The 121,914-nt window shown below is 35.2% G+C and overlaps 5 protein-coding genes and 1 long non-coding RNA gene across 8 annotated transcripts; 4 read left to right on the top strand and 2 right to left on the bottom strand.

Annotated features, from left to right (window-relative positions):
• The first annotated feature begins 22,395 nt into the window (after window positions 1-22,395).
• On the top strand, window positions 22,396-39,320 carry LOC132600694 (indole-3-acetaldehyde oxidase-like). Its single transcript, XM_060314019.1, is given in 12 exon segments — window positions 22,396-22,702; window positions 32,048-33,886; window positions 34,142-34,193; window positions 34,195-34,399; window positions 34,503-34,712; window positions 35,077-35,295; window positions 35,414-36,376; window positions 37,403-37,498; window positions 37,914-38,012; window positions 38,164-38,349; window positions 38,493-38,496; window positions 38,777-39,320. Coding segments are annotated over 12 exon segments (4,245 nt in total). The 5' UTR covers window positions 22,396-22,554; the 3' UTR covers window positions 39,001-39,320.
• A 19,665-nt stretch (window positions 39,321-58,985) lies between these two features.
• LOC132599526 (protein FAR1-RELATED SEQUENCE 5-like) lies at window positions 58,986-62,792 on the top strand. 2 transcript variants are annotated; one of them, XM_060312875.1, is made up of 4 exons: window positions 58,986-59,341; window positions 59,775-61,980; window positions 62,056-62,142; window positions 62,237-62,792. In XM_060312875.1, the coding sequence occupies exons 2-4, from the start codon at window positions 59,779-59,781 to the stop codon at window positions 62,276-62,278; spliced, it is 2,331 nt and encodes a 776-aa protein (XP_060168858.1). In that variant the 5' UTR covers window positions 58,986-59,341; window positions 59,775-59,778; the 3' UTR covers window positions 62,279-62,792. The 2 variants fall into 2 exon arrangements, with proteins under 2 accessions (XP_060168858.1, XP_060168856.1); XM_060312873.1 differs by having other exon boundaries at window positions 62,056-62,792.
• A 455-nt stretch (window positions 62,793-63,247) lies between these two features.
• On the bottom strand, window positions 63,248-66,605 carry LOC132600693 (uncharacterized). The gene is made up of 2 exons (XR_009567285.1): window positions 66,090-66,605; window positions 63,248-63,576 (listed from the first exon to the last, which is right to left on the bottom strand). It is a non-coding gene; the product is annotated as an uncharacterized LOC132600693 (long non-coding RNA).
• Window positions 63,749-77,480, top strand: LOC132600691 (abscisic-aldehyde oxidase-like). Its single transcript, XM_060314018.1, has 11 exons — window positions 63,749-64,396; window positions 67,150-68,811; window positions 71,943-72,202; window positions 72,305-72,514; window positions 72,840-73,058; window positions 73,453-74,418; window positions 74,708-74,803; window positions 75,291-75,389; window positions 75,511-75,700; window positions 76,155-76,380; window positions 77,131-77,480. Exons 1-10 carry the CDS (start codon window positions 64,249-64,251, stop codon window positions 76,376-76,378), a joined length of 4,074 nt encoding a protein of 1,357 aa, XP_060170001.1. The 5' UTR covers window positions 63,749-64,248; the 3' UTR covers window positions 76,379-76,380; window positions 77,131-77,480.
• A 1,143-nt stretch (window positions 77,481-78,623) lies between these two features.
• LOC132600690 (abscisic-aldehyde oxidase-like) lies at window positions 78,624-96,468 on the top strand. Of its 2 annotated transcripts, XM_060314017.1 has the most exons (10): window positions 78,625-78,971; window positions 88,810-90,489; window positions 92,333-92,592; window positions 92,711-92,920; window positions 93,065-93,283; window positions 93,358-94,320; window positions 94,608-94,703; window positions 95,034-95,132; window positions 95,281-95,470; window positions 95,909-96,468. In XM_060314017.1, the coding sequence occupies exons 1-10, from the start codon at window positions 78,818-78,820 to the stop codon at window positions 96,130-96,132; spliced, it is 4,095 nt and encodes a 1,364-aa protein (XP_060170000.1). In that variant the 5' UTR covers window positions 78,625-78,817; the 3' UTR covers window positions 96,133-96,468. The 2 variants fall into 2 exon arrangements, 1 of the variants encoding a protein (XP_060170000.1); XR_009567284.1 differs by lacking the exon at window positions 95,909-96,468 and having other exon boundaries at window positions 78,624-78,971; window positions 94,577-94,703; window positions 95,281-95,320.
• Window positions 96,469-114,730: 18,262 nt separating this feature from the next.
• On the bottom strand, window positions 114,731-116,814 carry LOC132599525 (two-component response regulator ARR22-like). Its single transcript, XM_060312872.1, has 3 exons — window positions 116,794-116,814; window positions 115,928-116,181; window positions 114,731-115,086 (listed from the first exon to the last, which is right to left on the bottom strand). The coding sequence occupies exons 2-3, from the start codon at window positions 116,177-116,179 to the stop codon at window positions 114,907-114,909; spliced, it is 432 nt and encodes a 143-aa protein (XP_060168855.1). The 5' UTR covers window positions 116,180-116,181; window positions 116,794-116,814; the 3' UTR covers window positions 114,731-114,906.
• Between the last annotated feature and the right edge of the window lie 5,100 nt (window positions 116,815-121,914).

Genomic DNA, 121,914 nt, shown 5'->3' with positions numbered 1-121,914 from the left:
CATTAAGTGTAGATCGAAAAACAAGTTGAGTGTCGTTCTTTTTCATAATGGACTAATAGGGAAATGTTGTCATATAAATTGGAACGGAGGGATAATTAAGTATTAGGTTTGATAGAGGGAGCATATTTAGGAAAAATCTTTAGAAAAGTATCACAATTAAAATGGAAATATTGTTACATATTCAGTTTGACAGAGAGTATTTTATCCCTCAATGTAGAACTTTCCGACATGAATCAAGAATTAGTCACTCCTCAAGATGAGCACCGAACACTAGATGGGAAACAAAAGAAAAAGAAGTATTCTAGTATAGTTGCACTGTTTATACATACTGTTACACTCCATAATAATCCGGGCTACTTGTATTAAAACAAGAAAGAATGAGTTAAGAAGGTTCAAGGAAAGTTAATCGAGTTAGTAAGAATATCGTTGTATATATGGTTTCCTTAAGTATCCCAAGGTGACATGGTTACCTAAAGGATTTGAAATCGCGTTATGAGTATGTATATGAGGTAATGCGAGTGACCTTTTATAGTATTTGAGATTTTTAGTAATGATATAGGGGATGGACAAAAGATATGAATATACTTTTGCGATTGGAGTTTCGTCAAAGCTTTGTGAGTTCTCTAGTTATGTTTAAGGTTATTGTGATTCTTTGGACCCTTCGAGACGTGTATATGGATTTTTATTGATGTATATAAGTGTGTATATGTATGTATAAGAGGTTACATGAGGTTGGAAGAGGATTAGAAGTTAAACGAAATGAATCGGAACAACTTCAATAAAATCTCGGACCAGATTTTTAGCCCATATTGTTGGAGGAATATCTCCTTGTATATGAGGAGTTTTAAGGTGTTTCAAAAGCCTAAAATTAAGTTCATCGAGTCTAGTTTGCAACGCAACAAACCGCTCGTGAAAATAATATCGGGATAAGGAGATATGGACGATGCAAGTTGGATTATTAAGTGGGGATTAAGACTTAAATGTTCACAAATTTTGCACTAGTGGCCGTGTGGGGTCCACTAGCACATAACAAAATCAGATTTTCTTGCCCATGCTTAGTTGGGGGAACGTGTATGACTATTGGGCAGCAAAATGGTATCCTTGTTGACCAAAAGTTGCATGCCAACTCATTTCCAACTAGACAAAGTGAACTTAGAGAGAGAGGCTCTCATCTTCACCAAGTGAAGGAGAGAGAGAGCCACGGCCAGCCATGGCATTTCCACCACCATTGCACGGCCAGCCCTTCTATTTTTATCTTACCAATAAGTCCCTAAAGTGTTCTACACATTCACCGTTAAGTTTCAAGTGAAGGAGAAACCATAAACATGCCATACAAGCTCTTATAGCTCACGGCCAGATTTGGGTTCTTCAAGTAGATTCAAAAAATATATTTTCTTCAAGTGTTTCAACCCTTATCAAGGTGTATAGCAACGTGGAGTATCCATTGGAGCAACAAGAACAAGTATTAGTTCATTTCACAAGATTCTGGCAAAGTTAAGAAGCCAACTTGTTAAGGTAAGAGTTGATCATTTTCTATGTGTTTGATGATGAAGTTGAACCGTGTAGTGGACTGTTTTTGTGGAAAATAGTGAACTGATTTTACTTGGTATTTTGATGGTTGTTGTAATGAATTTTATGATGGGAATGAATTGAATGTGTTGAAGTATGGATAAATGAATGAAAATCATGAAGTTGTTGTAGTTGTGTTGAAGCCGTGTAGGGGTCTGTTTTAGGAGAAGTTATGGACTGTTTTGTGCCATATTTTGATTGTTGTTGTTATGGACATTGTGGTGTATTGTATGCATGTTGAATATGTGAATTGAGGTGTTAAATAAACGAATCATGTTGAAGTATACAAGCAGTCCAAAACTGTGGACTGTTTTAAGGTTAGAAGTGAATTAGTGTATGTTGAATGTTGAATGTTGTTATGAACATATAGTGAAAGTGAAGTGCAATGATTCAAGTTGAAATTTGAAATGAATTGTGGGCTGTTATAAGAATGGAAATGATGCTAAAACAGTTCCAAGAATCATGAAAGTAATGTCATTAAACATGTTGTTGTCGTTGTAAGGTTTTAGTGTCGACAATGTAGCTATTTGCGTACGAATTTGGTGATATATTTATCGTGTGACTGCTGGTCGTATTTTACTAAAATTATATGAAATGAAGACATGAAATAATGTGTAAGAATCATATGTGGTTTGCTTGGTATGTTCGTAAACGTTCGCAAGAATTCCGGGCACCTTTATGTTGTTGGTTAGGGACTGTTTTGGACGTGTCGTGGTTAGGAACTTTTTTGGACATGTTGTCTTCTTTAAATTGGAAAGACTAATGATAGTTAAGAATATATATTGTATTTACGTTGTTTGGGTTGTTGTAAAGTTGCTACACGAAAACGTTAAGGCTACGGATTATTAGGAGTAACTTGAGAATGAAATAGCCGTATGTGAATCGTTATGGAATGTTGTGAATGTGGGCTATTTGGAATATTATGTGGGCTGTCCGGATTGGTATTGAACATATGATTATTGATGTTGGATCGGTTGTATGTAGTTGGTTTGAATGCGAACGAAACGTGGTCTAAATGTTTGAAAGGGATTGTTAACGTTAAAGTACGTATTGAATTCTCTCGTAGACTAATCGTAGCTCTTGATATCTTGATATAGGATAAGTACCATTGGGCAGCAAGTACAGGTTATAATACGACTAAACGCTAAAGGTATGTAAAGCTATCCTTTTCTTTCTCTTGGCATGTCCTAGATGTACTAGGTTTGAAATTGAACCTCGGGGGATATTCTGTTTATAGCAAACTAAATCTGAAAATGTTCATTTTTCATTCAATAGAATTGAATCCTATAAGTACGTTTTGTTGAAAGAATTTGGTAAGTTTACACAAATTGCTTGGAAAGTTAGGAGATTGTTCGAAGATCTCCAGGGATGACTCTATAGACTTAATGTACGTAAATTGAGCCTATCACTTTAGTGGACCCGAGGTGGGCCCACTATGCTCGATTTCACTCTTATTGTATTTTAACCTATTTTGAGAAGTTTTAAAAGAAACGTCTTAACTACTCTTCTGACTACTAAATGACACTTGTTTAAGTTATTCTATTAAGTCTTATAAATTATTTTGGAATATGGAAATGATCCCAAGAAGACTATTATCACATAATCTATTTTTGTTATCCGAAATATACGCACCGTGACTATCGTGCGGTTTCATTAATACGGTTGTTGTTCGGAATACTCCATCGAGTCCTTGTAAAATGTATTATGTCTCATATTGCATTAGTTTCTCACTACTCCACTCGTGGATGTCTCAATGTTTCCTTCACTGAGCCCGGGCCAGGATATGTTGTCAAGCGTATTCCTCTGCATTGTTCGCCGTGCCTCGATGGTGAGGGGGCAGGTATACGTGTACATGGGTTGTGGAGTATGCTGTGCCATGTACACTATTTTGATATGATATGATATGATCCGATATGGCCATTTGACATGACATGCTATGTTATGGGGTTATCCCCTATTCTGATCCTTATGTGTTGTGGCACCAGCGTCGGGAGGGTGACCACGTTCTGTCTACCGAGTCCCTTGGCGGGGGCCGGACATGATATGGCATATGTTTCTGTACACATTCCTTATGTTTTGATATATGCATTTGGTATTCTGGATTTTTGCATTCCTTTCTGTTCGTTCTGTTTCCGGTTATGATTTTGGTTTCTCTACTTCAGGCTTTACATATTCAGTACATATTTCGTACTGACCCCTTTCTTCGGGGGCTGCGTTTTCATGCCGCGCAGGTGCATACGACAGGTTCGCTGATCCGCCCGCTTAGGATCTTATTCCGCTGTTCTGAGGCGCTCTCTTATCCGGAGCCTATATTTTTGGTACAGTCTCCTGCTATTGTATAAATGTACGTCACTCAGGGGTACGACGGGGCTCTGTCCCGTCATATGATTCTGTCGGTCTGTTTAGAGGTCTGTGGACATGTTTGTGGGTTGGGGGTCTTCCTGTATGAATGCGTGTATATGTTGTGTTTGGGCGATCCCATTCGCCGCGGCGGCCGGTCCGCATATGTTTAAATGTTGCTTTGTTGGTCCTGTGTGGCCTTTGTTGGTATTTTCTGTGCGCATGGTATATTGGATAGTCCGTAAAACAAAGGAAACTCTGCCGAAATTTTTCTGGAAATTATCTAAATTTAAAATATAGTCTTGTCGGCTTATGCTATATACTGGAATGCGGTTAATAAAATCTGAGATAGCATTTGATAGATGTGTCTGGGTGCCCAGATCGGACACTAGTCACGGCCTACGGGGTTGGGTCGTGACACATACTAGTTCTCGTGAACGTGCGTTGCACGTTTATCTCCAATCTTTATTCAACATCTCTTCAACCTTGATAAATAGTCGTAATTAATAACTGCAAGGGAACTATCAAGTGATACAAGGAGCAAAGAGAAGTAACATCTAAACAAACAAGAGATACAACAATGATGTATCCTTTTACTACCAACTTATTACTCTAACTCTAACTCTAAGAAAGCCTTTTACTACCAACTTGTTAATACATGGCAGTGATTAGCGCCTTCAGATTTTTCATTTTTCTCACATCTTGATAATGAAGATGATGATCACCACCGTGGTTGAATATCTCAACCAGATAAGCAATATCAGTTTCTGTCAAAAGTAAGACTATGTTATGACACGATTCATAGATAAAGTCTTGTGAAGACTACTATTGTATTTATAGGCCAAGAAGCATGATTCTATAGAAATCGGGGCTTATCACAAGATTTTTTTATTTTTTTTTATTGGGGGACGCTAAAGATGGGGCTTAGACTGTTGTGCTTCTTGACTGTTACAAAGCACACATACATGCACGTTAAAAGCACTTAATTCCCATTTAGTGCTAGGAAGATAGTGATTACCAAGTTTTTGTACATTGAATCAGCCAAAAAGGAAATAAAGACTATACATGCACATTACAATGACGGTTGGGTTTCTTCCTTTGGCTGTCTTGCTAATCAATAACTTACCATTTAACATTAAACCAACGTAAAACTTGCTTGGTACATTTACATCTTTGTATAATAATATATTAGTAAAGCAATATTTTAGGATTGAATTGAAGGATAAAAATGTCAATCAATTTTTTATGGGCATTTTAGTATTTTAACTTTTAACTTTATTGCTTTCCACTTTTAATATTATATGATCTTGATATACTCGCTTGAAAATAGTACTTGCATTGGTCAAGTACATAGACCAAGGAGCTAGATTATATGTAGTTCGGAAAAGGGTCAAATATACCCCTATACTATTAAAAATGGTTTAAATATACCATTCGTTATACTTCTGGTTCAAATATACCCTTTCTATACTACGTTCCGTTCAAATATACTCCTCCCATTATGCTTTGACACCGATTTAACCCTATTTTTAACGGAATGACATAATAAAACCCATCCTCTTTTTTTTAACTACTACCCGACCAATTCCAAAACAAAGATATTTACGCCTGTCTCCAACTCCAACTACCATATATAATAAGTGTGAATAAGCTCACTATTTGTTGCAAACTCATCTAATTAGTCAACGATCACCATTGAAAAAATATTCAAGTATAATGCACAGCAAATACAATGGGTCATATACTGAAATGCAAAATACATAAATAAAGAGGCAATCCAGAACTAAATAAAAAACAAAAGCAAAAGCAAATTCAATTAAAAGAAGATTGAAGCTACAAACTATGTAATGGACAGATGGAAGTGTTGCAGCCTTGCAGGTATTCAAATTCCAATTTTCCATAACTTAAATATCAATTATAGGAATCCCAAAAGTTTGAGTAATAGCTAATCTCACAAATGTTCCTAACTAAATATGATTGTGTAGCTCTTTTGGGAATCGTTTATGTTTCATATAACTGTTGAGTAATGGTAGGGGATTGCTCAATGTCCCAATTTGTATGTTTGTCACGGGTATAAGGCATAGACACCCCCTAAATTATGGCGAAATTATCAACTACATATCTAAATTATGTAGGGGTCCTATTACCTCGCTAAACTTATTTTTTGTAATATTTACCCTCATTAATTACTTAGTAAAGAAAATAAGTTAAAATGCAGCATGTGCAAATTAAACACGCGCTTATTCTAAACTAAAAAGTGGGGTCTTAATGAATTTTCTTATTTGATTCTTTCAAAACCAAATCGTTGAAAAACGACATAAATTATTGCATAGTAGTGTGTATTTCTTACTGGGTCGTTTCCGTGAACCTACCCAATTTTAGATCAATCAGAGTTCGTAATATTATATTCCAGATCTCTAAATCTATGACCAAATTCGAAAAATAACTTATTCAGGCGATTCAAGAATGTTATACCCTATTTTAACCGGAGCCAAAATAGTTTATAACATTCCGGCAATTCCGGGGTTAATTAAAGTTAAGGAGTCGCCACCTAATTATTTAGGGTGAATTAGAACACCTAAAGTTCATTAAAGTTATTTTTAAAGTTAACTCCGTTTTAATGTCTACGAAACTTAAGATTCTAGGTAAGGGTTCAATTAGTCTAAAGGGAAGGTATTAGACATACTTTAAGACCCATTAACAATGGTTAACTGACCGGACTTACAATTAATTAGGCTAAGTGTAAAAGGTGAACATTTTTATGAAAGAAAGTATGTTGAAAATCTGTCTATAAATATAGTGTAGAGTGTAAATTGGTTAACATGATGTTTTAACAAAAGGCAGATATGATTTTGAAAGCAGGATTTCGGTTTGGCAAAAGTTTTACCCCAATGAAAAGAAACATGAACTGATGTCATTTAGCTCAAGTTATATTTCCAAGTTTAAACATTTCTAGGCTTACTAAAAATATCCTTTGGCTGAAAATTTATTAAGGATCATAGTGGTATCACAGTGGTTTAGAATTTTAAACTTTGAAATCAAATCCTTTTGAAGCAATACTTCTGGAAAGATTATATTTTAACTCAAAAGTAAAATCCAAGGCTTGTTGTCATTTATCATAGCTAAACTTGACAATTCTGCCAAACTCTAATTGGTTTTAAAATCTCTTTCTCTCTATCGAGAATACAAACCGTTATCGTTAACTCTATAGGAAAAGGGCACTAAGCTATAACAATTCTCAGGTCAGCAATAAACATATGATGAAAACAAATTGCTAGTCGCATAACAGGTAAACAAACATATGCACAAAATGTGGAAAACAAATTGGATCCATGTCCAGACCCCGAAGAAGATTTTATCTTCAATAATTTGTTGTATGGGCGATAAAGAGAAGCTGGACCAGAATGCATAGGCGTCGTTCAGTGATGGGTAGTCGAGTCTAAAAAATGAGACTCTTAGGCTCCAGAGTTCATGCAACAAAGAAGGAAGAAAATGAAGGGATTAGTAAAGGAACCAAATCACTAATAGGCATGGAAATGAGACAAACAAAGCTGAAAAATCGCCTGGTAACAGTGTTATACTAAGCTGAAAATCAGGTGTATCTTCTCGCCATATTTGACTAAAAATGAATTCTAGATTAAGAGACGAATCTGAAACTTTCAGTTAGTACTAATGTGTGAGTTTGCATTTAACTCAAAATTATCACAACATTAAATCACAACTTTCCAGATAACAATGAACAACGATATCTGCTTCTGTCAAACAGCAACTGAAACCAGATTTTCACTAAGTCAAACTCCCAAAATACAACAACGACATGTGCAGGAAAGAGAGATAATGCCCCCAAACAGTTTAGGACAGAGAGGGCAAAATCAGATTTTGGCTAATAGTGTATGTTTTCTAGCATCATCAGAGATAGACAAGGACATATCGCACTTCAACAAGACATATTCTTTTTCCAAAATCTTAAGTTCTTCTTTAATATCCCAAAGATTGCAAATCCTGGCTCTTTTAATATTAGTGTTTTCTTTTCAGGTTTTAATCAGGGTGATAGGAAAAGAAAGAAATCAAATAGCACTTTGGAGGCAGTCGAGATCACATTGCTGGACACTTAGCACACAAGGAGAAAAAAAATCAGCTAGGTTCCATACACGCATAAGCATAGAGATTATTTATCAAACAGACATTCTCCTCTAGTTAACAAAACAGAGCTAAGCATATAGTGGTATGAATATCTGAGTCATGATTCTTAAACATAGAATTCTCTTAAAACAATGAGGAAGAATCCAACTGGAGTCGAATATCAAGTAGTTAGACGAGGCACATTAAGCTCTCAGAACAGATTGACAGGAAACTTGAAACCTTAATTTAATTGATCTAAGTTCTAAAACAAGTATGTAAGAAAAGAACATGGAAGGGAATTATCACAAGCTACATTGGATCACTTCTGTTGGCTATCCCTAAAGACCTTGTATTACTATGAAATCTGACATTCAAATTTTAACTTCCTATATCGACTTAAACCCTCCAGATTGAAACCAACCAATGTGAACAACCACAAACAACATCCTTATTAACTAACCATAGACTGGTTTGCAAATCAGATTTCCCTCTGGCACTAATCTAAAATAATCATCATGAGAGAATTTGGAAACTTAAATATTTTTAGTAGTCAATCAGGCCAGCAAATGAATTAACCTGGGGCATTACTAATTCTTCAAGTTTTGACTGAAACAACTCTGAGATTTGCAACTGCTACACATAACTAAATACAAACAAGTCCAAAAACAACATCAAATATAGCACACATAATGTTCTTCTCTTCCAATATCAACATGTTGCGTGATCATTTCATCATATCTAAACCCAAGTAAATTAATTACATAACAGAGTACATTATTCAGGACAAATAGAGCAAAAGAGGGACAGTGTCGACCTGTTTTGGGTACAGTGAACTGGGTGTGGGAGTCTCGGATCGATGCTCGAACACGACGAACCCGAACTCGAAAAAAGTCTTTCGAATCGAAAATTTCGATATCAACTGAAACAGTATATTCTTGTTGAAAAAAAGAAACTCTGTTTATCTCAAAAAATTTTCAAAAAAATGTTAGTCCCCCTTTGTTGAAGACTTAGAGTGATATTTATATGTGCAGTGACTAGGGTTTCAGACATTTAAATTTCAAATTCAAAAAAGAATGTCAAAAAGAGGTGTCACGGGTGGAGACTTTGAAACTAAAATTTGAAATTGAGTCAAAGCTTCTGCTAATCCGAACGTTGGACTCCATTTCACGTGATTTGCTTCAGACTTTTTGCCCGAAGTGGACCGAATTTTTTGTGGTCTTTGTGAATCGGTTGTGTTTTGAAGCGAGAATGGGAGGACCTTTCTCTGTCAACGACAGAGCAAACGCAGGCAAAGCAGATATTGTTACGTCCCGTATTTTTATACATTGGGACAACCCGGATTAACTATGATAATTTAAGGCCAGGATTATTTCGGGATTTGAAGTCGGGACTTTTGACCTTTGATTTTATTTTGAGATATAAGTTGTGTATGAAATTGTTAGCATTGGACATTTTGAAAATTTGGGACCAAATGTAATATTGTTGGAAGTCAAAATTCATGCAAAGTGAGGCCCTTGGCCGTGTGGTCCTTAAATTGGTCCCACACATTTTGTGGCCAATTTTAATTGGTCCACTCCATGTGTGGGCCAAGGACACTTGGACAACAACTATATGAGCCTAAAGTATGACCAAGTAGTCATCTTTTCCCCATTGCAAGACTTAGAAAAAAAATCAAGGAGTTGAAGACCACCTTCAACACCCCTCTCGGCTACAAACCAAGAAAAACCAAATCCAAATCAAGCCACCCCAAAATTATTTCCTTGGTATAAATCAACTATTTAGAAGTCCCTAAGTAACGTGGAAGAGTTGTTTGGGTCATCCAACCACTAGTTGTGCCCAATTGCAAACCCTAACTATTGAAGGAAGTGAAGGAGAAAGGTAAGAATCATTTATGTTTTGCATGTTACAAAGGTTGTATGCTTATTGTAGTAGGTTAAAAAGGATGAATATCATTAAATATAGTGTGTTGGAAGTGAGTTGGGTGTGTGGTGCTTGAGCCGTGTAAATGGGTGTTTGTTGTGTTGTGTTGAAATTATGAATTAATGCCTAGTTAGTTTATTATGATCATTGTAGGGTGAAGAACGATTGAGAATCATCCATATATGTACGTTTGTAGTGTTGGACGAAACGGGTCACATTATATGACAATGGACGAATTAATATCGCTTAATGTTTTAGTCGTCGTCGTTGTGAATTCTATGTTGGAAATAAACGTTTATTAACTCAAATTGATATTGTGATTGTTGCGGACTGATTTGGGTGCTATTGTACATTTAATGTGAATTATTTATTGATGAGAATAGCTTTGTTAGAATGTGAATTTTTGGGTACAACTCATGGTTTGGAAATGAGGAGCATGATATAGGGGTGTCTCGGGTTGGGGGCTGAATTCGGCTGAATTGGAGAAAAATTTGGGTTGTTGGGAATGTTGTATGAATTGCTTAGAATGTCTTTAAATATTGTTAGTATGTGAGCGTATAAGCGTCGATTTTGGCTTGAAGGTAAGTCGTTGAATTGAATTTATGAAAGTTGATGAATGATGAAAAAGAGAGCTATTAATATTGTTTTGCCTTCCGAATTTATTATTAATGTTGTTAGGTTGGTTGTTGTTGTTGTTGTTGATTGATACGGCCGAGTTAAATTCTCGGGGTAGCCTATTTACAGGGGAATTGCTGCCCAAATTTCTGTAGAATTAAGGGCGAAATTGGAATTTAATGCCCAAAGAGTCTTTAGCTAATGTTTGGCACTTTATGGCTTATTTTTAGATCGTGGGCTGCCCGAATCATAGTTTGGACTTAGCTTGAGTTGGATCATATTGGAGAGCGTTTGAGGTATGTAAAGCAACCTTCCTTCTTTTGGCATGCCTTAGTTTCACATAGGCTAGATTAGAGCTTTAAGGGAATTCCAAATTCGAGATCCGAGCATGTTATGATCCATATATATATATTCTTTGGCACTCTTATGTATGTTTTTATGAAATATGAACCATGATGTATTTGAAGTAATCGCTTTCCGAAATTCGCATAGAAAATGTTCACTTTAAGGAATTTTGTAATCTCTGAATGCCATATTTTTCGCATAGAGGCTCGGATCGCTCCAATAATTTTTATAGGAGTTTGCTTGATGTATAATGGGTATGTTTTTCATAGGCGGGCTCAGTTCGGGTCTATACTCGTCTGTGGGTCCCGCGACGCCCTTTATGTAAATTCGACAACTTTGAATCAAAAAGTGATAATTATTATTCCGATTTCGAATATGACTATTTTACTTATCCTTCGGATTTATAATAATGATTTTATGCATATGATTCCTCACTACTCCGCTCGTGCCTACTATGATATCGTTCGCCAGTTCCCGGGCCGGTTCTGTTGTCGTGCGCTTTTTGATACATTCCGGTGTTATGCTGTGTTTATGGTTCACCGTGCTCCTCGCTCGAGGGCCGAGTTCCACTTATGTTTGGCGTTATGCTGTGTTTGGCGTTATGCTGTGTTGTGATGTGTGACGGGGATTCGGAGATTTGAAACTTTCTGGTGTTATGCTGTGTTGTGGCGCCATCGACAGGCGGGCGACCACATTTTCCAGTGCCCTATGCATAATTTATACTTTGGAAATAAACATTTTGATATGTATTATTTTCTATATATCTGATTCGATTATTATTCAGATTTATTTCTGTACCTTCTGCTTTGCATACTCAGTACATATTTCGTACTGACCCCCTTCTCCGGGGGCTGCGTTTCATGCCCGCAGGTACAGACGCACAGCCTGGTGATCCACCTGTTTAGGACACCCTTTCTGCTATTCGGAGTGCTCCTCTCTTTCCGAAGCTTATACTTTTGGTATATATATTTATTAGTGCATTTGTATATATTCGTTCATGGGTACGGCGGGGCCCTGTCCCGTCATATGATTATGTCGGTCTGTTTAGAGGTCTGTGGACATGTTTGTGGGTTAGGGTATTTCTGTATGGATGTATGTACATGTCGTTTGGGCGATCCCATACGCCGAGGCGGCCGGTCCGCATATGTTGTTTGGGCGATCCTATACGCCGAGGCGGCCGGTCCGCATGTGTTTATATATTGCTTGGTTAGCCCTGTGTGGCTCTTGTTGGTATTTTCTGCGTGCAGGGTATATTGGATAGTCCGTAAAACAAAGGAAACTCTGCCGAAATTTTCTGGAAATTACCTAAATTTGAAATAAAGTCTTGTCGGCTTCCGCCATATACTAGAATGAGTTGATAGAATTTGAGATAATATTTGATAGATGGGTTCGGGTGCCCAGATCGGGCACTAGTCACGGCCTACGGGGTTGGGTCGTGACAGATATAGGGACGTTTTTTGTGTGGAAATGGTGTGACACAACTGTGCACGGCTAAAGGAAGAGTGACATTTTAGCTGGAAAGGGAGAGGAGAGAGGGAGGAGAAGACGAGGGTTGTGCGGCGTTTTGAAAGGGATTAGGTTTTCTTAGGTTTCAACCGAATGAAGGGTTTTAAGGATAAGTGGGCCGAGTCAGGTGTTGTTGGGCTGGGCGGATGACTTAAAATGTGGGTTGCTGAACTTAAAATATGGGCTGATGATATTGGGCTGGTTATTTGTTGGGTATTTCTTTTTCTAGTTCATTCTTTTTGGGCTTCTAACTTAATAATTAGTACAATGTATACTATGTGAAGATAATTAGTAATTAATATGTGGAAAATAAGGGTTTAATAAAGTATAATTAATTTAACGAGTACAAAATCCAAAAGTGAAATGATGACGAACCATAAAAATTTGTGATAACGTAATGCTAGTAATGTTGATAGTAAAATAGTGAAAATGAAAGTAACGATATTAATAGTAGAAAAAAAAAATAGTAGTGAAAATAAAGTATTTAGCTCGTTAATAAATTTGGAAGCCCAAGGAAATAAATTGGAATAAAGGAGGGACAAAATTGGGTGTCAACAAAGAAAAAATAATAATAATCTGATCTATATGCTTTTCATATATCAATTCTTATTGAATCATCATGTGTAATTATGTTCCAGATTTAACATAAATAAAACCGACATATAGAATAATTTTTCATACTTAAAACACGTTTTAATTCGAAAGAACAGCCTAAAACTCATCTAAACAACCTCAAAATGCCGAAAAACCACGTGATTCACTGCGTAGCAGTGAGTATTTCTTACAGGGCCATTTCTGATGAACGCACCAAATTTCAGGTTAATCGGAATCATGAAGTTCATGACCGCCAAACTATAACCAAATCTAAAAAATAACCGTTTTAGGCATAGCTAAGGATTAAATAATCGGATTCAGGTTTCTATTCTCCTTTTATGATTATGTCATGAGCTCAAGGCATATACAGTCAAACCTCTCTATAATTGACATTCGTTATAATAACATTTCATTATAACGGCCTGATTTTCTCCGAAACTGATTTTTCATGTTATATTTTACTTCTCTATAACAATATTCCACCTGTAACAGCAATGACATTCATTATAGCGGTACACTCTTTGTAAAATTACCTCTCTATAACAGCCATACTCAAATATTGCCTAATAATATTTTGTAAAAATGTATTATGTATAAGAATAAAATATTAAAATATTTATGGCAATCACCATTAATGTCATGCACATAGAAAATTTTAAGAGACATCGAATGTAGAAGGTGACAACGAAAGTGTTGATGAAGAGCCTCAACCTACTGCTACTTGGGGTGAGATAGAAGAGTTAACTGTTGAGCTCTTTTTGCTGAAAGTTTGGACAAAATTCTTTGTCAATTGAAGCGTTATATTAGAATTCTTATGTCAACCTTGAAATATTTAAATTCTCAATTAATTTAAATGCATATGTTCCTTAGATTTTATTTCTTTATCGATATGGTACAACTAGTTATGAATTTATTTAGTAATTTATTAATCTTTTTAATTTCTAATTAATGAGGTATAAAAATCAATTGAGATTTTAAAATTAACAAGTATATTATTTTCGTTTATAACAGTATACATGAGATCCAAACATCAAATGACAGTATACATACATAACAACACTTCACTATAACAGCCATGTAATTCCCGGACAAACGCTGCCATTATAGAGAGGTTTGACTGTATAGTGTTCTTCCTTCTTCGTAATTAAGCACACAAAACCTCTTTACAACTAATTTTCTTTTCGATTAATACACCTGAGAATCTAAGATATTACGTTTCTCCCTTTTCAGTGAGAAAATCTCAATATCTCTTCTCGTGAATTAATTAAGTGTTACTAGTATCTAAAGGTATATTTCAATGACTTAAATAAAGACACCATACACATGGATTCTATTTCTTAATCATAACTCTCAATCCATGTATTGACATAATTTCACATGTATACAACCTCAAGAAGTTTTCAATAATTTCAAATAAATAAACCACCTTAAAAGTAACTATTTATTAATTATAAATTCTTAATCCGTGTATTATTAAACACACATGAAAAAGGAAGAAATTAATTCCAAATAGTACTGCACTACAAGAAAGTATAGAACTCGCAACAAATTTTTTTATATTTGGTAACAACTTAGTTTTATTGTTGGCAAATGATTTTTTTGTTTCCAAAGAATTTAATTTTGTTGCCATAATATTGATTATTGTTGCAAAAAGTACTTCTGGCAACAAAAAAAAAAATTGTTGCACGTTGTTGCAATAACAGCCATTGGGAAAAGTTCATGCAACAATTTTTTCTTTTTTGCCAAAAGTACTTTTTGCAATAATAATCAATCTATGACAACAAAAAAAAAACAATTGTTGCCAGATATATTTTTTCTTGTAGTGCTGTTTCGTCATGGAATGGTCACCGTGGCTGCTACCATTCTTCATAATCAATAAAGATATGTCCTTTTGAAACAATTAAAACAAGGCACGTGTGCCTATATTGAAATTGAGTATTGAAAGAAATTGTACACAATCAAAATAGAGGTTGCCATAAAGGAATAAACCGTATGCAATTAAAATTGCCCTTGCACAGCCGCTTACCATGATTTTCCTTTCCCTGTCTATCTATGGCCAATCACTAAGAACCATTATCAAACGTAGAAAACCAAGGCTGTTATTTTCCTTCTCCCTGACAGACTGTTGAATCGGCAACTTTCCCACACAACTACTTTAAAAGTGCAACCTAATTGATAGACACAGCCGAATAACGCATAATTGTCCGACTGCAATTAATATGCACCAATCATGACAGCATGTTCGTGTATACATACATGATCACGCATATATACATGTATTTAGTGTACGTGTGTTGCACGTATCCGTTGCGTCGATCAATAAAAGAATATACACAAAAAGGCTAAGTTATATGAAATAGCAATAGACTTAAAATAGATACAACATTCATTTAAATGACAAAAATACATTTGATCATCTCTACTTCTCTGATCATTCAACTTTAAAGAACTTCACATATTATCATTTGAGAATAATCCACCCTGTTTCTACGTATCCAACAAAATACAAGAGCATTGTACCTTGAGAACATGTCTAATACTTGACGTATCAACATAAAAGCCACAGACTGAAGAAATAATGCTCTTATCGCCAAGATTTCTCTCGACTTAGCAGAAGAAATTGGGAACCCGATTGTAGGATTTGATCGTGTTCATCAACTTTAAGATGTCAAGTTAACTCAATAGATAGTAAAATTGAAATAAAATCATCTAAGAAAAGCGAAAACAATTATCTCTACCAAGTATCAAGAAAATAGTTCGTTCAACTTGAAACCTTTGATTTTTGAAGCTGAAGATATAATTTTTGCATTGAAAAATATTTTTCACGGACTGTTTTTTAAAAAAGGATACCAAGAAAAATATAAAGCCTCCTAAATATTAGGGAACTAATATTTCTATTCCTAAATAAATATTAGACAAAATAATTAACTTATAAAAGATTAACATTGATAACTAAAATCATACAAAGGAGCACATAGACTATAAGGCCAGGAGGGCATTACGCGTGACACTCAAGTATATTATGAGAAAAATTAGAAAAACTCACTAATCCATTATCACAACGTTAGACCCGATATCTTCAGAGCCGCCATTTCAACTTCTAGTTTTTTCGGATTTCTTACAATAATCCTTACTTTACTCGACAAATCTTCAAAACCTATACATGCCAGGAGAACATTTGCATAAGTGTACATACATAGATTTTTTTCATATCTTCCCTAGGAGGATACTTCATCGGATAACTTTTCAGAGTTAAATTCGAATCTAAAATCATTCTTTGACGACTTCACCACACTGCTACCACCTAATACAACAAAATATGTTCATGAAGTTTCTTTGCACTTACGTACATTGAATAAAATCAAAGATGTGTGCTAATAAAATTTTATGAATTCTTGATAAGCAAGTCATAAAACAAAGAATATTAATGTGAATCCAACAAAATAATAGTTCCAATACTTGTACCAAATTAAAAGTCACAAGTTCCAATGGACTATTTGTAACAAATCAATAATAACAAAAAGGAGTGTGGTAAGGTTGAAGATAACAACCTGAAATCTACGATGGAAGAAAACTGAAATTCATTGTTCTTAACCTAGGGTTTTCAAGAAAACCCAATTAAAGGGAATTCAAGACTAAGCTTTGGGATTCTTATTCAAAGTTCAGATTTTTACTACAAGTTTAGAGTGTACTAGGTATGTAGAGTTTCTATCTACGTGTGAAAACATCTTTGTTCTTCACCATGCCACGTTCTTCCATGTAAGTATGATATTAGACGGAGACTGGGGTTTTAGATATGTTCATGATAACCCTAAGTCTATATACCATGATGTGCCATGTTTCTATACGTAGTTCATTATTGTGTTCTTGATATTCCATTTTGGTTATTGAGAATTTGTCCGTAATCTATGAAAACCCATCCCTTGCATTCTATGGGTTCTTACATGCAAGTTATTAATTATTATGTTTATTTTCATGAAACACTCTATATGTTTACACGTTTTCATGCAAGTATATTATGTAACTACATCTATGTATAATGTAAGTCACGTTTTATGAAAACCATGGGCTCAGATTCCACCTGTATTATGTTCATGCTTTTGGGAGTTGCACAGATTGCCGAGAAAGCTTTAATAGCCTGAAACTACGTTAGCCACCGTAGAATAAGGATCGCTCCGCCCATGTTTAGGATGATTCCTTCATGCTTTATTGATTGGATCCTTTCATGCCGTGTTTATATCTTGTACCCTTGGCAAGGTATGAGAGCTCCGTTGGTCGGGTCAGGTACCAGACTCCACGTACCCACGTGGTGATTCATGTTGTCAGTTATATTTATGCGCTTCCAACTTAAAATGTTTTTACTCATGTTATACATACATATATATATATATATATGTATTCATGTTCACGACCGGTTTCAGTTTCAGTTTCAACTCTTATCATGTTATTTCATGTGCTATGTTTATTTCATTCAGTTGCTTTACATAATAGTACATTCAATGTGCTGACGTCCCTTTTCTATTACCCCGGGGGCCTGAATTTCACGATGCAGGTATTGATTTGCAGGACGACGCATCTGCTCAGCAGGATCATCCACGTATCAGCTCTTGGTGAGCCCAATCTTCTTCAGGGTTTAGTCATTTATCTATGTTCTATTAGTTTTGCATTGAAGTTATGCTGGGGTCCTTGTCCCAACAGTTATGTTTAGTAGACTCATGTTCATGTTAGAGGTTTCATAGACTAGTCAGTTATGTTATGTCAGATATTCGGAGTCGTCTAGCCATTTTGGCTCGTTATATTTATGCTTATTCAAATTATTCCGCATTATGATATTATGATATTTTCAGACTTATGATTTATGGTCCCACGCTTTACTTAAATTATGCATATTTCTCGGTTATTTCGCATCAGTTCATGCCCATGTTGAGTCAGCAAGCCATGTGGTTCGCTCGGTCACATGCAGTCAGGCACGAGTGCCGTGTTACGTCCAAGCCATGATTCGGGGCTTGACAATGTCACTGAAAGTGAAGTTGAAATTATAGTGCGGTTTGTCGAAACCTTAAAGACTGAGGGTAGTAGTAAAAGGAGTCAGGGAGAACTGAATGAAGAACCTAATCCCTGTCAAGAAAAAGTGACGAATGTGGTAGAAATGGAGAAAAAAATGAAGGACCTAGTTCCTCATCCCAAGGAGAATCTGAGTCCTCTGGACCCAAAATTGCTCCTATTTTGGATGAGACACCAGGCTCCTTAAGGGCCATTGTGAATTTATCTAAGTCTAAGTCTCCTATTGCTGTACCTTTGAGAGACTTTTCTCCTGAGGAGGAATATGATCCCTCCTACTCCCCTAAGGAACTTGATTCTAATGATGATATTTTTTTTAACACAATAGTCAAACAACCCACTAAAAGCGTTAAAAATTTGGGTGAAAGCAAGAGAAAACATACCTCTGTCAGGGTCCCTATAACCATAGGAAAGAAAAAGGAATGACATCCGTCTTAAAAGTTAAGAAAGAAAAATCCTCAAAGAAAAGATGGGGGTCTATGAAAAACAGATTGGTTTATGAGAAAGATCAGTCACCTACTGATGTGGTGACTGTCAATGATGAGGAAGATGAGGTAGAGGAGTGAAGATGAGGTGGAGGAGTCTCCTCTTGAGAGGAAAAACTCCAAGAAAGGAAAAATCAAGAAAAGAAAAGATGAGGAGAAGGATGCAACATATAATGATGCCATAATACCTAAAAAGAAGAAGGTGGTGTCTCAAAAAAGGAAGGGAAGAGAGAGTGAGGAACCTGGTTCCTCTAAGAAATCATAAGTTGAGTTGTCAGAATTTGAAAGAAAAAAAAAACTTGAAATCTCAAAAGGTGTTGTTGGGGAGAGTATTTGACCCAGATATTGCTGAAAAGAATGGAATGAAGGAACTTCTAGAATTTGTTAAGTTCCAAAAATGGACTCACCTTTTTGTGCCCCCAGCCCCCAGTGTGTTTGAAGAGGAAGTGTCTCACTTTTATGTCAATCTGTTGTGTATGGACGATGATACCCTGGTCCTGCATGTGAATGAGACTGAATTTGAATTGAATGAAGAAAGTTTGAGTAAGATTCTAAATGTTCCAACTGAGGGGCTAAAGACTGTAAGTGGTAAAACATCAGCAGGATTCATGGAATTACTTGTGAAGAAAGGAGTTACTGTTACTGGAGCAAATCTCTTCAAGAAGTAGCTTCAGCCCATGTATCAGCTCTTGTTTGAGCTTGTAAACAAAGTGCCTCTTCTAAGAGCTGAGCGAAGGTCTATGGCTTCTATCCCTGACCTAGTTCTCCTTAAGGCACTAGTGAGCTTTGAACCAATCAGTCTGCTTGCTCTCATGATGGAACATATGGTAAAGGTTGTCAATGCAAGAGAGGGAAAGCATGGTCTTCCTTATGGGTTCTTTCTCGCTAGGGTCTTTTAGCATTTTAAAGTCAAAACTGAAAGGCAACTATGGGAAAAAGGAAACAGATGTTCACTATAGGAAATTTGGAGGAATGTGATTGTGTACCTAATATGGGGGTGTTAGCAACAATTCCACCATCTCGAGTCCGATTGATGCTCAGGAGGAGCTTACTGATGAGTACAAAGATTCAAGGCGGAGAATGCTATCCTAAAGGATAAACTTGTGAAGAAAGCATAGGAACCTGGTCCTAGTAGTGCTACAGATCAAGCTAATGTTGTGTTAAGGGCTGAGAATGAGCAATTGAAAGAAAAGCTTGAGGTGCTTCGCGAGCAAATGTCCCAAGATCAGAGGTCTACAAATGAACGCATGGACAGGCTCCTCAAAGCCTTCTCTCCTTAGTATCTTCCTACCCTGTCCATCATTTCCTCCTTATATTCTCCTTATTCCTTCAGAATTATGTTTTATCCCTTCTAATGACATTGTAACTTATGGCTGTTTAAATATTATGTTTTTGTGTTGTTGAAACTACTCTGTTTTTACTACGATTAATCAAATATGGGAAATTGCTTTGTTTTGTATGCCATGATGTTCATTTGTTGTTCATGTTGTTGATTATGTTGTGTTGCCCCAATGGCCATGAGTTAATGCTTCTGAACTTCTTTTTGCTTGTGCCACTTTTATTACTCTTTTCAATGATGCCAAAAGGGGGAAGTTCAAAGGAGACAGGGGTAATTCGAATTGAATTGATATTGCTATAATGATTAACATGTTGCTATGGTTGAGAGATAAGTCTAATTCGCAGGGGGAACAAGTGGGAATCTGGTTCTCGGGGGGAACATCAATTCTGGGTTTGTTATCATCAAAAAGGGAAAAATTGATAAGATATGCTATATAGTGTTTTGATGATTTTCCATACTCTCGAGGAACCAGATAGGGACAGGTACCTGATCAGGTTCCCTGATTGTCATACAAGTCAACAATATAGTTGTAAAGGTTGCTGCACTATACTGACTGGCAGCAGTGTAGCAGCACAACTGCAGATGACCAAAAGATGTATTGTCCCTATCCCCTATCACATGATTCTTACATGCTCTCCAACATATATACAACATGTTATAAGGTTTAACTTAACACTTTGAGATTTAAAAAGAATTATTGTGCTCTCCAGAGGCAGCCGCCAGCCCGCCTCTGCTCCCAAAGTGCTCATTCAAAGATCAAAATTGCAACAACTAAAGGAACCAGTTTTGTATTCAATGTCTATATCTTAGGTTCTTTCAGTTGTTAGATCTTTGTCTTTTGTTCTTTATTTGTACTCCTACACGACTTTCAAGAAGTGTGTAATAGTAGGACAAATGTGCAACCTTTGTTGGTTTATGTTCTTGGCTAGAGTTAGTCAAGATGCGATTGAGTTCTTGACTAGAGCTAGTGAAGAGTTGTCTTTGCAATAAATTCATTGTAAAGGGCTTACAATAGAGGTATTGTAAGGGTAGGGATTAAGGGTTTAATTCATAAATTTTAATAGGTTGTAATGTGAAATTATTCTGTTTAGTGAAGTTGAAAATCCAACTGAAATAGGTCGTGATTTTTAATACTTGAACAAAGAGTTTTTCACGTAAACATCTTATGCAATTTACTTTCTGTCATTTATCTGAGGGAACAGATAGAAAACCTGGTTCTCAATACTGTTTGATGGCCTCATAATTTATATCACAATGAAGTGAAATAATCGTCGCAGGGAATCTCGCTGAAAAGGTGCTTAATGCTTACTTCTTCCCTCAAGTCACAATCCTTACGTGGCAGTTTCGTAATGTATTACGTCATCGTAGAAAAAGTCAATACAAAAGTACAAAAATTAGTGGCCGTCCCCTTCAGAAAAATAATGGACTACATGAAACCTCACATGCCTATACAATTTAACCAATCATGATATGCAGGAACATGTTAATTAATCTATTACCATATATAATATATACTAGTTATGTTAGGCCCGTATTGAATCCGGGCTCAAACTTAAGATATAAAAGTAATAATATTCTAATTGTAGAATTACAATCTGTTATATATTTTTTTACCGCACCGCGTAATTAATATAATTCAGTGACACGTTAAATATGTATTATTGATAAGTCTTCATTATTATTAAAACTTTCTTAGTAACCTAGTTTGACAATTTTAAGCGAAAAATTATTTATGAGGAAGGAAGATTGACAGAAAGTTTATCAAATACAAAGGCTTTGACTTTATGTAAAGTAACATAATGTAAATTATGTAGTATAATAATTACAACTTGATGAAAATTATAAATTGAAAAATATTAATATTTTTATGGATTTGTGAGCATATAACTCCTATATTTAGAGATGAAATAACTTTTTTGGTAGTTATTAAGTTTTAATTTCATTCATAATATTTTCATGTAGCAAGATTTTATGCTAGTTAAATGTGGTGATTTGAGCTTAGTTTTAGATGAAATTAATGGGGAAAAAAACTAAATAAAAACCTCAAGAATTAATTTAGTTCTTCATATACAGTTTGTGCATAAAAATATTAATTCTAAGTTAAAACTGCAATTTATAATACTTTTTATATTTTTAATACCTAAATTTTAATTTAAAATATTAATTTAATTTAATTTAGCTTCAAGTTAAATCGACTCTCAAAAAATAAAAAATAACACATAAATTAAATCGACTTTGAGTTATAAGTCACTATTTTCTAATGTGATCCGAAGAAAGTGATAAGTGATGCTCCAATGCAAAAAGTACAAAAGCTTGAAGTTTCATATCAAAGGACAAAGCGTATAGGTGAGCTTGAAAAGTCAGTCCAAAGACAGTAATTTAGACCAATGGACAAGAACCACAAAATAAATCTAGAATTGTCCCTTATATTAAGTAGTAATGATGTTTGTTGACCATTTTGCAAATGTGATCATAAAGCTTTTGTGTTAAAAGCAAGAATTTGGACACCCCATTCATACAATTCAAGATTCTTGCTTTGTCTTTCAGTACTTCTCATAGTTTTCAGCTGAGAAAGTAAAAGAAACAAAGTAGAAAAAAGACAAGATTTTAATAAAGGGTGTGCGTCAAGAATCTTGATTTTAAGGAGCTGTTATATTAATGGAGAAAACACATAGAAATGGGAACTTGGCTTTTGCAGTTAATGGAGAGAAGTTTGAGTTACCATGTATTGATCCTTCTACAACTTTACTTCAGTTCTTGCGCTCTGAAACTTGTTTCAAGAGTCCTAAGCTTGGTTGTGGTGAAGGTAATTCTCCGAACTTTTTCCATTGTTACATGTATACCATATGTTTTTTGGTCAACTTTCACGTTTGAGTCAACTTGCGTGCACATCGACTAATTCTCTAGGTACCTAGTGATCGGGTAACTCTATCCATCAATATTGGATAAATACAAAGAAATCACTTAGTGTTTTTGCCCCTATTGAGATTTGAACATGCAATCTCATGATTCTGTCACGCCCCGAACCATGGTCTGGACGTAACACGACACTCGGTGCCTGACTGCATGTGACCGAGCGAACCACATGACTTGCTGAATCATCATGATACATAACATAAGCGGAATATAACGTGAATGCATGATGAGCCTTTATAAAACATGGTAAGTCATAATACTTAATAAAATACTTGTTTAAACATGAGTGAGCCAAAATGGCTATACGACTCCAAATGTATGACATCACATAACTGACTTGTCTAGTCTATGAAACCTCTATCATGAGTCTGACTGGAAAACATACTTACTGGGACAAGGCCCCCAGCATACCTTTAGATGCATAATTAATCATAAAACAAAAGTTGACTAAACCCCGAATGAGATGGGGCTCACCAATAAGCTGATACAAATGCTGTCCTACTGAGCAGACGTGTCGTCCTGTATATCAGTACCTGCATCGTGAAATGCAGGCCCCCGGGAAATAAAAGGGGACGTCAGCACATTGAATGTACTGGTATGTAAAGCAACCGAAAGAAATAACATGGGACATGGAATAACATGATAAGAACTGAAACTGCAAACCTGGACATGATCATGAGCATGAGTACATATGTATATATATAACATAAGTAAAAACATGATAAGTAGGGAGAGCATTTCATAAACCGACATATGATATCACCACGTGGGAACGTGGAGTCTGGTACCTTGCCGGACCAGTTAAGCCCCTATACCTTGCCAGGGTATAAGGTAGTAACGTACCTGATGGATCCATTCAGTGTAAAATTAAGGTATCGTCCTAACTAGGCGGAGCGATCCTTGTCCTATGGTGGCTACATAGTTTCAGGCTATCTGAGCCTTCTCGATAATTCGTGCAACTCCCAAAAAAACATTAACATAATATAGTTGGCTAAGAAGCCCATGATTTTCGTGAATTAACTTGTACTTGTCTTGTAATAATGATTTCACGAAATAACTTGTAAACATGGTTTCATGAAATAGCTTGTAAACATATTCTTGATTCATGAGTAATAACAATAGTTTATAATCATATATGTGTAATTGACTTGAAAACATGGTTGTAACTTGCAAAATAAATTCATAAGTTTCATATGAACATAATGAGAACACATGAGGAAGAATTTATGATTCATGGATAAGCTAGGATTCCTAATATCCGTAATGGAAGAGTAGGAATACAATAACGAACATACATACAAAATTCATGTACATACATACATAATTACGGGCTACCAATATGTTGGGTTTAATGCCCTACGATTTGAACTTTATGGATTTTACGAAACGGATCATGGGGAAGAACGTAGAGATTCCCACATGTGGATGGAAGTTCTACATACCTTAACCTCCCGCTTTTGAGCGTATCACAATGTCCTTCAATCCCTTCAACTTCAATCTATAGCAATACAAGTCATAGGGATTCTATATTAGCAACAATATCCATGCTTTGTTCATCTAAGCATTTTATCAAACACTTGGTGGGCATGAAGCTCTATAACCCTCATTAATGGTATTTTTGTCACGCCCCGAACCATGGCCTGGACGTAACACGGCACTCGGTGCCTGACTGCATGTGACCGAGCGAACCACATGGCTTGCTGAACTATCATGAGGCATACATGAGCGTAATTATAATGTGAATGCATGATGAGCCTTTATAAAATATGGTAAGTCATAATACTTAATACAATACTTGTTTAAACATGAGTGAGCCAAAATGGCTATACGACTCCGAATGTCTGACATAACATAACTGACTTGTCTAGTCTATGAAACCTCTATCATGAGTCTGACTGGAAAACATACTTACTGGGACAAGGCCCCCAACATACCTTTAGATGCATAATTAATCATAAGATAAAAGTTGACTAAACCCCGAATGAGATGGGGCTCACCAATAAGCTGATACGAATGTTGTCCTACTGAGCAGATGTGTCGTCCTGTATATCAGTACCTGCATCGTGAAATGCAGGCCCCCGGGCAATAAAAAGGGGACGTCAGCACATTGAATGTACTGGTATGTAAAGCAACCGAGAGAAACAACATGGGACATAGAACAACATGATAAGAACTGAAACTGAAAACTTGGACATGAACATGTGCATGGGCATGAGTATATATATATATTTATAACATGAGTAAAACATGATAAGTAGGGAGAGAATTTCATAAACCGACGTATCATATCATATCATATCACCACGTGGGTACGTGGAGTCTGGTACCTCGCCGGACCAGCAGAGCCCTCATACCTTGCCAGAGTATAAGGTAGTAATTTACCACGTGGGTACGTGGAGTCTGGTACCTCGCCGGACCAGTAGAGCCCTCATACCTTGCCTGAGTATAAGGTAGTAAGGTACCTGATGGATCCATTCAGTGTAAAATTAAGGTATCGTCCTATCTGGGCGGAGCGATCCTTGTCCTACGGTGGCTCCGTAGTTTCAGGCTATCTGAGCCTTCTCGGTAATTTGTGCAACTCCCAAAAACATAAACATAATATATTTGGCTAAGAAGCCCATGATTTTCGTGAATTTACTTGTACTTGTCTTGAAATCATGATTTCACGAAATAACTTGTAAACATGGTTTCATGAAATAGCTTGTAAACATGGTTTCATGAAATAATCTTGTAAACATGGTTTCATGAAATAATCTTGTAAACATGGTTTCATGAAATAACTTGTAAAATAGTTTCATAAGATGACTTGTCATAGTCTTGCAAACATGTTCTTGATTCATGAGTAATACAATAGTTCATAATCATATATTTGTAGTTGACTTGAAAACATGTTTATAACTTGCAAAATAACTCATGCAGTTTCATATGAACATAATGAGAACACATGAGGAAGAATTCATGATTCATGGATTAAGCTAGGATCCCTAATGTCCGTAATGGAAGATTAGGAATACAATAACGAACATAGATACGGAATTCATGTACATACATACATAATTACGGGCTACCAATATGTTGGGTTTAATGCCCTACGATTTGAACTTCATAGATTTTACGAAACGGAACATGGGGAAGAACGTAGAGATTCCCACATGTGGATGGAAGTTCTACATACCTTAACTTCCCGCTTTTGAGCGTATCACAATGTCCTTCAATCCCTTCAACTTCAATCTATAGCAATACAAGCCATAGAGATTCTATATTAGCAACAACATCCATGTTTTGTTCATCTAAGCATTTTATCAAACACTTAGTGGGCATGAAGCTCTATAACCCTCATTAATGGTGTTTTCTTCACCCAATCCACATTCTATTACTCCTAGATAATTCTACCATCTCAATTAGATGTAATTAACATCATTCTTCATCAACCATATGAATACAACAATCCCAAGTCAACAATCCAACAACCCTAGCATAGTTCATATAATTCTCTTCATCAAACCCAATTATTATTCTCCCAAGAATTCATCAATTCACAACCATAAATGATTAGGGAGTAGAAACATTACCTTTCAAGAGTAGTAATCACGAAATCAACACCCAGAAGTTCGATCCGTAGCTTAGAATGACGGCAACAACTTGTACTACACTTTATCCTTCACGAGCTTCGGGATTCGGGGCCTTAAACTTGGTTGATTTTCTACTTTCTCTCTCTAATTTCCCTTCTCTCTCACTTCCTCTCTCTAAAATCTGAAGTTGTGGGAAAAAATGGGGCTGCTAGGGTTACATTTCCCTTATATACTAAGGGGAAATGGGTTGACCCAACTTGAAAATGGGTTGGGACCTTTCTGTCTTAAAACGTCCATATCTCCCTATCCCGATGTCTACTTTGAACCCACAACCTATGGTTGCAAAGGTATTTCAATTATCTACAACTTTCGTTCTTTGAGTTTTCCCAAATTCCCAAGTTATGATAGGGTTATGGCCTCCCGAAGTCAGGTGACCCGAAACGTACATACGGACCAAGATACGACCACTGTTATGGTCCCGTAACACGAGGTACGGACCGTAACTTGGTACCGTACCTCCGTGAAAATTTCCAGTGAGGTTCTGGAAATTTTCGGGACGTTACGGTCCACTGTTACGGCCCGTAACACGTGTTACGGTCCGTAACGTCACCGTTACGCTGGCAGAATTTCCAGCGAACAGGCTTCAGTAAAATTGGCATAACTCTTTGCACAGATGTCCGTTTGACCCCCGTAAGATACCGTTGGAAATCTATTTCAAAGGGCTACAACTTTTATCAAGGAAGTTTTCTCAAATTCCCAACGGATTTTCATGAAATTTGACTGGAAGGCAGACGTATCGAAAACTTAGCCGATTCTATAGGATTTCAAGTGCCTTACTATTAGTCATATTGAGACGATCATATCTCCTTGCTTCGATCTCTGATTGGCTTGGTCCTTATATCGTTAGAAAGGTATTTCTACGTACTACAACTTCATTGATAGTACCTTCCAAAATTCCAAACCGATCAAGGAGTTATTGCGGCCCGAACTAGGCCTATCAACCATTTTCGCAAAACGTTCAAACCTTCAATGTTTCCACTAGAACTCTAATAATATGAGCTTAAACTCAGTTCCAAGATGCGGGGTGTTATAATATCTCCCCCTTGGGATCATTCGTCCTCGAATGATGGGTCATGGTTAAGAATATGGCTGGACATGGCTTGACTATTTGAACGTGAAGGAAACATGACATGCAACATGGAGACTGAACTAACATGACATAATTACATGGAAGCGTGAATACTGAGACATGAACATGGGCACTGGATAGCTGACATGAGCGTGGAACATGAGACATAACATGACATAGGGCATGGAAACTGACATGACATAGTTTCATGAAAGCGTCAGTGCCTAAACATGGACATGAATAGCGAATACATGAACTTGAGCGTGAAACGTGAGGCATGAATACATAAGGGACATTATAACTCTTCTCCAAAATGTCATTAAGCCATCATTATGTCGATACTCGTAATTCTTGCCCAACACACAACATATACCTCGCTTTCCTTAACAACTTTCGTCTCCTACCTCAAATGTCTTTGAAATCTCATTTAGAATCATTAAATATTACTCCTTACTCATCAACATGTCGTATACGTCATACCCTTCGTGGGTCTATTCGCGGTATGCTAACGGAGAAATTTCCTAGGTGTAACATTCTCCCCCTCTGTTGGAACATACGTCCTCTAATGATAACATTCAAGATTCTACAAAAATTTCGCCAGAGTTTCCCCTGTAATCTGGCACTACCAACCTGTCACAACAGCCCATAATATCATTGCCTCACAGGGCTACATCACAATAGCATTATAAATTGGCCACACACGACCAAAAGCATGAAAAGAAAGCTTACATACCTCAAAATCTTGATGTTTCATCATAAATCTCTTCTGCGGGCTGAAACAAGTGTGGGTAGATGGATTTCATATCCTCCTCGGCTTCCCATGTAGCTTCCTTAACTTTCTGACTCCTCCACAGGACTTTCACTGAGGCTACTTCCTTAGTCCTCAACTTGCGAATCTGACGGTCAAGAATGGCTATGGGGATCTCCTCATACATCAAACTATCCTTAACTGTTATAGTATCAGTAGGAACAACCAACGACAAGTCTCCTACACACTTCCTCAATTTGGACACATGAAACACGGGATGTACAGTAGCCAATCCTTGTGACAACTCAAGTTCATAAGATACTAGTCCGACCTTTCGTAGAATTTTGTACAGTCCAATATATCTGGGGCTGAGTTTGCCTTTCTTGCCAAATCTCATGACACCCTTCATGGGTGAGACTTTAAGGAACACCCAATCATCTACTGAAAATTTTAAGTCCCTTCGCCTCACATCTGTGTAAGACTTCTGGTGACCCTGAGCCATTTTCAAACACTCCTGTATTAACTTAACTTTCTCTATAACCTGGTAACCCAAATTTGATCTTAACAACTCTGCTTCACCAACTTCGAATCAACCAATTGGTGATCTACACATTTGCTTAAAAGGGTTTCCAACAGTGTTATCCTAATACTAGCATGGTAGTTATTTTTGTAAGTAAACTCAATAAGAGGCAGGTGGTCATCCCAATTACCATTGAAATCAAGGACACGTGGTTACTGAACTGAATGAATACATGACTACTAAACTGCTGAGATACTAAATTGAATGTCTATTGAATTGACTGAAGACTGGCTGACTGAAATTGACTGGCTGACTGAAATTGACTGAAGACTGGCTCTCCCACGCGCCCTCACTCGCCCCGAGAAACGACGGGTGTCGGTTCTGCACAGTGTTTGGTAAAATAGGCATAACTTCTTGTACATAGCTCCGTTCAAGACCCATAATATACCGTTGGAAAGCTATTTCAAAGGGCTACAACTTTCATCAAGGAAGTTTTCCCAAATTCCAAATTAATAGAGGGGTTATGGTCGTTGGAAGTAAAACCTTCTATAAACTCACTTGCAAACATGCCCCGTAGAGTGGCTTCCAACTTTGCTTTGCCCAAAGACATTTCTTATGACTTGATTGGTTTTCAAAACACTTCCTATAACCCTCATATTGGTTCCATTATATTATAATCTTATGAGTCAAACCTTCGCCAGAAGCTACGAGGTGTTACAGATTCTCAACCGACCTAGTGTATTTGTGTTATAACTTTGGTGCTCGGATTAGTCTGCGCACATCTCGACTAACTCTAGCCAAGAACATAACTTTTTTTTAGGGTGGGGGTGGGTCTAGGTAGTGTAGAAAACAAAAACAAATAACTTTTAAAAAAATCTTTTTTGATTTTTTTTCCATTTTTTGTAAAAATAAAATAAAATGAGAAAGAAAAATCGGAGGGAGTGGTGCAAGGTAAGGTGGGTGGGGGTGTGGTGGGGCGAGTATGGGGAAGGGGTTTGGGGAATGCGTTGATATGTTTTTATTAATGGAAAAGGGTCATATTTGTCCCTATACTCTCACAAATAAGTTATATTTAACCTTGATTATATATTTTTTTTGATAAATTTGCCCTTGCCATTCAACTTTAGAGCCATACTTGCCCTTCATTCGTTAAATCTCATGTCCCCACCTAAATTTCCCATGTGGCACCTACATGTCATTTTTTCAATTAAATCAAATCACCCATTTAAAATAATTTAACCCGACCCACCAAATAAGTTCATCAGTGACGATTTTTCTCAAATCGTCCTTGGATTTGTTCTTTTCAACAATTTTTGAAGTGTCAGCTAACAGATTCCTCTCGTTGCACAGGGAATTAAGCTCTAAAATTACAACTAATAGAAACAAAATAAGATTGATGGAATAAACTGCAATTCTAGAAATTCTTTAATCTTCAAGCAATTTTATTACCTTGAGAGTATCGGAAGAATCTACTTCTTCTTATTGGGATCGAAATAATTATGGTGTCAAGCGGAAACTAACAATTATAGATTTTGAAGGAAAGGGAAAACATAATAAAAAAGACATAATACTATAATATGGTTTGGTCAATTGATTTACATATTGAAAAATTTAATATAAAAATATAAAAACTATTGAGAAAATAATTTATCCCTAGATGAGACTCTTTAAAGACTACATTGTGCATGCTATTGAGTTGTTTATGAGAAGAAAAATCTAATAGAAGTCGAAAATTTCTCCTCTAAGAAAAGGATACATATGGTAGAATTTTTTCCACAAAGAAATACTTTTATACCGAGAAATCATTTTTGAAGTAAGACACAATTATGGTTGAATGCAAATAAGGTAGGAAATTCAGAGCAAACCTAACATCTCCAAACGAAGAATTCGTAACTGAGTTAGAAAATCCAAAAGAGAAATCAAACTCATCTTCTGAGTTATCATTGTTGTTAAGTAGAAAGTGAAGAAACAGGGATTTGGGGTCGAGAAAAAGCCATGGAAGTGAAGAAATGCAGAGCTCCATTAATGGGGGCAGTAGCAGAGGAGAACAAGAAAATGGAGGAGGAGTCTATGTACATCTTTTAGTGGGCCGGGTTTCATCGGGTGGGCGGGTTAATTTTTTTTTTAAATGGGTGACCAGATTTAATTGGAAAAAAAAATGACATGTAGGTGCCACGTAGGAAAATTTAGGTGGGACATGAGATTTAACGGATGAGGGGCAAATATAGTCGTAAAGTTGGATGACAGTTTAAATTTATCAAAAAAGTATAACGAAGGTCAAATGAAGCTTATTTGTGAGAGTACAAAGGCAAATATAACCCTTTTCGATTTTATTAATCGGGAAAATTTCCCTCAATTTTTTATGGAAAACATTTTCTCCTATTTTTATTTTCCATAGGAAAACATTTTGCAAGATTTAAGTGCAATCAAACAGGAGAATATAGGAAAACATTTTCCATCATATCAAACATACCCTAAGTGTTTTTTGAACACCGAAGGGTGTGGAGGGAGTGGGAGTGGTACGGTAAAGTTTCTTTCCCCTTAAACAGAGGTCTCGAGTTTGAGTCTTGAGAAGGGGGTCCTCTCCGATACATAGCATATAATGGATTAACCAGACCATTGGATGCTTGATGTTTTCTGGCAATGAAATCTTTCAATTACATATTGGTTTCTCTTAACTGTGGATTGCAAACTTTTTAATTTTCTTTTTCCATATAAAGGAAATGGAGTTTTTAGTTTCATAGTGAACGCCTTTGTTTAATTCCTTTTCCCTTTTTCCTTATGGCTTATTGGGAGTTGTTCAATCAGTCTCTAAAACAATATATCCTTTCTTTTCAATTAGTCTGAATCTTAAGAGTTAAGGTTACTTATCAAAATGACAAAAAAGGCGTTTAAGGTTTCACTGTGTGTAACTGATTTTCATACTTGGCTAACTACTGTAGTTTCCAATGTAGAATTACTTTTCTGATACAATGAAATAAAATGGCTTAACTTCCTTAGTTTTTCAAACATATATAGATTACATGTTAAATGAGATTTTTAGTTCATTGTTGCTGATTTAGACTAGATGGAAATCCTATTTCCTTCATAAACCTTTTAGAGGTGTATCATTTGTTCGCCTTCCATCTTTAATCTGGTTCCGATTCTGTTATTCCGTTAGCCTTAGTTGTTTAATCAAAACCGGAAATATGCCCCTTTCACAAGTATTTGCTAAAAATTCTCAATTTTGGGTTCAGAAAGAACATAACTTATTTGTATGGTTACAGGTGGTTGTGGGGCTTGTGTTGTTCTGCTATCGAAGTATGATCCCAAGCTTAAAAAGGTCGAAGATTTTAGCGTGAGTTCGTGCCTTACACTTCTTTGCAGCTTAAATGGTTGTTCGATTACTACAAGTGAAGGCCTTGGGAACACAAGAGATGGTTTCCACTCTATTCATGAAAGATTTGCCGGTTTCCACGCTTCTCAATGCGGCTTTTGCACTCCTGGCATGTGTATGTCGTTTTTCTCGGCTCTTGTCAATGCTGAAAAAGGAAAGAAACACGATCCTCCACCGGGATTCTCTAATCTTACTTCATCCGAAGCTGAAAAGGCCATATCCGGGAACCTTTGTCGGTGCACTGGATACCGACCCATTGCTGATACCTGCAAGACTTTTGCTGCTGATGTCGATATAGAGGATTTGGGGTTCAATTCTTTTTGGAAAAAGGGAGATTCCAAGGAAACGAAAGTAAGTAAACTACCTCCCTATGATCCAACAAAGAATTTTAGTACATATCCTGAGTTCTTGAAAAGCGAATCTGCCATGACTTTGGACTCCTCAAGGTACCCTTGGTACAGTCCTGTTTCCATTGAGGAGCTACAGAGCTTGTTGAACTCCAACTTGACGGAAAATGGTGTAAGCTTTAAACTAGTCGTTGGTAATACCAGCACAGGTTATTATAAGGAAACTCAACGATACGATCATTATGTTGACCTCAGGTACATTCCTGAACTCTCAGTAATCAAAAGAGATCAGACAGGCATTGAAGTTGGAGCAACCGTGACTATCTCTAAACTTATTTCATTCTTGAAAGAGGAAAACAAAGTCAATGTGGGTCCGCATGGGCAGTTGGTGTCCCAAAAGCTGGCTTACCACATGGAAAAGATTGCTTCGCCATTTGTTAGAAACTCAGCTAGTGTGGGAGGTAATTTGGTTATGGCGCTTGGAGCAACCGTGACTATCTCTAAACTTATTTCATTCTTGAAAGAGGAAAATAAAGTCAATGTGGGTCCGCATGGGCAGTTGGTGTCCCAAAAGCTGGCTTACCACATGGAAAAGATTGCTTCGCCATTTGTTAGAAACTCAGCTAGTGTGGGAGGTAATTTGGTTATGGCGCAGAAGAACGGTTTTCCTTCGGATATTGCTACATTATTTCTCGGGCTTTGCGCTACTGTTAACTTGATGACCGTTCATGGACTTGCAAAGCTCACATGGGAGGAATTATTATCGAGACCACCTCTAGACTCCAGGACTGTGCTTCTAAGTGTTTCGATCCCATTTAAGAAAGATCCAAATTCTAAACTTTTGTTTGAAACCTATCGATCTGCTCCACGACCTCACGGGAATGCATTGGCATATGTAAATTCTGCTTTCAGGGCTGATGTTTCTCTCTGCCAGAACGGCGTCCTGATAAACGATATCCAGTTGGCGTTTGGTGCTTATGGCACAAAACACACAACAAGGGCCAAAAAGGTAGAGGAATATCTAACTGGGAAAAAATTAAACGTACGTGTTTTGTAGGAAGCACTTAAATTAGTCAAACTAGCAGTCGTACCGGAAGATGGCACTTTACACCCTGAATACAGATCAAGCTTGGCCGTCAGTTATGTTTTCGAGTTTCTCTATCCCTTCACTGATGTTCTTTCTGCTATTTCTGGTGGTTCACTCGCTGGAATTAATGATATCTCGGTTGAGAAAGTTTCCAAAAGTAGTAATGATGGTTGCGTTAGTCAGGGGAGAAAACAAACACTACTCTCTTCTGCTAAGCAGGTTGTGGAATCAAGTACCGAGTACTATCCAGTAGGTGAACCGATGAAGAAGGTTGGAGCTGCCATGCAAGCTGCTGGTTTGTTCTCGCCTTTTAATATTTTATTTCATCTTGTGCATGTTAAATCCAATGTTTCATACCTCTTGCCATGCTTTTAGATCAGTTGTTTTGGTCATTTCTTCTCGTTTTTTGTTGCCCTCATTTTTTCGTATTCCTCTTGCCGTGCTTTTATTTTTCTAACACAAATAGGTTATCTGTATATCAGTTTAATGATAACTTCATGTCTGCAATATTCCGGACTTCAAATGTGCTGGTTTATGTAACATTTTGCAGGTGAAGCTGTTTATGTAGATGACATTCCGTCACCACCAAACTGCCTGCATGGAGTTTATCTACAGTACAAAACCATTAGCAGCTGTAAAGGGAATCCACCTTGGGTCTAATCAGTTAACGGATGGAGTCACTGATATTATTACTTTTAAAGATATCCCAAGTGGAGGGGCAAACGTAGGAGCTAGGTTAGGCTTTGGTCCCGAGCCCTTATTTGCAGACGACCTCGCCCGATGCGCTGGAGACAGAATTGCAGTTGTGGTGAGTCACTTCAAGTTTCCTCCTGCTGGGATTGGATTTATGAAACATTAGTTATTCTGAACTATTTCCTTATGTTGTTCGATGTGGTGGTCGAATGAAACAGGTTGCTGACTGTCAGAGGGATGCTGATGTGGCTGCAAGAACGGCCCTCGTTGAATACGACACTGCAAATATAGATTCTCCCATTTGAACCGTTGAGGAAACTGTTGAGAAATCTAGCTTTTTCCAAATCCCACCATTTCTATATCCAAAACAGGTTGGTGATTTCTCAAAAGGTATGGTTGAAGCTGATCACAAGATTCTCTCCTCTGAGGTACTTTTGATTTCTCTTCTCTTCATATTTGTTTCAATGGTTTCCTGTGTTGGAGATATAACTAAGTAAATAAAAGAGTGTTTTCTCTAACGGCTTAAGCTTTTAAATGAGATGGTCACACACTTAAACATGACATTAGAGCAGGCAGAGGTCCTAGGTTCGAGTCTCACTGCCACCAATTATTAAAAAAAAATTAAGCCCGCATGTCAGCTCCATCTAACAACTGAAGCTGTTAGATGAGAGGGTCACACACTTCAACCTCCCAGATTTTGATTCCTGGATGGGTGATCTAGCATGTCTAACTATAGATGTACTTAAAGGTTCATATTTATTACTGATCAGTTCTTTTAATAATCATTTTCAGATAAGGCTTGGTTCCGAGTACTATTTTTATGTGGAGACACAGACTGCCCTTGCTATTCCAGATGAAGACAACTGCATGGTTGTTTATGCTTCAAGCCAGTCCCCTGAGAACGCGCACCAAGTGATTGCCAGTTGCCTTGGTGTTCCCGAACACAATATCCGTGTAATTACAAGACGGGTTGGAGGTGGCTTTGGGGGCAAGGCAGAAAGAGCAATGCCTGTGAGTATATTGGAAAAAAATACGTAGTAATACTAATAAAGAATTTACAATCTACATAATTAAGTTTTGGTACATAATTAGTGTAGTGTTACTTTGTGACATCAACTATTTGAAACAGGTTTCCACAGCCTGTGCACTTGCAGCATACAAGTTAAGACGACCTGTCAGGATGTATGTCAATCGGAACACTGACATGATAGTGACAGGAGGGCGACACCCGATGAAAGTAACATACAGTGTAGGATTCAAGTCGAGTGGAAAGATCACAGCATTACATCTTGATATATTGATAAATGCCGGGATCACGGAAGATATAAGCCCCCTTGTACCATTAAATGTGATTAGAGCACTACAAAAATATGACTGGGGTGCCTTATCTTTTGATGTAAAAGTATGCAAGACGAATCTTTCCAGCAAATCGGCTATGCGGGCTCCTGGGGAGGTGCAAAGATCTTATATCGCCGAAGTTATAGTAGAGCATGTATCGAGTTTACTGTCAATGGAGGTGGATATTGTAAGAAATAAAAATGTTCATACATTTGAAAGCCTTAACTTTTTCTATGATAACATTGTATCAGCAGGAGAATATACATTGCCTAGTATCATGGATAAGTTGGCCATGTCCTCAAACTTTTTCCAACGAAGCAAGATGATAGAACAGTTTAACCAGAAAAACACATGGAAGAAAAGGGGTATTTCTCGAGTGCCAATCGTGTATGAAGTTATGCAACGGCCGACCCCAGGAAAAGTCAGTATTTTGCAAGACGGATCGATTGTTGTAGAGGTTGGAGGGGTCGAAATTGGCCAAGGGCTATGGACAAAGGTTAAGCAGATGACTGCCTATGCTCTCGGTTTAATCGAAAGTAGTTGGGTCGAAGACCTTGTGGAGAAAGTACGAGTAGTACAAGCAGACACCTTAAGCGTAGTGCAAGGCGGGTTTACGGCGGGAAGCACTACATCGGAATCAAGCTGTGAAGCAGTTAGACTTTGCTGTAATGTCTTGGTTGAAAGACTGACCCCTCTGAAGAAACAGTTGCAGGAACAAAATGGATCTGTTGATTGGCCAATGCTGATTCGCCAGGTTTGTTTTCCCACTATATGACCACCTCCTCCATTTCTTTCAACATTTCAACTCTGCAAGTCACCCGTTCATTGTCAATCACTTCAGTGTGTGGGAATTATGTGTAGTAATTTCTTCATTGGTAATGCAACGTCAAAGTTTCCTTGTGGGTTCTTTTTCTCTCACTTCTCCTTTGTCCTTTATGAAATGCAAAATGTCCCTCATTGGTGGTGGAAAGTCTTTCTTTCCACTTTATAATGAGAAGTCTTTTGTTAGGTTAGTAAGTGGGCTAGAACAAGAGAGTGACCTTGCACACATGAGAATTGGGCTTCCTAGGCAAAATAAGTTGATTTGCCCTTGCATTCCTATTGAGTCGAAATCGCTTTCAAGGCAGTGGCTTGCCATGACATGGTTTTGTAATTAATTTATTTACTGTTTTAACTTTCTGGTTTGAATCAATATTGTAGTATTTTTTACTAACACAGTTTTCGTTGCAGTCCCTATCAGTGGCGGAGCCAGGATTTATGGCAAGGGGGTTCAAAAATATAAAGAAGCCATAAATGAAGAAGTTAAGGGGGTTCAATATCTACTATATATACATAAAAAATAATTTTCACCTTGTATATACAGTGCAATTTTTCGCCGAAAGGGGTTCGGATGAACCCCCTTCTATAAGGCTAGGTCCGCCACTGGTCCCTATGAATATGTCTTCTTGAGATGTTATCCTGGCAAGAAACGCCTTATCATCAATGATTACCTTGTTCTTAACAAGTAGCCATGTCCAAACAAAACTCATGATACCAAAGATGCTAAAGTAAATTAGTAATGACGATAAAATACTGGAAAGTACTAGTTGAAATCGGTTCCACCTGTCACTATGAAATTGAATTCAATTTGAAGACCATACAAAGTGATTCAGTTAACGGGAATTAATTGCATGTATGTAGCTTGGAACCATTTGTTGGTTTAAATCCATTAGCCACTCTTGCTTGTGCGTTAAATATCTAACTTTGCAGTTCTCTCCCACTCACCCCCTTCTTTTTGCAGGCACAAATGCAAGCGGTAAACTTAGCAGCAAATTCTTATTATGTACCAGAATCTGGTTCCAAAAGTTATTTGAACTTTGGCGCTGCTGTCAGTGAGGTAAACTAGTTTCTGTTGCTTTTTCTGGTTTCATCACCCATGTCTTGGTAACTTTCCCTGCTTCAGTCGGCTATTTAAAAGCGGACTCCCCCTTCATTAGATAGAGATCCGCTGCCAAATTTATTCCAAATCCAAGAGGTCAGATTGTATCGGTATATCATTATAGTTCAATCCAAGCTCTCTTATCCCGATATTATGTCTTGAAGAGGACTTGAACCTCCACACGGAGTCTCTCCTGTCTAGTATTTCACCACCAAGACATCTTGAAAGTGAATAGTACTCAATGATTATCAATTTTCCTTATATATGAGTGCACAACACTTGTCCAGAAAAGCTGATTGTGGACCACTTTGCAGCTAATATATCTTCTGCAGCACCTTCATATGCCTAAGTAACAATAAAGCTCTTTTTACAGGTGGAGATTGACATTCTAACAGGAGAGACCACCATTTTTCAGTCGGATATTATTTATGACTGCGGGCAGAGCTTGAATCCAGCCGTTGACATGGGACAGGTTCTTCCCTTTGTCGTAGATTTTATATTTTGTAATTAGGATTTCCTTATATAATTGAGAAGTGCATCATGCATTCGAGCTGTTATTCAAACTTCAGAACTGTCTATTCTTGTTGTAAATACTGGCAATTGTTTCTTTCTTTTCATTGCAGATTGAGGGGTCTTTTGTTCAAGGAATTGGATTTTTCATGCACGAAGAATATCTTACAAATGAAGACGGGTTGATGGTCTCGAATAGCACTTGAACATACAAGATCCCAACAATTGACACCATACCTCAGAATTTCAATGTTCACATGGTAAACAGTGGACATCACGAAAAACGTGTTCATCCAAAGGTATCAATCTTTCTTCATTTCCTTTCCCGTCCCTTTTGTCAAACAAGTCCTCCAAGTTCATTGCTTGTTCTTTTATAACTGCGATGGTCATGAATGTTGCAAACGTGTTTCAAGTGATTCCTAGAATACAGCCAGAGAAATAGAAGAGTGAAATCTCACATTGGATTGACGCTGTGTATATATATCCATTCATATACAGTGGTGGATCTAGAATACAATCTACGGGTTTACAGGAATCCAGTAACTTTTATCCAGACCTTATATATATATTAAGAAAATTCACTAAATATCTATAAATAGTTGACTATGAATCCAGTTATTATTATATATTAACTTGAGGTGGCTGTAGGAACACATAAACTTCAAACCTTGGATCCGTCTTTGTTCATACAAGCCATTGAATCTTAATATGATTACTTTTTTGCAGCATCTGGCGAACCGCCACTGCTTCTGGCAGCTTCGGTCCATTGTGCAACAAGATCAGCCATTAAAGCAGCACGTGACCAGCTTAAACATTGGGGCAAGCTCGACGGGTCTGTTTCAGAATTCTATCTGGACGTCCCCGCCGTATTACCAGTCGTGAAAACACAGTGTGGCCTGGATTATGTGGAGAAGTACTTGGAAACTTTACTGGCTCAAAAATCTAACTAAATGTGCTCAAAATGTTGCTCGGACTCTCCAAAATGTTGCCAAACTCTGTCTGTTCCTCCAAAAATGCATTACTTTTAGATGACTCGACACGCGGGGGCATTTTAAAGAGTCCTAGCAACATAGATACTAAATACTTGTATTTCTTTTGATCTTCTTAAAGAATTTGAACTGTCCTGTTTATAGCAAGTGTGTGATTTAAAGTTTCTTTGTTATTCCGTCTATATCAAACTCCGTGTAAATTTAGATTGTATAGCAGCAAAAATGTTGTATTGAGTCGAATTGGAGATTATCAATAGAGAAATAAAGAGGATTGTGATGTAATTGAAGAAGCCGCATTTAACAAGGTGTTTTTATGTTTAATACTCGGATCCCGCTGTTCCAATTTATGTGGCAAAGTTTGAACGGACACAGGGTTTAAGAAAGAAATAAATACTTTTGAAACGTGATGTCATAAATATGTCATTATATGTGTGTGGCTATTACACACTTTGTACTTGTCTTAAAATTTCATAATATTTGTTTGGCTAAATGCTTCTCGTTAAGCGTAAATCGGAAAGTTCAAGCTGAATTGTTTCAAATTTAGAAAGTTGTCGTTTTTATAACTGACTAATTAAAATTAAATGTAGTCGCGTAAATTGCAACTGAAAAGTATTAAGTATCAGCTTTGTCAGAGGGCATATTTAGGAAATTTTTTTAGAAAAGTATTACATGTTAAAAAGGAACTGTTGTCATATCCAGTCTGATAGAGAACATTTTATCCCCCAAAGTAGAGCTTTCCGACCCGAATCAAAATTAATCGCGGCTCAAAATGAATGCGTAACATGAGCTGGAAAATAAAAGAAAAAAAGTATAATAGTTAGCTAAATTTAACCCCTTTTTTGTGCTTCATAATTCTGTAGTTAGCCTTGAAGTAGTTTCATCTTTATCTGAGTATCCCAGCAACCATTTTTCTTGATTATACCTTTTTTAAAATGACTAAAATGAAAGTGAAATTTTGGCAGTTCTCGTTTCACAGACTATTCCAAAATGACACAAACTTCTAACGCACTCATGTTTTTGTACTATTTACTGTGATCAATAATTTCTTTCATGTTATGAAATATATTATGGATGTCCAATACACAAATATAATACTTCTCCTTCACCATCTTAATGGTTCCTCCATTTTCCCCCACCATCTTAATGGTTCCTCCATTTTCTCATATATTGAATGCATATGTAACACTATAAATAGAGGCATAAGTTTTTATATGAAACACTTGTAACACATTTTGGAAGAATAGTAAAAATCTCTCCTCTTTTGTCATTCTATTTCTATGGTTTTCATCCTTTAATATTGTGACTCTTTTAGCTTCATTTTATAACACGTTATCAGCACGAAGGTCTAACCAATTGAGATAGTAAAATGTTGTCAGTAGCATCCTTAAGTGTTGATAATACCGTGGCTTTATGCGAGGGTTCCAGGTAAGTAATACTCTTCAATATATTCACTGAATACTTTTGTAAACTCTTCAAGATAAAACACACTTTAGTCATCGAATGTTGAATTTTTCACGTTGCCATGTCTAATAGCCAAAACATCTTTTATGTTGTTCCATGTTTATCACGAAAGCTTATATGCCATATTTGGAATCCAAATTTAATTCACGTATGAAACAATCTTATATATGGATGAGTATGCTGAAGTTATAAACATGGATATTTTGATCTATATATGGCTGGATTCCCATTTTAGGAGTGGCTAATCTATGTTTTGTTATACTGCTTGAACATGTCCAGCTAAAGTCATGCCCTAGCTCCCCTTATTTATATCTTTTGAATACTTCAAGTTATATACCTTTGATTCTAACTATGAGCAGAAACAAATTTGCTAGCACTTCGGCAGAACTTGAATAAAGAGAAATCATTATTGCTCCTGAAAAGCAATACGTGATGAGGCATCAAAATTATGGTTGATGCAATTTTTGGTTACTGTCTATCAATATGTAAATTTATTCTATAATAATTTTGTAAATTTAATATATCACGGTGCTACATATTAGCTCCTAAAGTAATAATTGCTTTGAAGTCAGGTATACTCTGAAAGATATGTTAGAGAAAATTTCTCTACATCATATTTATGCCTCGATTTGCTCCAGAAGTAACAATATGTTAAAAGAGGTACTAAGCTATCATTATTTGATATGATTAAGCCACTTTCAGATATATTTCATTCCTGAAGAATGAAACTTCTAATAAATATTACAAATACGGATCTATTCCCTGAAGTGAATGTGATAGTATGTAGTAAAGCTTATAAATATGGACGTGCTCTTGGTTGTGAAGAAATCACGACTCAACTCCAGAAGAGGTAGAATAATTGAGAAGAAATATTTCGAATATTCTATGCTTTACTCCCGAAGTAGTAAACTCATAAATCTTCTCCCGAAGTAGCAAAACTTTGAACTCTACTCCGAATGTTGTAACCTCCGAGCTCTACTCCCCAAGTAGTAGAATTCTGAAATTTACTCTTGAAGTAGTAAATAACTCCGAGATCTACTCCTGAAGTAGTAAGACCTTAAAATTTACTCTCGAAGTAGTAAACATTTAAAATTTAATCCCGAAGTGGTAGAACTTTAAACTTTACTCATGAAGCAGAAAGAATCGGTAAAATATTTGAGAAATATTCTGAAGCAATATCTTCTTGTGCTTGAGGAAAATAACGAGTTATTGATGAGTGTCGTATAGCAAGCACATTTGAATAATCAGGATTCATTTCCCGAAGTGAATGAAGAAATATCACAACCTATCTCCTAGAGAGATAAAATACAAGGAATATACATTTTATTGTGTGGTATGAAATTAAGGCATTGCAACACGTACCTGTCGTATGTAGAAACATCTTGAATAATTTTATTAAAGTATCATTTTAAAGAAAAAGGAAGCAGAGTAAAGTGCTTTCTACTATAACCACATTGATAAATTATGGTTAGTTGTTATTGATTTCCTTGAAGGAAATAAACATTGGTGTATCCCTTTCCTGAAGGGTGTGATTACTATGTGATTGCTGCTTTGATACAAAATATTCAGATGTTAATGGCTAGTCTTCTTGAAGGAGACATTTGAAATACTGAAGTTAGAACTTAATGTTTACTTTTCGTAATTTACAATTTATAATGTCCATTTAATTACTGTTTCTTTCATGACACCAGTAGTGTCTAACCAATTTTGTTTCCCATGATACTAGCAGTATCTACGCAATATTTGGTGATACAAAAATCAAGGACTCCAGAAGAGATAATTGTTTGTTTACGAGTATCATGACACCAACAGTGTTCAAATAATATCTGATTATGAAAAATAAATTAAAGTCTCTTGAAGAGGTTATACATGATTGCACCATTTATCCCAGATCGTAATTGTTATAAATCGTAGTAAACCTGAAGTTTACTAGCAATAAAATTGGTTATCATCACATTGGGACTACAAATGATTGAAAAATTGAATATTTTTAAGTTACTACGGGTAAGGAATATGTATATGAAACGTTACCCGAGTATGATGGATCACATGTCACAATAAACCATAAGTTTATGACATAAAATCTCATGCAATATTAAACCAGAAGTTTACTAAAATAAATAGCACTCGTCATGGTAAACTTAAGTTTTACGGATATAGATAATTTTATTAGTTGGAAATACCATTTTGGTTGTCCTGATTTAAATCTGATGTGCTAATTGAGTATTAAAAACATATTGAAGAATTAGAAGATTCTTCAAAAATTTGTTTGTGTTGCTTGTTCTCATGATAAGTTGATTACACCAGCTAATGTTGGGACTGAATCCCCAAAATTCTGAAAAATATAAAAGGTGAATGTGGGCCCTTCACCTTCAATGTGATGTCTTAAATAGATGCATCTATGAAACGGTCACATGTATGTTTATTGTCAACTGGCAGTTTGACATTTACGAAGTTGCTTGCTCAAAATGATTGAGTTGGAAGCACAATTTTCAGAATACGTAATCAAGACAACCATCTTGATAATGCTGGTTTATATCTAAGTTGGTTTGGCATTAGATGCTTCCATAATACAGCTAAACCATTGCTTATGAGAACAGAGTTTCAGATGTTGGTCTGAGATATGATATATTGCATACAACAGCATTTGTATGCTTCAGATCAATAAATTTTGATAAATTCTCCCCTCATATTTGGTTCAGGGTCAGAAACTAGATATTTCCATCTTTTAGCATTTGATGTGCGGTACATGATTAATGGATATACCATGATGCACACAGATGAATTTTTTCAAAGAAAATGGGGACATATGTCACTAAAATAAGGGGGAGAGAATAAGCAGCTAAGAAATATGTTGTGAATTATCATCAGTATGATCCTCAGATAATTCAAGTCAAATGCTGGAAGCATTTGCTGACCCAACTATTTCATATTTCATCTGCAAAATGCTCCTAATGTCCCTGAAGGACAGAGTCTACAACATGCATGGAGCATGGTAGACCAATCGGTTCTAAATATAATAATCCTTGAAAAAGGAAGGAGCAAATGATCATAATAAGGAGGCAAAATGCTCTTGAAGAGCCGACGACATAACACTTCATGAAACCTTATGCGAGGTTCAGGTACCTGAAAATGATGAAGTGATGAGATCTCAGTAAGTTATGTCGAATTGCGAACCGATACAAAATGATATCTTGTCGACGATATCTTTGATACAATATGGCGCGCAATATTGTATAAGATTGTGAGGATCTGAGTACTACGTCTCTTAAAGCATGTTGATGTAGAAATAATTACCAAGTAAAATGATGCATCTTGGTAAACGTAATGTTTATTGGACCAGCAGTCCAAACATCAGAAAATGTCACATTATTTATACTGATGGATGCTGTCACAGCCTATGTGGCTTACTTGATGAAATTTATATGAAAATTCCTGAAGGATATAAAATGCCTGAAGCATTTGGTTTAAATTCTCGGGAAATGTATTCAATCAGATTACAAAGATCATTATACGGTTTAAAACAATCAGGGCGCATGTGGTATAATCGCCTAAGTGAGTACTTGATAAATGAAGGATATATAAATGATGCCATTTGTCCATGTGTTTTTATTAAGAAAACAAAATCAGGATTCATTATACTTGCTGTTTATGTTGATGACATAAATCTCATTGGAACTCCAGAAGAGCTCCAAGAGGTGATTGAATATTTGAAGGAAGAATTTGAGATGAAAGATCTCGGAAAGACAAAACTCTGTCTTGGTCTGAAAATTGAACATTTCGCAAAAGGGATCTTTATCCATCAATCTGCCTATACTGAGAAAGTTTTAAAACGATTTTACATGGACAATGTGCATCCTTTAAGTACTCCAATGGTTGTTCGCTCACTTGAAGTGAGTAAAGATCCGTTCCAACCTCAAGGAGAAAATGAAGAGCTTCTTGGTCCTGAAGTACCATATCCTAGTGCAATTGGTGCACTTATGTATCTTGCTAACGCTACAAGACCTGACATAGCGTTCTCTGTTAATTTGCTAGCAAGATATAGCTCTTCTCCTACACGAAGACATTGGAACGGAGTTAAGCATATATTGCGATATCTGAAGGGAACTAGCGATATGGGTCTCTTTTATACTAACAAAGGCTATCTGTTTACATGCGGAGGTACTGCTATATCATGGCGATCCACAAAGCAGTCCATTGTTGCTACTTCTTCGAATCATGCTGAGATAATAGTTATTCATGAAGCAAGTAGAGAATGTGTGTGGTTGAGATCAGTGATACATTTCATCAGAGAAAGATGTGGCTTGAAGTGTGATACAAAAATACCCACAGTATTATATGAAGATAATGTTGCTTGCATAGCTCAATTAAAAGGAGGATTTATAAAAGGTGATAGAACGAAGCACATTTCACCAAAGTTATTTTTCACTCATGATCTCCAGAAGAATGGTGATCTTGATGTGCAACAAATTCGTTCAAGTGACAATCCTGCAGATTTGTTCACCAAATCTTTGCCAACTTCAACTCTTGAGAAAATGATATTCAAGATTGGAATGCGAAGACTCCGACATCTGAATATTGGTCTTCGTCAGGGGGAGTGAAATACGTGTTGTACTCTTTTTTCCTTAACCAAGTTTTGTCCCGTTGGGTTTTCTTGGTAAGGTTTTTAATGAGGCAACTCTCAAAGCGTATTACTAGATATGTGTACTCTCTTTCCTTCATTGAGGATTTTTTCCACAGGGTTTTTCCCAATAAGGTTTTTAACGATGCACATCATCTATGGACATCCAAGGGGGAGTGTTATGAAATATATTATGGATGTCCAATACACAAATATAATGCTTCTCCTCCACCATCTTAATGATTCCTCCATTTTCCTCCACCATCTTAATGGTTCCTCCATTTTCTCATATATTGAATGCATATGTAATACTATAAATAGAGGCATAAGTTTTCATATGAAATACACTTGTAACACATTTTGGAAGAATAGTAAAAATCTCTCCTCTTTTGTCATTCTATTTCTATGGTTTTCATCCTTTAATATTGTGACTCTTTTATCTTCATTTTATAACATTTCATAGTTTATAAAGGAAATACTATATTCTTACTTATCCAAAAAAAAAAAAAAAAGAATAAGTGCAATTGTTCTTTCCCTTTGTATGCATTCTTATGTTTGTACGTTTTCAATGATTAATCATTGTTTCATATTTTACTTAAAGAGCTTCGTAAATGAAATTGACATAAACATTATATGTCGCCATCACCCTCCAACTACTCCCTTCACTCATTTTGGCACTAGAAACAAAAAGGGCTTTCACTACTTTGAGAAAATCAACAAATAGGAATTTAGTCACCTTGCCTCCATCAATACAATGTTGGGATATCTTACTGTTTTTCATTGTTATATAATGCCATAAACATTTAATATTATAAAGAAAAGCCTAAGGGGTACAGAAAAGGACATAAAATTCCCTTGGACTATCGAAAAGGTAAATATACCCTTCATCCACCTATTTTGCAAAGATATTTAGAGCCCTTGTGCTCCCTCTTCAAAGATGTAATATTCCTAACAGATTCTGACTGGGTCCTCTAATGCCAAAACTATTCTTTTAATAGAAATGTACTACTCCCCATGCTTGAGGTACCACTACGCACTGCTTCAACTTCAAATTGCAACGGTTTATGCATACCTCGACTAGTTCTAGGGGTACCGTTATCTCCTACCAACACAGTATCCGGTAACTCTTTCCGTCAAGGCTTGGACAGAAATTACCTCGTGTCTTTGCCTCTGCTATGATTTGAACCTGAGACCTCATGATTTTCAATCGACCTAGTGTATACTATATGTTTGTTTTTATGTTATAACTGTGGTGTTTGTGGCCTGTTTGTGGCCTGTTTGTGCGCACCTCGACTAGTGTCACGAGTACCTGCTCCCTTCCGCTAGCGCAAATACTGTTAACTCTATCTATTAAGACTTAGATAGATGAAAAGAAATCACCTTAGCATTTTTTCTTTCGTTGAAATTTGACCTAAGTCCTCATAATTTTTAACCGACCTAGTGTATACTATGTGTTTGTTTTTGGTGCTAGTACATAGGGAACGTTAGAAGCTTTGGATACTTGTATTTCTTTTGATCTTCTTAAAGAATTTGAACTGTTCTGTTTATAGCAAGTGTGTGATTTAAAGTTTCTTTGTTATTCCGTCTATATCAAACTCCGTGTAAATTTAGATTGTATAGCAGCAAAAATGTTGTATTGAGCTGAATTGGAGATTATCAATAGAGAAATAAAGAGGATTGTGATGTAAGTGAAGAAGCCGCATTTAACAAGGTGTTTTTATTTTTAATACTCGGATCTCGCTGTTCCAATTTATGTGGCAAGGTTTGAACGGACACAGGGTTTAAGAAAGAAATGAATACTTTTGAAACGTGATTTCATAAATATGTCATTCTATATGGGTTGCTATTACACACTTTAACTTGTGGTCTTAAAAATTTCATAACATTTGTTTGGCTAAATGCTTCTCATTAAGCGTAAATCGGAAAGTTCAAGCTGAATTGTTTTCAAATTTAGAAAGTTATCGTTTTTATAACTGAATAATTAAAAGGAAATGTAGTCACCTAAATTGCAACGGAAAAGTACTAAGTATTAGCTTTGCCAGAGGGCATATTTAGGAAAAATCTTTAGAAAAGTATTACAGGTTAAAAAGGAACTGTTGTCATATCCAATCTGGTAGAGAACATTTTATCCCCCAAAGTAGAACTTTCCGAGCCGAATCAAAATTAATCGCGGCTCAAAATGAATGCGAAACATGAGCTGGAAAATAAAAGAAAAAAAGAAAAAAAGTATAATAGTTTAGCTAAATTTAACCCCTTTTTTGTGCTTCATAATTCTGTTGTTAGCCTTGAAGTAATTTCATCTTACCCGATTATCCCAACAACCATTTTTCTTGATTATACCTTACTGAAAATGACTAAAATGAAAGTGAAATTTTGGCAGTTCTCGCTTCACAGACTATTTCAAAATGACACAAACTTCTAACGCACTCATGTTTTTGTACTATTTACTGTGATCAATAATTTCTTTCATAGTTTATAGAGGAAATAGTATTTTCTTACTTATCCAAAAAAGGAAAAGAAAAGAATAAGTGCAATTGTTCTTTCCCTTTGTATGCATTCTTATGTTTGTACGTTTACAATGATCAATCATTGTTTCATATTTTAGTAAAAGAACTTTGGAAATGAAATTGACATAAACATTCTATGTCGCCATCACCCTCCAACAACTCCCTTCACTCATTTTGGCACTAGAAACTAACTAAGTGGAGATATACACTAAGATAAACAAAAAGGGCTTTCACTACTTCGAGAAAATCAACAAATAGGAATTTAGTCGCCTTGCCTCCATCAATCCAATGTTGGGATATCTTACTGTTTTTCGTTATTATATAATGTCATAAAATTTTAGTTATTATAAAGAAAAGCCTAAGGGGTACGGAAAATGACATAAAATTCCCTTGGACTATTGAAAAGGTAAATATACTCTTCATTCACCTATTTTGCAAAATAGCCATCTGGTTACCTTTTTAGCTCATTTATACTCTTATGATTAATGGTCAACACTGAATTAAAAAAAAAATCTATTTAAATTCTATTATTACTGGATCAATTTTAAATTTTGATACCAATTAAATAAATCCACCCACCCGATTTTTGACTTATCGGCCCAAACACTAACCAGCTTGCAAAACATAAAATCTCGCTGGAAAAATTATTTTCAGCCATTTTTGATGTACTTCCTCTTCTTCATTATCGTTCATCAATACTAAGAAAGTAGGACATTGGAGAGAACGAGAGGAAAAACTTTATGTTGGGGAAAACACAAATATGATTGGCATATGAGGGTGATATTGTATACCGAGTGAGACGTTCAAAATTCGAACTGTGTCATATAAATTGAGAATGGGGAAGCAACAACTAACTCATGAAATTGGTTGTGATAAGTTCAATCATGGGACTGTAAATATTTGGCCCTTTTCCGAAGTTATTATAAAAAAAGGTAGGGTAAATGATAAAATAAAATTATTAAATAAAAAGCAAAAGAAAAGTGAGAAGAAAAAAAGATAATGATGTGATCACACCAAATTAATTGTTATATAATTAGATGAGACTTTCGTTGTTACATAATAATAAATTTAACAATACGATATATAATAAAATTTAGACAACAATCAAAAGAAAAGTTGTGTTTAAAAATAACATACAACCGGAAAGAACAGGTAACAATCACCAAACAAGTAGTAGTGTCTTGTCTCATTGAAAAAGAAAGAATTTTTATTTAATAACCTCATTCCATGTTGGCAATTTTATCAAGTAGGAGTAATATTGAGTGACCGTCAATTCTACGGCTTCCTTTTTAGGCCAAATACATATTTCTATTACTAGCAAACTATGCCCGTGCGATTCTTCTTAATGAGTCTTCATATTTTTTTTTCTTTTCCTCTTATTTTTTCCCTTAATTTTTTAATTGTTGTTAAAATTTGTCTTATTTTGGTTATGTTCGCCTTTTTTTATATTTAGTAAGTTGACAATTCAAATATCCTACATGTCAAGTTTATAATCACTGTTGACACCCAATTTCGTCCCTCCTTTATTCCTATTTATTTCTTTGGGCTTCTAAATTTATTGACGAGCTAAATATTTTATTTTCACTATTATTTTTTTATTGCTACTACTATTAATATCGTTACTTTCATTTTCACTATTTTACTATCAACATTACTAGCATTACTTTATCACAAATTTCAAAAGGTTCGTCATCATTTCCATTTTTTTTTGGATTTTTATACTCGTTAAATTAATTATACTTTATTAAGTCATTTACTTTCTACATATTAATTACTAATTGTCTTCATATATATATATATATATATATATATATATATATATATATATATATATATATATATATTGTACTAGTTATCAAATTAGAAGCTCAAAAATAATTAAAGTAAAGGAGGAAGGATCCACATTTTCAGCCAATTAAGGGCCCAAACGATCAAGCCCATTTATCCTTTAAACGAGCAGCCCACTATCTTCCCACCCGATCCAGCCCACTACCCGCCTAAAAACTACCCGACCCGGCCCAACGCACAATACATTTCAACCTCTGTCCCTAAACCTAATCTTTCCAACAAGCGTCGCACCTTCTCTCCTCCCTCTTCGCTGCTCTCTCTCTCTACCTTCTCTCATCCCCATTTTAGCAAAACCCTAATCACCTTTAGACAAAAACAGTTCTGTCTTTCCATTTCCACGCAAAATTTGTCCTCGCGCCTTTGTTCTGTCGTTGAAATGGCAGAGGATTCCATTTTTTCATTTCAAACACAACAAATCCTCAAAGACCAGAGGAATTCGGTCCACTTCGGGCAAAAAGTCTGAAGCAAATCACGTGAAATGGACTCCAACGTTCGGATTAGCAAAAAAACTTTTGACTCAATTTCGAATTTTGGTTTCAAAATCCCGCTCGTTAGAACTGTCACGCCCCGAACCATGGCCTGGGCGTAACACGGCACTCGGGCCTTACTTGCATGTGTCCGAGCGAACCTCATGGCTTACTTGTCAACATGGGCATCAAAACAATATAATCTATATGATGCAATTTAAATAAATCATGAAAATGTAATTTGCGGAATAAAGTCTTGAAATTATCTCATAGTATGAAATATCATGGAAACACAATAGTTTGCAAACATAAAAGCATAACTGACTCTGTGAACTAACATATGTCTATGAAACCTCTAAAACATGTCTGAATACTAACTACCAGGACATGGCCCTGGACTACCATAAACTAAATACTAATGCAGACTGCATGTTGAACCCCGAGAGAAGTGGGGCTCACCAATAAGCTGATATCTGAAGTGATCCTACTGCGCAGATGTATGCTCCTGAAAACCGGTATCTGCACCGTGAAGTGCAGGCCCCGGGCAAAAGGGACGTTAGTACATGGTGAATAGTACTAGTATGTAAAACCTGCTGAAATGAAGAACATGGCACAACATAGATATAGGATATGAACTGAAACTGAATGTAACTTGAACATGAACATGAAACGTGAGTAAAGTCTTAAAACAGTAATCAATAGAAATACTTGTATGTAAAACTACTTTGTATCGTAGGGAATGCTATAGTATAACCGACAACATGGTCTGGTACTTGCGTCCTACTAGCAGAACACTCACAACCTTGCCAGGGATATGAGATTTAAGTAATAATAAGCATGTAAGGATCCAAACTGCATAATGAAGGTGTTGCCTCCTTGCTGACAACCCTTATCCTACGGTGGCTACGTAGTTTCAGGCTATCTGAGCCTTCTCGGTTAACTAAGCAATTCCCAAAACATGAACATTATATAGTTGGCTAAGAAGCCCATGATTTTCGTGAAATAACTTGTAATCATGATTTCACGAAATAACTTGTAAACGTGGTTTCATGAAATATCTTGTAATATGGTTTCATGAGATAACTTGTCATAGTCTTGCAAACATGTTCTTGATTCATGAGTAATAACAATAGTTCATAATTATATATATAATTGACTTGAAAACATGCTTGTAACTTGCTACATAAAATCATAAAGTTTCATATAAACATAATGAGAATACATGAGGAAGAATTCATAATTCATGGATTAAGCTAGGGTTCCTAATAACCGTAATGGAAGATTAGGAATACAATAACGAATATAGATACAAAATTCATGTACATAAATACATAAATACGGGCTACCAATATGTTGGGTTTAAGGCCCTAGGGTTTGAACTTCATGGATATCAAGAAACGGAGCATGGGGAAGAACGTAGAGATTCCCTCATGTGGATGGAAGTTCTACATACCTTAATTGCTCCAAAACTTGAATTAAAGACTTGAGCTTTGAAGAAGATTTCCAAAATCTTGAATTCTTGAACCTTGAGATGGGTTTTCTTGAAAACCCTAGTTTTAGAATGATAATTTCTTGTTTAGATTACAAGGATAGGTGTTAGAATTGAGTTGGAATAATTTGAGTAGGCTTACCTTGGTGTTCTTGATGATGGAAGAGGGTAGGAAGTCGTTCTAGGGCTTGAAGGAATGAAAAATAATGAGTTGAACTGATATGGACGAATATATAGTGTTCTGGAACTTTGCACTTTACGTCCAGCAAAATACTGGCCGTATTTTAGTTTACGGGTCGTAAACTGCAATACGGACTGTATTCTGCCATATGGACTGCACTGCATCTCTTCAGTAAAATGGCCATAACTCTTTGCACAGATGTCCGTTTGACCCCCGTAAGATACCGTTGGAAAGGTATTTCAATGCTATACAACTTTCATCAAGGAAGTTTTCCCAAATTCCAAACACGTTTTGAATTACGGGCTGTAAAGTGAAATACGGTCCGTATTTAACCATATGACCTCAAAATGTCAAATTCCAGAATGTTCAGAAATTCTTGATTTCAGTTTATGGGCACTGTTCATGGTCGTAAATTGAAATACGACCACTGTTCATGGGCGTAAACCACCATATCACAACTGAATGGAAAAATTTCAATTCCCACATTATTTATCTGATGTTCTAAGTCTAGGATCGTGGTCAAAACCTTCGTTAAAGGTACGGGGTGTTACAAGAACCCTAACCCGAGCATGCGTTTCATATAAATACACCTCTTACGGGTTTATTTTAGGGGGGAGGATTACTCACATTTGAAAATTATTTTGAGATAAACGGATTTTCTTTTTTTTAACAAGAGTCTATTGTTTCGGCTGATATCGAAATTTTCGATTCGAACGATTTTTCGAGTTTGAGTTCGTCGTGTTCGAACGTGGATCCGAGACTCATACCCCTGTTCACTGCACCCAACAAAGAGCTCCCCTGGGACTCGATGGTATCTTAGGACCCGACGAGGCCATTACGTCAGGCCAATTATCTGCATATTCCTCATTCTTTCTCACCTTCGTCCTGTTCAAACAATGGGACACCAAAGAGATTTGTTGCTCGTGTTGAACCCAAACATACCCCCTTGATTGTTGAATTTGTTTTGCTTGTTTGCTTACTTATATCGGTGACCGACTGTTATTTATATTATATACTTGCTGTTAGAAGTGTTAGATTTATTATATGACGCCTCATCCGTAGTTAGCCATTTAGATTCTCCGTTTTATGACATCTATTTTAGGACCCATAGCTCAATAATCCCTCACTTCTTATTAGTTTTCCTTAGGATAATGTATTGCATCAGTTAATTAAGTATACTTTTGTATTGACCGTCGATTGGTTTTCCCAGCCAGAAAATGATTTAAAATACCAAAGACTCATAGGATTTCATCATTGCTTACGTTAACCGAAGTTTATGTATGAAAACTCTTCTTGCTATTGATCGTTGATTAGTTTTCCCACCCAGAAAATGATTTTAAAATGTATGTATTCTTATAACTCGTGCGACATTATTTTGGTTTCAAGCTTAGAGTTGTTAACATTTTCTTTCAAAGGATTAACTGTTTCTTCACACAAAAATGTATTTGGACTCTTTGATTCACTTAAATCTGAAGCTCTTTCACATTTCAATCCGGCATTAGAAGCCATTTTGTCAAAGTACCAATTACTTTAATTAATTTAAACAGTACAAATTAACACTTCTCTTCCAGCTTATTTTAGTCAATCACTTTCTTTCGATACTTGGCTTTAAACACACTTTTTTTAGATTTTTTTTTTATATACTTAGCCTGATTAACACAAGTCTGGTCGGTTAACCATTGTTAATGAATCTTAAAGGATGCCTAACACCTTCCCTTTAGACTAGTTGAACCCTTACCTAGAATCTTAAGTTTCGTAGACAGTAAAACAGAGTTAACTTTAAAAATAACTTTAATGAACTTTAGGTGTCCTAATTTACCATAAATAATTAGGTGGCGACTCCCTAACTTTAATTAACCCCGGAATTACCAGAATGTTATAAAATATTTTGACTTCGGTTAAAATAGGGTATAACAATCACAAGATTCAAACGATACTTTATTATATTATACACATTTTTAATTTAGAACCGCAAACTCTAATTTAAACAGGAAAAATTAAAACAAAAAGTTAAATTCAGAGTACCAACTGTATGAACCACCAAGCAGCCCTCCTTAGTGAGTCTCCATATTATGTCAAGTTTATAATCACAAGATTCAAAGGATATTTTATTAGATTATACACATTTTTAATTTAGAACCAGAAGATTCAAAAGTCTATCTTTATTTCTTAAATTTTGTACCTAGTTAAACTTAGAAACTTAAATTGAGACCGAGGGAGTATATGCCAAATGAGAGGACGATTGAGACACTGCGTTAGATCTAATTAACAAAGAAATTTGTAGAATAAACTCACCAAAATTAATAGCAAAACTCTAATTTAAACAGGAAATATTAAAACAAAATTTCAAATTCAGAGTACCAACTATATGAACCACTAAGCAAAATTTTATTTCTTTTCCCCTTAATTTCTCAATTGTTGTTAAAATTTATCTTAATTTTGGTTATATTCGCCTCTTTTTTATATTTAGTAAGTTGACAATTCAAATATCCTATATGTTAAGTTTATAATCACAAGATTCAAATGATATTTTATTATATTATATACATTTTTAATTTAGAACAACAAGATTCAAAAGGCTATATTTATTTTTTAAACTCTGTGTCTAGTCAAACTTAGACACTTAAATTGAGACAGAGAGACTATATGTCAAATGAAGGAAAAAGGACAATTGAGACACTGCGGACATGTGGGGACATAAAAAGTAAACACACAAGAGGTAGAATTAATGTTAAACTTCTAAAATGTACACTTGTTAGTCCCTGCTTAGAGTACAATTTAATGTGCTTTCTTATAATAGAGTTATAAAATGAAGTGCATAAGTAAAGAAATATGATAACATAAAAGTAGAATACACGTGTACAGAGAATAGGTGGCAAACCAAGTAGTAGTACTTAAAGTGGACCTACAACTGGAAAAAAGGGAAAGAACCCAAAATGTACACATGTTAGTCCCTGCTTAGAGTACAAGTTCATGTGCTTTCTATAACAGAGTAATAAAATGAAGAGTATAAGTAAAGAAATATGATAACGTAAAAGTAGAATACACATGTACAGAGAATAGGTGGCTGTTAAATAAAGTGGACCCAAAACTGAAAAAAAGGAAAGAAACCAAGTACAATTGAAATTAGTGTACAACTCAGATAGCTTTTTGTACAATTTGTTGTTGCTGTAAAAGTCAAAAGTTCTCCAAGAACGTGAAAAGTCAAAATTGAAAAAGTAAAAGTGCACAGAGGAAATAAATGTGTCGGAGAATTATAATTGAAGTGCATACATGTATACATGAGAAAAGAATATTACTTGCTCACTTTCCCTTTTGCACGCCCCTTAAGAAATCATAACTAAAAGATGTATTTTACTATCTTACCTCTATCTTTTTCCAATAAATACATTCTAATCAAAATTGACTATTTTCAAGAATATTTAATACTAAGGGTAAGATGGGAAAGAATTAATTAATTTTATCTTAGTTTTGTAAATGAACAAGTAATTTGGACATATATTTTTAGTAATGTGGCCAAGTAATATGGGACGCAGGGAGTACGTACAACTCAGACAGCTTTTTGTACAATTTGTTGTTGCTGTGTTCGTCCCTCTTGGATACTTATATATATTGAAATTTTTAGTAATGTGGCCAAGTAATATGGGTCGGATGGAGTACTTCATTTATTAATTCTTAAAGAAAGTGAAAGTGAAAAGTAAACAAGTAAAAGTGTACAGAGAAAATAAATGTATTAGAGAATTAAAATTGAAGTGTATACGTGTATACATGAGAAGAGAATAAATAGTCAGTACTATGACATAGGTCCACATGGGATAAAAAAGTAATTGGTTAAAGTATACAACTTATATAGCTTTTGGTATAAGTATTCATTGCAGCGTTAGTCCCTCTTGGACACTTATATACTCCCATAATATATATATATATATATATATAAGAAAAATCGATAACAATTTACATATTTTTTAATTATAAAAATTCAATCAATCAAGACAATATTACTGAAAGTGTAAGTTGTGTATTATTGTAATGAGACCCATAAATTTAAAGGATAACTCCTATAAATGCTGAGAAAGTCTCAAATATAAAAAGCTAATAGGACCCACGCATACCAAAAAGCTGAAGTACAGCTTTTGGCAAACACAAGTAATAAATCCAACATGGGCTGGGGTTTTTGTCCAAGAGTGCAAAAGTACATCTACAAAGCAATCTAGTACAGTTTCTTTAAAGCACCAACAATTCAAGAATACCCAAATTACCCTTAAGGGATGTTCAGTACGAATTTATGTTTGCTTTTTGTACAAATGTGTTCATCCCATGTTTGTCCTCCAACTCTCATTTCTACTATAGTAGATAGCAGAATATATTATATATATATATATATAAGTGTCCGAGTGAGACGAACATAGTAACAATAAGTAGTACAAAAAACAACTGAAACTGTTTAAACAGGGACTAACATGTACATTTCAGAAGTTTAATATAATTCTACCTCTTGTGTGTTTATTTTTAAGTTTCCACGTGTCCGCAGTGTCTCAATTGTCCTTTCATTTCCTTCATTTGGCATATACTCCCTCTGTCTCAATTTAAGTGTCAAAGTTTGATTAGACACCGAATTTAAGAAATAAATATATAGACTTTTGAATCTTGTGGTTCAAAATTAAAAATGTATATAATATAATAAAATATCCTTTAAATCTTGTGATTATAAACTTGACGTGTAGGATATTTGAATTGTCAACTTACTAAATATAAAAAGAGGCGGACATAACCAAAATAAGATAAATTTTAACAATAATTGAGAAATTAAGGGGAAAAATAAAAGGAAAATAAACAAAATATGGAGACTCACTATGAGAATCACTCTCCACGTGTCCGCAGTGTCTCAATTGTCCTTTCATTTCCTTCATTTGACATATACTCTCTCTGTCTCAATTTAAGTGTCTAAGTTTGACCAAACACGGCGTTTAAGAAATAAAGATAGCTTTTGAATCTTGTGATTATAAACTTGACATGTAGGATATTTGAATTGTCAACTTACTAAATATAAAAAAAGGCGGACATAACCAAAATAAGGCAAATTTTAACAACAAATACATGTATGATATTTGAATTGTAACAACAACAACAACATACCCAGTGAAATCCCACAATGTGGGGTCTGGAGAGGATAAAGTGTACGCAGACCATACCCCTATCTCGGAAGATAGGGAGGCTGTTTCCGAAAGACCCTCGGCTCAAGAGAAAACACAACAAGAAAGGTTAGATAAGCACAAACAGTTCAAAGCAAAATACAAATGAAACTAAAGAAAGCGAATAAGTCAAAATAGAGCAGTCTGAAAAAAAGGGAGCAATAGCTACCACAGATAAATAAGATTATGATATTTGAATTGTCAACTTACTAAATATAAAAAGAGGCGGGCATACAGTGGCGTACGCAGGATTTTTCACAAGCAGTGTCACATTTTAAGACAGAAGTAAATAAATAAAGCATGGTAACATCATATTAAAAACGGAAAAGGCTCAAATATGCCATCGAACTATCGGAAATGACTCATTTATGCTACTCGTCAATAATTTGGCTCATTATGTCATTGCTGTTACCCTCATTCATGCCATTTTTCATTAATTTGGGTCGAGTTTTTTTTATTGATTTGAATTTAAAATTGGGCTGGTTTAATTAAACAACGCGGACCTCTGATTGGATGACATAATATAAAAAAATATATATAAAAAAATAAAAACACACACACACACAACTCATGTATATTACTACAACTTCTCGATGAGTTTTTTACTTTTTAAAAAATATATTCAAAATAAATTTACTAGAAATAATACTAAGCGTTTTTTTATATAAGGCACCAAACCAAAAAACTCATTATTTATTTGTTTCTGCATATCGTTCTAAATCAATTTCATTGGTGCCAAAAAGAAAATGAGAGGAAAAGAAAAAAGAATAGTAGCACAACTAGAAAGAAGTATTTCTTTCTCCGAAAAGATCTAAACCTGGACATGTATGTTAAAGACTTTTAAAAAAATCCAAAATGTAGCTGTTGAGGCTCAACATCACGACCTACAGTAAGAAACAGAGGCACTTGACCAACTGAGTTGTGCGGGCCTTTGTGTTGAGGAGTGTCAATTCATTATATTTATTCTCGATTTGTTTGTGTCATTTAATTATACTAGCATACCTAGTAAAATTTTCTGACGAAGCCGTGTCATGCGACACCCCTGAGCCTAAGGTAAATCAGCCCCTGCGGGCATAACCAAAATAAGATAAAATTTAACAACAATTGAGAAATTAAGGAGAAAAGTAAGAGGAAAAGAAACAAAATATGGAGACTCACTAAGGAAAATCGCGGTATCCTTTGCAAAATATACCAATCATAAAGAATAACTAAGCGAGTAACCAAATAATCATGTTGGGCCCCGTGCATCGCACATGCATAGTTTGCTAGTATGATAAATAGCCACCTAGAGTTGTCCGAACTTTTCATATAGATACCTCAATTAAAAGTGTTATATATTTCTTTCGTCTCAAATTATCTATCATGATTCTTGTTTATATGTTTGTAAGAGTCATTAATTAGAAAGAATTTTTAACTATTTTACCCTTGAACAATCATAATATCACTGCATAAATGACATGTTTATAGTCTTCAAGAACAATACTTCCTTTGTCTCAATTTATGTGATACACTTTTATTTTTAGTCTATCCCAAAAAGAATACATTCCTATATTTAGAAATAATTTAACTTGAAACTTCCCCTTTAACCCTTAGTGAAATGATTTACAGTCATATAAATATCTAATGACTTATTTTAGATCACAAGTCTTTCTTTCTTAAACTTCATGTCTAGTCAAATCATATTACATAAATTGAGACGCAGGAAATAATTACTAAGAATGAAATAAAATAAAAAAATTAATTTATCTTGAACGTTAAATAATTTGATATAACTATTTTAAGAAATCACATAATTTGATAGAGGAGTATTAGGCACCTAAAGTAGATAAAACACGTGCCTATTAAACACCTCAGTTATAATAGAGTAGTTTTAACAGAAGTGAGATGCGTGGTTTGCACGTGCGCTGATATGGCAAAACACCAAATTAAAGAATATCAATTATTTGCTAAAGAACTAAGAAAAAGATTAGAGCAATATTATAAGGTGGAGAATAAAGAAAAAGAAAAGACAAAAAGAATTACACCTTGTGCCAAATCAACGTGAGGTGTTTAATAGGTAACAGTCTTATCCAAACGTCCCTATCAACTTATCAAAAAATAGTAAGATTTTTTGCTGTCCAATAATTGAGCAGGACTTGGCTCCGCTCCAGTATAGGGACTGTCCAGTTTGTCAAGTGGACCTTTAATCTGCTGACATTTGGACACTTACAGATCTAAGGGTCATTAATTGTTCAACCAAAAAAGCCTCTTAAACCATGGTTAAACGCAGATAAAAGAAAATCCTAAAATCCCGCTTCAAAATTTTCGGAGCTGGTTGCAAGATATCCGACAAAATAGCTGTAGGAATTTCCTTCTTGTTGGGAAAAAGATTTTCTTACCATGGAAATTATATGCTCAAGAGAGGGACGATGTAAGACTCAGCAAACAGAGAAAATTAAATCATTTGCAAGGCACAACAACAAAAGATCCGAAAGAAAAAGAAAATCAGTTGATGAACAATTCTTTTTCTTGAGAAGAAGTGACGACACAAATACAGGTTATTCATTGCTCTTACACTCCTCTTCTTGTTGCAATTGTCAATGTGAAAGCCTTTTACTTTTTGTTGGTACAATTGTCAATGTGAAAAAGTGTCAACAATGTATTTGATAAAATGTCTCAACCAGAACCTTTTGAGAATATTACTTAGTAAATATGAATAACAAAAATGTGAGAATTTTTGCACACATCATAAATTGAATAAAGTTCAAAACTATATCACACAAATAGTCCTTGTAGACTTACACCTTGAAGTTGCTGAAAAATCACCACTGTACTATGCCTTATGAAATTAAGCTTGCTTTGGAAGTGACATGTTGCTGCTACTATGTATTTTGGTTGTTTACATCACTGTGTATGCTTTTTTTGATAATGAACTCGTAAAATTTTAAGATTACTGATTATTTATCTTATTTATATTCTTTGTATTTTAGATTTATGGAGATTGGATCTAGTCAGTCTCAAAGTGGATGTAATGTGCTCATAAAACTTGGGATGGAATTTGAGTCAGATGAGCATGCATATGAATATTACAATAAATACGCTGGTGTAATTGGTTTTAGCGTAAGGAGAGAATATGCTAACAAAAATAAAGTCCGAGGGTACGTGACTTCAAGAAAATTGGTATGTTATAAAGAAGGTTATAGAGATAAACACAAACGAGATACGATGGTTCAAAAACATAGAAATGAAACTAGGACGGGGTGCTTAGCTCATTTTAGTGTTAGTCGTCAATCAAATGGAATGTTTCGCATCACTTCATTTGAAGAGAAACATAATCATCCTCTTGTTCCTTCTTCTTTGGCTCATATGTTACCCTCACAAAGAAAGATAAAAGTTGCTCAAGCATATGAAATTGACTTATTAGATGATTCAGGAATATGCCCTAAAGCTTCATTTGATTATGCTGCTCGTCAAGTTGGAGGACAATCTTTTCTAGGTTACACAAGGAGAGATCAGAAGAATTATCTTCGGGATAAAAGAAAAGATAGTTTGAAACATGGGGTGGCTCGTAGTTTGGTTGATTATTTTGAGAAACAAATACTAGAAGATCCTGCTTTTCGGTATTCTTTAGATCTAGATGACGATGGTTTGATAACTAATGTATTATGGGCTGATGGAAAGATGATAAGAGATTTTAAGATTTATGGAGATGTTGTGTCCTTTGATACAACATATAGAACAAATAAAGAGTATCGACCCTTGGCGTTGTTTGTTGGTTTAAATAACCATAGGGAAATGGTTATATTTGGTGCAGCCCTTCTATACGAAGAGTCAACTGAATCATTTGTATGGCTTTTTAATGCATTCTTTAAGATTATGTCTGCGGATAAACCACAAACATTTTTCACTGATCAAGATCCCGCTATATCTGCTGCTATATCATTTGTAATGCCCAAAACATATCATCGCCTTTGTGTATGGCACTTGGAAAAGAATGCATTTAAACATCTTAATCATATCTTTAGAGCTAATGAATCATTTCCAAGAGATTTTAGCAAATTGCTTTATGATTATGAGTATGAGGAGGATTTTTTAAGTGCATGGCAGGAAATGCTTGAGAAATATGACCTTGAGGATAATAGTTGGTTGAAAAACACATTTGTTGTAAGAGAGAAATGGTCCATGACATACGGAAGACATACATTCTCAGCAGGTATGCGAAGTACACAATTAAGTGAGAGTTTTAATGGATCTTTAAGGGGATATTTAAAATCTGATTTGGATATTGTTCAATTTTTTAAGCATTTTCAAAGATCAGTTGATGATAAGCGTGCCAATGAGAATAAGTCAAATTTTGACATGACTCAAAGAATACCTATTTTAAAGGTTAAACTTCCTTTATTGATTCATGCTAGGGAAGTATACACCCCAACTATATTTGATATGTTCCAAAATGAATGGGAAAGATCACTACTGGTTTCCATAAAGGACTCTTATAGTGAAGGAGAATTATGTACCTATAATGTTAGCACTCTTGGAAGTGTTAAGGAGCATGCTGTAACTGTTAAGCAATCAGTAACTCAAGTTTCTTGTAGCTGCAAATTGTTTGAATTTTTGGGTATACTATGTAGACATGCTTTAAAGATTCTGGATTTACTAAATGTGAAGGATATGATTCCGGTACATTATATATTAAAGCGGTGGACAAAAGATGCTTCTAACATGAACGAGGTAGATATCGATCTAGTAGAAAAAGATAGTGATCCAAAAGTTGAAGTTACTGCAAGGTACAGACATTTATGCCATACTTTTGTTCAAATTTCAAGTGAAGCTTCAGAATCCATAGAAGGGTATGAATTGGCCGCAAAAGGTGCGAATGAGATAATTGCCAAGTTAAAGGATATCAAGAAGAGAAATGAATCGCCTGAAAAGTTGGCTCCAAGCAAGAGTATTCAGAACGAACCGAGTGAAATAATATTTATTGACAACACAAATGTCACAAAGGTGACCGGGTTAAAAAGAAAGGAACCAACTCGTCGCTCTAATACTCGGCCAAAGAGTTTTACGGAAAAGTCCAAGAAGAAAGGTAGGACTTCGTTGCCAAAATCTCTTCAATGCCAAACTAAGCAGCAGTTAGATCACCTTCCCTGTCTTCAAGTCCCATGTACACCTTTATCAGATACATCAAATGATATGGTACCTCACGACATCTAATGTTTTTCCTTATTTATTATTATAACTTAAAAACTCATGCAATCGTTTAAATAATAGGGTGTGACAGAAGGAAGTTTTCCTCCATTGTGCCCTCCACAGTTGTCTCAAGGGTCATCTAATGGAAGTTTGACTCAACTCTTAAGAGTTAGTGAACAATTTTTTAATACTTCACATACGTATATATTTTTCTAATAAGTACTATTATTTATCACAAACTGTCTTTTTATATCTATTGCAGGATGTTTCATTTCATGATTTAAACAAGTATTCTCAACATTGATTATGGCAAATTCGTGAACGCAGAGGTTACATGGTGATCGTGTCCGGCATAGTAGCTTGTTTCCGTTCATAGGTTTTTTACTAGTGTGCAATTGACATTCGCCAATGTGAATTGAGCCTTTTTTTTTTTTCATGTCAAGGTTGTAACCCACCTGTGGATGTTGGAATTTGTTTGTCCCTTATAGAAGTATGTTTTGAGTTTACTCTTCTCAATTCCAATTTCCCTTATATCGAAGATCTGAACAATCTTCAACTTTGAAACTACAATAAAATAATGTTTTTGATGCTTATTTGGTTGTGCAACTGCATTGAATCATTTGTTGCATGATATTTACCCTGTTTTTTGGTAGCAAGAGAAAAGGCAATTGCCAATGTAATCAAGACAAATATATTTGGAAAGAGAAAGGTGCTTCGTGTGCTTGGATTTCATCAGCAAGACTAGTTTGGGATTTTTATTTCATGGGAATTCTGACTGCAAATACAGTTGAAATGAAACAAGGTGATAGAATTCTAGATTTTTGTTTTCATGCTTCAGTAACACCTTTCAAGATGTTTAACCAAGGAAGATTATGTTAAGACATTTTTTTTATATATGTTACACTGTTAACAATACCGTCCCCTACTACATTTTTATATTGTGTTTGAAACGTGGGGTGACTGGTAGTTTGGTTGATTATTTTGAGAAATGAATACTAGAAGATCATGCTTTTCGGATAGTTGGAGTAGTAATAACAGAAAAAACGAATACTTAAGATTATATTAGCATCCAATAAAGTGTGGAGCGGACATACGCGGATGCAATATTTTTAGTTTATGAGTTCTGGACAATCTATGAAAATAATGGCGCGTTAAATTTGAAAGAGGTTGAAATTTTGGGCGGAAATTTAACAATATTTGGAGACCTGGTAGTGTAAATAACAGACACTTAAAGAAAGATCATGAAAATAAAAATTTTAAAAAAATCATGAAATGAGATATCTTCAATTTTTGTTGGGAATAAAGAAAATCAGAAGACTGAAAAGTAGCATGATTCTCGCCTATAATAATGTTGCTGATAAGAAAATATTAAATATTAACTAGTGTGTGGCCTAACCATGGTTTAAGATGCTTTTTTGGTTGAACAATTAATGACCCTTAGATCTGTAAGTGTCCAGATGTCAGCAGATTAAAGGTCCACTTGACAAACTGGACAGTCCCTATACTGGAGCGGAGCCAAGTCCGATTGAGCATATCGCAAAGAAATCCAATTCCACCGATTAGCTTCTACTTCCTCTGTCTCCATTTAGGTCATGCCTGATCCTACACAATATATTTTTAACTAATTAATTATTAATAATAAAATAAAATTTATTTAAAAGCAGTAAAATAAAATTATTTGGTTCAAAAGCAAATATTCTAACAGAAACTGTACAAAAATCCAACACGTTATTCAGCAAATATATTGTGATTAAGTCCCCATCAACCATTCAAAAACATAAGGTCATCCTTCGCCTTTTATAAATGAGAAGAAACAGTCAGTCAAATATTTGAGCTTCCCCTTTATATTATGTACTCCGTCCGTTTAAAAAAATTGTCTTAATTTAATTTGATATAAAATTTACGAAATAAAGAAAGGTTTTTGAAAATAAGCCGCAGATATATTAAGCTTTTTGTGTTAAAAGCAAGTATTTGGACACATTTCTAGATTCTAGCTTTTTCTTTCAGTTTAGAAACTAGAAAAAAGTTGAAAAAGACAAGATTTTTGATAATGCGTCTGTCAAATTAACTTCTTCAGTGTTTCAGCTAGCCAAGAATCTTGATTTAAGAATATTTTGTGTTAAAAAGTCAAGTTTTTGGACACTCAATTCCATTCTAGATTCTTGTTTTTTCTTTCACTTCTGATATTTTTTAGCTGAGAAAGTGGAAACAAAGTATAAAAAGGCAAGATTAGGGTCTATCAAGATTCTTGATTTTAAAGAGGCTATTATATTGATGGAGACAAGACAGAAAAAGGGGAATTTGGTTTTTGCAGTAAATGGAGAGAGGTTTGAGTTGCCATGGGTTGATCCTTCTATAACTTTGCTTCAGTTCTTGCGCTCTGAGACTTGTTTCAAGAGTCCTAAGCTTGGTTGTGGTGAAGGTAATTCTCAGTTTGATCTTTTACCACTTTGTTACATGTATACTATCTGTCTGTTTTTATTATTGGGTAACTCTATCCATCAGAAAGAATCACCTAGTGTTTTTGCTGCTGGTGAGATATGAACCTAAGACGAGAAAAGGCCATAAATAGTCCCTTATCTACGGGAGTAGGTCTAAAATGGTCCCTTAATTATACACTTACCGGTTTTAGTCCTTTAACTATCCAAAAACTTATCAAATTTGGTCTCCGTCTATTTTTTTTTATACAAACAGCGTACAAACTCATAAACCTTCGTGAGATTAATCGTTAAATCATTCCTCAGACCTATATTTCTCTCTGCTTCTTTTTCCTCAAGTTCCTCTTGTTAAAAAAAAAAAAGAAAGAGCATTCTAGCATTGGTGTCGCTCTCGAGTCTCTAAAATTCGAAAAGACAAACTCAGGCACAAAATTTCTGTAACCACTCTTCTCGAACACTACTAAAAAACTGGTAAAAACCGACGAAAAAAAATCGATGGAAAAAACCGACGGAAAGATCGACGGATTCCGTCGGTTTTTTCAATGATTTTTAAATTTTTTTTTTTTAAAAGAAAACCGACGGATTGCGTCGGTTATTTTTTGCACAAAAATGCGCGAAAAAATATAATTATTTTTTATATTATTTTATAAAATAAACCGATGGAGTCCATCGGTTTTTTATTTTTATTTTTTTTATAAAAAAACCAACGGAGACGGACTCCGTCGATTTTTAGAGCGAAAAAACAGTATAAATTAAATCAATGTAAGTATATGACCAAAAAATATCAGTGGTCTAGTGGTAAAGCCCTTTAATGCCAAGGAACATACCCGGGTTCGATTCCAAGTTCCTACATTTCATTCTTCAATTTTCAAAAAAAAAAAAAAAACCGACGTGAGACCGTCGGTTTTTTTTAATTTTTTTTTTAACAAAACCGCCGGACTGGGTCGGTTTTCTGTCGATTTTAACCGACGCAGTCCGTCGGTTACGAAAAGTGAGAGAGAACTTGAGGAAAAAGTTGAGGTTAAAGAATGAACTTAAGGAAAAAGAAGCAGGGAGAAAAAAATATAGGTCTGAGGAATGGTTTAATGATTAATCTCACGAAGGTTTATGAGTTTGTACGCTGTTTGTATAAAAAAATAGACGGAGACCAAATTTGATAAGTTTTTGGATAGTTAAAGGACTAAAACCGGTAAGTGTATAGTTAAGGGACCATTTTAGACCTACTCCCGTAGATAAGGGACTATTTATGGCCTTTTCTCAACCTAAGACCTTATTGTTTTTATACCACTCCCTCAGTTTCAATTTATGTGGACCCATTTGAGTGGGCACAAAGTTTAAGAAAGTAGAGAAGACATTTAAACTTGTGGTGTTAAATGAGACACATATATTTTATGTTGCTATAAATCATTACATAAACGTAAATTATTTCTAAATATAAAAAGAGGTTATTCTTTTTGGCACGGACTAATAAGAAAATATATTCACATAAATTAAAACAGAGGAAGTATATGTTTGTTTTGGTGCTAATATAAAGGACTGTTTAAAGCTTTGGATTTTCTTGAATTGGTAATCTTATGGCAAATCTTCCTTTTGTTTGTTTCTGTGCTTGTTGATGGGAATAAAATAGACCCGCAAAAATAATATTCACGGTATTAGTGATAAACGCGGGACACTAACTTATGGTTAAATCAGCAAGAATAAAATGCAGCAATAATGACACCAAGATTTTACGTGGAAACCCTTCTGAATAAGGGAAAAACCACGGCCAAGAGGAGCAGCTGATATCACTATAGAGGAATTTTACACTGTGTAGTAACGAGTACAAATACTCCTAAGACCACTACACCCTCAAAAGAAATAACACTCTTTTGATTTTCCCACCTCACTACAATATCACTCACACTCTATTTTTCTTCACAGACTATTTTCTTACCGTCTATGGAATAACTCACTTTTGCTCTCACTCAGATGTATTGTCTGAGATTTTGGTGTGTTACAAATGAACCATAAGCTGCCTATTTATAGGAATGAATTTCCTATGGTGAGGTAAGCGCTTACATCACGATTATGATGAGGTAAGCGCTTACATCATGAAAATGTGAACAAAGAAATTGGCTTGTTAGCCAAGTCCACAATTGTTGCCAATGTATAATTTGTCAAAGGAAGAAAAATCTTCCTTTCTTAAAATATGGAATAGGGGACTGGACCCCACACTTGTTTCTTGGAAATTGACAACTTATACTGTACTATCTTGCAGAAAGTTTATGATAACTTATTAGGAATTCCTTTGAGTTTTCCTGGCTTCTGTGCATAATCAGGCCTATGGATTCCGGACACCGGATGCTTGAAGCCTTTCATTTTCTTTTTCCATATAAAGTAAATGGATTTTTTAGTTTCATAGTGAAATACTTAATGTAATTCCTTTTCTTTTTCTTCTGGTTAATTGGACAATTAATCAGTCCTCTAATGATATGGCCTTTCTTTTTAAAGTTACTTTTCTGGTACAATGAAATAAAAATGTCTAGCTTTTTTAGTTTTTCAACATAGATTACATGTTAAATGAGATGTTTTGTTCCTTGTTTGCTGACTTTAGACTATATGGAAATTCTTTTTGCTTCACAAGTCTTTTAGAGGGATATCATCTCTTCATCTTCCATCTTTAATCTGATTATGTTTTTGTGTAACAAATTCAATTTTTTGGCTTCAGAAATAACGTAACATATTTGTATGGTTACAGGTGGTTGTGGGGCTTGTGTTGTTCTGGTTTCAAAGTATGATCCCAAGCTTAAAAAGGTCGAAGATTTTAGCGTGAGTTCGTGCCTTACACTTCTTTGCAGTTTAAATGGTCATTCAATTACTACAAGTGATGGCCTTGGGAACAGCAGAGATGGTTTCCACTCTATTCATGAACGGTTCGCTGGTTTCCATGCTTCTCAATGCGGCTTTTGCACTCCTGGCATGTGTATGTCGTTTTTCTCGGCTCTTGTCAACGCTGAAAAAGGAAACAAGCCCGATCCTCCACCGGGATTCTCTAAGCTTACTTCATCCGAAGCTGAAAAGGCCATAGCGGGTAACCTTTGTCGGTGCACTGGATACCGGCCAATTGCTGATGCCTGCAAGACTTTTGCTGCTGATGTCGATATAGAGGATTTGGGGTTCAATTCTTTTTGGAAAAAGGGAGATTCCAAGGAAATGAAAGTAAGTAAATTACCTCCCTATGATCCAACCAAGAATATTTGTACATATCCTGAGTTCTTGAAAAGTGAATCTGCCACGAATTTGGACTCCTCAAGGTACCCTTGGTACAGTCCAGTTTCCATTGAGGAGCTACAGAGCTTGTTGAACTCCAATGTGACGGAAAATGGTGCAAGCTTTAAACTGGTCGTTGGTAATACCGGCACAGGTTATTATAAGGAAACTCACCGATATGATCATTACATTGATCTCAGGCACGTTCCTGAACTCTCAATCATCAAAAGGGATCAGACAGGCATTGAAGTCGGAGCCACTGTGACTATCTCTAAATTCATTTCATTCTTGAAAGAGGAAAGCAAAATCAATTTCGGTTCATATGGAAAGTTGGTGTCCGAAAAACTGGCTTACCACATGGAGAAGATTGCTGGGCCTTTTGTTAGAAACTCTGCTAGTGTGGGAGGAAATTTGGTTATGGCACAGAAGAACGGTTTTCCTTCAGATATCGCTACATTGTTTCTCGGGCTTTGTGCTACTGTTAGCTTGATGACCAGTCATGGACTTGAAAAGCTCACATGGGAGGAATTATTATCGAGACCACCGCTAGACTCAAGGACCGTGCTTCTAAGTGTTTGCATCCCATTTAAGAGAGATCAAAGTTCTCCCCATACTCATTCTAAGTTTTTGTTTGAAACCTATCGAGCTGCTCCACGACCTCATGGGAATGCATTGGCATACGTAAATGCTGCGTTCCAGGCTGATGTTTCTCTCTGCAAGAATGGAGTCCTGATAAATAATATCCAGTTGGCGTTTGGTGCTTATGGAACAAAACATGCAACTAGAGCTAAAAAGGTAGAAGAATGTCTAGCCGGGAAAATGTTAAGCGTACATGTTTTGTATGAAGCACTTAAATCAGTCAAACTAGCGGTGGTACCGGAAGATGGCACTTCACACCCTGAGTACAGATCAAGCTTGGCCGTCAGTTATGTTTTTGAGTTTCTTTATCCCTTGACTGATGTTCCTTCTGCTATATCTGTTGGTTTACTGGATGGAATAAATGACATCTCGGTTGAGGAAGTTTCAGAAAGTAGTAAGGGGAGAAAACAAACACTGCTATCTTCTTCTAAGCAGGTCGTGGAATCAAGTACCGAGTACTATCCAGTAGGTGAACCGATGAAGAAGGTTGGAGCTGCCATGCAAGCTGCTGGTTTGTTCTCGCCTTTTAATATTTTATTTCATCTTGTGCATGTTAAGGCCAATGTTTCATACCTTTTTTTGGTTTTGAGGCTGCTGGCATTTTGACATTTAAGCTAAGTTGTTCGGACTCTTCAAAAATGTCGACGGATACGTTTCAGGTCCTCCAAAAGTAGGCATTGTTTGGAGGTATCCTATACAGTTGCAGAAACATTTTATGAGAGTCTGAGCAACATAGCATATAAGTGGACATGGACAAGGTACACTTATGTTTTGGAGTATTAAAATCGTTAAGTTTCTAGTTAATTCAATTTAACCATGCAAATATTACAAACTAGTGAATTTGACCGCGCACCGCGTGGTGCACAAGCTAATCTTTTTAATAAATTTAAACAATATAGATGACAAAAAAATATTATAGTACTAACATTTTACAAAAATGAACACCTCTTTTTTGTAATTTTGTAAAGACAGATTTCTTAAGGCACAATTCAATAAAAGTTAACGAAATTAGTCCTCTCACATTTAATTCCTGTAGAATATTTTCGTAAATAATTCTTTATTGATTAAAAAAAAAATTGGTTTAGCATCTCTCTCGTATGATTTTCTTGAAATATCTCGCCGTAAATTAATTCTTACTTTAGAGGAATAAATATGATGCATGGTTTTTTTTATCAGTAGTCACTACGATTTTTAGTAATATTTACAAAAATTGAGCACCAAAAATTTTAGAAAATTTAAATGTATGCTTAACTAAATTTCTGTTTTGTAGGAAACTAATTGTTTTTTAACAAAGGTTTTTATCCGAATTCTCTCTCTCTCTCACACACACATATAAAAATTACAAAAGCTATCTTATTCTTAAAAAGCAATTGAAAAATAGATAATATAAATTGATTTCTACAAGTCATTTACGATTTAATTTGAAAACCCATTTTCATTACCTTGTTGAGAAAAATGACAGTATACGTAGAGGCTTTTAGACAAAAAGTAAAAAAAAAAAAAAAAAAAACTAAACAAATTCTATCTAAAACCACAAAACTAAAATATCTCATGTATCAAAGTATTTATTCAAGTAAAATAATAAAGACTTTTTTCTTAAGAAAGAAAACACTCACTATCTTTGGGATCTGATTCTACACTGTTGTTCAAGATTTTAGTGGACCGACTCGGTAAGATTTTTCGCTTCGCATTAAATTAAATCACATGTTCCACCGCTTGTGCCGGGCCTCCGTCAATTCAATAATATTTGTCAAGTCTTAAAAATCACACGAAAAATAAACATAAGAGAAGAACAAATGAGAGCTAATATGTTGTTTGCGCGACACTTTTCTAAAAATTTATCAAAAAAGTAACCAACAATAATGTGCAAAAGCAATGAAAACGGAAAGAAATAAAAGCAAATGAATACAACTCAGTCAAACCACATGAAATATTCCACAACAGTTGCTGAAAAGTAAGACGAAGATGACGGAAAAAGATACACTGCCTGTTATATTTTTCTGCATTCTCAGTTTTTTTTTTATTAGGTACACTGTTAGAGGGCATAGCCACCCATGATAGGATGCTCTATAGGAAAAAGCAGCAAAGCGTCAAAATTGTTGTATAGCTACAGCACAAGACCTCATGTGTTTAGAACAATCTGATGTAAACAAAAATCAATAGACATGCTCACTAAATAGACCAAGGCCCAGCTTGCTGCAAGCTTGAGCTGGTAATATAATTAGATATAGTTTCTTCATAATTATTATTGGGGAAAAAACGGTTTAGACTTTATTGCAAATAGATTTAATGCATCACTAATTGTTTCTTCTACGTGGGATGAATCAGATAGTTAATTGTGTTTTATTGCAATACGTGCGCTGATTGTTAAGTGGGTTTTATTGCAATACGTGGGCTAATTCTTTTAAGGGCTATTTACTTGATCATTTTTTTTATTATGAGGTTTTTGTTAATCAAATTAATTAGTAAATTATGTTAAAAAATGAAAAAAAAGGGCAAAAAAAGGAGAAAAAAGATAAATAGGAACGGTGACCATAGAGAGGTGCCACATCACCTTGTCTATGCCTAGTTTTATATTATATATAAATTTTACCATGGTGAAGCCATCTGGCCCCGGAGCTTTATCAGGAGTACATGATTTTAGGGCTGTCAAGATCTCTGCTTCTTCAAAAGGGGCTTCAAGGTCTGACCTTTCTTGAGTTGTTAACGATGGGAGTCCAGGGAAGTCAACTGAAGGTCTCCAAGGTTCACTCTCAATATAAAGATTCTGATAATAGTCTAGGATTGCCTGTTGTTGATCTTCTCCTTATCATCTACCAAGCTCCCTTCCACCTTGAGTCTGTCAATACTATTGTTCCTCCTATTGTATTTGACAATTCTCGGGAAGTATTTTGTGTTTCTCTCCCTCCCTGAGCCATAGACACCTGAATTTCTGTCTCCAAGAAATCTCTTCAGCTAGAGCAATCTGCTGAAGTTCTAGTTTCAAGTTGAAAGAATTCAACTTTTCTTCAGGGGTAAGCACTCAGATATCAACTGCTTGATCAATCAGTGCTAGATTTTCAAGGCCTTTGCTTCTTCTGTTTTCCAATTTGCCATATACCTCTCTGTTCCATGCTGCGATATCCTTGTTTAGGGCCTTTAGGCATCTCAATCTCTGGATAAGAATGAAGTCTGTAGAGCATGAGATAGTGTAGGATTGCCACCATTCCTTGATCATGTCCACAAAGCCCTCTGTATGTAGCCAAAGATTCTCAAATTTGAAATAAGATGGGCTGGGGACTCAATCACCGCTTTCCAGAATAATTGATTTGTGGTCTGATTCAACATTAGACATTGCGAGTTGTTTAACTTCCTTGAAGGCATCACTCCACTCTTCCGAGATCAGAAACCTATTAGTCTTGGAATCTTGAATGGGATTTCCCCCCCTTGACCATGTAAACTGTGCACCATTGAGAGGAGGGTCTATCAATTCCAAGTCCATTATTAAATTGGAAAACTCTGTCATGGCCCTGGATCTTCTAGTCCTCTTTGAATGCATTTTTTTTTTTTTTAAACACAATCGGTTATCTACATATCATTTTAATAACTCTGTCTGCAACATTTTAGAACTTTAAATGCGCTGGTTTATATAATATTTTGCAGGTGAAGCTGTTTATGTAGATGACATTCCTTCACCACCAAACTGCCTGCATGGAGCATTTATCTACAGTACGAAACCATTAGCAAGCATAAAGGGAATCCAGCTAGAGTCTAATCGATTAACAGATGGAGTCACCGACGTTATTACTTTTAAAGATATCCCAAGTGGAGGGGCAAATGTAGGATCTATTACACCGTTTGGTCCCAATCCCTTATTTGCAGATGATCTCGCCCGATGCGCTGGCGACAGAATTGCAGTTGTGGTGAGCACTTCAAGTAGAGATTAGTTTTATGAAATGTTAATTTTTCATACACTTCAATCCATAGGAATTTTGAACTTTTTTCCTTATTTTGAAACACCATAGGTTGCCGACAGTCAGAGGTCTGCTGATGTGGCTGCAAGAACAGCCCTCGTTGAATATGACACTGCAAATATAGGTTCTCCCATTTTAACCGTTGAGGAAGCTGTTGAGAAATCTAGCTTTATCCAAATCCCGCCATCTGTATATCCAAAACAGGTTGGTGATTTCTCAAAAGGAATGGCTGAAGCTGTTCACAAAATTCTCTCTGCTGAGGTACTTTCTATTTCTCTACTGTTTCTTTCGTGTTACAATGGATTAGAGTCCCACATTGGCTGGGGAATGGACCGATTGTCTCCCTATATAGATTTGGGCAATCCTCCCCTCATGAGCTAGTTTTTGGGGGTTGATTAGGCCCAATCCTCCCCTCATGAGCTAGCTTTTGGGGTTGATTAGGCCCAAGTGCCATATCTTTACGGTTCGTTTCAATAGTTTCCTTAAATTTGATTCCTAGATGGTGATGTGGCATGTATAACCGTAGATGTTCTCTAAAGATTCAAAAATGTTTTACTGATTGGCTCTATTTAATAATCATTTCCAGATAAGGCTGGGTTCCGGGTACCATTTTTATATGGAGACACAGACAGCCCTTGCAATTCCCGATGAAGACAAGTGCATGGTTGTTTATACTTCAAGCCAGAGCCCTGAGAATGCGCATCGCGCAATTGCCAATTGTCTTGGTGTTCCCGAACACAATATCCGTGTAATTACAAGAAGGGTTGGAGGTGGCTTTGGGGGCAAGCAAGGCGGAGCAATGCCTGTGAGTATTAGAAAAAGGAAGAGATAATGATCAAAAACACAGTTGGACTATCACTTTTTCGCGACTTTCACACCCAACTATCAGTTGTTCCCTTTTTCTACCCGAACTATCACCATTTTTCCCTTTTCCTACCTAAACCATCACCATCTATGTATTATAACACACCTACTTGAGTAGATGATGATAGTTGAGGTAGGAAAATGGTACAATTGATAGTTGACCTAATCATCTTTGAGGCGTGTTTTAATACATAGATGGTGATAGTTGATGGAGGAAAAGGGAACAAGGGACTATTGGGGTGTGAAACTAAAAAGTGATTTTAGGTGTGTTTTTGACCATTAACTCAAAACGAAACAAATAACATTATGATGTTTAAGTTTATGTATGATTTTAGATTTCCACAGCCTGTGCACTAGCAGCATACAAGTTAGGACGACCTGTCAGGATATATGTCAATCGGAACACTGACATGATAGTGACAGGAGGACGACACCCGATGAAAGTAACGTACAGTGTAGGATTCAAGTCGAGCGGAAAAATCACAGCATTACATCTTGATATACTGATAAATGCTGGTATCACGAAAGACTTGAGCCCCATCATACCATCATATGTGATTAAATCACTAAAAAAATATAATTGGGGTGCCTTATCTTTTGATGTAAAACTATGCAAGACGAATGTCACAAGCAAAACGATCATGCGAGCCCCTGGGGATGTACAAGCATCTTATATTGCCGAAGTTATAATAGAACATGTGTCGACTTTACTGTCTATGGAGGTGGACTCTGTCAGAAATGAAAATCTTCATACATTTGAAAGCCTTAACTTATTCTATGATAACATTGTAGCAGACGTAGGAGAATATACGTTACCCAGTATCATGGATAAGTTGGCCGTGTCGTCGAGCTTTTTCCAACGAAGCAAGATGTTAGAACAGTTTAACCAGAAAAACACATGGAAGAAAAGGGGTATTTCTCGAGTGCCAATTTTGTTTGAAGTTACGCAATCACCGACCCCCGGAAAAGTCAGTATTCTGCAAGACGGATCGATTGTCGTAGAGGTTGGAGGGATTGAAATTGGCCAAGGGCTATGGACAAAGGTCAGACAGATGACTGCCTATGCTCTGGGTTTAATTGAAAGTAGCTGGGCCAAAGACCTTGTGGAGAAAGTACGAGTCATACAAGCAGACACCTTAAGCGTAGTGCAAGGAGGGCTTACAGGTGCAAGCACTACTTCGGAATCAAGCTGTGAAGCTGTTAGACTTTGCTGTAATGTCTTGGTTGAAAGACTGACCCCTCTGAAGAAAGAGTTGCAGGAACAAAATGGTTCTGTTGATTGGCCAACACTGATTCGCCAGGTTTGTTTTCCCACTATATGACCTCCTCCATTTTTTTCCGACATTTCAACACTGCAAGTCACGGCGTCAGTCCCTGTGAAATTTAGTCTAAAATTCAATTTGAAGACATAACAAAGTGATTCACTTAAAGGGAACTAATTGAATGTTTATAGCTTGGAACCACAAGTGAACTAATCGCATGCATGAAGCTTGGGAACCTTTTGTTCAATTAAATCGATTAGCCAATCTTTCTCGTGTGTTAAATATTTGAGTTTGCGGTTCTCTCCCACTCACCCCCTTCTTTTTGCAGGCACAAAAGCAAGCAGTAAATTTAGCAGCAAATTCTTATTATGTACCAGAATCCAGTTCCTTGAGATATTTGAACTTCGGTGCTGCTGTCAGTGAGGTAACCTTGTTGCTCCAGTTGGTTTTTCTGGTTCGATCATCCGTGTCTTGTCAAATTCCCTGCATCTGTCTGAAATTTTCAAGCTGATTCCCCATTCATTAGATAGAGAAGATCACCAAGATTTCGCGATCTGCTGCTGAATTTATTCCAATTCAAACAGCTCGGATCAAATCAGTATATCGGAATATCAATACTGATTCGAATATCAACACTGATTCGATCTAGCTCTCTTATAGAGAATGCTCAGTATTATGCCTTGAAGAGGACTCGAAACTCCATGCTCTTAAGCACGAGATTTTGAGTCTTACGTGTCTACCTTTTCACCACCAAGATATCTTGAAAATGAATCGTATATTCAATGATTATCAATTTTCAATATATATGAGTACACAACACTCGGCAGGGAACTACGATTCTGGACCATTTTGCAACCAATATATCTTCTGCAGCTTCATATGGATAACTAACAGTAAAGCGGTTTTTGCAGGTGGAGATAGATGTTCTGACCGGACAGACTACCATTTTGCAGTCGGATATTATTTATGACTGTGGGCAGAGCTTGAATCCCGCTGTTGATATGGGACAGGTTCTTCCCTTTGTTTTACATTTTAGATTTTGTAATTAGAATTCCCTTATATCATGCATTTGAGCTGTTATTCTTCAGAAATATCTAATTCTTGATCACATGATTGTTCTTTTCCTTGCAGATTGAAGGGGCTTTCATACAAGGAATTGGATTTTTCATGAACGAAGAATATCTTACAAATGAAGATGGGTTAATGGTCTCAAATAGCACTTTTACGTACAAGATCCCGACTATTGACACCATACCCCAGAATTTCAATGCTCATATCCTAAACAGTGGACATCACAAAAACCGTGTTCTCTCGTCAAAAGGTATAATTGTTTCTTCACTTCCCTTCTGTCAAACAAGTTCTCCGAGTTCTTTGCTTGTTTGTTTATAACCGTGAGCATCATGAAAAGTTTTTTTTAACACATTCTTCACTTGGTTTAGCGGAAAACACTGCAAACCCGTTTCAAGTTATTCTTAAAACAGTAATGATATGAATCATTCAATCTCACTTTGGATTGACACGGTATATGTCTATTCATTCATACACAGTGGCGGATCTAGAGTACAATCTATCATTTCACGGGAATGCAATAACTTAATTTTGTCCAGACCTTATATATATTAAGAAATCTACTAAATATATATAAATAGTTGATAGTGAACTCAATTTTTATTGTATTCTAACTTGAGCTCACTGTAGGAATACTTAAACTTCAAATCTTGAATTCACCTCTATTCATACTAACCGTTGAATCTTAACATGATACCTTTTTGCAGCATCTGGTGAACCACCACTGCTTCTGGCAGCTTCGGTCCATTGTGCAACCCGAGCAGCTGTTAAAGCAGCACGTGACCAGCTTAAACTTTGGGGCAAGCTCGACTGGTCTGTTTCGGAATTCTATCTAGACGTACCCGCCATATTACCTGTTGTGAAGACACAGTGTGGCCTTGATTATGTGGAGAAATACTTGGAAAATTTGTTGGCTCAGAAATCTAATTAAAGGTGCATCAACATGACTCAAATGATACTTGGAAAGTTTGCTAGCTCAAAAGCACACATATGAATTAACTGAAATCACAAGGATCAAAATCAAGATTTGTCGATATTTCAGGGACCAAAAGTGCTAATTTCACAAAACAAAAAGAATAAATTTTCTGGATTTTTGGATATTTATTCAACTTGAAGAATCATGTGTTCCCCATTTTAAGCTATGTTTCACAGATCCTCCAAAAATATTGTTGTACTCGTGTCGGATCCTCCAAAAATGTATAACTTTTGGAGGATCTGACACACACCTGACTGCACTTTTGAAAAGTCCAAGCAACATAGGTTCTAAGAACATTCCAATGAGAAGCATTTCTTGATATCACGTGGCTTGAAATACTTAAATAAACAATTGACACTACAAGAAAGTATAGAATTGACAATAGAAAATTTAATATTTGGCAACAACTTAGTTTTATTGTTGGTAAAGAACTTTTTTGTTGTCAAAAAATTTAATTTTGTTGTCATAGTATTGATTATTATTGCAAAAAGTACTTTTCACAAAAAAAAAATAAAAAAATTGTTGCACGTTGTCGCAATAACAACGGTTGGGAAAAGTCTATGAAACAAAAAAAAAATTGTTGCCAAAAGTACTTTTTGCAACAATAATCAATCTATGACAACAAAAATAATTTTTTGTCAAATATATTTTTTCTTGTAGTGTGAAATTATATGTATTGTTCAACGTAACATGATTACTATTTGCAGCTTCCGGTGAACCACCATTGCTTTTAGCAGCTACAGTCCATTTGCTGTAAGAGCAGCCATTAGAGAAACCCGAAAACAGCTGAAAAGTTGGCGCCAGCTCGATTAGTCTGATTCAGAATTCTCTCTGGATGTCCTTGCCATATGACCTGTTGTGATGATAACGTGTGGCCTGGACAATGTGGAGAAGTTATTTGCAAGGTCTTGATCATTCACATGATTTCGCTTTTCATTTCATTTGTGAGAATATAATGATTTATAAATCGTTTCTAACGAACGATCTGCTCATGTTTGAGAGGTCAAACATATGGCTTATAATAAATTCGTTAGTAATCTTCAATTTAAAATTTGAAGCATGGTCTTCTTCTATCTTGTCAACTTTCCATGTAATAATTTTTGTTCCAAAAGCATTCATATAGGATAAATTGTTTCGATTAAATAATGGCTTAATGTATATGCGGCCCCCTAAATTTGTCCCTTTTTTCATTTTGACACCTTAATTAAGTGTTGTTCTTATTGAACCCCTAAACTCGTCCTCAAGTGTGTCTATCAAACACAATTTGACTTACATATATTCTATCTTCAATGTAGCAACATGCTAATATATATTCTAATTTAATTATGCCATCTTATAGATAAGATTAGCAGCAATTGAAAGGGGAAAAAGAGTAAGCTCTTAATTAAGCTGATAGTGGAAGAGCAGAACCAGCAGAAATCGACACATTCATGACTTAAAGAATAGCTTACCACATATCTAAAATATTACTTCACCTTCATTACCACAATTTAATTTTTGCTTCTAATAAAAATAAGATTTAGAGGGTTTGATAGGCAAATTTGAGGACGAGTTCAGGAGGTCAATAGGAATAACACTTAGTTAAGGTGCCAAAATGGACAAGTTTAGGGGGCTGCATATGCATTAAGCCTTAAATAATTGAAGACAGCTTTTTGGTAAATAAATTAACAATTAAAAAAAAAAACAAATACTTCAGCCTCTTATCTCTTTGAGAAAGAAAGAAATACTATTTATTTTATTCTTCTCAAGTTGGTATCTTAATCAAGCAAGTAATTATGAAGTGTGGATAATTCTACAACTTTTTTATCCACTTTCTACGTTTCTCTAATTACCCAAAGCTCCCATCAATTTTCAAAAGAAAAAAGACATCCTTCACGCTTTAAACGAGTTAAGTTTTCAGACCAATAATTGAGTGTAAAAATCTCAAAAAAGATAAGTGGTCTCATTTTTTTTTTTGTTCTTTCTGCAATGTCCTACTTTTTGAATGATAAAAATAGAGACTACACAGTGCATGCAGTTAATTTATATCAACCCCACTCCCATGTGAACAGTTACAAAAATCCAACAGTTTATTCAGCAAATCTATTGTAATTTAGTTCCCATCAACATCTCAAAAACACACAAGGACATCCTTCATGTTTTAAATGAGTAAAATATTCAGTCTGATAGTTGAGCTTCCCCTTTATATAATGTTAATTTTTTAAAAAGATTTATATCATGTAGCATAAAGCTTTGGTGTTAAAAGTAAGTATTGGACACTCAATTCATACACTTCAAGATTCTTGCTTTTTCTTTCAGTTCTGACTATTATTCAGCTTAGAAACTAGAAAAAAGTTGAAAAAGACAAGATTTTTTTATAAAGGGTCCAAGAATCTTGATTTTAAAGAGGCTATTATGTTAATGGAGGAAATACAGAAAAAAGGGAGTTTAGTTTTTGCAGTTAATGGAGAAAAATTTGAGTTACCATGTATTGATCCTTCTACAACTTTGCTTCAGTTCTTGCGCTCTGACACTTGTTTCAAGAGTCCTAAGCTTGGTTGTGGTGAAGGTAATTCTCCCTCTTTTCTTTTTTTTTCACCACTCTGTTACATGTATACTAGTATATGTTTCTTTTTTTGTTGGATAATCGTGGTGTCCGGGCTCGTTTGTGATGCAAAATGGATTTGGAATCACCAGAAAAAGCAATGGAACAGTAACCTTTCAAAAAGGAAGAAAAGAAGAAAGAAGAAGCTAAACTAGGTTATAAGGTTAACTAGATATTTTCATTCATGAAAAATGGAAAATGAGCTAGTACAGATATAGGAGAGCCCCTCCTCAAAGATGTACTATTCCAAACATATTCTGACTAGGTCCTCTAATGCCAAAACTATTCTTTTAACAGAAATTTACTACTCCCCATGCTTGAGGTACCACTATGCACTGCTTTGGCTTCAAATTGCAACAGTTTGTGCGTGCCTCGACTAGTTCCACGGTACTGTTATCTCTTATCAACACAGTATCGGGTAACTCTGTCCGTCAAGGCTTGGACAGATGGGAAGAAATTACCTCGTGTCTTTGCCTCCGCTATGATTTGAACCTGAGAGACCTCATGGTTTTCAATCGACCTAGTGTATACTATATGTTTGCTTTTGTGTTATAACTGTGGTGTTTGAGGCCTATTTTTGTGCACCTCGACTAATGTCACGAGTACCTGCTCCCTCCCGCCAGCACAAATATTGTTAACTCTATCCATTAAGACTTGAATAGATGAAAAGAAATCAACTTAGCATTCTTACTTTCGTTGAAATTTGACTTAAGACCTCATAATTCTTAACCGACCTAGTGTATACTATGTGTTTGTTTTTGGTGCTAGTACATAGGGAACGTTAGAAGCTTTGGATTTACTTAAATTTGTATGGAAATCTTCTTTTTGCTTTATTTGTGTGTTTTTTTCATACTAGTCTCTATAAACGTGCAGTGCACGTTATTTCCAATCAATTTCAATCTTAGTAAAAAATATGGTAGCTAATATCATTTGTAATTATATATATTTATTTCATTAGTTACAAAATTATTACTATAGTAGAGGGTTGTATTTGAAATTGATGTTCTCGATATTTATTTTTTCTTCTTTTGCTCATATAAAAGTCATGTTAGGACTAATTAGATAATACAATATTAGAGTTTAGGTGACCATATACTTATTATTGTCATTTACAAATACAAAAGTGTTGAAAATCGTTACTAAACAAAATTACATCATAGGAATATCAATCTATTTTAAGAATATTTAGTTATTTAAAAAAAAAAATTGATCACAATTGTAAGATAGAATAATATTTTCTATATAAAAAAATCAAGTACATACATAAAATTTACACTAAAAGTGACTAATTACATCATCAACAACTATTACACGTATTAATATATTATTAACCTTTATAGGTTACAAATTCACTAAACTCAAAATCATTAGAAGCAAAGAAGAAAACAATTAATACTCTCTATATAAAACTTTTCCATTTTTGGTCATTAATGTCAAAATAGGTTAGTTAATAATGATAGAATAGGAGTAATTGTAAGGGAGGTATTATAACAGAAATAGGATTAGTTAGTAACAATAGAAATTGGATAATTAGTAAAGTTAATAATAATGGTAAGGGAGCTAGTTCAATTGGAATAGGATTAGTAAATAGTAATGTTGGTAGTAATAGTAAGGGTATAAAAGTCGTTCAATTTGAAGGATATTTTAGTCAACCAACATTTATATTCATGCTTTTAAAATAACTAGTCTCTATAAACGTATTCTGCAGGTTATTTCCTATCAATCTAAATTATCGCAAAAAAAAAAAAAAATTAGGTAATATTACTTGTGATTCTCTTAAGCTTTGTAATTTGCATATATTATTTAAAATCAACCATAAATATGTCAAAAAATAGCGAAAGCTTGATAAAAATTTCATAAAATAATTTGGTCACAATTTTGTGTATGCAAAACCACGACAAAAACACGACATAAATGTCAAAATTAAATAAAGAATTGACAAAAAATTTATTTGTTGCGCCTACGTAAATTACTCCTTTAAGTGATGAAATAATATGATTTTGTCGTGTCCCAGCAATTTCAAAATTCTTAAATATATAGACTCTAAACATCTAAATACACCCAATCATTATCTCTAGACATTCAACATCAAAGAGATCCACACAAACCTCTCCCTTCAGAAGAGAATTAGACCTTGAGAAACATATCAGGCATCAATGTACAAGCCACAACTTAAAGAACAAATACTCTTGTCACCATATTTTCCTTGAGTTAGTGCGTATAACTGGAAACTTGATCATGCCGAACAATAAAATATTACGCATTCTACAAAATGACTATGCTAGTTTAATTGATTTTAGGATGCCAAGTACACTCAGTGGTGAATAGCACTTAATTAAAATAAAATCATCCAACCAGGAACGAAACGATCATCTCGACTAAGAAATCCAACTGACTCACCTTGAAACGTATAATTTTGATGGCAATGATAGAATTATTTCTATGAACAACGGAAAGAGCCAGTTAATGGAAAGACTATGCATTGCTTATTGTTGTTTTCTCCCGATACCTTAACTTAGTTGGAAAACATTATAATTCCGACGGAAAAATGATACAACACAACAATGTCATCTTAAGCTTCTTAACAACTCTAAAGTACAATGCTTTCTCTATGCAGTATATTATTTGAAGCTATTACCTACTTAAAAGGCCATTTTTCTAGTTATCCTTTGTTGAACTTTCGTTAAAGGGACAATTCCCCTTTCCTATTGACAGTTATATCTTTTGAAAAAAATGGAAAAAAAAGTCAAAATTTTATCCAAAACACATACGTACATATCAAGAACCAAATTTACAATATATTGAAAAAACTCAATTTAATAGCCAAGAATAGAAAATTTACTGCAATGTTATCTCTAAGAACCCCCAAAACCTAATGATCCATGCCAGATTTCAGCATTAGTCTCATGAGATAATTATACGAATGACAAGTTCTGAAAAAAATTAATATTCCTATAAAATTGAAAGTTCTCATACACAACTCAGAACATAAAGATTACAAGTGACGACAAGACTAATAGAAATATATGTATTAAGTATCTTATTATTCCTAAAAATAAAAAAACATAAAAGACAAAAGCATATTAAAGAAGCATGCTTTGATCGAGAACAAGATACAAGTTAGCACATATGAGCTAGGAGGAAAACACCATCTTTGCCATCAGCTTCTTAAGAGATTTAAATTAATTAAATGTTGTAGTTTTAATTCTAGAAGGGTTCAAACTTTTGAAGAAGTTTTAATCTCGTTGCAGTTCATATTAGGAAAACTTTAATTATTTTAAATTGAGAAATTGTTTTTTACTTCAAATTCGTAAAATTAGGATACCTGACATTAGTATCCAACTATAGAATAATAATTTAATTTTTATAGGGGTAAAAAAGTCATTCAATATTTGAAGGATATTTTGGTCAACCAACATTTATATTCATGCTTTTAAAATAATATATAGACTAGTTTCTATGTTCGTGCTTTGCACGAATCATATAAGCGTTAAATATTATGAAACGTGTACTTCAAATAACATATTTTCAACTACATATATAGTCTTAATAATTGTTAGATATTCCAATTCTATCCAATACAGAATAATTTTCTTATAAAAATAGTATAATTTTGAAGGGCATAAAAATTGTTCAATATCATCGAATCAACATTGAAGTAAATTTCATAGATAATTATTGGAGGAAGATTGTTCAACATCAAATTTCCTTTAAGTCCTTCATCTACTACAACTATTTGTCCTAGTTCTGAAAATTAAAATTAAAACAATGGAGTATTTGGCTAAGAAAAATAAATAAGCATCCTTTGTAATGGAGAGGTTTCCTAGTAATTAATACTCCCACCTTCCTTTTGGCTTTCTCAGCTTTAAAATAGAGCATGGTCATCTGAAACCAATACGACACCATAATAATAGCCTGCGTGGACAAGCATAATTTTTCCCAAAAGTACTTATTTTTTTTCAATAAGTGCTTATTTTAAAAAAGTATGGTGTTTGGCCAAGCTTTTGGGAGAAAATAAGTGCTTCTAAGGAGTAACAGTAGCAGTTTTTCAGAAGCTAAAAAAAATAGCTTTTGCCCAAAATAACTTTTTTGAAAAGCACTTTTGAGAAAAATACACTTAGAAATACTTTTAAAAAGTTTGGTCAAATACTATTTGCCGCTCAAAAGTGCTCTTTAAATTAATTGTCCAAATATAAACTGCTTTTCACCAAAAGTACTTTTCGAAATAAGCTAATTTTAAAAGTTTGACCAAACATGCTATAAGTTGACTGCATAAAACTAAGTTATGGCACACACACTGGAGGTCGTCTCAAGGCATGTAAGAAAAAAGATTTAGGCCACAAGCTTAGAATTAATGACGGAGGCACGATTTTCACTAAAGAGTTCAAAATATGAAGAAGTATATATGCGAAAATTACAGTTTAAAAAGTGGAACAAAGCGCCGAAGGGCAGCTAAAACCTGAAAAATTATTCATAAGAATCTCTTCATACCAAGCATAATCGAAGTTAACCCCTATTATGGAGAATTATTAGCACAAGTGAGAATCACCCAGATCAAATCAGACGTGGATGAATTTTAAGATTATGATGAAAGTCTTGACCCTCTTAGGAATTTAAGATTACTACTATCTCAAGTTGCTTCATATTTAAAAATTTATCTCAAATACAAATATACATGTGCACGCAGGTGTCTTTTGTTTTTGTGTTAGACTCCGAGTTGGACTATCAATTGAAATTTGAAGTCTATCACATTACAAATCCAAAAGGTCCGATTTTTAGTAATTTCAACATCCTAAACATTAGATAAAATCTTAAATAATAACAATTTTATTCAATATAGAATTGGTTCATTAAAGAGATAATTTAGCTTACGAAGGGCATAAAAGTCGTTCAATACTTGAAGACTATTTTGGTCAACCAACATTTATATTCATGCTTTTATATTAATGTAGACTAGTCTCTACGTACGTGCGATGCACGAATATCTTCAGTGGCGGAGCAAGTTATTCATAGAAATAATCACATTTTAAAAAAAAATCACATCAATATTAATAATCCCTCAGTTTCAATTTGTTTATCTAGTTTTGACTTGACACATAATTTAAGAAAGTAATGAAGACTTTTGAATCTCGCGGTCTTAAATTAAGGATATGAAAAATGTACCAAAATGTCCTTTTATTATATGGTGGTCTTAAATAAGCCATGTGGAAAGTTAGAATTAAAGAGTTGCCAAAAAAGTGAAGACACATTCTTTTTTAAATGGACCAAATAGGAAAGTAAGACAAACAAATTGAAATTGAGGGAATATATAAAATATTATTTTAAAACTAATGAAGTTAGTTTTAGAAAAAAGGAAAGATACATTCTTTTTCAAGCGGACTAAAACGGGAAGTAAGACAAACAAATTAAAACAGATGAAATATATTGTAGATTATATTTAAAACTAATGAAGTTAGTTTTAAAATTCTAAGTTTAATAAAAACTATCTCGACAATTACGCATTTTTTTCTTGATTCATGTTTGCTGGAAAAGTTTATAAAAAGCTAATGACACATTTTATTCAACTCAAATAGAGATAATGAGAAATAAAATACATGGACCTTTATCTAATTTGACTCATAACTTTGATCAATCCTTTCAGATCCAAAATAGCTCTTTCATAATCCTGATGACCGTCAAATAGATTTTAAAAAATCCTGCCATAGAAAATCAAAAGAATATTATATAGCATTTCTCATAGTAATTAATAAACATTTTATGAACTATTCAAGAATAAACTATTTAATAAAGATCAAATTTTGAAATGATAAATAGTTTTAAATTCTAGTCACTTATTCTTGTAAACATTAATTCAATTAGGAAATTTTATCAGATTACGGTATCTTTTATTAATGAAAGAATAGTGGAAGATTGGTTGAACAAGACAATTCCTAAGCGGAAACCATTATCAGTCATAACTCGGCGAGAACAACATTGTTTGCAATTTTACATCACCACTCACCATAATTGATAAAGTCCTAATTGTACACCATTTGTATTTCTTTGTCAACTTTAGTTGATTTCGAAGTCAGAATTTTGAGAAAAGTCCTAAATATTACACTTCTATCCAATATTGAAAATATTTATTAAAGTATAATTAGCTTTTAAGGGGTATAAAAGTCGTTCAATATTTGAAGGATATTTTGATCAACCAACATTTATATTCATGCTTTAAAAATAATACTAGCCTCTATGTTCGTGCTTTGCAGGAATATATCTATGCTTCAAATGATGCGACATGTGTACCTAAAATATAAACCTTCAACTACAATTTTTTTCTCGTTGATTTCCAAATATTTAAGAACTCCCTTCCGTCTCTTTTAACCTATTAAAAATAGAAACTTAAATAACTAGTTCCTTTAACGTATCTTAATTTCTCCAAAAGGAATAAAAATACTTTCTAAATTTTGTTTTCCGACATCCCAAGGGTGTTTGCTGCTTGACGTGGTTGTAGAGCGTCCATGCATACTTTTTGCATTACTGAAATGGTCAACGGCAAAAAACCAAATAGTCCCCCATCAATTTTAATGAGGGTTGATCTATTTGGGGAATCAAAAAGTTCTTTCCTTGATTACGATTTTCTCCAACTCTTTTCATATATTGTGAATTATTAATTATGCAGACTTATAATACTTTTTATGTATTTTCAAATATGTAAATTTTATTTTAATGAAGAATTTATGCTTGAAATTTTAGTCAAAGAAAGAGTTATTTAACTCCCCAAATCAGTCAACCCTCATATAAATTGAGACGGCAATAAGTAGATCAAAGTACCACACATAGTCAAAAGGAAGGGGAAGAAGTGGGAACCGCATCCTTGACCACCTGCGAGGACGCCATCATCTCTGTATTTCTATATGAAAATCTTTAGAGTTTGAAGGTCGAAACAATTAATAACTCTCGTGGTATGAAATTTTCTAGAGCAAAGGACGTTGATTTCTTTAGAGTTCTTACTGTGTATGGGTCTATTAATTAAGTTGCATAGATGTGGAGTTACTATCCTCATTGAATTCTAGCACATACTTGTTAGCATTTCCTAACCATTCTATACTTGGCTAATACATCAACACGTGATTGTATATACTACTTATAAATATCTCTTGGTTTGCCGTGTCAGACAAGGTCATGGCATATAATTTGTTTATTTATTTTCATTCAAGTAAGAAACTTTATATTCTTAAACCTCTCTTATGCAACAACTTCCAACATATTTTTTTCCTGTACATGTTCTACGACTTTCCCTGTCTCCATGTAGTACTCAACTAAGCTCGGAGAGATAATAAATTATTGTAAAAACATCAAACTTAATTCTACTTCAACTTACCTTTCTAGATTAATTGAATTCGAATTAAGTTCTTAATTACAATTATATCCTACATAATATTTTTTTTAAAAATTAGAGGGCATAAAAGTCGTTCAATATTTGATGAATATTTTGATCAAATAACATTTATATTCATTCTTTTAAAATAATATAGATAACTCTAACCAGCTACCAAACGACCCTTAATAGTACTCCTTCTGTCCCAAAAAGATTGTCCTCCTTTTCTTTTTGGTCTGTTCCAAAAAGATTGTCCCCTTTCTATATTTAGAAACAATTTAACTTTATGAGATGATTTACGACCACACAAATATCTAAGGCTTATTTTGGACCACACATTTTAAAAGTCTTTCTTTATTTCTTAAACTTTGTGCCAAGTTAAAAGAAGACAATTTTTTTGGGACGGAGGGAGTATAAGAGAAGATACTCCATCCATTCACTTTTACTTGTCCAATTTGGACTTTGAACATTTCTTAAGAAATAATAATTGTTATGGGCATTTTACCACAATATTCATACTAATTGATATTTAGTTTTAAGTCTTGAGAAATTAATTGGAAATAAGTAATTAATGCTAAGAAAAAACTCAAAAAATATGTTTTTCTCTAATATAACAAAAGGGATAGGTGAAAATATATTTTTAATATAGTTAACAAGTAAAAGTGAACATAAACAGATTTTTTTCCCAGGTAAAAGTCAAATTTCTAAGGACAATAATGTTAAATCAAAGGGCAATAGAATCAAGAAAATGAACTGTAGCGGAAACAGATTCCAACTGGAAAAGAAAGATAACAGAACCTAGTTTGGGTTGATACTTTTTTTCAACACATATGCACCTAATGATGGTGACTTTCCCAGCTAGTTTCTGGTAACACAACTCCAGCGACACTAAACTGTCACCAAACTCCGGTGACACGAAGTCAGGGTCTGTTTGGTATGGTGGAAAATGTTTTCCATTTTCTCGGAAAATATAAGTGATTTTTTTACTCATTTTTTTGTGTTTGGCGCATAACTTGAATAATATCATTTTAAGAGCATTTGCATGAGAAAAAATACTATGAGGTTTTTAAATATAGAGTGCAACTTCTGGTGGTAGGATAGGCAGGGGGCAGGTGGGGGTAGGGTGGCGTGGGTAGTGCGGGGTAGGCAGGTAGAGGGTGAGTGGGTAGTGCGGGGTAGGCAGGTAGAGGGTGAGTGGATAGTGCGGGGGTGGGTTGGGGATGCATTGACGTGTTTTTATTCATCCGGAAAATGTTATTGTTTTTCAAATTTTTAAGAAAAATATTTTCTCCTATTTTAAGGAAAATATTTTCCATAAGAAACTTTTTTCAAGATATTTAGTGCAACACAACAAAGGAAAATAAGAAAATATTTTTTGTCATGCCAAACACACACCCTCAAAGAACAAATCCCGGTGAGGTAGCAGACCCACTTAAGGAAATGCTCTGATATCATGTAATAAAACAATAAGGTACTGGAGGAAATTATCTGTATATTATTCAGAGAATCAGTGCAGAAATACATGAAAAACTACAAAATCATTACATATTTGAACTATATACAATATTATATCTAAATACTTTATTCTGTAATGATGTTTAATTCCTTTTTTGACTGGTTAATTGGGAGTTAAAACAAGTGATTCTCTAAACAATATGTTCTTTCTTTTCAATAAGCTGAATCTTAAGAGTTAAGGTTACTGATCAATATAGCAAAGATGGAGTTTAAGGTTTCACCATATATAATGAAGTAAAATGTCTAGCCCGTTGTAGTTTTTCAATGTAAAATAAATGTTAAATGATTTCTTGTTTGTTGACTTTAGACAATATGAAATAGGGAGAAGGAACTATCAGAAAAGATTCATTCATGCTACTTGTTTATAGTTTGGCTAAAAAATGCCACGGCTATTACCATTTTGTGTCATTACTCACTAACATAACTCTACTACTATAAGATTTTGACACGTGGCATTATCTAAACCTTTCATTTTACAAGTGACACATATGAGCAATTTCGTGGTTCAGTGGCATATTTGAGTCTTTTCCCAATTTCTATATAAATCTCCATCTTTTCTAATTTTTTGTAACAAGCTTATAAGGACAAGTTTGTCCCTCGTACTAATGACATTATTATTTTCCATGGAAAAACTATGCTTTCTTATTTAACTGGATTACGAATATAATCTTATTCACAATTTTTACGTACTTTATGGCTCTTTAAAAAAATTTAAAATACACAGTAAAATTTGTTTAAGAAATAAAAGAGAGTACACTAATGAGGTCTAGATAGGTATGAAAGATAATATGAGTGAAATTTGGGGTATTAATAGTAGTCGAGAGAGGCTCAAATCACACTCATATGTACTTTTCATATGATTAAGTATTTGTATCAAATGCTCAATTTTGGGTTCAGAAAGAACATAACTTATGTGTATGGTTACAGGTGGTTGTGGGGCTTGTGTTGTTCTAGTCTCAAAGTATGATCCGAAGCTTAAAAAGGTCGAAGATTTTAGCGTGAGTTCGTGCCTCACACTTCTTTGCAGTTTAAATGCTTGTTCGATTACTACAAGTGAAGGCCTTGGGAACACTAGAGATGGTTTCCACTCTATTCATGAAAGATTTGCTGGTTTCCACGCTTCTCAATGTGGCTTTTGCACTCCTGGCATGTGTATGTCGTTTTTCTCAGCTCTTGTCAATGCTGAAAAAGGAAACAAGCCCAATCCTCCACCGGGATTCTCTAAGCTTACTTCATCCGAAGCTGAAATGGCCATAGCAGGGAACCTTTGTCGGTGCACTGGATACCGACCTATTGCTGATGCCTGCAAGACTTTTGCTGCTGATGTCGATATAGAGGATTTGGGGTTCAATTCTTTTTGGAAAAAGGGAGATTCCAAGGAAACGAAAGTAAGTAAACTACCTCCCTATGATCCAACAAAGAATTTTAGTACATATCCCGAGTTCTTGAAGAGCGAATCCGCCACGAATTTAGACTCCTCGAGGTACCCTTGGTACAGTCCTGTTTCCATTGAGGAGCTACAGAGCTTGTTGAACTCCAACTTGACGGAAAATGGTGTAAGCTTTAAACTAGTCGTTGGTAATACCGGCACAGGTTATTATAAGGAAACTCAGAGATATGATCATTACGTTGATCTCAGGTACATTCCTGAACTCTCAATCGTCAAAAGAGATCAGATGAGCATTGAAGTTGGAGCAACTGTGACTATCTCTAAACTCATATCATTCTTGAAAGAGGAAAGTAAAGTCGATTCAGGTTCATATGGAAAGTTGGTGTCCAAAAAACTGGCTTACCACATGGAGAAGATTGCTTCGCCATTTGTTAGAAACTCTGCTAGTGTGGGAGGAAATTTGGTTATGGCGCAGAAGAATGGTTTTCCTTCAGATATCGCTACATTATTTCTTGGGCTTTCTGCTACTGTTAGCTTGATGACCAGTCATGGACTCGAAAAGCTCACATGGGAGGAATTATTATCGAGACCACCACTAGACTCAAGGACCGTGCTTCTAAGTGTTTCTATCCCATTTAAGAAAGATCAAAGCTCTCTCCAAAATCGTTCTAAATTTTTGTTTGAAACCTATCGAGCTGCTCCACGACCTCATGGGAACGCATTGGCATATGTAAATGCTGCTTTCCAGTCCGAAGTTTCTCTCTACCATAACAGTGTCCTGATAAACAATATCCAGTTGGCGTTTGGTGCTTATGGCACAAAACATGCAACAAGGGCGAAAAAGGTAGAGGAATATCTAACCGGGAAAGTATTAAACCTACATGTCTTACATGAAGCACTTAAATTGGTCAAACTAGCAGTGATTCCAGAAGATGGAACTTTACACCCGGAGTACAGATCAAGCTTGGCCGTCAGTTATGTTTTCGAGTTTCTTTATCCCTTCACTGATGTTCATTCTGCTATTTCTGGTGGTTTACTCGCTGGAATTAATGATATCTCGGTTGAGGAAGTTTCTGAAAGTAGTAATGATGGTTGCATTAGTCAGGGGAGAAAACAAACACTACTATCTTCTGCTAAGCAGGTTGTGGAATCAAGTACCGAGTACTATCCAGTAGGTGAACCGTTGAAGAAGGTTGGAGCCGCCATGCAAGCTGCTGGTTTGTTCTCGCCTTTTACGTTCTCTATATTTTCATTCTCTAACATCTGCTTATGATTTCTGTATTTGCTATAAATGTAGTTTAATAGAAATTTTACTTTGAGAGGGAAAAGATTTTTTCATAATAACCCGACTAAATGACCAAAATTACGAAGAATGTTTGACAAATTTTTTTTTTTTTTTTTTTTGAAACCAAAGGAAAATTTCTTTAGATTCTCTAACTTAGGAGAAGCCTCAATTAGATGCTTGTGAAGGGTAGAAATGTTTTTCTCATGAAACTTGTCCCTTCGCAAGTCTTTTTGTTTCTTCAGGAATCAGGATGGTCCGGACATTCCATTTTTGTGACTGAGCTTTATATTCGTATGTTGCTCGGTCTGTTCAAAAGTATCGTCGGATGCGTGTCTGGTCCTCCAAAAGCTATGCATTTTTTTTTGGGGAATCCGACACGCGTGCGACACATTTTTCGAGTGTCCGAACAACATAGTTGTATGAATAACTGATATTTAAAGTGAAAATACACAACTAAAGAAACAACAAGTACAGGAAGGAAAATATATCTGGGAGATATCAGATCGAGGAAATGGTTTAGATAATGCCATGTGGCAAAATTTGGTAGTAGTAGGGCTCCGTTAGTGACCAATTATATCACGGCGATGGCATAAATGAACCCAACTATTAACGAGTAGCATGGATGAGCCATTTCGGATAGTTCGATTGCATATTTGAGCTATTTTATAAATTTCCTCTTCAGTTTTTTCCTCCTCCGGCCTCCCTAGTCATTTGTTTTCCATTGGAGAGGAGGCTTGAGCTTCCGTTTTGAAGTTTTTTTCCTCTGAAAATGGTTCAGTGTTTTTCTAGACCAATCGATCATTTCTTCTCCTTTTTTGCTGCCTTCGTTGTCATGTATTCCTCTTGCCATGTTTTTTTTTTTTTAAACACAAAATATGTCAGAAAATAGTACAATAGCGATACTGAACAGAAATAAAATAGGAAAAACTTATCACAAACAATACTGTGTCGCCACTACCTTGAAAGCAATTTTGGCCTGACAGGGATGCAAATCGTTACGGCCGGTCGCTCCCCAAGGTTCCACAATCACTTCCAAACACGTGCACTTGTAAGTTGGAAGTTTAGAGCTCGCATAAATAGCATTTCCCAGAAAACAGAACTGCGAAGAACTATTGTAGCAAGAAGAACACGAAGAAAACTTTCTATGTGTTGACAGGAGAAATCAGAACCTCTATGTATAGGTAAGGAGGCAACGTTGGGTAGTAATGGTCAAGATCAGAAACGGCAGAAACGTTAATGTATTGATTAATTTTTAGGAAAAATAATGACTGCCTTTTAATTCCAAGTAATGAGCCTTGCCTTTTTTAAATTCTGGTGAATGAACCTAGACATTAGTCTGGTAAGCATGTATTTGAACATATTTCAGGTAAGCTCAAAATATCAGAAATAATATTTGCAAAACCATAGTTGGATTAGGCCTCACATATATCTCGCTCCGTGAGCCAGTTGACCTATTTTGCCTTGCAAGCCCATTTCTCATGTGCCCAAGCCACTCCCTTTTGCTAGCTTTTTACAAGCCCAATAAAGGTTAATTCAATATAAGGAGAAGAAAAGAGCTCTTCCTAATAATTGAGGGACTCTTTGTCTTTCATATAAGTCAAGAAAGTATTGGACCCACAAGAATTCTTTAGGCTTCGCATTATTAAAACAAAAGAACAATGCCAAATAATGGAATAACTCCAACAAAATAGTTTATCTGCATATCTTTTAAATGATAACTTTATGTCTGCAACATCCCGGACTTCAAATGTGCTGGTTTACATAACATTTTGCAGGTGAAGCTGTTTATGTAGATGACATTCCTTCACCACCAAACTGCCTGCATGGAGCGTTTATCTACAGTACAAAACCATTAGCAGCTGTAAAGGGAATCCAGCTCAAGTCTAATCAGTTAACGGATGGAGTCATCGATATTATTACTTTTAAAGATATCCCAAGTGGAGGAGCAAATGTAGGAGCTATGACAATTTCCGAACCTGAGCCCTTATTTGCAGAGGATCTCGTCCGATGCGCTGGCGACAGAATTGCAGTTGTGGTGAGCACTTGAAGTTTGCTTCTGCTGAGATTGGTTTTATGAAATGTTAATTTCTAATACACTTTAATCCAAAGGAATTTTGAAGTACTTTTTTCCTTACGTTGTTGAAACACTATAGGTTGCTGACAGTCAGAGGTCTGCTGATGTGGCTGCAAGAACGGCCCTCATTGACTATGACACTGCAAATATGGATTCTCCCATGTTAACCGCTGAGCAAGCTGTAGAGAAATCTAGCTTTATCCAAATTCCACCATTTCTACATCCAAAAGAGGTTGGTGATTTCTCAAAAGGAATGGCTGAAGCTGATCACAAGATTCTCTCTGCTGAGGTACTTCGATTCCTCTACTGTTCCGTTCGTTCAATGGTTTCCTTAAATTTGATTCCTGGATGACGATCTAGCATGTGTAACCGTAGATGTACGCTAAAGGTTCAAATACATTACTGATTGGCTCTTTTTAATAATAATTTCCAGATAAGACTCGGTTCCGAGTACCATTTTTATATGGAAACACAGACCGCCCTTGCAATTCCAGATGAAGACAACTGCATGGTTGTCTATGCTTCAAGCCAGAACCCCGAGAAGGCGCATCATGTGATTGCCAGTTGTCTTGGTGTTCCCGAACACAATATCCGTGTAATTACAAGAAGGGTTGGAGGTGGCTTTGGGGGCAAGTCAGTCAGAGCAATGCCTGTGAGTGTTTGAAAAAGAAATAGTAATAATAACCATTCTCTGACTCTGATGCTAAAGCTCATGTATGATTTTAGGTCTCCACAGCCTGTGCACTTGCAGCGTACAAGTTAAGACGACCTGTCAGGATATATGTCAACCGGAACAGTGACATGATAATGACAGGAGGACGACACCCCATGAAAGTAACGTACAGTGTAGGATTCAAGTCGAGCGGAAAGATCACAGCGTTACATCTTGATATATTGATAAATGCTGGGATCACGGAAGATATGAGCCCCGTCTTACCATTAAGTGTGATTAACTCACTAAAAAAATATGATTGGGGTGCCTTATCTTTTGATGTAAAACTATGCAAGACAAATCTCACCAGCAAAACGACTATGCGGGGCCCTGGGGACGTGCAAGGATCTTATATTGCTGAAGCTATAATAGAGCATGTGTCGAGTTTACTGTCGATGGAGGTGGACTCTGTCAGAAATGAAAATCTTCATACATTTGAGAGTCTTAACTTATTCTATGATAACATTGTAGAAGCAGGAGAATACACATTGCCTAGTATCATGGATAAGTTGGCTGTGTCGTCAAGCTTTTTCCAACGAAGCAAGGTGTTAGAACAGTTTAACCAGAAAAACACATGGAAGAAAAGGGGTATTTCTCGAATTCCAATTGTGTTTGAAGCTATGCAACGAGCGAGCCCTGGGAAAGTCAGTATTCTGCAAGATGGATCAATTGTTGTAGAGGTCGGTGGGATTGAACTTGGCCAAGGGCTATGGACAAAGGTTAGACAGATGACTGCTTATGCTCTTGGTTTAATTGAAAGTAGTTGGGCCGAAGACCTTGTGGAGAAAGTACGAGTCATACAAGCAGACACCTTAAGTGTAGTGCAAGGCGGGCTTACAGCTGGAAGCACTACATCGGAATCAAGCTGTGAAGCAATTAGACTTTGCTGTAATGTCTTGGTTGAAAGACTGACCCCTCTTAAGAAACAGTTGCAGGAAAAAAATGGTTCTGTTGATTGGCCAACACTGATTCGCCAGGTTTGTTTTCCCATTATATGACCACCTATTTTTTTCCGACATTTCAACTCTGCAAGTCACAGGTCAGGCACTATGAAATTTTTAGTCTTGAATTCAATTTGAAGACCATAAAAAAGTGATTCACTTAAAAGTAACTAATTGTATGTATGTAGCTTGGGACGGTAAGTGACTAATCATATGCGTGTAGGTCGGAACCATTTGTTCATTTAAATCCATTAGCCAATCTTTCTCGTCTATTAAATATTTTATTTTGCAGTTCTCTCCCACCCACGCCCCTTCTTTTGCAGGCACAACAGCAATCAGTAAGCTTAGCAGCAAATTCTTATTATGTACCAGAATTCGGTTCCAGGAGTTATTTGAACTTCGGCGCTGCTGTCAGTGAGGTAAACTTGTTGTTTCTGTTGGCTTTTCTGGTTCCTTCATCCATGTCTTTGTAACAAACCCTGCTTGAGTCCTCTATTTTTGTTAGAGTGGGTTAGAGTCCCACATTGGTTGGGGAATGGACTGGTGGTCTGTTTATATGGACCTGGTTAATCCTCCCCTCATGAACTAGCTTGTGAGGTTAAGTTAGGCTCAAATGTCATATACTTACAATTTTAAAGCAGATCCCCATTCATTAGATTGAGAAGATCAGCTCCAATTGTGGACCATTTTGCAGCCAATATATCTTCTGTAGCTTCATATGGATAACTAACAAAAAGCTCTTTTTGCAGGTGGAGATAGATGTTCTGACGGGAGAGACTACCATTTTGCAGTCGGATATTATTTATGACTGCGGGCAGAGCTTGAATCCCGCTGTTGATATGGGACAGGTACATTTTATATTTTGTAATTACAATTCCCTTATATAATTGAGAGGTGCATCAAGCATTTGAGCTGGGTATTCAGACTTCAGAACTATCAATTCTTGATCACATGATTGTTCTAAGTAGTGGCAATTGTTTTTTCTTTTCCTTGCAGATTGAAGGGGCTTTCGTACACGGAATCGGATTTTTCATGCACGAAGAATATCTTACAAACGAAGACGGGTTAATGGTCTCAAATAGCACTTGGACGTACAAGATCCCGACTATTGACACCATACCGCAGAATTTCAATGTTCACGTCCTAAACAGTGGACATCACAAAAAACGTGTTCTCTCGTCCAAAAGTATTATTCTTTTCTTCATTTACTTCCGCTTTCCTTCTGTCAAACAAGTTCTCCAAGTCCTTTGCTTGTTTATTTATAATCGTGAGCGCCACGAAAAGTTTTTTAACACATTCTTCACTCAGTTTAGTGGAATATATTGCAAACCTGTTTCAAATGATTGTTAAAACAATAATGATAGAAATCATTTAATCTCACTTTATCCACACTGTATATGTATATTCATTCATACACTGTATCAGATCTAGATTACAATCTATGAGTTTGCGGGAATGCAGTAACTTTTGTTTAGACCTTGTAATATACTAAGAATCGATTATATCTATAAACAGTTGAGTGAACTTAGTTATTATTGTATACAGTAACAAATAAACTACAAATTCTGAATCCGTCTCTGTTCATACAAACTGTTGAATCTTGATATAACTACTTATTTTGCAGATTCTGGTGAACCGCCGCTGCTTCTGGCAGCTTCGGTCCATTGTGCAACAAGAGCAGCCATTAAAGCGGCACGTAAACAGCTCAAACTTTGGGACAAGCTCGATGCGTCTGTTTCAGAATTCTATCTGGACGTCCCTGCCATATTACCTGTTGTGAAGACACAGTGTGGCCTGGATTATGTGGAGAAGTTCTTAGAAACTTTGCTGGCTCAGAAATCTAACTAAAGGTGCATCAACACATTTCAAATGATGCTGAACTATGTTGCTTGGACTCTCCCAAATGTTGTCGTACCCATGTCGGTTTTTCTAAATACACTATTTTTGGAGGATTCGACAGGCACCCGAAAACATTTTTGAAGAGTCATAATCAGGTCTACTTAATCTTTGATACTCACCAAATTTGAAAGTCGTACTTGTGACTAGGTCAAGTACATGACTAAAGAGCTATATATATACTCTTAGTCATATAATAAGGTGATTTAATTCTTATAAATTATTGGATTTATTTCTCATTAAGTGTAAAACAGAAAGTTTAAGCTAAATTGTTTAATCTTTGGAAAATTACTACTCAACATGTTAAAAGTAAGTATTCTAGCTCTCTAATTTCGGATTTGATAGGGAGTGTTTTATTCCTCAAAGTGAATTTTTTTGACTTGAATCTGAATTACCCGTGCCTTATACTGGATTTAAAAAAAAAAAACAAGAGGAAGAAGCATTCTAGTTCATAATAATAGGAATAACAGTATAATCATATGTCTACTACATCTTTGATACTCGCCATTTTATAAATAGAACTTGTATAGGTCAGGTACATAACTAAAGAGCTATATTATGTTATACATATAAAAAAAAGTTTAGTCTTAGAATAAGGTGATTTATTTGTTCAATATTATTGATTCAAGATCACTTTATTCTTTATTTTGGTAATTTAAACGAAAAAATCATCACAAAGAGTTCTCTCTTTTCTTGAAGTGATGTCATACCTTATTGAAATTTTAAAACTACTACTCAACATGTTAAAAGTACGTCTTATTGTACTCGGATTTGAGTTCGAGCCGGCAGAATGGGGTCGTCGTTAGTAAAGAGCATTTTCGCTAAACCAACCCGGTGGCTCTAAAAACCTAGTCAATCCATTCTTACGAAAATGCTGATTATCTTCTTCCATCTTTCTGCACTTCAAATATTTTCTGTGAGTGATTTCTGACACTTGTTGAGTTTGCTGTTCATTGGGGTTTGTTGTACCGCTACACTGGTGAGTTTAATTCGTTCTAGCCGGGGAGAATATATTCCATAATCTCTGGTACATTGAGGCGAATAACTTTCTTAAGGACACACTGTAAATTCAGTGGGCTCGAATGTATATTCCATTCTCTCTAGATTCTGTTTCAGATTATTTTCAAAAACAGATTGCTAACACAAACTATTTTCTCGGCACGTGTGTTGCACGTGTATGCCGAGTCATGTCAAAAAATTTCAAGTCCTCTTTTTAATTTTTAATGTATAACATGCATTATTCATTAAAACAAGGATCAAATGGATATAATTTATATTTATTTGCAGAAAAATTAAAACATATAAATGATGCTATTGATAGGAACATAATTCTTGTTATTCACTAAAAAAATATGTAATTTTTGAACGAAAGAGTTAGTATATATGCCTCTCTCCTCTTGAGAACAAACACTAGAATGCACAATATATTTGAATAATAATTTGATGTACACTTAAATAGGAGCCTCATGAGAAGTTTCATAAATGAAAATTGTCAAAATCTGCTATCAAATTGATAATAGCCACTGAAATTTGCCCAAATTTATTGTCGAAAAGTTGAAAATAGCAATCAGATAATATTGATGTTATCAACATTAAGAATTCTTTTTCCTCTTTCTAAAAGGGTATTGTAACAGGAAAATATTTAAAATTCTTAAATATATTGAGTTTTGGCAATTTCAATTATTGTCGACTTTTTTAGAGTATAAACTAGTTTCTCGACACGTGTGTTACACGTGTATGCCAAGTAAGGTCGGAAAATTTTGAAGGCCTCTTTTTTAGTTTTTAATGCATAGGAGAAGAAAAAGAAGCAGCAGCAGTAGCGCTCGAAGAATTTTTTTTTGCAAAAAAAAAAGGGAGAAATTAATTTATATAGTTGTTTGTCCAAAATATTTTTGGTTGAGCAACAAAATGTGTAACTTCTCCTAAAAAAAAGGCATATATATTGTGCTTTTATGGGCGATTAGAATTTATTATATTACCGTTGAGGGTTGCGGGTTGTAATGAGATTAATAAGATCTCTCTCCACCTCTAATCAAATGTCTTGACTTCGATCCCTAAAATAAAAAAATTACGATGTAAAACTCTTCTCCCTTTGATTGGCCTTATGTGGTGCGATTTTGAATTAGTCGGTTCCCCAAGCGGACACCAAATACGGTGAGGATATATTCCATAACCTCGGGTACACTGAGGGGAATAGTTTTCTTAAGGATACACTATGAATTCAGTGGGCTCTAATGTACTTTCCATTCTTTCCAAATTCCGTTCAGATTATTTTCGAATACATATTGCTAACATAAGCTATTTAATTTGCTCGGCAAGTGCAGTATATGCAAAGTCATGTCAAAAAATTTCAAGACCTCTCTTTAATTTTTAATGTATAACATGCAATATACATTAAAACAAGCATCAAATGGATATAATTTATATTTATTTGCAGAAAAATAAAAACATATAAATGACTCTATTGACAGGAACATAATTTTAGTTATTCACTAAACAAAATATGTAATTTTTTTGAATGAGAGAGTTAGTACATATGCCTCTCTCCTCTTGAGAACAAACACCTGAATGCACATTAGTTGTTCGTCCAAAATATTTTTGGCTGAGTAGCAAAATGTATTACTTCTCCCAAAACAAGGTATGTATTGTGCTTTTATAGGCGATTAGAATTAATTATATTACCGTTGAAGATTGACGATTGTAATGACATTAATAACATCTCTCATCTCAAATCAGATGTCTTCAATTCGAGCTCTAAAAGTAAAATAATTATGATAGAAAACACTTATCCCTTTAATGCTCCTTATGCAATGCGATTTTGGATTAATTGGGTCCGAAGCGGATACCGAACACTGGGTTGGAAAGAATTCCTCCACCTTTAACTAGACCTCTTGGGTTCGAGCTTTGAAAATGAAAAAAAGTCTAGTAGGAAACACTCTTGATTTGATGAGTTTTATGCAACGTGAATCTTGATTAGTCAAGGTCCCAAAATGTGTATCGGACATTGGGTGAAAAAACAAAAAAAAAAAAAATTACATGGACAAACTTGTATTATTTCTTTTCCACCCTGAAATCCGGTACCAACTTTATGGGAGCGACAAATTTAGATTCATTCCGGAAAGTCTCACTTTGAAAATAAGACTCTCCATAACTCTATTCTAGGAGTTCGAACCCGGCAAACTTGTAGTGTGTTAAGTCTTTATAGAAAGCATATCCAGTAAGAATATTTAACACATTGTTTATACCCTATATAGAAAGCATATTGAGTAAGAATATCAAGGTAGTGATTCTACAGAACAGGGCTCTAGCTAATATTTACCCTTAAGGTTGAAACCAATATATGATACCAATTCAAACAAACACACACACACACATATAAGGGACCAAATGGATAAAATTCATTTTTATGTGCAGACGCAAAAACATATAAATAATGCTACTTCTAGGAACATAATTCAAATTATTCACTAAACAAATATGTAATTCTTGAAGAAGAGTTTTAGTACATATACCTCTTTCTTCTTTAAAAGTCGATAACAAATAAGCCGAACCGTTAAACATAATTAACCGCCCGATCTGCCCGATAAGCAGCCCTACACACACATTACATAAAAAGGGACCAAATGGATAAAAATCATTTTTATGTGCAGACGCAAAAACATATAAACAATGCTACTTCTAGGAACATAATTCAAATTATTCACTAAACAAATATGTAATTCTTGAAGAAGAGTTTTAGTACATATACCTCTTTCTTCTTGAGAATAAATACTTGAATGCATGTCATACATGAAAAACAATTTGGTGCACATTTAAATAGGAGCCTCGCGTGAAGTTTCATAAATGAAATTTGCCAAAATTTGGTATTGGAAAATTGATAATAGCAATTCGACATAAATGAAGTATGCCAAAATTTGCTGTTGGAAAGTTGAAAAGAACAACTGGATAAACTTGATGTTATTAGCATTTAAAAATTCTTTTTCCTATTTCTAAAAACGTATTGTAAAAATAAAATATTTTAATTTTTTGAATATATTGAGTTTTGGATTTTTTCCTAAAATATAAATTAGTTTCTTGACACGTGCATTGCACGTGTATGGACCTGTTTTTTTTTTTAAGAAAAAAAAAATTGTTTCACCACCCCACCCCGCATTATATTGAGCTGCACATGCTCAAAAGGGGATCAAATGGATATATTTTTATATTTATTTGAAGAATAAAACATAAAACAATGCTATTGCTAGGAACATAATTCTATTAACAAAATATGTAATTCTTGAATGAGAGAGTTAGTACTTATACCTATCCTCTTGGGAACATAATGTAACACCCCGCATTTTGGGACTGAGTTTAAGCTCATATCATTAGAGTTCTAGTGGAAACATGGAAGGTTTGAACGTTTTGCGAAAATGGTTGATAGGCCTATTTCGGGCAGCGATAACTCCTTGATCGGTTTGGAATTTTGGAAGGTACTATCAATGAAGTTGTAGTATGTAGAAATACCTTTCTAACGATATAAGGATCAAGCCAATCAAAGATCGGAGCAAGGAGATATGATCGTCTCAATATGCCTAATAGTAAGGCACTTGAAATCCTATAGAATCGGCTAAGTTTTTGATACGTCTGACTTCCAGTCAAATTTCATGACACTCCGTTGGGAATTTGAGAAAACTTCCTTGATGAAAGTTGTAGCCCTTTGCAATAGCTTTCCAACGGTATCTTACGGGGGTCAAACGGACAACTGTGCAAAGAGTTATGCCCATTTTACTGAAGCATGTTCGCTGGAAATACGGCCAGCATAACGGTGACGTTACGGGCCGTATTTCGTGTTACGGTCCGTAACAGTGGACCGTAACGTCCCGAAAATTTCCAGAAACTCACTGGAAATTTTCACCAAGATACGGTACCAAGTTACGGTCCGTATCTCGTGTTACGGGACCGTAACAGTGACCGTATCTTGGTCCGTATATACGTTTCGGGTCACCTGACTTCGGGAGGCCATAACCCTATCATAACTTGGGAATTTGGGAAAACTCAAAGAACGAAAGTTGTAGATAATTGAAAAACCTGTCCAACCATAGGTTGTGGGTTCACAGGAGACGTCGGGATAAGGAGATATGGACGTTTTAAGACAGCAAGGTCCCAACCCGTTTTCAAGTTGGGTCAACCCATTTTCCCCTTGGTATATAAAGAAACTATTACCCTAACAGCCCATTTTTCCTCCAAAACTCAGATTTTAGAGAGAGGAAGTGAGAGAGAAGGGAAATTAGAGAGAGAAAGTAGAAAATCAACCAAGTTTAACGTCCCGAATCCCAAAGCTCGTGAAGGAAAAAGTGTAGTACAAGTCGTTGTCGTCATTTTAAGCCCAAGATCGGACTTGGGGGTGTTGATTTCGTGGTGACTACCCAAAAGGTAATATTTCTACTCCCCAATCATTTATAGTTATGAATTGATGAATTCTTGGGAGTATAATAATTGGGTTTGTTGAAGATGATTATATGAACTATGTTAGAATTGTTGGATTGATGACTTGGGATTGTTGTATTCATATGGATTATGAAGAATGATGTTAATTGCATCTAATTGAGATTGTAGAAATTGTTAGAAGTAAAAGAATGGGGATTTGGTGAAGAAAACACCATTAATGGGGGTTATAGAGCTTCATGCCCACTAAGTGTTTGATAAAATGCTTAGATGAACAAAGCATGGATATTGTTGCTAATATAGAATCACTATGACTTGTATGCTATAGATTGAAGTTGAAGGGGGTGAAGGACATTGTGATACGCCCAAAAGCGGAAGGTTAAGGTATGTAGAACTTCCATCCACATGTGGGAACTTCTATGTTCTTCCCCATGATCCGTTTAGTAAATTCTATGAGTTCAACTCCTAGGGCATTAAACTCAATGTATTGGTAGCCCGTAATTATGTATGTATGTATGTACATGAATTCCGTATATATGTTCGTTATTGTGTTCCTAAACCTCCATTTCGGACATTAGGAATCCTAGCTTAATCCATGAATCATGAATTCTTCCTCATGTGTTCTCATGATGTTTATATGAAATTGTAAAATGTTATTTTACAAATTACAAGCATGTTTTCAAGTCAACTACAAACGTATGATTATGCATTATGGTATTTCTTATGATCAAGTTTACAAGTTATTTCATGAAAATATGTTTACAAGTCCTTTCGTGAAATCATGATTTCAAGACAAGTACAAGTTAATTCACGAAAGTCATGGGCTTCTTAGCCAACTATATTATTTTCATGTTCGGGAGTTGTAATAATACCGAGAAGGCTCAGATAGCCTGAAACTACGTATGCCAACGTAGGATAAGAATCGCTCTGCCCAGTAGGACGATTCCTTCATATGTTCCCCATTGAGGGATTTGGATCCATTCATGTTATGTTCATGTCTCGTGCCCCGGCAAGGTACGAGATGGCTTAGCTAATCGGGCAGAGATCAGACTCCACGCTCCTCCCCGTGGTGGTTTATGTCGGTATTACAGATTATTACAGATTACTATAGACTATCTCATGCTTCCAGTACTCAGTTTCAGTTTTAAATTTCATGATTTTGTACTCATGCTCATGCTCATGTTCATGTCCAAGTTTTCAGTTTCAGTTCTTACTATGTTATTCCATGTTCCATGTTGTTTCTTCCGGTTGCTTTACATACCAGTACATTCAATGTGCTGACGTCCCCTTTTTATTGCCCGGGGGCCTGCATTTCACGATACAGGTACTAACATACAGGACGACACATTTGCTCAGTAGGACAGCATCCGTATCAGCTTATTGGTGAGCCCCATCTCGTTCGGGGTTTAGTCAACTTTTATCTTATGATTAGTTATGCATCTAAAGGTATGCTGGGGGCCTTGTCCCAGTAAGTATGTTTTTTAGTCAGACTCATGATAGAGGTTTCATAGACTAGACAAGTCAGTTATGTCATGTTAGACATTTGGAGTCGTATAGCCATTTTGGCACACTCATGTTTAAACAAGTACTTTATTATGTATTATGACTTATTACGTTTTACAAAGGCTCATCATGCATTCACGTCATATTCCGCTTATGATATGCAATCATGTTAGTTCAGCAAGTCATGTGGTTCGCTCGGTCACATGCAGTCAGGCACCGAGTGCCGTGTTACGTCCAGGCCATGGTTCAGGGCGTGACACATAACACTTGAAAAATAGGTTGATGTATGCTTACATAGGAGCCTCATGAGAAGTTTCATAAATGAATTTGCCAAAATTTGCTATTGGATTGAGAATAGCAACTCGACATAAATGAAATTTGCCCAAATTTTGCTGTTGGAAAGTTAAAAAGAGCAACTAGATAATTTTGATGATATTAGCATTTAAGAATTTTTGTCCTCTTTCTGAAAGGGTAATATAAAAGGAAAAATTTTAAAATTCTTGAATATAATGAGTTTTGGCATTTTCAATTATTGTAGACTTTTTCGTATAGTATAAACTAGTTTCTAGGCATGTGCGTTGCACGTGTATGTGCCTCTCTTTTAATTAGGTTTTAGCAACCCCCCCCCCCCCCCCCCCCCCGTTTACTCGGAAAACGATTCAATTGAATTTGTATTCGTGGTCAAGAACACATGGATCAAAATTACTCGTAAAGCAATGTAATATGCAATTAGATTGATATAAAGCAATGTAATATGCAATTAGATTGATATAAACGAAATATAAGCAAAGTTAAGAATAGTCTGAGCCTTGGTGAAGCCTAATGCTTATGACTTTGGCCAAGCTTGTGATTAGAACCTTGATAATCTCAAAATAAAGTAAAAAAATGTTTGAAATGGAGCAATTGTATAATGTATGTTATGTATTCTTCTTGGATTTTGTGTCCTTTATAATGGAATGACAAGCCCTAATTATACAGAGGATATGAGGTACACATTCCGTGAATTGTGCCCCTGCTAATAATGTGAATTAATGCCATAATAATGGTAGATAATAAAGAGGACAATAAAGCTTATTAATGCCCCGTGGAAGGCGTAGAGCTTGATATGTAACGGCAGACCGTTGGTCTCTCTTTTGAAGTTATTCCAACGGTCTTTCGGGCCTGGTTGTGTCTCTGGAATCACCAAGCCTTTTCCAGGAGTGCTACATGATGACTCATAATTGAATCATGCCTTTTTCTACGTGTCATCATGGTACTGGTCCAATTGTATTATGCGAATTTATCCCAATACAGACAGTCCCTCCCCCTACCCCCCCCCCCCCCCCCCGGCGCTATTCAGTGACTCGAACAGGTGTGACCGAGAAGTAGAAGAGGTTTGTACTTACCCCTTTTGCAGGGGAAACGCAAACAACCCATCACATCAACCATCACGACGGATATCAGAGTCGTCACTACCCATTGAAGGCGGCGTTGATATTACTTGTGACTCCTTATTTTACGGAAACCAAAAGATTTCTTTTCCCTATATAAACTCAAAACCCCTACGCTTTTTATTTCTTTCCTTGCATGCACTTATTTTTACTGCAAAGCCTATTCCTACCTGCGAAATTCTTTCAACCTTAATTCAACTATGGCCTCTCCTAGCCCATCTCGTATGTCCTCTTCCCCTTCAAATCTCTCAGGCGACGCTGGGTCTTAGAGGCGAGGAAAAGCCCCTGGAACTTCGACCACCCAAGAGTTAGACTTGGGTTCCCTTGCTGCGGAAATCCTCCCTCTTGACTGTGCTAACATAGGGTACTTTCGTATTGACAATCGTCACGAATCCGCAGGGGGAAATAAGTTCGTTGATCATTAATGAAATCATCCCTGAGGTATATGAGGACTACAACTAGAGCCCTGAATTCGTGGGCTTCCCCGTTGGGGCAGAGGGCATGATGTCGCAGCATGTTGAGGGATTTACCATGATTCACACATACCCTTTTACCATAGGGTTCATGCTTCGGGTTCCTAAGATAGTTGAAAACTTTTGCTGTCGGCACCAGGTCTACCTTCGCCAACTTGCTCTCCAATTATGGAGGATGATCTAGTGCATTTACCACCAAGCCAATCGTGCTGGACTATCATTCACCATTGACCACATGATGCATCTTTACTCTCCTCGCCTATTTCGGGGTGAAATGGTTCACCTGTTTGCCCGGGGTACCCGTGTGCTGATAACTAGCACTGAAGATGATTTTGATCGGGGTTGGTGCGACCGGCTTGACATGATCCGGACTAACTTTCTACATTATTCTTCTCCGGAACCTTTCCCGGAGGCCTAGAACAACACCAGTAAGTTTGATCTTCCACTTTCTTTCCTCGTGTTTCTAACATGCTCTCCCACGATTGTAAGTGTTCCTCTCTACGCTGCCACTCCTGTAGCACTCTCCCCGCGCCCCAAATCATAATTTGAAAATACTGTTCTCTCAACTTGCCAACCAAATTCTCCAGAGCCATACAACTACGACTAAGGCCATAGAAATGGCTGGGAAAGTGTTAGACGATTCCCTGAGCTCAGAGAACTGCTGTCTTCGACGAGAGGTGGAAATGCTCCAAGTGAGGTCCGGGGAGTATGATTTCTTAAAGCATTCCCTCCGGCTGAGCTATGATGAGGCTAGGAAAAATCTTTAGGAGAAGAAGAAAGTTCTTCAGATCATGGTCTTAGACCAGCAAAATCTCCAAGCCTAGGTTTGCCGCCTGGAGAGTGAAATGGAGACCGTTTGGGACAGATGAGAAGTTCGGAAGCTTCTAGGACCAAGCTTCAAAACTGGTGTGATAAACTGCAACACCTCTGTATTGCTGATGAGCATAAGGAAAACTTAGCTCATGACCTCGCGATTCTAAAATTGCGTCGAGGTGCTTTCCAGGATGCTTTGGACAACAAATTGGACCTTTCAGATGATCTGCTAGATGTCGATGTTGACTTTGTTTCCACAGAATCTGCAATGGCTAACCTTCAGTCTCTGAGAAGAGTGATTCTGATAATGAGGACCTGGAAGGCCCTTCCGCTGCCGGGGCCTCAGCTCCTCTACCCTAGATTACACCTTTGGTCTTGCAAGCCTATGTTTGTTTTTTCGGAAAAGTATCTTAAACAATTTATTCTGCAGACTTTTTTTTGTCACTTCCTGGGCTGACCATGGGACCGAACATGTCAGTTCCTTTCGCGGGCTTATGGAATTTCTGCCTACGGGCCCTTTTTGGTCCACAGTATTTTATAAGATGATCTACATTTATGCTTTCAATGATTTTCTCTTTAAGTTGCTCCTTTATATTTTACTTCTTTTGTCAAGACTAATAGTTTTTTGCTTCAAAAGATAAGGAGAAAGAACCTTTATGTATGTTAACTAACTGTTGTCAGCCTATGATATCTACTCAGTATGTGTTGTTTGTACTAATGCTACCTTGCTACACTCTTTTTCGAGGTGTAGAGTTTTGAGACAAGTTCTACTTCCACTTCCGAGACTGATTTCCGAGGCCTGGCTTGTGAGTATATCCAGGGTGAGCATCGGACGAGTCGCTGCTCGGAGACTCCTCTATCCCTGTCTTTATTTTCTTGTTTAGCATTTGAGACCTGTATTTTCTAGACATTACTTAGTTTCTCTTGTACAAGTCAGACCAGTTCCTTGGGGATTGTATTTATATTTCATACTTATGGTTATTTATGATTCAGGCTTCTACTTAATCTGCTCTATTTACTTTATTGTGGTTTAAATTGATGATTTGAGAAACGGTTCACCTACTGAGGTGGGAAAGGGTAGGTGCCCGTGCGACTTAGTAAAATTGGGTCGTGATATTTTTGACGTTCAAGTCTCTTGAATTTGAATTCTAGTGTTCTTGTGTCCAAGACGAAGATTCAATCGACAATCTATGAAATAGATGAGGATTCTAGCGTTAATCTTTGTTGGATTGATGTAATAATCAATGGGGTTTGAGTAGGAACTCACCTTGGATGCTTTAAGGAAGCCCTAGGGTGTTTTCTCTCCAAAAAGACGGTTTAGAACGAAGTGGGAAAAGTTTTTCGGAGTTGGGTATCTATGAAATTCGGAAAAAAAAAAGTCGTTTCAGGCATAAAATAGCCTGGCGGGTCGTTAGGGGCATCGCGGGGTGTGACGCGCTAGGCATATGTTACAGAACTCAATGAATTTTACACTTTTCAGCGAATTTGGCCTGGCACGATGATTTAGAGCATCACGGGGCGCGAAGCGCTAGGCCATTTCTGACAATGTTCAGTAAAATGGGCATAACTCCTAGCACAAAGCTCCGTTTGAGCTGGACACCAACCATCGGAAATATATTGCAAAGATCTAAAAATTTCATGATTTAAGTTTTCTCAAATTCTCAACGGAGTTTCACGAAATCAGGCTGGAAGGCAAACCTTCCATAAACTTAGTCGATTCTATCAAACCTTAAGCACTTCACTATTCGTCTTGATTTCATAACAACCATTTTCACCCAAACTCATCCTAATAGTACTTCACATGTCTGAAATCTTACATCAATACTCATTTAGCACATCTGCACCTAATCCGAATTTACGGAGTGTTACAATCTGCATCGATTCTGCAAGAGATTCATCGGTGGGAGTTTCTTCTGCGGTGACTTGATGTTCCTGCCTCACCTCCATTGGTGTTCTGGTGGTGCAAGTCTGTTGTAGGATCTTGGAGAGGAAAGTCGTCAATGCCGAGCCGATTGTTGCCCAAGTTGTCTCCAACATTCGTGTTGTCATTAACTCCTGACATACATACGGCTGATACTAAGGCAAGAAATGAAATTCACGAAGAGTTAGTAAAACAAACAATGGTCACAGTGACTGCCACAACTGTCCTGGCCCCACGGTGGGCGCCAAACCATTTACCCGAAAAACGGTTCAGTTGAATTTGTGTTCGTGGTCAAGGACACGTGGATCAAAATGACTAGTAAAGCAATATAATATGCAATTACAATTGATATAAACGAAATATTAGCAAAGTAAAGTTACGAATAACCTGAGCCTTAGTGAAGCCTAATGCTTATGACTCCGACCAAGCTTGTGATCAGAACCTTGATAATCTCAAAATAAAGTACTAATGTGTCTAAAATGGAGCAATTGTATAATGTATGTTATGTATTCCTCTTGGATTTCTTGTCCTTCACAATGGAATGACAAGCCCTATTTTGTACATAGGATATGGGGTACACATTCCATGAATTGTGCCCTTGCTAATAATGTGAATTAATGCCCTAATAATGGTAGATAATAAAGAGGACAATAAAGCATATTAATGCCCCATGAAAGGCGTAGAGCCTGATATGTAACGGCAAACCGTTGGTCTCTCTTCCGGAGTTATTCTAGCGGTCTTCCGGACTTGGTTGTGTCTCCGGAATCACCAAGCCTCTTCCAGGAGTGCTATATGATGACTCATACTTGAATCATGTCTTTTGCCATGTATCATCATGGTACTGGTCCAGCCGTATTATGTGAATTTAGCCCAATACACCCCTCCCCCTTTCCCTCATTATATTGAGTTGCACGTGCTCAAAATAAGTTGATGTCGACGACCTTATCAATTTTAACATGTACTATACATAAAAGGGATCAAATCGATGAAATCTTATATTTATCTGCAGAGAAAAAAAAAACATAGAAATAATGCTATTGCTAGGAACATAATTCTATTATTCATTGAACAAAAATATGTAATTCTTGAATGAGAGAGTTAGTACGTATACCTCTCCTCTTGGGAACAAACACTTGGATGCAAATTATACTTGAAAAATAGTTTGATGTACATTTAAATAGAAGCCTCGTGAAAAATTTCATAAATGAAATTTGCCGAAATTTGCTATTGGAAAAGTGATAATAGCAGCTCGACAAAAATGAAATTTGCCCAATTTTGTTGTTGGACAGTTGAAAAGCGCAACTAGATAATTTTGATGTTATTAGCATTTAGGAATTATTTTTCCTCTTTACAAGAGGGTAGTGTAAAAGAAAAATATTTAAATTTCTTGAACTTATTGAGTTTTGGCTTTTTCAATTATTAATGTAATTTCTATGATATTGGATAACATATAATTAACTCTCATTAATATATGTAAAGGTAGAGAGAATCAAACTGGCATTCATTTGATAGGAAGGTGCTTCTTTACCTATAATAAAAAATTTGTACTATCTAGTTTAGAAATGGAATGTAAGACATAGCTCTCCATGAACCTCTCTAGTATGGTTTGAAATGGTTGAATACACCATTATAATACTAAGTCTCATCGACTATCCACTGAATGGCGAGACAAGACTTACTGAGAAAACATGAAATCAATAAACAAATAAATTTATAACTAAAGTTGAAAAACTGAAAATGAATCTAAAAATTGATAGCCGAAACTAACGTTGATAACTAACTCTAAAATACTACGTATCTAACTTAACTGAAAACAAATTCAAGCGAGGGAAATCATTCAACAGAAACATTGTGAAAACTAATTTTAACTGAAAACTGGAAACTAGTGTCTTTACATATGTGGAGGCCTCCACCTCAACAACTAAAACATAACATGCATGTGAAGTGTGACCTTCACTTCCAAAGGGCTATAACTTAGTCTTTTAGAAGTGAAGTGACACTTCACATGCATGTTATGTTTTAGTTAAAAAATAAAAGGAACACGCTAGTTTCAATCTCAAGAACACCAACGTCTAGGATTCATCCAATATGAATTAAATAATGAAATTAGTGTCGACGACCTGATTAATATATTATAAACTAGTTTCTCGCACGTGTCTTGCACGTGTGTGAGCCTCTTTTTTCAATTTTGATTTTAGCAACAACCCACTCTCGCCCTCTCCGCATTATATTGAGTTGTACATGCTCAAAATAAGTTGATGTCGACGACCTGATTAATTGTAACATGTACTATACATAAAAGGGATCAAAAGAATATAATTTTATATTTGTTTACAAAAAAAAAAAGTAAAAATAATGATATTGCTAGGAACATAGTTCTATTTTTCACTATAAAATATGTAATCTTCAATGCGAGAGTTAGAACATATACCACTCCTCTTGGGAAAAAACACTTGAATGCACATTGTACTTGAAAAATAAATTGATGTCCACTTAAATAGAAGCCTGATGAGAAGTTTAATAAATGAAATTTACCAAAATTTTCTATTGAAAAATTGATAATCGCAACTCGACATAAATGAAATTTGCCCAAAATTGATGTTGGAAAGTTGAAAAGAGAAACTAGATAATTATGATGTTATTAGCATTTAAGAATTCTGTTTCCTCTTTCTAAAAGGGTATTGTAAAGGCAAAATATTTAAATTTCTTGAATATATTGAGTTTTGGCATTTTCAATTATTGTAGACTTTTTTTAATAATATAAATTAGTTTCTGACACGTGCATTGCACGTGTTTGAAAAGTTCTTTAATTTTGATTTTACCACCACCCCTCCCTGCCCGCATTATATTGAACTACATGTACTCAAAATAAGCTATTATCGATGACCTAATCAATTCTAGCATGTACTATACAAATTTATCTTCACTCATGCCAAAAAGCAGACACTAGACCAGTAATGCACAGAAACACATTATGTGACGCAGAAAAGCAAACACTAAGTCCAAACCCCTGGGAGAATCACCTTTACCCATTTCCAACTTCTTCATATATTTGATCTCTCTATACAAAGAGATTTTGATTTTATTTTATTTTTATGGTTTTTCCAATTTTATTTTGATTCGGTGAACTTTTTTTAGTGCCATCCTCCAGAAGTGGATTAAGTAAAAGAGAACAACGCCTTATTTTTAGTTTAGTAATTGTAATTTAGTTTAGCAAGGCCCATGAATTAAAAGGTTCAAAAGAATCTCCATCGTCGTTTCTTCTCATGGCAGCCAGCAAGCTTCTGCTGGCCGCCACACTTCTGTTGTCAACCTCCTCCGTCGTCTCCATGTTTCTGGCACTACTCCCCACTCCTCCGTCTACCTCATCTGCTCGGAAAAAAAAGGGAAGATCGAGAGGGATGTTTTCGCCTTTTAAATTTTTCCAGATCTATTATGTTTTGTAAATAAAAAATAGTATCCATATATTTAGTAATAAAGAGTTTTAAGTAGGTACCTTGTGTCATTTTCTCAAATATAAACTTATGCCCCGTGAAAAAATTATTTGCCTTGAGGGGAAAAAATTAAAGACCAGTACAAAATAGGGGTAAAAGTGGAACGGCTCCTACTTATATGGTCTTGGGTAATTCTCTGAGCTAGCTTTTGAAATGAGTTAAGCCCAATGGTCATAATTTGTACATGTTATCAGAGTCAAATTCATTCTTATTTGGCCCCCATAATATATTGCACACGCTTCAATTGCCAGGCCTCACCGTGTGGGGTTATTAGACCACATTGATTGCGGGAATGAGTTTTGGTCTCCTTTCATGGTCTTGGCTAATTCTCCCCTCATGAGCTAGCTTTTGAGATTGCATTAGGCTCGATGACAATATCTTCACACACTACAGATGAGAAATTCTTTTGTTAAATGCCTGAAATTCCAATGCATATCATGGGTTGTTTATCCTTTAAATTTAGAACAACAAGCTTTGAGGGTTGTTTTTAGTTTCTTGTTAACAGTTCGCTGCTTAATTCCATTCTAATCACATTGCTTAGGAGTTGATGGGTGAGACACGTTTAAGTCGTTAAGTTAATAAAGATCAATGTCTCTCAATGATAGTTTGAATAATTTAAATATCCAACACCTTGATTTTAGCATTGCTTCTGTCGAGGTAAACCGAAGTTGCAGTGTTTTGGCATTTGGTTGATATAATATTTATGACCTTCGGATTTAGTTGGGCCTCACTTGTATCGATACCGAATAAAAAAGCAAAAGAAGAAGAAGAAGTCTTCTAGTTCATAATAAGAGTCCGGAGTCAAAATAGCTTATTTTTGCAGTCATTAGACTAAAATAGGCTGTCTTTTTTTTTTTTATATCACAATGGGTCCAACGAAATACCCACACAAAGCACTGTTCATAGCCGGAATTTTTTGTTGCATTTCGCTACACTTGTAGCGAAATACAACAATTTTTTTTTTCTTTTTGCATTTCGTGAGTTAATCAACGAAATGCAACAATTTTTTTTTAATTTTTTTTTTTTTTGCATTTCGTGAATAAAAAAACGAAATAGGTAATTATATATATATATATTTGCATTTCGTGTATTAAAAAACGAAATAGGATAAAAAAAAAATCGTTCATATAAAAACGAAATTGCAATATATATATATATATATATATATATATATATATATTTGCATTTCGTTGGTATATCTGCGAAATAGTAAAAAAAAATTTGTATTTCGTTTATTAAAAAACGAAATATGAAAATAATCTTTTTTGTATTTTTGTATTTCGTTTATATAAAAAATAGGAAAATAATTTTATTTTCATTTCATTTATATAAAAACGAAATAGGAATATATATATATATATATACCAATGAAATAGGATAAATATATATATTTTTTTTGTATTTCATTTATATAAAAACGAAATAGGAAAATAATTATTTTTTTTCGTTTATATACCAATGAAATAGGAATACATACATACATATATATATATATATATATATATATATATATATATATATATATATATATATATATATATATATATATATATATTATTATTATTATTATTATTATTGCATTTCGTTGGTATATCAACGAAATAGTATATTTTTTCTTTTTTTCTTTTTTGTATTTCGTTTATTAAAAAACGAAATATGAAAAAAAAAATTCGTTCATATCAAAATGAAATTGGAAAATATATATATATATTTGGTATTTCGTTTATTAAAAAATGAAATGTGAATTTTTTTTTTATTTCGTTCATATGTATATATATATATATATATATTTTTATTTTTTTTTCTATAACGCAGTAAAACAGTACCAATTTTTTTTTCTATAACGCAGTAAAATACTGCGTTATAGAAACAGTACCAAAAAAAAAATTGGCCAACTTTATTTTTTGCAACACTTAGTGTTTTTCTCCATACCTTGACCAATCATTAGTCGTGCGTCAAGACTCCGAAACGTCAATATTTTATATAGAACCTGATATTTTTTTTCTGCGTACAGTAATGTAGGCCCAATACATCAAGGATACGTAGACGTTCGGATCATCATTTTAGGTGTTGAAAAGGTGGCCGAAGTAAGTTTTGTTTGAAAAAACTTAGTGTTTGACTGTAAGGTTATTTTAGTCAACTTTATATGTCGAGAAAATTAGTCAGCTTTATTTTCAAAAATTGAAACCGCAGAAGTGAAATTGACATTCACAGCTACATTACCCCAAGATTTTAACGTTGAAATCTATTGCGTATCATCATCTTATAAGTAAATAAAACTGAAAATTTCACGCCAATTTGAGGGAAAATTGAAATTTAATAGGATAAAAGCTGTCCGCATAGATCTCGAAAAAATACGCAAGTTCAAAAAAAAACGCGTAAAACTGACGTCCGAGCGCAAAGTTATGACCATCTAAAGTTTGACGACTTTACAACTAGTTATTCTCCCTATATTTTTTAGAATTATATTTATATTCAAAATAAAGTTATGTCTTGACTTTACAACTATTTGTTTTTTTGTTTATTAAAAAATGAAATAAGAATTTTTTTTTTATTTCGTTCATCTAACAACGAAATATGAAAATAATATTTTTTGTATTTTTGTATTTTTTTTATATAAAAAAATAGGAAAATAATTTTATATATAAAAACGAAATAGGAATACATATACCAATAAAATAGGATATATATATATATATTGTATTTCATTTATATAAAAATGAAATTGGAAAATATTATTTTTTTTATATGAATATATATTTTGTTGGTATATAAACGAAAAAAAAATATATACAAAAAATATATATATATTTATCCTATTTCATTGGTATATGAAATATATATATATATATATATATATATATATATATATATATATATATATATATATATATATATATATATATATATATATTCCTATTTCGTTTTTATATAAACGAAATGAAAATAAAATTATTTTCCTATTTTTTTATATAAACGAAATACAAAAATACAAAAAAAATTATTTTCATATTTCGTTTTTTAATAAACGAAATACAATTTTTTTTTTTTACTATTTCGTAGATATACCAACGAAATGCAAAATATATATATATATATATATATATATATATATATATATTTTCCAATTTCGTTTTTATATGAACGAAATTAAAAATTTTTTTTATCCTATTTCGTTTTTTAATACACAAAATGCAATATATATATATATATATATATATATATATATATATATATATATATATATATAATTTCCTATTTAGTTTTTTTATTCACGAAATGCAAAAAAAAAAAAAAATTGTTGCATTTCGCTATAAGTGTAGCGAAATGCAACAAAATATTCCGGCTATGAACAGTGCCTTGTGTGGGTATTTCGTTGGATAACCAACGAAATACCCATTGTGGTATAAAAAAAAAAGGCAGCCTATTTTGATCTAATGGCTGCAAAAATAAGTCATTTTGACTCCGGACTCTTCATAATAATATGGATATCATAATCATATGTCTAGTAGTACATCTTTAAGACTCACCATTTTGAAAATATTACTTGTATAGGTCAAGTACATGACTAAAGAGCTATATGTATAGTACTAGTAGCCTTAATCTAATTATAAGGTGATTTATTTCTTCTAAATTAATAATAGATCACTTTATGCGTTGACTTTTTTCTAAGCTTTGTTGGAAATCTTCTCAATAAGGCTCTTAAATATCTCCATGGTCAATGGCTTCTCATAACATTCATCAAGGCTAGCTTCCATAAATTCTTTGCGATAGTCTTCATTGTCATACAGAGTTGTCATTCCCACAATCATACTTGTAATCCTCATAGACCGAAGTTTTTTTGTTGCCTATAAATGGAAGCAAAAAATCAATTAAATGGTGTTGAAAATGGAAGCACATTTCACACGTGATAGAAGCTATGTTGCAAGGACATTTCAAAAAATATTGATAGGAGTGTGTCCGATCCACCAAAACCTATGTGTTTTTGAAGGATCGGATACGAGCGCTACAATATATTTGAAGGGTTCGAGCGACATAGGATAATGGTACAAGCAAATTGAGGAAAATCGAGTAAGGGTGGCAAGACTAGACCAGGAAAACAAAATTTGCTCAACCCGTCCAAGTCAGAACGGGCTAACAACCCGATCATTTATTAACTCATTTCTATTTCACTTGTCTATTCAGCCATTTAAAAGTCTAGTTGATTTTGGTTAAATATATAACCCAAATTGACGGGTGAAATACATAAATAGCCACTTTTTAGCCATTGTTACTGAACAGTAGCCACTATCTTGGAGTTTGAACTTCTGCCAATAAAACTCTAAGAGAGTGGTTATTTTTGAAAGATAATTGAAAGTCAGTTGACGCTTCTTCTGTCAATTGAACCATGAGAAACCTTATCATAATATTTATAAAAAAAAATTATTCACTATGTTAGATATAACCATAACAAATAGAGAGAAAATAATAGCTTATTTTGATGATTACTAAAATTATAAGAAAATTAAAAATTAAAACTTGATAAATTGAATGAGTTGAATTTATCGTTATTTAGTCCAACTTAACTCAACTCATCTCAAAACTCATTATGAATTTGTAAAATTAGTTTGTCGAAGGACCAAAATAACACATTTATACTGGCAATACATATAACTTAATGTCACATAAATAAAATTAGGCATTAGTTACCTGGATACCGTCCATCATAGGCATAACAGAGCTCATTAGGATTAAATCAAAACGCATTTCTGTTAAATCATGAATTCTAACAGCAACTTCTCCATTATTCACTGATAATGTCTCCACTCCACACTTCTGAAGCATTAGTATGTATGCTGTGTGAGACATGTCATCATCATCCACTATAAGTACTTTTAATTGTTTATCCCCAAATTTTCTCTTACCCTTCGAAGAAGAAGAATCAGTAGCACTCGAAGACATTTCTGCCAAAAAAAAAAAAGAGATATTAATTTAAATAGTTGTTCATCCAAAATATTTTTAGCCGAGCAGCAAAATGTATAACTTCTCCAAAAATAAGGTATGTATTGTGCTTTTATAGGCGATTAGAATTTATTATATTACCGTTGAAGGTTGAGGGTTGTAATGAGATTAATAAAATCTCTCCACCTATAATTTAATGTCTTGAATTCGGGCTCTAAAAATAAAAACTATGACATAAAATGCTTTCTATTTAATAGGCCTTATGCAGTGCGATCGGATTAGTCGGGTCCCAAGGATATCGAACACTGGGTTGGAAAGGATCCCTTCACCATTAACCAGAGTTCTTGGGATCGAGTTTTGAAAATGAAAAAAACAGTCTACTAGAAAACACTCCCAATTTAATGAGTTTTAATGAGTACTAGACACAGGGTGAAAAATAAAAAAAAAATACATTGACAAACTTATATATATTACATAAAAAGGGACCAAATGGATAGATTTCATTTTTATGTGCAGACACAAAAATAAATAAATAATGCTACTTCTAGGAACATAATTCAAATTATTCACTAAACAAATATGTAATTCTTGAAGAAGAGTTTTGGTACATATACCTCTTTCTTCTTGAGAATAAATATTTGAATGCATGTTATACATGAAAAACAATTTGCTGCACATTTAAATAGGAGCCTCGCGAAAAGTTTCATAAATGAAGTTTGCCAAAATTTGGTATTGAAAAATTGATAATAACAATTCGACATAAATGAAGTATACCAAAATTTGTTGTTGGAAAGTTGAAAAGAGCAACTGGATAAACTTGATGTTATTACCATTCAAAAATTCTTTTTCCTCTTTCTAAAAAAGTGTTGTAAAAATAAAATATTTTAATTTCTTGAATATATTGAGTTTTGGCGTTTTTCCTAAAATATAAATTAGTTTCTTGGCACGTGCATTGCACGTGTATGGACCTGTTTCTTTTTAAAAAAAAAAAAAAAATTGTTTCACCGCCCCTCTTCTCGCCCCCGCAGTATATTGAGCTGCACATGCTCAAAATAAGCTGATGTCAACAACCTGATCAATTCTAACATGTACAATACATAAAGGGGATCAAATGGATATAATTTTATATTTATTTGAAGAATAAAACATAAAACAATGCTATTGCTAGGAACATAATTCTATTAACAAAACATGTAATTCTTGAATGAGAGAGTTAGTACTTATACCTATCCTCTTGGGAACATAACACTTGAAAAATAGGTTGATGTACACTTACATAGGAGCCTCAAGAGAAGTTTCATACATGAAATTTGCCAAAATTTTCTATTGGAAAATTCATAATCGCAACTCGACATAAATGAAATTTGCCCAAATTTGCTATCGGAAAGTTGAATAGAGCAACTAGATAATTTTGATATTATTAGCATTTAAGAATTTTTTTTCCTCTTAGTATTGTAAAAGAAAAAAATTAAATTTCTTGAATATATTGAGTTTTGGCATTTTCAATTATTCTAGACACGTGTGTTGCACGTGTATGGATCTCTTTCTTTAATTTTGATTTTAACACCACCCCTCCATGCCCCGCATTATATTGAGGTGCATATGCTCAAAATAAGCTGATGTCGACGACCTAATCAATTCTAGCATGTGCTATACAACTTTATCGTCACTTATGCAAAAAGGCATACACTAGACTAGTAATGCACAAAAAACCATTATGTGACACAACAGACAACAAGTCCAAACCCTTAGTTAGGGCTGGGCATAAATACCGAAAATCGAAAAACCGAACTAGTTTGGTTCGGTGTTTGGTGTCCATTGTCAAAAAACCGAAACCGAAAAACCGAACGCGCACCGAAATTTAATACATTACTCAAAAAAATTAAAATAGTCCAGGCCCATTAAGTTTAAAGCAAAAAAAAACCCAATTGTAATAAGTCCTCTTTTGCATTTGTATCCTTAATTTTTCACTTCAATTGAAAAAATCAAATATCCTTAACAAAGAAATGTAATTAGGATGTCTCTTTAGGATTAATGTATGTCCTTTATATGTTTTCTTAATTATTCTTACGGTATGTATATAACACCTAGTAATCCTATGTCATGATTATAGTTTTCTGTTCTTGTGTATCCTGTTTGTTTGATTTTGATTTCAATTTATCAGTTTTATGTTTAATTGCTTTTGAGAATATGAATTAGTGTCAATGGAATCGCTTCTAATATTATATTAAAAAAAACGAATTGAAAAAATCGAAACCGAACCGAACCAAACTTTAAAAAACCGAAACCGAAAGAACCGAACTAGTTTGGTTCGGTGTTTGGTGTCCACCTTCAAAAACCCGAACTCGAAATAGCCAAACCGAAGTTTGTTAAAACCGAACCGAAAAACTGAACGCCCACCCCTACCCCTAGTAGAATAACCTTTACCCATTTCCAAAGTTAGATAACTGATTCTAAAATACTGCGTATCTAGCTTAACTGAAAGCAAATTCAAGCGAGGGAAATCATTCAACATATAGTACAGAGACAACTTGACCATCCGTATGATACATGTGATTAAAAGGTGATAAGTTAGTATTTTACCAACTTATCTCTTCTTTAATATTAGACTTTTGATATGTTTGATTGAGAAGATAGTGCATGTAATTTTATTTACTTTCATTTTACAAGGTTTATGTGATTTAGAAGTGATTGGGAAGAAACTAAGTGAAAACCAAGTCAAAAAGATGCCAAATTGAAGAAATTAGAAATGTGGCTAAAAGCGCAAAAAAGGCCAGATTTGTAAATCTGAAAATTAGGGGCTTATTTTGTCATATTTTGACTTTGGAAAATTGGAGAATTATAAAAGGAAGACTTGAGGAAATCATTTTCATCTTTGGCCATTCATACAAATCTTGGAGAGTTAGGGTTCTTACACCCACGCTTGGGGATTGAAGATTTGAAGACTTTGATGAGACAATATAATCCTTACTCTTTTACTCATTTCTTCAATTCCCCATTATGTATTGAATATCTAAGTGTGAGATACTCCATTCCATTATTTGAATCTTGTTTATGAGAATATTCATTATCCAAGTTTTGGATTAGAACTCTTGTTATGCTTATGTATTGAATGATTTTTATTTCTAATGAAGTGGGTCTTTATTAATCTTGTTCTTTCATGTTTTCTTAAGGGATTAGCTAACCCTAAAACTTACTCATTTACGTCGATTTGATCTTGGAAGAGGAAAATTGAGGTTGAGAAAGATTAATTAACAAGGATTTGGTTAGTTAACAAGGATTTAGTGCTTTAAACCCCATCTAATAACTTGAGCTAGAAATAGGATAGTTAATTTGAGATTCAATTGGTTGTGCTTAATATCACACTCTAAGGTTGTAACGACCCGTTTGGTCGTTATAGCTCTTTTGGCACTTTCGCCACTTCCGAGCATTGTTTAACTCACTTTTGACCCGAGGTTGACTTTTGGGCGAACGGATCTTTTCCGGAGTTTCGTCAACTCCGAGAGGTCCGGATGATTGTTTAGAACTTGTATGTATGATTTGTTCGGTTCCCAATACATTTTGGTGCATTTCGGGACTTTGGATGGGAAATGAAAAGTAGGCACCGATGGTTGACTTGGTCAACGAGACCTCCGTTGGAAATTTCGAGACCACGAGTACGCTCGCAGCGTATTTTTGTATGGGTTTAGGTGGTCGGGTTGTGAGCAGATAGCCTCGGGAATAACCCGAAAATCTAATTGAAGACTTAGAGAAATTAGGGAAAATCTGGTGTCTGGTGCCCGCAATGGCGGCACCAGAGCCGCCCAGCGGCACCGCTGTGGCTGTGTGATGACCGTTGGGGCGGTGATGTGTAATATAGGCCATACCGCTGCGGTAGTATCCCAGCCGTCGTAGCGGCATTCCAACCGCCATAGCGGGGTCGGGCAGTGACATTTCATTAAATGTGTCTTAAATAAGTCTTAGACCCTCATTATTTCATATTTCGGTATTGGAGCTTAGAGAAGCTGTTCTTGGAGATAATTTGAAGAAACTCTTAGAGGTAAACTTTGTCCAATCCTTTACTCTTCCTTAATCACAATCATCTTGGAAATTTCACCTTCCCTTTTACAATCCCTTAGAGTTGGAATTTGAAGAAAGGTTTTGGGAAATTTTCCCTTAGGGTCCTATATGATAATTGATGATGTTGAAGATAAAACTTGATGAATCTAAGCTTAGTAATCATATGTCTTCCACTTTTAACGCTGAATTTCGGATTTGGAGAATTAGGGTTCATACCCAATTTGGGGGTTTTTTACTAGAAATCAGATTTGGGGACAGTTCTTGAGCTAAATCAACAATTAATGATTGGGTTATGATTACCTAGGATTCAATTTGGTATTTTACCCGTGACTTTCCCGTTTCGCCCTTGTGGGTCCGTCTTCCCAATTTCTAGGGTTAAAATGGACCTAATTGATATCATGGCAATACTAGTATCATTATTCATGATTTCTAATTTAGAATTCGATTATGCTTAGACTACTTTGGTTCTGAGCTTTAGAGGAAGGGCAAGGCGATAGAATGACTTGTTGGTGTTGCAGTTCGGCAGTCCAGGTAGGTTATGCTTTACCTTTGGTGAGACTTAGTATAGTGAATCACATATTTAGATTATGATGTCGGAGATAGCAAGTGAACCTTCGGGTGGGATGGATATTACCTTAGGTTGGGCCCTGATGTGTGTTGGGACTAGCCACCCCGATATATGTGTTTGATTGTTTATTTGTGTTGGCTTGATGTCATGTGTAGTTGGTAGATAGCGAATGTCGCTTATTGTCCTGATTTGGATAGGATTGACATACCTGTTGTTGGTATTTGTACTATGATACATTATTGGCGTACCCACTGTTGGTACTTGAGTTATTGATATCTGTTGGCATACCCCCTATTGGTAATGTGATGTGATACATTGTTGGCGTACCCCGTTGAGGTACTTGTGATATTGAGCTTGCTTGTTAATGATTGGCATATGCATTGCACGTATTCTCTCATATTATCATGCATGGTCGATATCCGGTGATGATCCGGTATCGTTGACTGAGCGAAACTGATATTTGATAAACTCTTTTACTTGAGTGATTGTGAAAAAGGCCGATGTCCGAACATCCATTCCGAAATAAACTCTTTTACTTGAGTGATTGTAAGGAGGCCGATGTCCGAGGTTCAATTCTGGAATCTTTGATTTATGAAACTGATATTTGACAAGTCTTTTGAGTGATTGTGATGAGGCCGATGTCCGATGGTTATATTCGGGTATCGTTGTTGCATGGTCGATTTCGATGTTATTCCGGATCGATTGTAGTGCATGGGCTCCGCGAGTCCCCCAGAGTGGTGCCGGTGAGACTCTCCCTATGAGCAATTATCCAGGGTCCCGTTTGTTTATTTGGCAAAGATCCGGGACGGTTGGCACTCAGACTTCGCGAGTCACACTGGGTTGTGCTGCCGAGACGTCGATATTTCCGTCCGGAGTACATGTGTACATCTCATTTGCATAGCATGGCATGGCATCACATTCATACCATCATTGCATTGCACTGCATTATGACTTGAGTGAGATGTCGTGATGATTGTATTGTGATGATTGTGTTGTTGATTGTTCCAGGATTAGATATACTCAGATTTATTATATTGGGGTTAGGTGCTGATGGATACTCGGTTACAATTTTATTGTTCCATGCGTGATTGGCTAACTTATTTATCTG

This window comes from Lycium barbarum, chromosome 6 (assembly GCF_019175385.1).
Source record: "Lycium barbarum isolate Lr01 chromosome 6, ASM1917538v2, whole genome shotgun sequence".
Taxonomy (NCBI): Eukaryota; Viridiplantae; Streptophyta; class Magnoliopsida; order Solanales; family Solanaceae; genus Lycium; species Lycium barbarum.
Note: the sequence above shows the minus strand (reverse complement) of the source record. Positions and strands in the feature narration are given on the sequence as shown.

Bases quoted from the DNA above. Each gene is read 5' to 3' on its own strand.
- LOC132599526 (XM_060312873.1), top strand. From the start codon at position 59,779: ATGGAGATTGGATCTAGTCAGTCTCAAAGTGGATGTAATGTGCTCATA. The intron at 61,981-62,055 runs GTACCTCACGAC...TTTAAATAATAG, and splicing joins CAGATACATCAAATGATATG to GGTGTGACAGAAGGAAGTTT.
- LOC132600691 (XM_060314018.1), top strand. From the start codon at position 64,249: ATGGAGACAAGACAGAAAAAGGGGAATTTGGTTTTTGCAGTAAATGGA. The intron at 64,397-67,149 runs GTAATTCTCAGT...GTATGGTTACAG, and splicing joins TAAGCTTGGTTGTGGTGAAG to GTGGTTGTGGGGCTTGTGTT. The intron at 72,203-72,304 runs GTGAGCACTTCA...GAAACACCATAG, and splicing joins GCGACAGAATTGCAGTTGTG to GTTGCCGACAGTCAGAGGTC.
- LOC132600690 (XM_060314017.1), top strand. From the start codon at position 78,818: ATGTTAATGGAGGAAATACAGAAAAAAGGGAGTTTAGTTTTTGCAGTT. The intron at 92,921-93,064 runs GTACTTCGATTC...AATAATTTCCAG, and splicing joins ACAAGATTCTCTCTGCTGAG to ATAAGACTCGGTTCCGAGTA. The intron at 95,471-95,908 runs GTATTATTCTTT...CTTATTTTGCAG, and splicing joins ACGTGTTCTCTCGTCCAAAA to ATTCTGGTGAACCGCCGCTG.
- LOC132599525 (XM_060312872.1), bottom strand. From the start codon at position 116,179: ATGTCTTCGAGTGCTACTGATTCTTCTTCTTCGAAGGGTAAGAGAAAA. The intron at 115,087-115,927 runs GTAACTAATGCC...TTCCATTTATAG, and splicing joins CTATGATGGACGGTATCCAG to GCAACAAAAAAACTTCGGTC.